This window comes from Venturia canescens, chromosome 3 (genome assembly GCF_019457755.1).
Source record: "Venturia canescens isolate UGA chromosome 3, ASM1945775v1, whole genome shotgun sequence".
NCBI classification, from domain to species: Eukaryota; Metazoa; Arthropoda; class Insecta; order Hymenoptera; family Ichneumonidae; genus Venturia; species Venturia canescens.
This window is the reverse complement of record NC_057423.1, coordinates 24,780,631-24,924,809: the sequence shown is the minus strand read 5'-3', so window position 1 is coordinate 24,924,809 and position 144,179 is coordinate 24,780,631. Positions and strand designations below refer to the sequence as shown.

The window sequence follows — 144,179 nt, the reverse complement described above, 5'->3', positions numbered from 1 at the left end:
AAACCACAAGCCCTATGAACTCGTTCAGTTTAATAGTATAGATGAAGATGAAATTGCAATAAAAATTTTTTTTTATTACAGTGGAAGCGGTGTTTCCTGATAAAACTCTTTTGATTCAAATGGACACGGTGTGATTTTTTTCCATGACTTCAGTTTGGTTGGTCAACACGGTTTTACAGTCTCAAGCGTTCCATGAAAATATATGGCTCAAAGTCTTGATTGTCCAGATTTCGTGATCTCAAGTGATTGATATGGAGATATTCCTTGAGCCAAGGGCTTCAAATGAGTGGATACTGGGAATGAGATTCTTGGGTCAGACTCGTTGGGAATATGTTAGAACTTTTCAGTTCTGGAAGGTGCGATACTACAGAGAATGAAATTTCGATTCAGGTATATTTATATGCATTTTTTTGTAGTTTTCTATCAAATTGAATGAGAAACGAAGTCATCATTATGTGATTAATTGTATTCTATTTCAGTTAAAAAAAAAAATATTTCTGGATTTTCGCTGTGAGAATTCCGTCCAAACTGCTTGGTCATTTTTCGTGTTGCTCTTGCCAAGACACAACCATTGATTCAAGTGTTTCTCAAGGTAAGTCAGTATCCAAGTTTAACGCTACGAATTAGTCGATGATGGAAATTATTGCAATCATGGTTTGAAACACTTATATATATATATATATATATTTACGTTTTTTGCAGTTTTCCTCGTTGTTGCTGATAAGAAGTTACGGACTTGTGGCTTGGTTCATCGTGTTTTTCAGAAACGAGTTTGCTTAATGTATTTTGGTAAAAAATATGGTCCATTTTGAAATTTGCTCTGACTCGTTAATTCAGGAGTCAATGGGGTTGGAGAAGAAATTTATGAGGGCGTTGATGGAATTCTTGATAATTTAGAAAATGGCGCTGAATTTGTAACCGCATAACAGACTATTCGAAAGTGTTGATGATTTTTAATCGAACAAAGTAAAATTTAAGTTGGAAATAAAATATGCGCGCGCATGTTTGTTTGGCTGTATAGTACTTAAAACAACTTTAATGTATAATAAAATGATTTTTCAAAAAAACTAATTCTGCGTAAGTTGGATTTTCAATATCGCGTTATCTGGAATTTTTATTAGCCGTAATTTGATATATTTTTCTCTTTCAATGAGGCAGGGAATTTTTTAAAAAATTTCCAAGGTAGGGAAACTAAAAATCTATTTTATTAATTAAAAATTTTTCCGAATACACTGATAGGTAATAATTATAATGCAGGAAATTCTATATTCACTTGTGGACAGACTTATGTCGGTCTTTCTCGTGTTACTACCTTAGACGGACTACATTTAATGAATTTCGATCCCCATTCTGTAAAAGCAGATGAGTTAGCTATAAGGGAATACAATCGTCTCAGACAGAAGTTTCGTACAGATCTTGCCCTCATAAAGTTTGCCAAACAATGGGCTCCCAAAATTCCAGATTTTGTTTGGGCTATATCCAAAAATGTTATGGAGTGTCAATCAGCGCCAAGTGAATGGAAAAATATGAGCTCCTGGTCTATTAACGGATTAACCAATACGGATGGTGTTTCGTGTTATGCTAATTCTATTATACAATGTATTTTCAATTGCAAACCTCTTAGGGAAGAATTTTTCAGGACTTCGGAGGAGAAAGAAAATCCCATACCTCTTTTACTTCGGTCTTATGTGGAAAGAAATAAATCAGTGAGTTCATGCGTTGTAAGAGAATATGTAGGAGAATCGTTTATTCAAAAAAAAACAGCACGACGTTTCTGAATTTTTCATGGGAATCTGCAAAAAATCTGATTTACTTCGAAATGCTGTAGAACATAAATTGATTATTAAAGTTCGATGTAAAGCTTGTCAATATACGACCACAGATGAACAAGCAAATAATATACTAGTTTTGAGCTTTCCGCGTGTTAAAAAACCTTTTACTTTACAGGAATTAATCGAACATAGTTTGTCTCAGTGGAATCCGATTGAAGGACATCAGTGCAATGCTTGTGGCGGAATGGGAACACTCTTAACAAAAACTTCGCTATCAACTGTTCAAGGCGTTTTGATTCTTCAACTTTTAATATTATCTATAGATGAAAAAACTATGAAACTTTCAAAGATTGGTTTAGTATTAAAGGTATTCCATCCGCTGTAGTTACTGTTTGCGGCGAAAAATATAAAGTCAATAGTGCTATTTTCCATCATGATCGAACAGTATTTGAAGGGCATTATACGAACATGTTAAGATCTGGTACGTCATGGGTTTTTGCTGATGATGCTAAGGTCGAAAAAAGAAGTTGGCCGAGAAACGCCAAGAATAGTTATGTGTATTTCTTGGAACGAACAAAAAAATGAATTAACGATAATAGTTGTGTCGTAACATGTCCTGTGAATTTTTTTCAAGTTCACAGTGCACAAAAAGTAGTCAAATCAAACCGTGAAAACAGCATGAGTGCTGTAAAAAAATTGGAGACAAGTACATTTATGTTTTATGTAACCTCGACTGAGTAAAACCCGACGTGTTACTCGTGTAGTCCAAAAAATAAATGCACGATGATTTATAAGAAGTTGTTCAAGAAGTTGTTCGATCTATTCTCTGGAAACTTGCTTCAATAATGAGCAATTCATTACTAAAGGTTATAAAAATCATTACTAAAGGTTATAAAAAAAAACTATTTCAAACGTAATGAATAAAAAAAATGAATCTGTTAAATCTTGGTAATGTATGAAAAACATTTGGTTCAAAGGAACAAAAGGTTGTCAAATAAATGCAAAAGGGACGAGTACATCGGATGACGAATAAACAAAATTTTTAACATAATGGTATGTAAAAAAAATTACGAAACCAACTGTGTTTGAATAAAACAATTAAGAAAAGCTTTCACAAATCATGAAAAAACATTATATTAAAAAAAATAAAAATCTGGAATTATTTTGTAAAGGAAAAAAAAATTCAAATAGAACGTGAAAAATTCATTCTTACGGGAAGTATCCGGAACTTGAGAAAGTTCTAAAACTTGCTTCAAATGAGCAATTCATTACTAAAGGTTATAAAAAAACCATTTCAAACGTAATGAATAAAAAAAATGAATCTGCTAAATCCTGGTAATGTATGAAAAACGTTTGGTGTTCAAATGAACAAAACGTTGTCAAATAAATGCAAGTGACGAGTACATCGGATGACGAATGAAAAAAATTAAAAACATAATGGTATGTAAAAAAAATTATGAAACCAACTGTAAATAATTTCAACAACACAATTAAGAAAAGCTTTCACAAATCGTGAAAAAAACATTATATTTAGAAGAAATACAAATCCGTAATTATATTGTAAAGGAAAAAAAAATTCAAATAGAACGTGAGAAATTCATTCCTACGGGAAGCATCCGGAACTTGAAAAAGTTCTAGTGAATCAAAAAGTTACCAAAAAATCGCATCAAAGGTAAAAGTCATTTGTTACTCTATGGTGACAGATACTTAGAAGAAAATCGATTCTTCTCAGACTTTCAGGATCCCTTGGTATTCACAATATTCGATGTCGATTTCGTGTCGGTACAAATTATGTTTAAATATGTGCTAAAAGTACTTGTCCGGCCCATCACTTTTCATTCAAATTGCTCATTCAAATAAAAATCAAACTAGACCTTAATTAATGTATTATTTTTATGGAACTAGTATTAACGCTGCCGTTACACGCCCACTTGAATTCGAACATCATCTCATATATGCTCGGCGGCAACTATTTCTTCGCAACAATTCACTCATGTTTTTATGTTGATTTTAACAAAGTGCAATTGTGTATGTGATAATAAAAAAAAACGAGATTATACAGACGAATCCTCTCGAAAATTTCAATATAAACTGGAGAGTTAATTTGGAAGCTTGACAATTTTTATCGTCCGAAGGGTATTTTTTCATCAATACACAATAATATCTCTTGTATATTACAGAAAAATTGAATGCAATTAAGTTAAAATCTCTTGGAGATAATTTTCTCAATTCCCTCTGTAGGCATACATATGATCCATCAGATCTAAAAGAGCCCTGATTTTTATTTGAATGAGCAATTTGAATGAAAAGTGATGGGCCGGACAAGTACTTTTAGCACATATTTAAACATAATTTGTACCGACACGAAATCGACATCGAATATTGTGAATACCAAGGGATCCTGAAAGTCTGAGAAGAATCGATTTTCTTCTAAGTATCTGTCACCATAGAGTAACAAATGACTTTTACCTTTGATGCGATTTTTTGGTAACTTTTTGATTCACTAGAACTTTTTCAAGTTCCGGATGCTTCCCGTAGGAATGAATTTCTCACGTTATCTATTTGAATTTTTTTTTCCTTTACAATATAATTACGGATTTGTATTTCTTCTAAATATAATGTTTTTTTCACGATTTGTGAAAGCTTTTCTTAATTGTGTTGTTGAAATTATTTACAGTTGGTTTCATAATTTTTTTTACATACCATTATGTTTTTAATTTTTTTCATTCGTCATCCGATGTACTCGTCACTTGCATTTATTTGACAACGTTTTGTTCATTTGAACACCAAACGTTTTTCATACATTACCAAGATTTAACAGATTCATTTTTTTTATTCATTACGTTTGAAATAGTTTTTTTTTATAACCTTTAGTAATGATTTTTATAACCTTTAGTAATGAATTGCTCATTATTGAAGCAAGTTTCCAGAGAATAGATCGAACAACTTCTTGAACAACTTCTTATAAATCATCGTGCATTTATTTTTTGGACTACACGAGTAACACGTCGGGTTTTACTCACTCGAGGTTACATAAAACATAAATGTACTTGTCTCCAATTTTTTATGATTTTCGTCTTATAACGTTGGTTTTCACGAAAAAAACCTATTTTTCGTCAAAATTGTACTGGACATATTTCGTCACAGGTCTGTCCTCGGACTTCGGCGATTTTTTCCCTTGTACTCTAATATGTTTTGTCAATTAGGAACCCAAGAGCACGGCCGCAAGCGGGTTGGAGGCCGGGATATGATTTTCGGCTTATAGCGTAGGTTTCCACGAAAAAAGACCTATTTTTCGTAAAAATTGAACTGAAAATATTTCGTCACAGGTCTCTCCTTGGACTTTGGCGATTTTTTTCCTTGTACTCTAATATGTTTTGTCAATTAGGAACCAAAGAGCACGGTGAAAAGCAGGTTGTAGGTCGTGATATGATTTTCGGCTCATAACGTTGGTTTCCACGAAAAAAGACCTAAATTTCGTCAAATTTGAACTGGAAATATTTCGATAGAGGTTTGTTCTTGGACTTTGGTGATTTTTCTCCTTGTCTTCTAATATGTTTTGTCCATTGGAAACTCAAGAGCATGTAGCAATGCGTGTTGCGGGCTGAGATATGATTTCCGGCTTATAACGTTAGTGAAAAGAAAGGAAAAGAGAAAAGATAGATCAAATTCAAGACACAACGAATACAACAGAATTGGCCATTTTTAAATGTCGTTTTTGCATTCTGAATCTAGACATTTTCGTGTCATCCAAAACATGCCCCCGATGAAATATATTTCCAATGTTTGCAAGTGGCCGCGGAGATCCAATTATCTACAGTTTGATAGTTGCAGAAAAAAGGCACCCGGAAACATTTATTATGTCAGAATTCAAAGAAGTAAAAAAAACTGAGCGTACTTGATTCAACAGAGCAACGGAATTCAAAGACGTTTAAGGTACCTGCATTGCTTGTGGAGAAAAACAATTTCATTTCAGGATAATTTAGAAATAAATTAGGAAATTCAGAAATTTAGCATAGAATTTAGAAAAAGGAAAATTAAGATAATTAGTAAAGCTGAAAACTTTTGTGATGAATTTTTGAAATTACATGTTACGGTTGGAGTAAAAAATTCAAATGATTGGCACACATGCTGCGACACAAAAATATCAAAGTTTGAAGGTATTCGCTCCATACTGCAGTAATACAAACTTCAATACTATTTGAAAAGAAACACTTTAAAACTTGCTGAACAAAGTTCCATTACATATTACCATAATCAAAGATAGGGGGTGATACTTAGCACATATACTTATCCACAGAAATTTCCAAATTCGCAGGTATCTGCTGCAATTCAATGTATCTGCGCAATGAGTTTGGAAGACAGTAATTTCAAATCCATCCATAAATGAGCAACTGAAGACTTTTGTAATGAATTTTTCACCTCATATTTATGTTACGGTGCGAGTCAAAAAATAAAATAAATGGCACAGTATATAAATTTTATAGTTTGCAGATTTTTGCTGTATTTCAATGATCCAAATCTATAGTATTAGAGTGGAAAGTTGTTAGAAGTCATGATGTTACATTGAAATGACATAGCGCACATAACATTCAGAAATTCTGTAGGTTTCCATGATGTTGGCAGGTATTATACTTAATCGCATCGAAAACTGAGCAACTGTACACTTATCGTAATGAATGTTTATCACCAATAATTCCACATTTGCAGTTTGCAGAATAGGAATACTCAACATACACGTCATTTCATAAGTATTGTTGTCAATATTTGTGTTTGCCTACCGCATTCCGAAGATTCAACTTTTCATATTATCAGCAAAAAAAGCATCCAAAGACTTTTTGGAACAAGTTTCAAAATTTATTACTCGACAGACCAGGTGGAAAAAGAATAACTACACTTATATCAAGACCAGAAACTGTTTTGAGAATCTGTTGTACAAAATGTGCGATTGATGATCATAATTGGAAACCTCTTGAATCACGTTACCACAATCAGCATGAAGAAATAGTAGAAAATCCTAGGACACACATATTAGGCAACCAATTAATAATATGCATCGATCCGCTGCAAACCGATGGAGTCAAAACAAGGATCGGAAAGAGCAGAGCCATAGTTAAAAAGAAAAAAGACAGCGCAATTGAAAGAGAACAGAAATCAAAATTGTTTCATGTATCTGTGCATTAGTTTCTGAAGACAGTAATTTCAGATCTATTCAGAAATAAGTAGGTGAAGACTTTAGTAATGAATATCTTCGTTAATATATTCCAGTCGGAACCAAAAAGTTAAAAGATTGGCATACCTGCTATTTCACAGAAATATCAAAGTTCATAGGTACTTGCTACGTACCAGTTATACAGACTTTGGTGCTATAGGGAAAAACACTTCAAAATTACATGAACCACATTTTTGAAACTTATTATGACACATTCAAAAAAAAAGTGACAGATACGATGCATGTTGAAGCAAGCAAAATGCTGTAATTTTGTATGTCTCCATGGTTATCCGCAGACAAAATATTTGATCACATCCAAAAATGATCAGGTGTAGACCTACAGACATGAATTTTTCAACCCACAATGCCAATCGCAAACATGGTCTGGAAATATTCAATATACATGTCGCTTCATCACTTTGTCGAACTTTAGAGGTGTTCATTGCATTTCGAAGATACAAATTTTGATATCATGAAAATTAAGCACCCAATGACTTATTCAAATAAATTTCCAAATTTATCATGTAACAACTCAAGTGAATATATCTATGCATTTACATGGCTCAAAGATTTTTCAAACGGAGTGGCTACTCGTCCGGAGTACGGACGAATACGCGACGGTTATTCGTCCGGAAAGCGTATAGGTTAGCATATTCTGTATCTGGTTATACCTACGTTACAGATACTTTCTTATATCCCTTATATATCCGGATTAATTAACCGTGCGTATTCATCCGGATACATGACGATGCCAGTGTGCAGTACATATCCGGACGAATAATTGTACGGTATTTGTCCGGATATGTACAAACAATTTCATTGGAAGCAGTATGTTTTGGCGCGATGATTCATTGTCGTGGGAACGATTGAGCTCGAAGATGTTTTATTGAAATCTGCCTGGAGCCATGCCCACCTCCATACTACGATTGATGCTAAATATCCGTAAGCGATTTGAACGTGGGCGACGGGGGTCGCAGGGGGCGTAGCCCCCCTTAGAACGACTATTAAAATTTTAAATGAATCATCACGTCATCAAATTTTAGATTATTTCGCTATAATTTTTTAACACAATTAATTCGCTCCACGATTAAAAGACACAAAGTTTACTTCAAAGAAAACACGTTTCGAACTCGCCCAACGATTCCGCACAGAAAGACACAATACCATTATGTATCATTCAATATCCGGACGATTTACATATGATTATTCGTCCGGATATGTACGAAAACGAGCATAATCGAGATATCCGGATGAATACCGTACGATTATTCGTCCGGATATAATGTAGCATTATGTATTCCATATCCGGACGAATCACTTGTAATTATTCGTCCGGATATGTACGAAAACGAGCATAATCGAGATATCCGGATGAATACCGTACGATTATTCGTCCGGATATATTGTACCATTATGTATTCCATATCCGGACGAATCACTTGTAATTATTCGTCCGGATATGTACGAAAACGAGCATAATCGAGATATCCGGATGAATACCGTACGATTATTCGTCCGGATATATTGTACCATTATGTATTTCATATCCGGACGAATCATTTGTAATTATTCGTCCGGATATATACGAAAACGACCATAATCGAGATATCCGGAAGAATACCGTACGATTATTCGTCCGGATATATTGTACCATTATGTATTCCATATCCGGACGAATCACTTGTAATTATTCGTCCGGATATGTACGAAAACGAGCATAATCGAGATATCCGGATGAATACCGTACGATTATCCGTCCGGATATATTGTACCATTATGTATTCCATATCCGGACGAACCACTTGTAATTATTCGTCCGGATATGTATATTTTATACCGATATATTCAAAGAAAGTATAAACAGAAAATATATGGCCTCATTTTCGATAAATATCCGGACGAATAGCGGTCGCTTATTCGTCCGGCCTCCGGACGAGTAGACACAGCCTTTTTCAAAACTTGGGTGTATGAACAAGCAATTATGAAGGCTTTTTGTTATAAATATTTCAAATTATCTTGTTGAAATTAATATAAAAAAAATAGAAATATGAATATCTCTTGTATAGTCTGGAGAACAAATAGAAATTGCTATGACAATACACTGTAAGCTAGGGAGGTGGAAAAAGGGACCGGTGAACACAGCCAAACTAAATGAAAGAAATTATGACAACAATACATTGAATTACTTGACCAAAGTTTTTTTAAATTTATTTGAATTCGTTTACACACAACCATCCACTTCTTTCTTTAATGTAATTACACAACATAGAATTTCTGTTTGGAAAGAACGTTTTAGAGGTTATAATGAACGAACGTTTTTTTTCTCATTGTTATTATTATTATTATTCAACACTAATTAGTCACGTCATTAATAATATCGATTCCTTCCACTTTTCAATAACCACTTTTATTTTTCTACACTCTGCACGCAACAGCACTCCGGCGGTCATAACCTCAAACGTCAACATGACGCGAAATCTCGCAAATTTGCTATCTATGTTGTGACGTGACATTTTGCCCCGCCACTCGTACGAATTGTGTCGACCAGTGGACCGGGTTTACGGCCCATTTTCCACGACTTTTCGACTCGTCGGGTGTTGGTCGGAGCCGGACTCATTATTGCGTAATTATTGTATTAAGTTCGAAAAACCGCCTACATTACCGATTTGAGAGATTTTAGTTAGTTTTAGCTACCTGTTACCTACGTGGCAGGAAGAGAGAGAATTTCGTTCTCTATTTTTGGATTTAATCTGACGTTTATTTAAAGTAAAATTTCATTGTCGTTTTGGGATATTTGGTGTCGCCTCCGCGACTGGGTTTGCGAACCGTCTTTTATTGCGGCGATGCTTTACTGTTGTTCGACCCGACCTCGTTCGCGAGAAACACCCTCCCACACCGTCTTCGAGTTACGAGCGTCATTCTCGACCAGTGGACGGCTGAGAGGACACGCTGGCATAGGCCATTCGTTGAACGCCGCCCGTGCCTCTCCCGCTGCAGTAACCGAGAGTTACACCGTCCGCTACACCGTAAATTCGGGTGCCACGGTCCGTGCGATACGGCGCCTCGTCAGGTGGGATTCGGGGGAGTTTTCTGGAGCCAAGGTGCTGTTTTGCCTGGTGGTTTTTGTCGTGGGCCCACCATGACTTCTAGACGTCCGAAGTCATGAGGGAGGCCTCCCCTCGGTCCTTCAGAGCTGCCCGCCGGATCCCCAAGAGGAAAGGCACTCGAATCACGGCAATTAAGTCGGGAGGAATGTTTCAAACGGACGGGAGAGGTGAGAGCAACAGGGAGGCAAATTACCGACGTGGCGCATCTTAATTTGAATTCCCGCGAAAGCGTGAACTACGAGCCTATGCTCTGGCTCACGCCTAGCGTGTGAGCGCTGCGGTTCGTGGGCCTAGTGGTGGGGATGGCGCCGAATATTGAGGACCACTCGTTCGCACAATTAGTCTTGTCCCGATCACCTCACCGGCGAGTCAGAAGCCCGAGTCTGCAGTCATCTAGGTCTCTTTTGTCTTTTCTTCGGGTGCGACGAGTGATCTCCTCGGTAAGCCCACTACTCTTTCTCCCCGGGTTCTTTGATGGAATTGAGCGTATTGTTTCGGAATTTAGTTCCGGTTTTCTTTGAGTTTTGTTGCCTGGTGGCCTTTTCTTTGAGGGAGATCCGTGTGGCGAAGTAGCGAGCGAGATTGCGGCCGCTACTTCCCAATCTCCATTATTTTTCGTGTAGTTTATTGAGACGCTCAACTCTATCAGAGGATTCACTCTTAATCTGGTTCAATGCATTGTTATCTGATTTCGAAGATAGTCTGAACGACTATTCGCTCGAGTTTTGATAAAGCGCTGAATATTGCGCGCAGTAAAGTTTGAGTTCGCTTTTGTCTCTCTCTCCCTGCACATGTCGAGAGCCCTAGCGAGCGCGCTAGCCGCGCGATGTTTTCGTTGTGTCTCTCTCTCTCTCTCATTGTCGCGTTCGGGATGTACGGTGGTTAGTCAAGGCATTATTTTTCAGTATTTTTCTCTCGTTTCTTTTATATTGCGCATTCTTTCGTACCTGCTATTGTATTATTTCTTGTCTCACGATCGACGTATTTTCTGTTACCTCTTTTGAAGTATTCTATTGTAAAATTGCGTTATTTTCCGTCGTCGATCATAATTTCGCCTATCTTTTGTCTTTCGCGTTGCGTTCGTGCATTGTCCAAAATCGCAGACTTCTATCTTTTGTGATTTCTGTCGCCGTATGGTAGGTTAGCTCGCGGATGAATTATTGGGTAGTAAATTACCAGGTGTCGATTACCTTTTGCCTTTGCGCTGCCTACGACACCCGCGTAATCTACCTGGAATTGTCTCACCGTGGTCACTTTGTTGCCTACCCTGTCTTAGTGACCAATGCGTTACAATTTCCGTCATAGCAGTTACCTATTACCTATTACCTATTGCCTGTAGTTACCTTGCGAACTCGGGTAGGTCGTTGGCGACGTTTAGTTACCTACTTGTAAACAGGGCCAACGCGATGGCGAATTAAAATTACCGTTTCTCCGAATTATCATCTTGTTCCGTTTAACTGGCGAATCTAAACTATCGTTTCCTAAAATATTATTTTGTTGAACATTAATGGGCGATCTCGTATTTTTCTCCTGTATAATTTGTTTTCCGCTAAAAATTGTGAATAAATGACGCATACTGTTTCGAATCTTATATTTTGTTGTGGGCTATTTCTTTTGTGTTTCGTGACCGCTACTTTGCCCCAAGGATCCCCCCCCTCTACCTTTTGTATCTCAGATGAGCTGAGTAGTCGGACCGTCCTCGGTCACTCGTTCCCCTCGTGCACTCTAGACTTTAATTTTGCGTTGCGTTACCATCACGAGAATTGACGAAAATTAAGTCGATTAATTCGACGGTACTTGGCACCTGGCGCCCAGTTCATTCTCGTAGCCGGAGAGTAGCGCGAGGCGCGGTGAGTGAGCCGAGAAGGGACAGATCGTACCTTCCCGGGAAAATCTTGTTACAATGTATATATTACGATATCGAAGTAGAACAGATAATTCTTAATTTTCACGACACACCTTATTCACGTTTTTACTTCTCAATATTTTACTCACTCTCAGTACACTGTATGAGATCAATTAATCCACTTTTGAGGTTTTTTTTTATTATAGATATTATTGTTGTGAATTGGGCTCGAAACTTATTGAAACTTCTTTTATGAAAAAAATAAAATTGATTATATCCACTGCTATTTCCAATAATGTTTTATTTATTTAAACGAAATTTGCAAATCTTGCACCGTTGATACACGGGGCTACGATCGCAATCACTTTATAATAACATAACAGACGATAACAGACGGTATACAAGAAAACATTGAGGACTATCAGAAACTTTCTCATCGGCGATTGGTCGAGACGGATAGATTCTCACCGGTGATTGGTTATGATGGGCATCAAGAAGCCCTTGTATGTGTCGGTCTGAACCCATATACGGATGCGTCAGCTGCGTAAATGGGTTGGTACTTTTTGCATAATCTTGAGCCCGTGCAAAGTTTTTTCTCAGCAATTACGCCACCGATCATGCTGATTTTGGGCGCAATCGAAAGAGAATTTCTTAATTAGCTGAAAGTTCAATTTTCAAATTGCGACATAACTCCTGAGCTTCGCAATTCAAGAAAATGACATGTCGATTTTACCCCCATCACCACGAATCGTTTTATTCAGAGATAATATAGTCTCGGCGAGAGCCTCGGGCCAGCAGACGACAGGGCTGTCAATGTACTTGTCCCGAGACTCTACCGAGTCTCTTGATAGAGAAATACACGTGGACATGAAAAACTATGGAGAAATACACTCGCACATCAGAAGCCATGGAGGAATATACCTAGACATCGAAATCCATGGAGAAACATACCTGGACATCGAAAACTACGGAGCCGTCGACCCAGACCTCGAAAACCATGAAAAAACATACCTAGACGACGAAAGCCATGGAGGAATATATCTGGACATAAAAAACTATGGGGTCGTCCACCTAGAAATCGAAAATCGCGATAGAATGTATCTAAACCTAGTCCTCCAAAACCCATGAGCTATCGCCCTAGACATCCTCGAAAAATCCAGCGGCGTCGACAAGAATTTTATATTTTTTTTCATTTTTATTATTTATTATTTAATGTTATTCGTATTATTTAATTTTTTTATTTTATTATATTATTATCATTTTATATTATATATTGTATAATATAATATATATATTATATTATATATTAATTATAATAAAATATTTATTATAATAATATTTTATTATTAATTAATATTAATAAATAAAATAAAATAATATTTATTATTAATTAATATTAATAAATAAAATATATATTATATAATTATATACATATTTTATGCGCAAACCAGGAGCTGGTATTGCCCCCGCTGTGCGCCCATTCTCTGTCTCTCTCTCTCGGCGACGCAGAAGGAGAGGGGGTAGCCGCGTTCAGCGTAGTGCGTGACGTAGAGTGTGACAAAACGTTAGAAATCGTGCAAAGGACGTAAGTCCAAACGTAAACATGCTTAACTTACGCCCGTCTGTCTCTAAGAATTCAAAGTTCCCGAAATGATGGATTTTAAATCAGTAACGTTACATATCTCAGGATCGACTGGACGGATTTACTTGCAACAAAGACCAATGGAAAGGGAAAAATCGAAAAAAAATCAACACTAATTTTCATGTTCTTTCATAAAATGGTTTGTTTATGAGAGCCGTTTGAAAATTCTGTGACGTCATAAAACCGGCATATTCGCGTATATAAGAAGAGTAGCGGCAGGGCTCGCGCTGGCTTTTCTTTTGCGCTGCAGTTTTTCCTTTTAATACTTGGCGTCGAGCCGCTGCCGCGTCTCTTGATACTTTAAATTGTAAACATGCTGAACTTACGCCCGTCTGTCTCTAAGATATTAAAGTTCCCGAAACGATGAATTTTAAATCACTAACGTTACATATCTCAGGATCGACTGGACGGATTTACTTGCAACAAAGACCAACCTAGGAAAAAAAAGGTTGGGACAAGTACATTGATGGTCCCTCGTTGGCTGATAATTCCATCCATAAAAAAAACTTGAAAAAAAATTTTTTTTAAATTGTAAAAAAAATTATTTTATAAAAAAAAATACAGAACAATCCGAAAAAAATTTCATAAATCTTGAAAAAACATTATATTAAAACAAAAACTAATCTGTATCTATTTTTTAAAGTGTCAAAAGAATCAAATAACAAGTAAAAAATAAAAGACCGAAAAATCGGTCTTGAAATCATTTTGGAAACCGATGCCTCATTCTTCTTATTAGATTCGAACAGCTAAATCAACTGAAAAAAATTCCATCTAATTTACGTGCGGCTTTAAAATTTATTATATTATTTCGAGGCCAAGTATTTTCTAATGAATTGAAAAAAGTTACCACTTGAATTACGTGCAGCATTAAAATTTATGATATCAATCGGTGTACAAGTATTTTATTAGTAACTCTAAATTTTGACATTATTAAATTCTTCTAAGAAGCTTTTAAATCCAAAAAAATCACATGAAAGCTAGTCATATGTTACTCTATGGTGGCAGAGACTTATAAGAAAATCAATTCTTCTCAGACTTTCAGGATCCTCTGGTATTATTCACAAAATTCGACGTCGATTGGATCGATACAAATTATGTTTAAATATGTGTTAAAAGTACTTGTCCGGCCCATCACTATTCATTTAAATAAAAATCAATCATGAAAAAATGGAATTGTATGGCAGAATCCGGTTAAACATTTATTGAAATGCGATTCATTATTAGTTTACTGTTCTTAATACTAGTATAGGTTAGTTCTTATTCCGAATGGAATTCGTTTGCTGGAAGAATAAGTGAGATGCAAAAATTGCCGTCATTGAATACAAACTGGAGAGTTATTTTTTAAACTTGAACATATATATTATGTACAATTATTTTCATTTATCAATGGACAATAATATCCCTTGTATATTGCGGAACAATTTCTTTGCTTTTTTTTATTAAATTAGTGCAATTACGTAAAAATTACTTGAAGATAATTCTCTCAATTCCCTCTGCATGGATACTTGTGATCCATCAGTTCTAGACAAGCACTGATTATTATTGGGATGAACAATTTAAACGGAAAGTGATGGGCCGGACAAGTACTTTTAACACATATGTAAACATAATTTGTATCGATCCAATCGACGTCGAATTTTATGAATAATACCAGAGGATCCTGAAAGTCTGAGAAGAATTGATTTTCTTATAAGTCTCTGCCACCATAGAGTAACATATGACTAGCTTTCATGTGATTTTTTTGGATTTAAAAGCTTCTTAGAAGAATTTAATAATGTCAAAATTTGGAGTTACTAATAAAATACTTGTCCACCGATTGATATCATAAATTTTAATGCTGCACGTAATTCAAGTGGTAACTTTTTTCAATTCATTAGAAAATACTTGGCCTCGAATTAATATAATAAATTTTAATGCCGCACGTAAATTAGATGGAATTTTTTTCAGTTGATTTAGCTGTTCGAATCTAATAAGAAGAATGAGGCATCGGTTTCCAAAATGATTTCAAGACCGATTTTTCGGTTTTTTATTTTTTACTTGTTATTTGATTCTTTTGACACTTTAAAAAATAGATACAGATTAGTTTTTGTTTTAATATAATGTTTTTTCAAGATTTATGAAATTTTTTTCGGATTGTTCTGTATTTTTTTTTATAAAATAATTTTTTTTACAATTTTAAAAAAAATTTTTTTTAAGTTTTTTTTATGGATGGAATTATCAGCAAACGAGGGACCATCCATGTACTTGTCCCAATCTTTTTTTTCCTAGGGGAAGTTTATGGTTTGATATCACGTCTTTTTTCTCAAAAGTTCCTTATTTATTTTCAGTTGTTCTATAGGATTTTAGTTTGAATTTCTATGGATTATTTATGATTTTCGTCTTATAACGTTGGTTTTCACGAAAAAAGACCTATTTTTCGTCCAAATTGTACTGAAAATATTTCGTCACAGGTCTGTCCTTGGACTTTGGCAATTTTTTTCTTTGTACTTTGATATGTTTTGTTAATTAGAAACCCAAGCACACGGTCGCAAGCGGGTTGGAGGCCGGGATATGATTTTCTGCTTTGAAACGTTCTACGTTTTTCTCGCGTTTTATGAGTGAAGGTGAGGTACGGGATTTCGTGTGCTGGACTCTATCGTTATGACTGGGGGTATTTCGTTAGATTTTGACTCATTTATTACTTGAATTCATTTGATAATAAAAAAAAAATTTTTGTTTTTTTTTTTGATGCCTCAGATTCCCTTTCCACGAATACACGCTTCTTTGGGTAGTTTCATCATCGGCTTTTTTTTTTTAAATCCGAAAAGGATGCGAATTGATTACTAAGTGCAAGGGCTGCGGAAAGCGCGCCTCGTAGAAAATTTGATTGGTAGCTCGATCGCTTCTGAAAATGGGGACTTCGCCGGTCCACTGCGGCCAAAGACAAAAAGTCAAAAGAAAGAGGTGGGAATATTTTTCTTTGGGGATTTAGTATCCAAATTCGTCTAAGCGGGACTTCGCCGGTCCGTAGCGGCCAAAGACGGAGATACTCTCGTCAGAAAATGATATCTTTTTAGTTAGTCGCACAAGGGCCGAGGTCGAGTTTTTACCGTGTATCTCTACCGGATAATCGCTGTCCTCTAGGCCTCGTTAATTCTAAGATATATCGTAAGAACCTTCCTCCTGCGCTGGGCGCTATGCCAGTAAACGGACGTGAGTTCTTTCGATTTGATGAGCCGGGCGTGCTCAGGAGATAACACAGGTGAGCCCTCGGATCCTTTATCACCTTACAAGATGATAAAATCCGTATCCTGGGAAAAAGCGTCGGTGTTCGTAATCGTTTACACGTTTACGTGCACCCTATCACTTTCGGGACACCCGGCATGTGCTCGAAGCACTGCTTGCACCTGCGGGTGATGCTAAAGGGATAGGACAGAGCGCGGCAATCGTGCCATACGATCACGTTGCTCCTTTTTCTTAGGATCACTGAATGTGCGCTAGACGCGATGCTAGTACAATACTCGGTGATGCTACAGGACGGGACGGTGCGAGGCAATCGTGCGATACGATCACTCGGCACTCGGAACTCGAGGAATCTCTCACTAGGCGTCAGGCGCAATGCTGATACGTAATGATCGTTAAGAGACTATGTAGTTTGGAATTATGGAATTTTGACTGCTGTATGTCCAGTTTGCTCGCCTTTTATATCCGTGACGAACAACATCGAGTGTCTTCTTGGCGAGGATATCTAGATCGATCTGGATTTTCGGATCGTTCGTCTCTCTCGTTGCTGGGCAACGATGAGCTGACGCGCTGAGCATAGCGCGTACGGGAGGGTGTGTGCGTGCTCGGCGGTGGGGATCGCGGCGCTCGTGCGTGTGTCTGGTTGTTCTGTTACAGCTTATAACGCTGGTTTCCACGAAAAAGGACCTATTTTGCGTCAAAATTTTACTGGAAATATTTCGTCACAGGTCTGTTCTTGGACTTTGGCGCTTTTTTTCCTTGTACCCTAATATGTTTTGTCCATTGGGAACTCAAGAGCATGTAGCAATGCGTGTTGCGGGCTGAGATGTGATTTCCGGCTTATAACGTTAGAAAAAAGAAAGGAGAAGAGGAAAGACAGATCAAATTCAAGACACAACAAATCCAGCAGAATTGGCCATTTTTAAATGTCGCTTTTGCATTCTGAATCTAGACGTTTTCGTGTCATCCAAAACATGCCCCCGCGGAAATATATTTCCAAAGTTTGCAAGTGGCCGCTGAGATCCAATTATCTACAGTTCGATAGTTGCAGAAAAAAGGCACCCGAAAACATTTATTGTGTCAGAACTCAAAGAAGCAAAAAAACTGAGCGTACTTAATTCTACAGAGCAACGGAAATCAAAGACGTTTAAGGTACCTGCATTGGTTGTGGAGGAAAACAATTTCATTTCAGGATAATTTAGAAATAAATTTAGAAATTAAGAAATTTAGCATGGAATTTAGAAACAGGAAAATTAAGTTAAATATTAAAGCTGAAAACTATTGTGATGAATTTTTTAAATTACATGTTACGGTTGGAGTAAAAAATTAAAATGATTGGCACATATGCTGCGACACAAAAATATCAAAGTTTGAAGGTATTCGCTCCATACCGCAGTAATACAAACTTCAATACTATTTGAAAAGAAACACTTTAAAACTTGCTGAACAAAGTTCCATTCCATATTACTATAATCAAAGATAGGGGATGATACTAGCACATATACGTATCCACAGAAATTTCAAAGTTCGCAGGTATCTGCTGCGATTCAATGTATCTGCGCAATTAGTTTGGAAGACAGCAATTTCAAATCCATCCATAAATGAGCAACTGAAGACTTTTCTAATGAATTTTTCACTTTATATTTATGTTACGGTGAGAGTCAAAAAGTAAAATGAATGACACAGTATATAAATTTTATAGTTTGCAGATTTTTGCTGTATTTCAGTGATCCAAATATATAGTATTATAGTGAAAGGGTGTTAGAAGTCATGATGTTACATTAAAATGACATAGCGCACGTAACATTCAGAAATTCTGTAGGTTTCCATGATGTTGGCAGGCATTATACTCAATCGCATTCAAAACTGAGCAACTGTAGACTTATCGTAATGAATGTTTTCACCAATAATTCCACATTTGCAGTTTGCAGAATAGGAATACTCAACATACACGTAATTTCATAAGTATTGTTGTCAAAATTTGTGTTTGCCTACCGCATTCAGAAGGTTTAACTTTTCATATTATCAGCAAAAAAAGCATCCAAAGACTTTTTGGAACAAGTTTCAAAATTTATTACTCGACAGGCCAGGTGGAAAAAGTATAACTACACTTATATCAAGACCAGAAACTGTTTTGAGAATCTGATATACAAAATGTGCGAATAATGATCATAGTCGGAAATCACTTGAATCAGGCTACCACAATCAGCATGAAGAAATGGTAGAAAATTAAAGGACACATATTAGGCAACCAATTAATAATATGTATCGATCCGCTGCAAACCGATGGAGTCAAAACAAGGATCGGAAAGAGCAGAGCCAGACTTAATAGGAACAAAATATGGGAATATTCAAAAATAATGATGACACGAAAAATAAATTAGCAAACATTTATTCGATTGGAGTTTCTCGCATTATATATACTAACAGTTCCGTGTGTTCTTGTTTTATTAATTATCAACCATAATATTTCAGATCGCAAAAAGAAAATTTGACGTTATAAGTTGACGATCATTTTTTCTTACAACTTCCAGACCTATTTTTGATAAACTGATTTGCCTCATTTATATTATTCACTAACTATGTGAACATTTGTTCCATATGTCCTGCACTTCGTAATGTCAAACCCCGGCCGGTTCGTTACCACACAGCTATCAAAGGGAACTCGTATATATAACCTACATAATTACACATGATATATAATCACGCAACTGACGATATATTTACACTGAACAATATTCCGCGCACTCTGGTTTAATTGAAAGATTATCTCAGTTGACACTTATTTCCAATCGAATGAAATAATGAAATCTTGAAAAGTTTCGTTGACATATGCATCGCGCATTTTTTATATTTTTTATTTGCACACGCAGATCACAGTCTACATGTACGCGGCCGCTTTTATACCGGTTTAGTATACCACAAGTTTTAACAAAATAAATATTAACCACTTTTCACTAACCATTTTCATTTATTAATTAGAGTCCGCACACAACAGCACTTTGGGGATCATAACCTCACCTGTCAAAATGACGTTCAGTATGAAAACAAGTCTCGGGTGGTTTCGGATGTGCGTATCGATGTATTGATATCATATAACCTATTTACAAATGATATAAATGATAAACTTATTTTCAGTCAAACGAATTAATGAAATCTTAAAAAGTTTCGTCGACATGCACCGCGTATTTTTTTATTTTATTCTTTTTTACACATGTCGGATCACAGACTACATTTACGCGACTGCTTTTATACCGGTTTATTTTAGCATTCCACAGGTTCTAGTACTATGCACTTCGTTAGATGACGAAATTTTTCTTTATTTATCCCACACGCATTCCATAATGTCAAAACTCCGTTTGTTTATACGATGATCGAAAACTGACACATGGTCTATATATATATATAATATTCACGGAGTCTGAGCGCGGTCGGGGTAAGACTCGAAAGTTAGAAGGCCTAAAATGGCGAACAGGCATTCTGTATAACGCATATATAGATATACAGAATGCCTGTTCGCTATTTTAGGCCTTCTAACTCTTGAGCTCCACCCGCGGTCGGCCTAGCAGCTGGAGGAGCCGACATCGTTGAGCCAATCAGAATGCGTAGAGGCACAACTCTACTACCACTAACTACGTCAAAACGCGTATACGTATACGTCGAACTCGTGATGTGTCAGTAACTTTTGCATAATCTTGAGCCCGTGCAAAGTTTTTTCTCAGCAAATACGCCACCGAGAATGCTGATTTTGGGCTCATTCGACAGAGAACTTCTTAATTAGTTTAAAGTTCAATTTTCAAAGCCGTACATAACTCATGAGCTTCGCTATTAAAGAAAATCACATGCCAATTTTACTCCCACCACCGCGAATCGTTTTATTCAGAGAAAGTATAGTCTCGGCGAGAGCCTCGGGCCAGCAGACGTCAGGGCTGTCAATGTACTTGTCCCGAGACTCTACCGAGTCTCTTGATGTCGATTTTTCGATTTTTATGCCTCGTAGAGGCTGTGTCCGTTTTGCCCCGGAATTTTTTTTTTACAAAATTCGGAAAACAAGGACTCGGCATCAATTTTGGGACTCAAAAATAGTTGAAAGACCATATGCTCATCAATGAAACTTGCTTAAATCCTTAAGTGTCCATTTTGCCCCACATTACCCTATATATTGAACCCTACCCGTTCTGTATTCGCGATTTTTCGTAGTTCTGCTGGGTCATGGCACGCGGTGATGCGAAGTTTAAGATGAGACCGATTTGTTGTGTTATAAACCTTCGGAACCCGTGGAGTCGTTCTGTATGCGCGTTTTTATGTATTCGCAGTTTTTCGCATTTTTTCGCGGGGTGACAATGTAGTGGACGGATTATTTGGGATAGTCAAATTACAATTTTATTCGCCTTTATTCGGGGGGCTCCGCCCCCTCCGCCCCCGCCGGGGGCTCCGCCCCCTGATCCCCCGTCAGGGGGCTCTGCCCCCTGGACCCCCGTTGCCCGCGTTGGCATTCTATATGCCTATCATATAAATGACTTTGTTGGTCTAACCTCCAAGATTATAGCTCAGAAGGATTCGAGTTCCAATTCCGAGAATTTTTTGCTACCCGATTCGAGCTCCAATTCCGAGAATTTTTTGCTAACCGATTCGAGCTCGAACTCTGAGAATTTTTTGCTACCCGATTCGAGCTCCAATTCCAAGAATTTATCCCGATAAGTAAATTTTCACCCATGGAAAGGGAACGGAAAGTAGACATATATATATTGTTGAAGAAAATTTTCGATCCTGAAATTGCACCCCCTAATTTTCATAACTGCATTTTAACCCTTTTCCCAATGTCACACCAATCTAATTTTTTCATCATACCAAGCGCATACATCACATTATCATGTCCCACTGTTATTTTTTTCATCCGACTAATTTCCAACAAATGATGGCTACTTTAAATTCACGAGTCAGGGGAAATCGACCAATCTCAAGTAAAGATACATGGCCGTCTTGATTCGCTCTGCCTATAAAACTTCTTTTTAATTTTTGGCGTCAAGACGCTGCCGCGTCTCTAGATATTTCCAGACCATGTTTGCGATTGGCATTGTGGGTTGAAAAATTCATGTCTGTAAGTCTACACCTGATCATTTTTGGATGTGATCAAATATTTTGTCTGCGGATAACCATGGAGACATACAAAATTACAGCATTTTGCTTGCTTCAACATGCATCGTATCTGTCACTTTTTTCTTGAATGTGTCATAATAAGTTTCAAAAATGTAGTTCAGATAATTTTGAAGTGTTTTTCCTTATAGCACCAAAGTCTGTATAACTGGTACGTAGCAAGTACCTATGAACTTTGATATTTCTGTGAAGTAGCAGATATGCCAATCTTTTAACTTTTTGGTTCCGACTGGAATATATTAACGAAGATATTCATTACTAAAGTCTTCACCTACTTATTTCTGAATAGGTCTGAAATTACTGTCTTCAGAAACTAATGCACAGATACATGAAACAATTTTGATTTCTGTTCTCTTTCAATTGCGCTGTCTTTTTTCTTTTTAACTATGGCATAATTAATTTCATGAATCTGTGGTACTTTTGTCTGTCTGTATCATAACGTAGATGAAGAAATTGCAGCAGATGCTGGCAAACTTTGAAAATTTTGTGTTTACACTTGTGCGCCAAGTATTAGCACTTCCTATTTTTGATTTTTTTTTTTTTTTTTTTTTTTTTTTACCAAGGGGTTGCGGAAATCCTTTTTACGGATTCCATGTAGTCTTACGGACTACATGGGTATGTGGGACTCCCAAAAAAACAGGCCTACCCACTAAAACCGCCACCTCCTTGTTGTCCTTCCCCCCAGCCAGGGACTATGTTGATATTACTTCTGACTGGGGGTTCTGTCTGTGTTCGTTCGTCCGTTCTGTCCCACCGTTATCGTAACGTCGCGTCACTCCGTCTACTCAGTCATCCGTCAAGCAGCCGTCCGCGTTCTTACGTCGCAGTATCGTTTCCGTGTAGGTGGCGACTAAGCGCCACCATTCGGGTTCGTGCAGCATTACCCCTACGATATTCTCCGGGGTAATACTGCCAACTGTTATTTCCAGTTCTTGTCTCTGTCTCGTCCAGCGGTCACACACGAAAAACGTGTGTTCCGCGTCGTCTCGTTCATGTCCACAGTACTTACAGTCAGGTGTCCGTACTCTGTTCATTCTGTGGAGGTACCGTCGGAAGTAACCGTGCCCCGTCAAGAGCTGGGTAATGTAAAAATTCACGTCCCCGAACTTCCTTCCGAGCCACGGCCTCAGGTCCCGTATAAGTCGTCTCGTCCAGTTGCCATCGTTCCCGTTTGTCCACCGTCCTTGCCAAGTGTCTATCGTCCTTTCGCGCTCGGCAATTGCCGCGTTCTTCCGTCCTATGTCCGCGCTGCTCCCGTAGACCCTCTTACGCTCAAACGCAAGGAGATCCACGGGAATTACGCCCGCCACCACCAGAACAGCTTGTGCGGAGACTGTCCGGTAGGAGCAAGCGATTCGCAGCGCTCCTTGTCGCTGTACCATCGTCATCGTCTTGCAGTACTTCTTTGTCTTCAGGGAGTCTGCCCAGATCTCCGCACCGTACAGGAGGATCGAGTGAGCTGTCGCCATTAACAGTCGCCGTTTCCCCGGTCTCGGTCCCGTCGTATTTGCCATCAGGCGGCTCAAGGACGCTATCCTCTCTGCCGCCCTCTGGGCCGTCTTCTGTATGTGAGGCCAGAAGGTCATCTTCGTATCAAGGGTTACCCCAAGGTACTTGACTTCCCCCTTGGTCTCTGTCTCGTGTGCCCCCACCGTCATGGGCAGTATCGTCTGTATGCGTCTTCTCGTAAGGAGCGTCAGTTCCGTCTTTTCCGTTGCGAGTTGCAGTCCGTGGTCTGTCATCCAACGTCCAACTCGTCTCATGGTCTGGTTCAACTTCAGCTGTGCTAGTTCCGGAGAGCGCTCTGTAATCACCGCCGCTACGTCATCAGCGTAGGCGACGAGGATCACTCCGAGCGGCATCTCCAGCCGAAGCAAGCTGTCGTATAAGCCATTCCAGAAGTCAGGTCCCAGTATCGACCCCTGGGCAACCCCAGCGGTGACCTGTCTCGTTACCTGTCCTTCTATCGTCTCGTACGTTATACGTCTGTTTTTCAGGTAATCCTCCACAACCCGAGCCAAGTAAGGTGGGATCCCGAAGTTGCTTTTCAGCGCCTCCAAGATATCCACCCACCTGGCCGAGTTGAAAGCATTCCTGATGTCCAGTGTCGCCAGCAGCACGATAGGTCGGGCTGCGTGGCAGTGTCTGTCCAGTTCCAGGAAAGAGTCGACCACCTTTTGGATTGCTCCAATCGTCGATCGACCCCTCCTGAAACCGAACTGCAGGTCGGAGAGACCCCCTCCGGCCTGCATCGCGTCCGTCAGTCTCGGTCTCAGTAATTGTTCGTAGAGTTTACCTGTCGTGTCAAGTAAACTCAACGGTCGGTAGGCCGAGGGCGTGTTAGGGTCGCCCTTACCTTTCGGGATAAGGACGAGCCTCGCCTCTTTCCACCGACCGCTGAACGTTCCTGTCGTCAAGCACGTGTTGTACAGGTCGAGAAGAATCTCCGGCCGTAGGCGAGCCACGAGCCGGAGGATCTCAGCCGGTACTCCGTCTGGTCCCGGCGCCTTACCACTCTTCATCGCCTTCGTTGCTCTGGTGAGCTCCTCAGCGACAAAGACGGGGGGCGCCGGCACGTCAGCGTCGTCCGTCGCGTTCGTCCGTATCGGGTGCGTCGGAAACAATCCGTCAACAATCCGTCCTGCTGTTTCGGCGTCTTTGAGTTCTGGTGGAACTCGGGCCCCTAGTTTGCCGGTCACAATCTTGTAACCGGTTCCCCAGGGATCCTCGTTCACCTCCTCGCAAAGCTTCCTCCAGCATCGCGTCTTGCTGTCCCGTATTGCCTTCGTCAGCGTCTTCCGTGCTGTTTTGTATATGACCTGGAGGTTTTCCCTTTCGGGTCCGCCCCCAGCCCTCGTCACTCGTCGCCGATTTGCCAGGCAAATCCTGCGCAATTCGGCGATCTCGTCCGTCCACCAGTATTGTGGTCGTCTTTTCTGTGTCTGTCGTCGTTTCGGCATTGTGCTGTTGCACAAGCCGCCTATTAGTTTGGCCGTCTCGTCTGTCAGTCTCTCCGCCCTTTGCCGGCCAGTTAGCTCGGGGGGAATTTTCGTCATCGGAGCTGGTGCTGCCATCAACTCCTCAGAAAATTTTCGTCCGTCCAGTCTGTCAAGGTTCCACCGCGGGGGTTGGTGGGCTCTCGTTCGTCTCGTTTCTGTCCGTCCTGCCACTTCGAAGGTGATGTACTGGTGATCGCTGGCTGTATAGTCCTCGATCACCCGCCACCCCCTCAGCCGTGACAGGATACCGTCCGACGTCAGCGTCACGTCCGGGATGGAGTCTCCAAATCCCGGTCGTCTGTACGTCGGCGTATGTCCCGTATTGACCACCGCTAGGTCCAGCCTTGCGGCCATCTCCAGCAGCAGTCGTCCGCGTCTGTTCGTTTCCGTCATTCCCCACTCGATCGCCCTCGCGTTGAGGTCCCCCGCAACGACGACGTCCCCGGGCAGGTCCCTGATACCGTCTTCTAGTAGTGCCACCTTCCTCTCGAACTCGGCCGCGGTGCAGTTGGGTGTCAAGTAGACGCTGACGTAAGTGACAGCGCCGACTTTAGCCCAGACGTAATCGTCCCCGACACCGCGGTTAGAGACTCGGGATTGGGTGGCACCCCTTACCCAGATAGCTGTGGTCTCTGTCTCGTTCGTAATGTACGTCTGAGTCGTCCTTCTCCTGTATGGTTCACACAGGATCAGGACGTCCGCGTCGTGTTCGTCTGCTATCTGTGGTAGGAGCATGTCTGCGGTCCTACTTCGGTTCAGGTTTCCCTGAATCACTCTGTCCGTCTTCCGGCCTGCTTCCTGCACTCCTCCAGCGCGGCCCGAAACACGGCACACCTGCCGGTTCCGGCGAGGTGCGCCACGTCCTTGTGCCCGGCCTCGGAGCACAGTGGACAGACCGGTTTGTTCTTGCAGTCCGTCGCGAGGTGTCCGGATGCACCGCACTTGCGGCAGCATTTCGTCCTGTCTTTGCCTTTGCATTCGGCCTTAACGTGGCCGAAGCCCAGGCACCTGTAACATTTCGTCACCGTCAGTCGTTTCCGAACGCGGCAATGTACCCAGCCAATTCCGATCCGGCCGCGCCGAAGCAGCGCATCGGCTTCCCGCGAATCGAGTTCGCAGACCGCCATGTACTGCTCAGCGCGGTTCGGACCGAAAATGTGGACCCGAAAGTCCGCGTCTCGTCCGGTCTCTCGCCTGAGCGCGTCCGTCACGTCGTCCGGGGTCGCCACACAGTCCAGGTCCATGATCTCCAGTTGAACCTTGGAGGTCATAGCCCTGACATTGCCCGCTTCCCCGATCGCGTCTTGAATTTGTCGTCCAAATTCGTCGCGTCCGTCAGGTTTGTCTGCGTCAACTTGAAGTTTCAGCAGGCACAGTCCATTCTTCGTCTTCCTCAGGGTCGTCACCTGCACGTGACTCTCCTTCGGGTCGATCGTCGTCCGTATCTTGCGTACTATGTCGGAGTACGTCGTGTTCGTGCCCGGTTTGACCAGAACAGCCAGTCCCCTTTTCCGGGGGGCCGGTCCGCTCCGGTCAGCTCGGGTCTTTGCGTCCGTTTTCTTTTTTGTTTTGTCCTTGTTTTTGTTCGTAACGGTCTGCCAGTCTGTGGGCGGTCCCATCGTCGGAGGCCTCTTTTGGGAGGACTCCGGCGTGGATCCGTTCGACGAACGTTTCCGTTTCGTGCGTGGCGTCTCTTCGCTGTTGTTTGTACCCGTCACTGTCTTGTTAGTGTCTACAAGACGTCCCTTGGAGGCCGTTTCGGACTGCATGTGCAGTGCAATGTCCGCGGTCTCGAGGATCGTCTTGATTCCCGTCTTGACAGTCATGTTCATGTTTTTCTGAACGTTTGCTGCTTCGGCCATTTTCGTCGCCGTCTCGTGGATGAGCCGAAGCAGTTCTGTCAAGTCTCGTTTGTTGCTTGTCGTTGTGGCTGTTTGTTTCGTCGTCAGTAGCGCGTTCTCTACGGCGGAAGCATAGCTTGCCGCGCTGCTCCCGCTAGATACGCTGTCCGTCCTGTTTCGTCTCGGTAAGTTAAGTAACGTCTTGTTCGTGTCGTTTTTTCGTCTCGTCCTCCTCGTCTCCGTGCACAAGTTGCGGCCCTCAGAATCCATGCCGCTGCCCGTGGCCACCGGGGCTTTCACCCGATCGGAACCCGGGGTGGATTCCCCCTGAGAAGGGGTTACCACCTGAGGTAAGTCATTGTTTTTATTGTGCATGTCCATTAATTGTCTGTCCCATCGTGCTACAGGTCCCTCGTGGTCGCGACTCCACGAACCGCGCTGGGACAACGCGCGGCCCCTGAGGTCCCCCCCCCTCTCCCTGTGGGTTCTGTGTTCCCCCCTGTAGAGTGTGCGTGAGTGTGGGTTCCCGTAGTGACAAACCGGGCTTCATTCATGGGGAGAGCCCGTTTATAGGGATCCCCTTCACTCGCTTACGGGCGACTCCGTTTATAGGAGTCCCCGGACATTCGCTTTTCGGTAGGACCCGTTTATAGGGTCCCCGAGCATTCACGTCCCCGGTTTGTCGAAAGGCGTGTACGTGTGAATGTTTGTGTAGTGTGTGAGTGTGGGTGTGTGTGTGTGACCAGAGCCCTGTTAGCCGTGTGCAAAAGCACACGTTGCCCGCCCTGCACGTGAGAAATCTCGGACGTAGGGTTGGATTTTGCAGAGCTCCTATTTTTGATTATGGAATATGGGTATATAAAAATTATGAAAATTATTAAAAAATTATAGAATATGGTAATACATAAATAATAAACAATTCAAAATGGTACAAAAAGTCAGGGGTGGCCCATTTATGATTGGCATAAGAATTTATGTTTTCAAAATAGATATATATTAAAAAATAAGCAAATCTGTTGGTCCTGACACACTCAATACTTTGCATTTCTCTGATTGGAACTCAGTCGCTACATGCAGAGTTTAAAAATTTTATACATCGACATGTGTACATCAATTTGATATCTCTGGGTATGATACTGTGAATAGAAAAGAATGCTTCAAAAAGTCATTGGAAGTTTCCTGGTGGACTTGGTGAGCATTATATATATTTTTTCTCTCTCTCTTTCTGTCAAATTTTACGGAAAATCAATCAAAAAATTCGTTTCATTGAAAAATTTTCATATCTTTTTTATTCACAGCGATTTGATTCAAAAAATTGAAAATAAAATTCATAAATGAGGGGGGGAAATTCCTCAATAATACAAAATATTCATAAACGTTACGGAAAATAGTTTTAATCCCACAAAATTGTGGACACATTCAGAATCGATGAAACATGAGGGGATCATCGTGTTTCATCATCATCATCACCATCATCATGAGGGAAACATGAGGAAACATCAAACATTCGAAGAATATCAAACTGTTATAAGTTGCAGAAAACTTAACGAAAATCATTGGATAAATTATTTTCGATTATCATAATAGAAACAGTGGAAAACTTTCGAAAACCTTGTTTAAAAATTTAGAACTACCACAGAAAAAAGCTTGGATATCAAGCCGCAAAAATCCTCCCTCGGAGAAAAAAAATTTGGACAAGCCCTAGCGGATTGTACTTTTTTTGACCAATCGTTACATCCGTTAGGGAGTACATTGATGATCGCCCGTTTTCGCATTATACCACGAAAAATGTAAACAAAAATTATCAAATTTCGCAATGAAAATTATTTTAAACCGTGAAAAATATTCAAATACATTAAAACCCGGCAGTATTAGTGAATGATTTATCCACTAATATACTGATTATCGCGGTATTTTCAACGTTAATAAGAGTTTTCAATTGAATTTCAAGCATTGGACACACGAAACAAATATCTAGGGTTTAAATTGTTGACTATAATTATTTGTCAAAATACGGCTTTCGATTTATTATTTGAAAACAATAAGAACGAGATTATTTGCAAAAATTCAATTTATTCTAGCATACATGACATAGTATTCCTCGATAAATCGACCAATGTTTCAATTTCGCATTCCACACTCTGTTGATATTTGTTCTTGAGTTCATAAACAGCAAGTTACATGAGATAAAAGAGAATTTTTTACTATTACAACTTTTTCTTGCCTACTAATAGTCAATTGTTTTTCTTAATTTTGCAAAACAAATAAGTAAGGACATACAAGAATATATGGATGCGACGAGTACTTTTGTATCGTATGTGAATATTTAAAAGCAAAGTGAATAATTAAAAGATTGGTTCTATAAAATTTTCAATTTTCTAAACGTAGAGTATATAGTTTTTATTTATTTTTTAACCCAGCGTGATTGTGCATGGTTAGCTCAGCTTAATGTAATCCGAAAAACAAGATTACCGAACTTTTGAGAAAAAAGATCTGATACAGAATATCAAAAATTCCCCTAGGGAAAAAAGGTTGGGACAAGTACATTGATGGTCCCTTGTTTCCTGATCATATCACGAAAAATGTGGAAAAACAATTTCATAAAAAAATTATTAAACCAACTGTAAACAATTTCAACAAAACGTCTAAAAAAAAATTCACAAATCCTGAAAAAACATTACATCAAAAAAATACAAATCTGTAATTATTTTTTAAAGTGTCAAAAAAATCAAATAAAACATAAGCCATAAAAAAACGACAAATAAAAAAAAGTTTTTTTCAAATCAATTGAAAGAAATTTCCATCTAAGTTATATCGAGCATTTAAACTTATGATATCAATTCGAGGCCAGGTATTTAAAGATAATTCAGCATATTCATTCCTACGATATAATACCTTAAAATTGCCAATTCTGTTCGATTTGTTTTGAATTTTATTTATTTTCTGTCAAAAATCGCTTAAGTCTAGGGATAGATCTGTGCCGATAATTTTTTACATCAAATTTTACGAAAAATAAGTCTTTTTTCGTCGAAACCACAGTGATAAACCGAAAATCATATCTCGGCCTCCAACGCGCATTCCTCCGTGCTCTCGGATCCCCAACGAGCATAACATATTAGAGTACAAGGGAAAAAATCGCTCAAGTCCAAGTACAGACTTGTGACGAAATATTTTCAGTACAATTTTGACGAAAAATAGGGTATTTTCTCGGAATCCGACGTTAAGGAAGTTGAGGCTGTACAGTCATTCTTTTTACCCAAAAGTTATGATCTGTACCTTTCAAAAGTTAGGCCAGTTTACAGTTCGGCAATATTACTTTAAAGAAAAGTTGGGGGAAAAAAGACGAAAAACTGGTGAAAGCTCAGTCGAAAACACGAACGGTGACGATCCTAGCCTCCAAAAACTGCACGGGAAACAGATTATTATTAATATAATCTCAGAAAATCTCCTAATAAATCTGAAAAAATTGACATTATTCAGCAAGTCTTGCTTATGTTGCCCAAAATATTTTATATTTTTAGTATCATTTTTAACGGAGATATTACTGAATGTTTCTTAACTTCCATAAGATTACATTTTATTTGGCCCAAATTGTTATTGATTTTTCTCAGCAACGACGCTTCTAACATGTCTGAAAATTTAATTAATTTTTTTTTACACTTCCCTTTATAAGATTCAATCGGGTTGAAAGCAACGACATCATTTTCATTCTAATGCCTCAACTTCCTTAAGAGCCGAAAATCATATTCCTACCACCAACATGAATTTCCCCATGTACTTGGGTTTCTAATGGACATAAAGTGACGTAAAAAGAACGCGCCTGGAACTCTACCCCTGCGGTGGTGCGGGAAATAGTTCACAGTATCATATCATTATCGTGAGTGTTTAAAATCTTTGAAAATGCTCAAACAAAATAATAATCTTAAAAAACATACTAACAAAATAACACATGAAAATTGGAACTTAAATTCTATAGCCGTCACAGGGACATTGATGGTCCCTTGTTTCTGGATGACATAGAAAAAATATTCAAATCCAGGAAAACAATTCTATGGAAACAAAAAACGAAAAATTGAAAAGTTCAAAAAATTCAACAAAAATTAAAAACAATCGAAAAAAATTCTATAAAGAAAAACTAAAAAATTTTCAAACAAAATCATAAATATTAAATAAATTGAAAAATGTACTATCCAAGTTACATGCAATATAAAAATGTATAATATCAATTGAAGGCCAAGTTTTTATTGATCATTTGGAATATTTACCCAACAAATCGGAAACTTTGATTGAAAAAATGACGTTTTATGCATAGGAGTCACTAATAATTCATAATAATTATTTTCGAGGAAGAACAAGCTGATGAAGCAAAAGTTATAAAGAAAGTTACGTGCAGTACTAAAATTGATTATATCCATTCGAGGCCAAGTATTTATCAGTAATTCGAAATATAATCTCCAGCAACAAATAAGTGTTGAGAATCCTCATCGGGCTCAGAACGTTTCATTGAAATTACTAAAAAATTAATAGAAATAAAAAATTGCAGAATCTTCCTTTTGAATAATAAGAACGATGGCAACCTTTTTTTTTAACCAGAACATATGAAAATCGATAAAAACTCACATGAAAGACATTCGTTACTTCAAGAAGGTACAGACTTTGAAAAATCGATTCCCTTCCGATTTTGAGGATCCCCTGGTATTATTCACAACATTCAACTTCGATTGGATCGGTACAATTTATGTTCAAATACGTCGTAAACGTACTTGTCCAGCCCATAATTTTTGACTCGAATTGCTCATTCCAAAAAAAAATCAAAAACGAAGTTAATCCATATGTTAATATTAAGGAGCAGTAATTGCCGAAAAAATAATTTTCCTTCGAATTACAGGAATCGCTCTTGTTGAAATGAAACTAAAATCAAAGACGAAATTGATCAATCTATTTATATTATATGGACTTATCATTCACAACAGAATCATTTTTCTCCAGGAATTCCAGGAATCGCGCGTGTCATACTTGACTCGTGATATTTATCAAAATGTGTGCGTGACTATCGAAAAAAGAAACATTACAATGCTGAGTAGATTCAAAAATTTCTTGTAATGAGACTTATTATTTATCATTTTCATTGGTTCCTACCGAATGGTATGTGTTCACTGAAGGGAATGTGAAGTGGAAATTGCTATTATTGCAATACGAACTTGAGAACAGTCAAGTTCAAATTACTTGGAGATGTTCTTTTTATTTCTATAAATTTTATTATATTTGTGATCATAGAAGAGCCCTGATTTTTTTTTGGAATGAGCAATTCGAATAAAAAGTGATGGGCTGGACAAGTACGTTTAAGACGTATTTGAACATAATTTGTACCGATCCAATCGAAGTTGAATGTTGTGAATAACACCAGGCGATCCTGAAAGTTGGAGGGGAATCGATTTTTCAAAGTCTGTACCTTCTTGAAGTAACGAATGACTTTCATGTGAGTTTTTACCGATTTTCATATGTTCTGGTTAAAAAAAAGGTTGCCATCGTTGTTATTATTCAAAAGGAAGATTCTGCAATTTTTTATTTCTATTAATTTTTTAGTAATTTCAATGAAACGTTCTGAGCCCGATGAGGATTCTCAACACTTATTTGTTGCTGGAGATTATATTTAGAATTACTGATAAATACTTGGCCTCGAATGGATATAATTAATTTTAGTACTGCACGTAACTTTCTTTATAACTTTTGCTTCATCAGCTTGTTTTTCCTCGAAAATAATTATTATGAATGTTTAGTGACTCCTATGCATAAAACGTCATTTTTTCAATCAAAGTTTCCCATTTGTTGGGTAAATATTCCAAGTGATCAATAAAAACTTGGCCTTCAATTGATATCATACATTTTTATATTGCATGTAACTTGGATAGTACATTTTTCAATTTGTTTAATATTTATGATTTTGTTTGAAAATTTTTTAGTTTCTCTTTATAGAATTTTTTTCGATTGTTTTTCATTGTTGTTGAATTTTTTGAACTTTTCAATTTTTCGTTTTTTGTTTCCATAGAATTGTTTTCTTGGATTTGAATATTTTTTCTATGTCATCCAGAACAAGGGACCATCAATGTACTTGTCCCAACCTTTTTTTCCCTACGGTGTATGCATACAGAGGGTATTGAGAAAGTTATTCTAAAGTAATTTTTCTTAAATGCGTTGATTTGATAAAAAATGAAACGAAATCTGTTGCAATATACAAGGGATATAATTGTGCATCAAAATGAAAAACATTTTGCACATTAAATATGTTCAAGCTTCTAACATAACCCTTTAATTTATATTGCAATGACAGCGATTTTTACTTCTCATTTCTTCCAGCGAACGAATTCTATTCGGTATAAGAACTAGCCTATAGTATTATTCGGAACATTGAACTTATAATAAATCGCATTTCAATAAATTTTCAACCGGAACTGCGGTCTAATTTCGTTTTTTTTATGATTGATTTTTATTTGAATGAAAAATTTAAATAAAAAGTGATGGTCCGGAGAAGTACCTTTAGCACATATTTAAACATTATTCGTACCGATCCAAAATCGACATCGAATATTGTGAATAATACCCGGGGATCTTGAAAGTCAGAGAAGCATCGATTTTCTACGTCTCTATCAGCAGATACAGTAACGAATGAGTTTACCATGATGTAATTTTTTTCGATTTAAACGCTTCTTAGAACAATTTCATAATGTTAAAACTGAGATTTACTAATAAAACACTTGTCCTCGATGGATATGATAAATTTTAGTGCTGCACGTAACTGAAAATGGTAACTTTTTGATTCATAGAACTCTCTCAAGTTCCTGATGGTTCCCGAGTGAATAAAAATTCTGATTCTGATTCTGATTCTGATACTTGGTCTCGAATTGATATAATAAATTTTAATGCTGCACTTAACTTAGATGGAATTTTTCGTCAATTGATTTAGCTGTTAGAATAAGGTTAGAAGAATGGGGCATCGGTTTCCAAAATGTTTTCAAGCGCGATTTTTCGGTTTTTTTTTTTTACTTGTTATTTGATTTTTTTGACACTTTAAAAAATAATTACAGATTTGTAATTCTTTAAATAAATATGATGTTTTTTTTCATGATTTGTGAATTTTTTCGAATTTTTGTGTCGGTTATTTACAAATGGTTTCATAATTTTTTTTTATGAAATTTTTTTTTACATATTTAAATCTTCGTGTAAATAGTAATAGAATATACGTAGATGAAAGATTTGAGCCGTCTTAAACCCGTTTACTTGAAAAATTATCGTGGCGGCAGCGTTGTAAAAATACGAAAAATTTTGTAAAAATAAGAAAAGAGTACTAATTCAACCGGATTTTCGTTTGCAATGAAAAATTATTTTTTTTCTCAAAAGTGGACGATTGAAGGAAAAAAATGCCGCTTCATATTAGTTTTTATGCTTCATATAGTTCGCATTAAAAAATCGTGAAAATAGCTAAAAAATTCAATTTATTGGAATTAACAATATTTCTACAGCCATAAAAATTTTTTGAATTGACTTCAAATTTGGGAGATCGTCTTTTTTTATAACCTAGTACTTGCTGGGAAAAAGTCGACCTGAAAATCGCTGACGCGAACGCGCAGGCTGCGGTCATAAAGCCCCTATATATTTTTTTTACTCCAGATTCAAAAAAACATCGACCACGCTAATTTATTTTATTTTAAAAATTACGGATAATAAACCCTAGATAGGATCACTTATTCATATGTGCCACCTATGTTCTTTAATTGGATGATAGACGAGTTAAAAGTTCAATTTTATTATATTGTGAAACTCGTTGATATTTTAATGGGCTCAATCTTGATCCTGTCAAATGAATTCAGTACGGAGAAAGGTATAGAAAAATGCATTGTATAGCATACGATCTCACTAGTAAAGAAAAGATTCGCATAAGAGTCATCGTTCCATCGTTTGGTGAATGGAGAATCCACGAGAACTTTCTAGACGAAACTATTGAATTTCTCTTATCCCCATAGCACGCGATAGTAACGGGGCAAACGAAAGGAAAGATTGTGGACGTTCACAACGGAGAGAGAAATGTATAGAGAGGGGCAAACGTTATTTTTTCTTTTCCATTCAAAGTGCCACTAAAGTACAAAGTACTGAAAGTTTTAGCTATCTTATTTCCTCGGGGAATTAAGTTTCTCCGTAGTGCTGAAAAGTTTTCTGTAGTGACTTTTCTGTAGTGTGGTATTTGTCGTTGACGGTTACGAAGAGCGATTTAACTTCGAATCATCGTCGCGAACGCCAAGTAACGGAGTCAACGTTGAACCATCGTAGCATCCAGTCCGATTATTCTAAACGAATCTTAATTTGAATTTATATTATCATAGGGTTTTTCGTTGACGCTATTCGTACCGTTCCGCCATTGTCATCAATGTCATTAAGTCCTGACGTAAAGTAATTACATGCAATTTTACGTTTTCATCATTTTCGATTGCGAGTGTCTTTAATTATTTGCAGGTATTTATATTTTACTTCAATTTCATTCTTATTGAGTAATTCGCTAATTTATGGTATTTTTTATAGCTGTGCGTTAAACTTTCATTTCATTAATGTTTTAAATATTCTTGAACCAATTGCAGAATTGTCGTTCTCCGTAAACCTCAAAGACTAAGCAAGAAATATCATCATAATTATCACCGATTTTCTGATTCTAATAAAGAAATAAGATCTGAAATAACAAAAACAGTTAGCTAGTCATTTTCGTTCCGATCTTTCAGAGCTAACTACTAAAATTCGTGAATTTAAACAAGTAACTTATTCTATTATGCTCAAAAGTATCAAAAGTAAGTTTTTATTTTGTTTCCATATCTCATGAGAATAAATGGGATTATATCACTTGTGCAGATTAAACCACTCAATTTCAAGGTTTTTCACACGAAACAGCGAAATCGTACTATTATTCATAATTTCAAAGGAATCAAAAAAACTGATGATTTAACATTAATTTTTTGTCATTTTTGTTTATGGGAATATTGCAGGCCCAAAATGGACTGGAGAGAAGGAATAAATGTATTGTACGACGTGTTGACTTTTCTATGGCTGTCGGTGATATACATGACGGAATCAATAGTTTTAAGTCTAATACCGCTAAATTTACGGGGAAAAAATATAAAAGGTGAAGTCATTTTGGTAACTGGAGGCGCTGCCGGTATAGGAAGATTAATCGCCATCAAAATGTCTATGCTCGATGCTCACGTCATTGTTTGGGATATCAATGAATCTGGTATGTGTTTCTCCTATTCTATCTGTAAAAAAATTGTGAAAAAAACTATGAACCTTACTGAAGATGATGTAACTATGCAGAAGTGGGCCCCACCTATACGTTTTTTTATCAATTTTATCATGACAGCAATCAATATTATGGTAATGGGTGACCTTATTAATCAGAAAAAACATTACAATAACTTTTTTATTTGATATATGTATTTAAAATGTAGTAGGAAGGCACAGCTAAACCGAATGAAGAAAAAAATGTGTACTTATATGGCAATAATGATGAAAACTATGAAAGTCTCTTCTGAGGGGAAAGATGTTAGGTCAAGTACATTGATGATCTGTTATTGTCGCATTACACTATAAAACACGTAAAAAACAATCTGCTTTTCTTAAAAAATACATTTTGATACATGGAAATGTGAAGTCTTTATTCGTTCCATGGTTTTGTTTATTCGTTGTCATGTATCGTTGCCAAGCATCATCAGTTGCCGCAGAGCAAATGTTAGAAGTTAGAATTCAATTGGACGCGTAGGGCCAGCGTTGTTGCTGAATTTGTGAAAAAAATTATGAACCTTACTGAAAATGATTAAAATACAACAATTTTAAAAAATGTGCACTTCAAGCCCGAACAATATATTGAAAAAAATGAGTACTTAAGGGAAAAAATGTTGGGACAAATACATTGATGGTCCCTTGTTTACTGACCATATCACGAAAAATGTAAAAAAAAATTCCATAAAAAAAATTATGAAACCAACTGTAAATAATTTCAACAGAACAATTCGAAAAAAATATCACAAATCCTGAAAAAACATCACATTAAAAAAAATACAAATCTGTGATTCTTTTGTAAAGTGAAAAAAAATTTAATAAAATATGAGAAATAAAAAAACCGAAATATCGCGCTTGAAAACATTTTGAAAAACGATGCTCCATTCTTCTTATCTTATTCTAACAACTAAATCAATTCAAAAAAAAATCCCATCTAAGTTACTTACACCATTAAAATTTATGATATCAATTGGAGAACAAGTAGCTTATGAGTAATTCCGAATTTCAACATTATGAAATTGCTCGAAGAAGCTTTTAAATCCAAAAAAAATCACATGAAAGCTAAAGTCATTTGTTACTCTATGATGACAGAGACTTATAAGAAAATCGATTCTTCTCAGACTTTCAGGATCTTCTGGTATTATTCACAAAATTCGAAGTCAATTGGATCGATACAAATTATATTTAAATATGTGTTAAAAGTACTTGTCCGGTCCATCACTATTTGTTTTGCAAAATCAAGAAAATTAATTGATTATTAGTATGAAAGAACTTCAATATTTTCAAAATAGTCATAATAGTCAAAAATTATAGTCAACAATTTAAATCATGGACGTGTGTATTATTCACTACTGCTGTAGGATTGTGATGGTTGAATATTTTGTCACGGTTTGAAATCATTTTCATTGTGAGGTTTGAAAATTTTTATTTACATTTTTTGTGGTATAATGCGAAAAAGGACGATCATCGATGTATTAGTGCAAATTTTTTTCTCCGAGAAAGGATTTTTATGGTTTGATATTGAATCTTTTTTCTGTCATAGTTCTAAATGATACAAAAAGTCTTTCAATAAGAAGTTCATCGTGAAATTTTTTTGCCTTATTTATAAATATTGCTTTTAATTTTTTTGATGAAATCATTTTGAATAAAAAAGATATGAAGGATTTTTTATGAAACAAATGTATTCGTTGATTTTCCCCAAAATTTGACAGAAAGAGAGAAAAAAACATATAATGCTCATCAAGTCCACCAGAATTGGCCATTTTTAGAAAAATATGTTGCATTCCGAAGCTAGGAATTTTTATTTCATTAAAAAATGTGCTTCCGATAATTTTTTGAAGCATTCTTTTCTATTTATCAAGAGACTCGGCAGAGTCTCGGGACAAGTACATTGACAGCCCTGTCGTCTGCTGGCCTGAGGCTCTCGCCGAGACCATACTTTCTCTGAATAAAACGATTCGCGGTGGTGGGGGTAAAATTCGCTTGTGATTTTCTTAAATGACGAAACTCATGAGTTATGTACGGCTTTGAAAATTGAACTTTTAGCTAATTAAGAAGTTCTCTGTCGAATGAGCCCAAAATCAGCATGATCAGTGTCGTAATTTCTGAGAAAATCTTTGCACGGGCTTAAGATTACCAACCATAAAAAAACTTTAAAAAAAATTTTCTTTAAAAATTCTCAAAAAAATTATTTTATAAAAAAAATACAGTATAATTCGAAAAAATTTTCACAAATCTTGAAAAAACATTATGTTTAAAAAAAACTATTCTGTATCTATTTTTTAAAGTATCAAAAAAATCAAATAACAAGTAAAAAATAAAAAACCGAAAAATCGCGCTTGAAATCATTTTGGAAACCGATGCCTCATTCTTCTTATTTGATTTGAACAGCTAAATCAATTTTTAAAAATTCCATCTAATTTACGTGCAGCATTAAAATTTATTATATCAATTCGAGGCCAAGTATTTTCTAATAAATTGAAAAAAGTTACCATTTGAGTTACGTGCAGCACTAAAATTTATGATATCAATCGAAGGGCAAGTAATTTATGAGTAACTCCAAATTTTGACATTATTAAATTGGTCTAAGAAGCTTTTAAATCCAAAAAAATCACATGCAAGCTAGTCATTTCTTACTCTATGGTGGTAGAGGCTTAAAAGAAAATCGATTCTTTTCGGACTTTCAGGAGCTGCTGATATTATTCACAATATTCGACGTCGATTGGATCGATACAAATTATGTTTAAATATGAGTTAAAAGTACTTGTCCGGCCCATCACTATTCATTCAAATAAAAATCAATCATAAACAAACGAAATTGTACGGCAGCATCCGATTAAAAATGCATTGAAATGCGATTCATTATTAGTTTAATGTTCTTAATAATAGTATAGTTTCGTTATGCCGAATGAAATTCGTTCGCTGGAAGAAGTGAGGAGTAAAAATTTAATGTGCAAAATGTTTTTTTATTTATCGATGCACAATAACATTCCTTGTATATTACAGGACAATTCGTTTCCATTCTTATTAAATTGGTGCAATCAAGGGAAAATTACTTGCAGATAACTCTCTAAATTCCCTCTGCATGAATATTTGTGCTCCATCAGTTCTAGAAAAGTCCTGATTTTTATTTGAATAAACAATTTTAATGGTAAGTAATGGGCCGGACAAGTACTTTTAACTCATATTTAAACATAATTTGTATCGATCCAATCGACGTCGAATATTGTGAATAATATCAGCAGCTCCTGAAAGTCTGAGAAGAATCGATTTTCTTATAAGTCTCTGCCACCATAGAGTAAGAAATGACTAGCTTGCATGTGATTCTTTTGGATTTGAAAGTTTCTTAGAACAATTCAATAATGTCAAAATTTGGAGTTACTAATACAATACTTGTCCACCGATTGATATCATAAATTTTAGTGCTGCACGTAATTCAAATGGTAACTTTTTTTAATTCATTAGAAAATACTTGGCCTCGAATTGATATAATAAATTTTAATGTTGCACGTAAATTAGATGGAATTTTTTTCAATTGATTTAGCTGTTCGAATCAAATAAGAAGAATGAGGCATCGGTTTCCAAAATGATTTCAAGGGCGATTTTTCGGTTTATTATTTTTTTCTTGTTATTTAATTCTTTTGACACTTTAAAAAATAGATGCAGATTAGTTTTTTTTTAATATAACATTTTTTCAAGATTTGTAAAATTTTTTTCGAATTGTTCTGTATTTTTTTTTATGAAATAATTTTTTTTACAATTAAAAAAAAATTTTGTTTAAAGTTTTTTTTATGGGTGGAATTATCAGCAAACGAGGGACCATCAATGTACTTGTCCCAACCTTTTTTTTCCCTAGGGTTATACTTAATCGCATCCAAAACTGAGCAACTGTAGACTTATCGTAATGAATGTTTTCACCAATAATTCCACATTTGCAGTTTGCAGAATAGGAATACTCAACATACACGTCATTTCATAAGTATTGTTGTCAATATTTGTGTTTGCCTACCGCATTCCGAAGATTCAACTTTTCATATTATCAGCAAAAAAAGCATCCAAAGACATTTTGGAACAAGTTTCAAAATTTATTACTCGACAGACCAGGTGGAAAAAGAATAACTCCACTTATATCACGACCAGAAACTGTTTTCAGAATCTGATGTACAAAATGTGCAATTGATGATCATATAGTTGGAAACCTCTTGAATCACGTTACCACAATCAGTATGAAGAAATAGTAGAAAATCATAGGACACATATTAGGCAACCAATTAATAATATGTATCGATCCGCTGCAAACCGATGGAGTCAAAATAAGGATCGGAAAGAGCAGAGCGAAACTCAATAGGAAGCGTGATATGGGAATATTCAAAAATAATGATGACACAAGAAATAAATTAGAAAACATTTATTCGATTGGAGTTTCTCACATTATATTCTAACAGTTCCGAGTGTTGTTGTTTTATTAATTCGCTGTGGCTATTCACACCCCTTTTTCGTACGTTTAATAAGCGTGCATCGTACGTATAAGCGTGCGCCGTACGTTTAAGAGTGTGTCGTACATATAAAGGCAGACGTCGACTATAGGCTCGCCGAGTTTGAGACGAATTGCGAAGCGCAAAAATTCGCTTCCCATATAACAACATTGAATCTATATATATATATATATATATATATTAGGGTGTGTCATTTCAGGGCAACATTTTTTTTTCAGGTGCTCACTCAGAAATCTTCAGTTTATACATAAAAAAAAAATTGTCGCGAAAGGAGAACGCTGTTAAAAAATATTTAGAGGTTCATCATCGGCCTTATAGTTTTCCCATTTAAATAACATTGAAAATGTGCTTCCTTTCACTGATATTGGTATTTCTTAGTCCGATTCCATATCGTGGGGTTGTGTGGGTGAGTTTTTGTAGGAAATTGAATTGGCTACAAAAAAAGTCCTTTGAAAAAAAACGTTCCAGTCAACTGTTTCCGAACTATTCCTATTCAAAGCGAATTTTAGATGAAAACATGTGTTTAAATCTACTGCTCGACTGATTTTTCAAAGATATCGTAAATGAAAAATTTATATGAAACCTTTCACGACTGACGTGAGCTCAAGATATATTTTACGGATAAATGTTCTAGGAAATTTTCCATAGCCATAGAATTTTCTTTTAATACCTTTTGTGATGTTAAGAATATTGAATATATAGTCTTGTAATTTTGTTTTAATCCAAATTTTTAATTTCAAATTCAGATAATTTGTTATCAGAACATTCTGAATATTCGGTAATTTGTTTTCATTTAACTTTTTGATTCAATTCCGATTAGATAGTGAATGTTTTTTCTCGTATTTTTTGCGGACATTGTTGAGAAAAAAAGCAGTGGTTGCTGCCATATCTGTCATGATTATCAAAACATGTAATCCCTATGGTGTGAATGACCATATGTTATTTAAAAGTAACTAACAATCATGGTAAAAATCCTCACAATGATCAGATAATGCAAGTAACTTTATAAGTAAGTTGTTTTGGATTTGAAAAATATGGTACACTGGATCATATTCATGTTTGGGTAAACCTTACTGAATTTTACCATCCATATTGAAATTAATATCTATAATTGAATAGGCATTATTATAATATTTCATGATAGGAACAATTTTTATAATTTTGAGGAGACTTGTGTTTCCAGGTATTGATGATTATTTGTTATCGATAAGATAACCATACCGCAAGGGATGTTTATACCGTTTTCCTGAGTAAAAGTGCGACAAAAAAAGTCGATCAACGGAAGGCTCGACCCCGGGACTTCCAGAGTTTGAGTTTGGAACGCAATCCAGTACGCTACCACATACTTTATAGCTGAAAAAAACAAAACTGCTATATAAACCGTGATGACGTCTTATATATGCGTTTGCTTGTATCCTAGTTATAGAACGTATGTTGGCGCAGTGCATAGCGCTCCAGGCTCGAACTCAAATAGTCCCGGGATCGAGTGTTACTTAGGTCAATCAATGTTCTTCGGTTTGTTGAAATTGAATCTTTTTGTTAAAATCCTTCCTCTCCGTGGTCTACCTTAAATCTTTGCCGAGCGTACCATGAGCATATAGTCGAGAGTACAATACCTGATCGTCAATGATTCTATATATTTTAGAAGGAAAAGTATTACTATTATTTGGTGACATTGTTTTTTTTACTTTGCATCCAGCCGAAAAAGGTGATTCAAGGTGAAAAAAACAATCCCGGAAGGAGAGCTCACTAAAAAATTTTTTCGAATGGCGCTTCGCGTTTGAAGATTTTCCATAAGAATAACCCAGGAAATTATTGAGACCTCCGATCATTGCATCATAACTCTTCAGGAAAAAATCGCACAAAAACGACAATGATATGTTTTTATAGAAAATCGATTCCCCTACAAAAAAAAGTCCTTATGAACATTCAGCTTAAAGCAAACATTCTTGTGCTATCACCCTTCGAAGTTGGATCGATAGGAAAAAAATTTTCATAAAACTGTCGAAATCAAATTTTTCGTTTCACAAACAAACTTCTAGGAACTTTTTCGTAGAAAATTATTTGCTCTTTTAGAAAATCGTTGATATTATTCAAATTTTATAATTTGAATAAATTTACTTATTTTTTATGATTTTCATCAAATTATTGTAAACATGTTTCGTGCTTGGTTTCCATAGGATAACAATGACTTTTTTTTTTTTTTTTTTTTTTTTTTACAAGGAGTTGCGGAAATCCTTTTTACGGATTCTTCGTAGTTGTCCAGACTACTTAGATATGTGGGACTCTCAAAAAAAAAGGCCTACCCACTAAAGCCGCCAACTCCTTTCTGTCCTCCCCCAGCCAGGAACTATGTTAGTATTACTTCTGACTGGGGGTTTTGTCTGTGTACGTTCGTTCGTTCTGTCCCACCGTTATCGTTACGTCGCGTCACTCCGTCTGCTCAGTTGTCCGTCAAGCAGCCGTCCGCGTTCTTGCGTCTCAGTACGTTTTCTGTGTAGGTGGCGACTAAGCGCCACCATTTCGGTCTCTGCAGCATCACCCCGACGATGTTCTCCGGGGTAATACTGCCAACTGTCATTTCCAGTTCCTGTCTCTGTCTCGTCCAGCGGTCGCACACGAAAAACGTGTGTTCTGCGTCGTCTCGTTCGTGTCCACAGTACTTACAGTCGGGTGTCCGTACTCTGTTCATCCTGTGCAGGTACCGTCGGAAGTAACCGTGTCCCGTCAAGAGCTGGGTTACGTAAAAATTTACGTCCCCGAACTTCCTCCCGAGCCACGGCCTCAGGTCCCGTATAAGTCGTTTCGTCCAGTTACCGGCGTCTTCGTTTATCCACCGTCCTTGCCAGTCGTCAATCGTCCTTTCGCGCTCGGCGATTGCCGCGTTCTTCCGTCCTATGTCCGCGCTGCTCCCGTAGATCCTCTTGCGCTCAAAGGCAAGTAGATCCACGGGTATCACGCCCGCCACCACCAGAACTGCTTGTGCAGAGACTGTCCGGTAGGAGCAGGCGATTCTCAGCGCGCCCTGTCTCTGTACCATCGTCATTGTCTTACAATACTTTTTTGTCTTCAGGGAGTCTGCCCAGATCTCCGCACCGTACAGGAGGATCGAGTGAGCTGTCGCCATTAACAGTCGTCGTTTCCCCGGTCTCGGTCCCGTCGTGTTTGCCATCAGGCGGCTCAAGGATGCTATCCTCTCTGCCGCCCTCCGGGCTGTCTTCTGTATGTGAGGCCAGAAGGTCATCTTCGTATCGAGGGTCACCCCTAGGTACTTGACTTCCCCCTTGGTCTCAGTCACGTGTGTCCCCACTGTCATGGGCTGTATCGTCTATATGCGTCTTCTCGTAAGAAACGTCAGTTCCGTCTTTTCCGTTGCCAGTTGGAGTCCGTGTTCCGTCATCCACCGTCCTACTCGTCTCATGGTCTGGTTCAACTTCAACTGTGCCAGTTCCGGAGATCGCTCTGTAATCACCGCCGCTACGTCATCAGCGTAAGCGACGAGGATCACTCCGAGCGGCATCTCCAGCCTAAGCAAGCTGTCGTATAAACCGTTCCAGAAGTCAGGTCCCAGTATCGACCCCTGGGCAACCCCAGCGGTGATCTGTCTCGTTACCTGTCCTTCGATCGTCTCGTACGTTATCCGTCTGTTGTTCAGGTAATCCTCCACAACCCGGACCAGATATGGTGGAATCCCGAAATTGCCGTTAAGCGCCTCCAAGATATCCACCCACCTAGCCGAGTTGAAAGCATTCCTGATGTCCAGTGTCGCCAGCAGCACGATAGGTCGAGCTGCATGGCAGTGTCTGCCCAGCTCCAGGAAAGAGTCGACCACCTTTTGGATTGCTCCAATAGTCGATCGACCCCTCCTGAAACCGAACTGCAGGTCGGAGAGACCCCCTCCGGCCTGCATCGCGTCCGTCAGTCTCGGTCTCAGTAGTTGTTCATAGAGTTTACCTGTCGTGTCCAGTAAACTCAGCGGTCGGTAGGCCGAAGGCGTATTAGGGCCGCCCTTACCTTTTGGGATAAGGACTAACCTCGCCTCCTTCCACCGGTCGCTGAACGTCCCCGTCGTCAAGCACGTGTTGTACAGGTCGAGAAGTATCTCCGGCCGCAGGCGAGCCACGCGCCGGAGGATCTCGGCCGGTACACCGTCTGGTCCCGGCGCCTTGCCAGCCTTCATCGCGTTGGTCGCTCTGGTGAGCTCCTCCGCGGTAAAGACCGGGGGCGCCGGCACGTCCGTTGCGTTCGTCGCGTTTGTCCTAGTCGGGTGCGTCGGAAACAATTCGTCAACAATCCGTCCTGCTGTTTCAGCATCTTTGAGTTCCGGCGGAATTCGGGCCCCTAGTTTGCCGGTCATAATCTTGTAACCGGAGGATAACAATGATTACCACTAAAAAACTCTTAAATATAAACTTTCCATCTCGTTTTCATTACAATTGGGTATGAAAAGAAATAATAAAAGAAATGACATTTATCAATAATCGGGTTTCAAAAGTTTTTACTTTTTGCCATGAATTTATTTTCACCCGGTATCAAACATAAAATTACAAATGAGGGTAATTAACCCTTTTGCTTACACGAGGTAAGATTAAATAATACCCATTGCTATTTTTAAGTGTGCCTTTATTGCAATTGGGGTATTGACGACACGATGATTTATAAGAAGAAGTTGTTCGATCTGTTCTCTCGAAACTTGCTTTAAATGAGCAATTCATTACTAAAGGATATAAAAAAAAACCATTTCAAACGCAATGAATAAAAAAATGAATCTGTTAAATCATGGTAATGCGTGAAAAACGTTTGGTTCAAAGGAACAAAACGTGGTCAAATAAATGCAAAAGTGACGAGTACATCGGATGACGAGTGAAAAAAATTCAAAACATAATAGTATGTAAAAAAAATTACGAAACCAATTGTAAATAATTTCAACAAAACAATTAAGAAAAGCTTTTACAAATCATGAAAAAATATTATATTAAAAAAAAATACAAATCTGTAATTATATTGTAAAGGGAAAAAAAAATTTAAATAGGACGTGAGAAATTTAATCTTACGGGACGCACCCGGAACTTTAGAAAGTTCAAGTGAATCAAAAAAGTTACCATCTGAGTTATGTGCAGCACTACAATTTATGGCATCAATCGGAGGATAAGTATATTATTAGTATATAATACATAATTTTTCACAATATGAAATTATTCTGAGAAACGTTCAAATCCAAAAAAAAATCGCATCGAAGGTAAAAGTCATTTGTTACTCTATGGTGGCAGAGACTTACTTAGAAGAAAATCGATTCTTCTAAGACTTTCAGGATCCCCTGGTATTCACAATATTCGACGTCGATTTCGTATCGGTACAAATTATGTTTAAATATGTGCTAAAAGTACTTGTCCGGCCCATCACTTTTCATTCATTTCATTCATTCATTCAATTTTGGACACACAATTTCAAGTACGCAGTTTTAACTAAAGAACAAAATCTGATATAGGGGGTTTTTGAGAGTGCTCTTTCAGAATCTTGCATTTATTTTGTAAAATTAAATCAAAATCTTCATTATTTATTCGTTTTTAATTGAAAAGTCAAGATTTTCTAACATTTTTTTTTTCAAAGCGATTTCCCTTACTGTTGCTGCTCTCAAATAACCATATTATCGCCAGCAAAGATGTTCTTAAGGTCTGACGAGTCCAGAACACTGGTTATAAACACTTTTTTCAAACTCAGTTTTTGCATAATGGCGGCTTTTGCAAAACAGCATGATGAAAATCTGTATGATTTTTTTTCTCGAAAGTCTTGACATAACAAAGAAATGTTCCAGAACAAAAAGTATTGAGAATCTTCTAAAGAATACGTGTGATTTTTTTCAAAAATTTTCTAGCTATTTTACCACCCTAATACACACATATACACACACGCGGACATATTTTATTTCGAACTTAAATTTTACTTTGTTGGAATTGAAGTGAAAACTCTCCGTGATTATCAATTTAGTCCTTTTGATGAAAAAATTTCCACCAATGCAAAAAAATACTGATTGCCTCAGTTTCGATTTGCCAATAGAAATTTTGTAATCAAGCACTTTCGAATAGTCTGTTATACGTTTACAGACAATGCGATTATACTGCCTTTCTATATTTTTGTAGTCCCTGGCTCTTTTTCGTCATTCCTGTTTTGGGTTATTTTATTACAAGACGATGCCGCGTCTTTAGATATTCTGCAATAACAAACATCGACAAGTCTGATGATACAATCAGAGAGAGAGCTGATGAGAAAGAGCGAAGGCATGGATTTTTATTTCTAATGTTTCAGAATCCGGACTACATCTCAAGATATATATAGAAAAAATCTAACCTTTCTAAATATTTTTACCATCAATCCGAACGTTGTTGACAATTTTCGGTTTTTTTTTCCGTTACACAACACTCTTGGATTCCTCGGTCTTTATCTCTTTCTTCTTCACTTTTTTCTCACCACTTTCACTAAAACATTGTACTGCTTTTATTTATTTTCTACAGAACCGGAAAAAATTGGAACAGTTTCGGTGAATTGTAACATTCGCGATCTTTATAACCTCATTTAGTTAGCATTGAAATAACACACCATACGTCATATCATAACGGAAATATATAGGTATATACTTGTACTACCGACCGGGATATCGGTGAACTGTCAAATCGCGATCTTTATAACCTCATCATCTATCAGCATAAACAACACACCATACGTCATACGACACGAAAATATATAGGTATATATTGGTATTATGGCACCAGATTTGTCACTAGATATAAAACAAATAAACATCAAAAATGTGTGCGAAAATCCGACCCATTTTTTGATGCAATTAAAAAATAAATAATTAATATCTCTTCAACGCGTCAACCTACAGAGTTCGATGAGGTCGCAATCGGAAGAAAAAAAATAATAAAAAATATGTCAACGTATAATATTCTCCGAAATGATATAGTTAATTAATTATTGAAGAAACAAATTTTGAAAATTTTCGAAAACAATTGGAAACGCTATCGCTCCGGTAAAGAGTCTCTGGCAGCAACTCGTCATATCTTATAAATGTACTTGTCTCAGAGTCGCTGCGGCGACTCTAGATGAATTTGCATTATTTTCAATAAATATTGTAACTGCTCTTCGTTTTTGGTCAATGAGCCGTTGTAGGCTTCTATCAAAGCGATGCCATTAGCTATGTCATTGACAAATTTGAAATTAAAAAAAAAATCTGAGCATCTTAAATAACTGGCATTTTCAGGCTATAAGTCCATATTTACCCTCAGAAAGTCATGGGGTAAATTAATTTGGTTGAAAAGGAATAAAGATTCTTGTATGACAAGATAGCTTATATCCTTTGAAAGCAACGTTTTGTAATCACTCTTTTCAATGATTACTCGCTCTGAAGAAATTTTAGATTTTGCTCGAGATTGCAACATTTTAGCCTTCACGCTCACCGGCACAGCGTTGTCGAAAAGAGCATTGTTCGAATAATAATAACGATTTTCTCAAAGAGCAAGTAATTTTCTACGAAAAAGTTCGTAGAAGTTTGTTTGTGAAACGAAAAATTTTATTTCGACAGTTTTATGAAAATTTTTTTTCTATCAATACAACTTCGAAGGGTGATAGCACGAGAATGGTTGTTCCAAGCTGAATGTTCATAACGACTTTTTTTATGGGGAAATCGATTTTCTATAAAAATATATCATTATTATTATGGTTATTCTTATGGAAAATCTTCAAACGCGAAGCGCCATTCGAAAAAATTTTTTAGTGAGCTCTCCTTCTGGGATTCTTTTTTTTCACCTTGAATCACCTTTTTCGGCTGGATGCAAAGTAAAAAAAAATATCGTTTTTATTCCGCACACCCTAATGTACATAATATATGTTTGGCAAGGTCATTGTTGCTGTTAACCCTCTCGGACCGTATGTTGCTTCTACGCAACACGCGCTTCCAGGCCCAATGAAACTGCATCGGTCAGTAAGGTCGGGGTTCTAACTGCCTATTTCAATCAAGCAAGGTTAGATTGCACCTTAGATACTCCTAAACCAAGAGATAAACTGCTTTAACTCATCGAAATATCAATATGAAGTCGGCGTTTCATGTTGAGTTGGCGTTGTGTGAAAAGGTGCTTTTGTTATCGCAAAAGAAAAGTGGATATACATTTTTTTTTCGTACCCCAAACGTTATTTCCTTTCAAAGGGAAGCTAATATGATGTATTTAAGGTATTCGGTGCTAGATTCATTCGTAAATTTTCCTGATTTTGCTCCCCAAGGACCTGGTGCTGCGCGCAGCGAACATTCAAAAATTCATATTTCCCAACAAAAAAACGGAAATGTCACAATGGATTCGGAAACTAGAAAGTATTTTGAGATAAAATTATGAAGGGAATCATTTTCGGTCAACGCGAAATAGGTCTCGGTCTGAGAGGGTTAATATATGCGCATGATGTAAACGACTTATAAAATTTAGTAAATACAATGATATTTTTTTGAATGAGCATAAAAGTATTTCTATCACCTCAGAGAAACATGCAAATATGGTACTATGAACCAAAAATGTTTCTCAGTGTGTGTTCGCGACCAATTTTTTGCTATTTACAAGTATTTTCGAATCACCTTCCAATTGTACAGCTGATGAAGAACAAAAACGAATTTCCATCAAGCATAAATAAAATTATAGATTGTGTTAAATTTGCTGGCCCCGCAGCGCGTTATACGCTCGCGTCGCTTCGTGCGCTCGCTGTGCGTGGTACGCTGCTTTACGAGTAAATTAAATTTCGTGCGGCGTACTGCAGGATAGCGCTGTTGTGCGGCATTGCAAGATACAGAAAATTTCTTGAAGATTTTTATAAAATTTAGTACTCGAAGGCTTTGGTTTTGCTCATTAGAAACCGAACCAGCCAAATCGACCAAATGGAATTTCGATGTCGTTGCGTTATTTGGATCGTCGTTTTTTGGCTGCAAAACAACAATCGTAAAAATGGCATGACTCCAATGACAAGTACTTTTAGCACATATTTAAACATTATTTCGGACCAACACGAAATCGACGTCGAATATTGTAAATACCAGGGGATCCTGAAAGTCTGAGAAGAATCGATTTTATTCTATGTCTCCGTCACCATAGAGTTACAAATGACTTTTACCTTTGATGCGATATTTTTTTGGATTTGAACGCTTCTCAGAACAGTTTTTCAATACTGTAATAAGTTGTGTATTATATATTAATAAAATACTTATTCTCCGATTGATGTCATAAATTTTAGTGCTGCACATAATTCAGGTGGTAACTTTTTCCATTCACTAGAAATTGCTCAAGTTTCGGATGCTTCCCGTAGGAATGAATTTCTCACGTTCTATTTGAATTTTTTTCCCCTTTACAATATAATTACGGATTTGTATTTTTTTTCAATATAATGTTTTTTCATGATTTATGAAAGCTTTTTATAATTGTTTTGTTGAAATTATTTACAGTTGGTTTCGTAATTTTTTTTACATACCATTATGTTTTGAATTTTTTTCATTCGTCATCCGATGTACTCGTCACTTTTGCATTTATTTGACAACGTTTTGTTCCTTTGAACCAAACATTTTTCATACATTACCAAGATTTAACAGATTCATTTTTTTTATTCACTACGTTTGAAATGGTTTTTTTGAAAGCTTTAGTATAGATATAGAGAATAAATCAAACCACTTCTTACGAAGTATCGTGCATTTGTTTTTTGGACTACATGAGTGTCACATAGGGTTTCACTGAGAGTACTGTCCAGGTGACATAAAACATAAATGTACTTGTTTCCAATTTTTTATCGTATCCATGATCACAATCTTTATTATGAGATTTCTTATGTGTGTGCGTATAGACTAGCTGCAATCACGATGGAATCATGAAAAAGTTGACGTGCTGACGTGCTCTATCCATGGCGTTCCGAAAAAATAAAATTGCGGCAAGATTGCATCAACATGGCATTAAGCGAACGCCACGTGAGAGCGCCAATCTAGCGCAATGATGCTTCAATTGCGATGGGGCGAGCACGGACGTCGAGCTTCGTTTATCGGCCGCAGCGCCGCGCAGAGTAGAAGCATTTCTCGGTCGCGCATCATACCCCTGGAGGCTATATAGTGGCGACGCTGCTTCGCTCACGGGATTAATAATTTTTCATTTTCCGAATATTCAGAGCGTTGGAGGATTTTTTATTACTTGTGTTATCATCCAATTTACATATAAATTACACATTGTTATAATTAAATTTGTTCGGTTGCCAATACGTTAAAATTTTTTCAATCAAGCCACCGGCTGATCAGTATTTTATAAAAATACTGTTCGTATTTTGTTGGACGCAAACTTTCTCTTGTAAATTTTAATTCATTTTCGCTTTAGGCATTTATGGCACCATAACTTCATGTGCTCATCTCTTATCATGCACAGGAAATACTATTTTTTTTAGTAGGAAAAAATGTTCTGTGGCCGTTCCTTATTTGTTTTTGCAGAAATAGTTTTTAACACCATTGTATTTATAATTCACGTTCACGATCAATTGGGCAAAATAGCTCCATTTTAAAAGAAAATTTGTCAAGTAATACAACTTACCAATTGACGAGTGATTTTTTTCCATTTTTTCTTATTTATTGTTCTTAAGGAGTTTCGGTACAAAAGTCGAAATATTAAGAAATTGATCAAATTTGGTGATAATGTTCTTCAACATCAAGTGCGAAAACACAAATTATTAGAAAATTTTCTTCTACTTAGTTATCGAGTAACTAAATTATGCATTAAAGCAGATTTCTTATGCTCGGAATGTATACCTATATATATATATGGAAACGCTATGCTTATACATGTGAAATTTAGTAATCAATGACTCGATAACTGTACAAAAGAAAAATCTTAAAAATTTGTATTGTGAAATTAGGCACTAAAGAATATGTTCACCAAATTTTATAAAACTTTGAACTTTTTGAAATTTCTTATGTTTTTAGCATGGTTTAGCATGGCAACATTGTATCACCTGTACCAAATATCCTTAAGGGTTATCATATTTTGTTTGGTGAATAAAACAAAGAAATATAGTTCCCGCATTTATTCGGATATAACTAATCAGTCTAGAAGATTCTTCTTCCAGTTCCTTCAGTCTTCTTTCAGGCTGTTGGCGTTGTTCGTACTGACGATTTTTTTCCTGCAATTTACAAAAATTTAAGAACATTGTAATCGATTAATTTTCTTCAAGTAACTCGAATATATTATTTTTACCATCAATTCGACGTATTAGGTTTCTAATTCCTGCTTTTTTCCTTCATTTTTTCTTTGTTCGACAGCAATCGTTTCAAATAATGATTCAATTACACTTTTTGCATCTCCCATCGACTGAATACGATCGAGACGAGTTGTGCTACGATTGTGTGAAATAATTCAAAATAAAGATTTCTATAATTCAAGATTCAAATTAATCAGTTCTTATTCAATTACGTGAGCAGCATAACAACAAATCAATATAATTTAAGATTCAGTAAATAACGAAATATGAAAAAACAAACTATTCAATTCTTACAATCTTTTTTTTTACCTTGGTCCGGTTCCATAATTCCTCATTGGAAATCACCGATTTGATGGTTATGCAAATTCAGAAACTCATGAAGTTGCGTTATTTGATTGAATGAGGTCGTAGGACTTTCAGACGACGTGCGTTTAAACGTTTCCAATTCTTTCGATAGGACAGCTTGATCTTGAATCATCTTTTCAAGAGAGGCTTCCGCATCGATAGTGCTTGTGAGGATCGCGCACTCGGGCTGAACCCAGTCACGCATACCTTATCTATTCGACGTCATCTCGCTTTTGCTCTGGATTTTGCGTTGCAGCTCCAGAACATCCTAAATTTTATTATTGACGGATGATGACGATGTATGTGTATGCAAAATAAAATTAGCAAGTTACATTTTAGTAACGTATGATTTCTCACCTTGAGTCTTTTGTTGGTAGCGATAGCTTCTTCCATCTTCCGTTTAAATTTGCTGGAGACTTCGAATTTTTTGCGCATTTCTCGGATGAGTTTAAGTTTTGGTTGTTTGAGTGATTCCAGTTCGATGGAAAGATTTTTTAATCTTTCATCATATTCTTTTTTCTTTTTAAAGTGACTGATTTGTTCATTACATTTAAGTGATAACTCGCCGATTAATTTATCAACCTCTAATATTCGCCTCTGTCCCAAAGTAATTTGTTTAGCACTGCCGTTGTTACATTCCATTTAGAGCTCTTCTCATTTTTTAAACATTCCAGCTCATTTTCCAACTGCTGAAATGTTTTCGGATGTTTGGTCGTGATTGATGATTCTCTTATCATTGTCGAAATGAGTTGCTCCTTTACGGCGACTGAGCGAGTGATGTCGTTGACTTCCTGACTTCTTTGAGCTTAACGTAAAGTGTGCTCGTGCGTCTTTCGTCGAATTCAACACGAATTCCCTCAGTTTGAGGATCCGAGTCGTTGATCGATACATTGTCACCACGATTTATTCGAGGAATACATCGTTGACATTTCGTGTTGGTGAATTTTCTCAGCCGTTTTTTCTTGGTCTTTCCTAAAATCCAGCAGTTTTTCGTAGAGCGGATTGAGCAGCGCACATTCGGGAGCGGCACTATCTATTTTTTTGAACACGTTCTCGAATTCATCGATTATTTTAGACATCGTTGCTATTTCGTTCGTTGCGGAGATTGCTATGTCTCTCGCTTGTTCAGCCAGTTTTGTTCGTTCGGTCATTTCTTCAAGTGTTTTGTGCAAATTCGTAACTTTTTCTTGCAGAGGACCAGCTCCTAGGAATAACCACCAATGGCCGTTCCATGGTCGAGGTGAGCTAACCGTAATTCTTGAATCAATTTGCTTGCTTTAGGATCTTTATTAATTTTTGGTTTGTTTTTTTATTTTTCTTGCCCGATCGGCATATCTCAGGGTGTTCAGAGTCTCGCTCAGATCGGAATTCGATGGGCTGACACAGGCAATCATCAACGTTAACGAGTGTCCTCCAAGAGAATTTTGGAGATGTCGCGTCAACTTACTATGTCGATAACTAATATAAGTTGATGGTCCACCTTCTCCCAACTGCGAGATCACATTTCCCAGTGCTAGAAAACCCTTATTGATGTTGTTTGTATTACAGATAAACGTGCTTGATAATTTTTTTTTTTGACAAAATGAAGAATGAAAATACCAATGGAAATATCTTTTTATAAATCATAACACTTATTTTTATTGTAAGTAACAAAACAATCCGATTTTTTAAAATATTCAATTAAAATCTAATGATCTCATCTAATGAAACGCAAAGTCGGAGAAATATCAATCTGATAGTTGAGAGCATAGAAAGTACCTTTAAAAATTTTGTGGACAGTTTCGTTTACAGCCGTGTTATAGAATTGCTCATGACTAGTATCGGGTCCAAAGACGTGATTGAATGTGAACGACTTATCGCCGTCATTAACTTGATCTTGTTGTTTAGCAGAAACAACGCACACCCAAATTTGACGGCCACGTTTGACTTCCGTTGGTCCCAGTGGTCTTATCCTCAGGGTAACTCGAACAGTTTTGTCATCACTCATTAGATTTTAATTGAATATTTAAAAAAATCGGATTGTTTTGTTACTTACAATAAAAATAAGTGTTATGATTTATAAAAAGATATTTCCATTGGTATTTTCATTCTTCATTTGGTCAAAAAAAAAAATTATCAAGCACGTTTATCTGTAATACAAACAACATCAATAAGGGCTTTCTAGCACTGGGAAATGTGATCTCGCAGTTGGGAGAAGGTGGACCATCAACTTATATTAGTTATCGACATAGTAAGTTGACGCGACATCTCCAAAATTCTCTTGGAGGACACTCGTTAATGTTGATGATTGCCTGCGTCAGCCCATCGAATTCCGATCTGAGCGAGACTCTGAACACCCTGAGATATGCCGATCGGGCAAGAAAAATAAAAAAACAAACCAAAAATTAATAAAGATCCTAAAGCAAGCAAATTGATTCAAGAATTTCGGTTAGCTCACCTCGACCATGGAACGGCCATTGGTGGTTATTCCTAGGAGCTGGTCCTCTGCAAGAAAAAGTTACGAATTTGCACAAAACACTTGAAGAAATGACCGAACGAACAAAACTGGCTGAACAAGCGAGAGACATAGCAATCTCCGCAACGAACGAAATAGCAACGATGTCTAAAATAATCGATGAATTCGAGAACGTGTTCAAAAAAATAGATAGTGCCGCTCCCAAACGTGCGCTGCTCAATCCGCTCTACGAAAAACTGCTGGATTTTAGGAAAGACCAAGAAAAAACGGCTGAGAAAATTCACCAACGCGAAATGTCAACGATGTGTTCCTCGAATAAATCGGTCGGTGACAATGTATCGATCAACGACTCGGATCCTCAAACTGAGGGAATTCGCGTTGATTTCGACGAAAGACGCGCCGAGCACACTTTTCGTTAAGCTCAAAGTAGTCAGGAAGTCAACGACATCACTCGCTCAGTCGCCATGAAGGAGCAACTCATTTCGACAATGATATGAGAATCATCAATTACGACCAAACATCCGAAAACATTTCAGCAGTTGGAAAATGAGCTGGAATGTTTAAAAAATGAGAAGAGCTCTAAATGGAATGTAACAACGGCAGTGCTCAACAAATTACTTTGGGACAGAGGCGAATATTAGAGGTTGATAAATTAATCGGCGAGTTATCACTTAAATGTAATGAACAAATCAGTCACTTTAAAAAGAAAAAAGAATATGATGAAAGATTAAAAAATCTTTCCATCGAACTGGAATCACTCAAACAACCAAAACTTAAACTCATCCGAGAAATGCGCAAAAAATTCGAAGTCTCCAGCAAATTTAAACGGAAGATGGAAGAAGCTATCGCTACCAACAAAAGACTCAAGGTGAGAAATCATACGTTACTAAGATGTAACTTGCTAATTTTATTTTGCATACACATACATCGTCATCATCCGTCAATAATAAAATTTAGGATGTTCTGGAGCTGCAACGCAAAATCCAGAGCAAAAGCGAGATGACGTCGAATAGATAAGGTATGCGTGACTGGGTTCAGCCCGAGTGCGCGATCCTCACAAGCACTATCGATGCGGAAGCCTCTCTTGAAAAGATGATTCAAGATCAAGCTGTCCTATCGAAAGAATTGGAAACGTTTAAACGCACGTCGTCTGAAAGTCCTACGACCTCATTCAATCAAATAACGCAACTTCATGAGTTTCTGAATTTGCATAACAATCAAATCGGTGATTTCCAATGAGGAATTATGGAACCGGACCAAGGTAAAAAAAATTTCCAAAGTATAACGTCTTCTGCGGTGAAATACATGACTTTGAAAAAGAGAATTTGAATTCGGCAAAACATAGCTTTATTTGGTATGTTGTCATTTTTCTACGATGCCCTAGCAAGAAAAAAGTTTTCCTCAATAAAAATATATATCTGTATGAAAAAAAAGGCACGCCAAGTATTAAAAGGTCGTGACCGTCGTTTTAAATGATTTTCTATATTCGCATTGTCGATAAATAAATTTTAAAAAATTATTAACTATGAAAAAATATGAGATCTATTGTAACATATACAGTGAATGAATTACGTTTCCTGTAAGAATTCAGAATTTTGAAAATAAAAAAAATAATGAGATCATTTTCTAACGTAGCCAAGTAAAGTGAATGAATTAAGGTTCCTGTGGAATTCATTCGTGTACACTTTTAGCCCTAATCACTCACATCTACAGGAAAATTTTTCAGCAAGCGTCACAGAGCAATAAAGGTTTCTAGAATGATTCTGCAATTATTAAGAAATTATCATCTGCTTTTATGCTAGCTCAGATTATAAACTTCTAACATTTTACACAATATGATACAAGAACCTTTTATAAAGAAAAGCGCAAATACGTGTACAAGTGCATGCGTTGTATCTATGCGATGTACTGCACAAATTCATTGTCAATATTACACACAAGCTTGGCGTGCATGGTTTTCAATCGGAAGCTCGGCGAAGGAATGCCTCATCCGACCATATATTTGGAAAAACCTTGAATATCCACTAATGTAATTGTTTTTTAATTTGCCATCCCTTTTCCATCCAACTATTTTATTAAGTAGTTCGACGTGAGATCCCGCGCTGTGTACATAAAGAAAAATATCCATTCTCGACTAGTTCGAATGATAAATTCATTACTCCAAATGCGTCCTATTCAACGGGTTTACTTTTCTCAAATCAATTTTTACACAGCTTACTCCTTTGTTCATCCATTTCAGTACTTGTGTAATTCATCCAATCATCTGCCAATTCGGTAAAAAAAATGAGTGTACGGACAAACGAGTGAAAGTGACGCGTGGATAAATTAGAATGCGTAGGCGCATGAAAGAATGGCCGTATCTATCCGTACAAGATTAAGGCATATAAAGGGATTAATTCGTTTCATTTCTTTATCGGTTCGTTTGATTGTTCAATTTTATCCATAAATTTCACCCATCTATATTCTTTTCCAAATCATTTTATAACAGGGCCTCTCTTATTTTATTGGGGGATCGGTTTTTTCACAATCGTTCATACAATACTAATTAATTATTGTTTTCATAGTAAATTTGAACAATTGTCTCTTCCCGAGCTTCCGATTGAAAACCATGCACGCCAAGTTTATGTGTAATATTGACAATGAATTTGTGCAGTACATCGCATAGATACAACGCATGCACTTGTACACGTATTTGCGCTTTTCTTTATAAAAGGTTCTTGTATCGTATTGTGTAAAATGTTAGAAGTTTATAATCTGAGCTAGCATAAAAGCAGATGATAATTTCTTAATAATTGCAGAATCATTCTAGAAACCTTTATTGCTCTGTGACGCTTGCTGAAAAATTTTCCTGTAGAAGTGAGTGATTAGAGCTAAAAGTGTACACGAATGAATTCCACAGGAACCTTAATTCATTCACTTTACTTGGCTACGTTAGAAAATGATCTCATTATTTTTTTTATTTCCAAAATTCTGAATTCTTACAGGAAACGTAATTCATTCACTGTATATGTTACAATAGATCTCATATTTTTTCACAGTTAATCATTTTTTTAAATTTATTTATTGACAATGCGATGTGACGTGACATTTGAGCCACGCCACTCGTACGGTTCCGTGTCGACCAGTGGACCGGATTTACGGTCCTACTTGACCGACGCACGCCGACTCACGGGGCTGGACCGATCGGAGACTCAACTGGCGTAGAGGCGAAGTATTTTCGTTTGTTTTATTTCACCGTTTGTGATTTAGTTTTTGCGGCGAAAAGTATCTAATATCATCGCGGAATCCGTGAAAACGTGTGAACGTGGTCGAGAAGCCGTCGAGAGAGGAGACTGAGAGAGTTAGAGCCTAATAATTGAATTATACCATTGCCGTTTTATTGCAGTTTGGCTCATTTCACCCCACGTAGTTGCCCTCGCGCGGGAAAACGCGCAAGCGTCTCAGCACGGTTCATAAAAATAGCTTTTTTGGTTAAATCGCGTGCTCGAGTGCGGATCCGTATTCCGGGTTTAGTCATCGAAATCTGAGAGTGGGTGTCAAGGACTAGCGCCGGAAAAAGGCCCAATGTCGGTGGCCGCCCGCTAGTCCTCCTACTGTAGCAATCAAGAGTTGCAACCCCACCATCGTATCCTTGGGAACCGCGGTCCGAGTCAAATCGGCGCCTCGTCTAATGGGGTTCGGGTTCGTTTCCGAGTTGGAGGTGCTGAATTTCCTGGTGGTTTAAGAGTGGGCCCACCGTGGATTCAGGGACGCTTGGATCCATGAGGGAGGCCTCCCCTCTTTCCGGAGACGAACGCCGGATGGCCCTAGAGGAAGGCGACTAAGGAACGATCATTTGGAGGGACCTGTACTCGAGCGCGGGATTTGAGAACCGTATCAGCCGCATCGATCCTCGTTCGCTGGATCGGAGTGGGGATAACATTCCAACGTAATACGCGGAAAACTCCGAAATACCACGTGAGGCGTGAGGATAGGAGAGACAGAGAACAATCCAGTGCTGGGACACGGGCGCGTGGCCCTTCGTGGGGGGTAATGAGTGGTGGGGATAGAGCGAATTCGGGAGCTCTTGCCTACGAACGAGGCGAGGGATCGTCAGTCTACGATCGATATCCTGTGCTGTGAGTCGTGTGAGCCTTTTGGATTACCTGGTTGTTCTTGGCTGATTCGGAGGAACTCTCGGTGAGCTCGTTCCTCTTTCTCTCCATTAATACGTTCGATCCCGTGATTCTTGAATCATTTATTTGGCGTTCCCTTTGTAGTACTAGTCATTTTGTTTGGCGAACCACGATGCCGTGTTCTTTTGCGACAGTCTCGCGTTCACGCCACGTGGGTATTAATTTTTAGAGTTTGAGGAATCACGGGAGGAGAACAATTGCGATCCAAATCGGCCTTGTTTTTCTTATTGTGCGCTATTTTTCGAGTCATTAATTCCTATTAGTTGTTTTATTATGAGAATTTTAGTGGAATATTACGGCCAATATTACGTCGTAATATTTCAAAGTTTCGTAACTGCGTAGCTGCGAACTATCGGGTTCGCCTCAGTCTCTCTCTCAGCGCGCGCTCAAGGCCAGCGTCGTCCTCGCGTGTTTACCTTTTTTCCTTGCGCTTCGCGCTCGCCGCGCGGGCTCTCCAAGCCGATGTCGTTATCTTATGCTCCGGCGTGTTATTTTCTAGATTTTTCGTAGTCGAGAATCCCGGGCGGAACATTATTCCCTCGTCGGGATTTATTATTTTGCGTGCGATTATTGCGTTATTATATTTTGCTTTGTAAATGGAATCCGTCAAGCTGCCTACACGCCACGACGCACCGCTGCTTACCTATCCATTCTGGACTACCTCGCAGCGGTGATTCCATATTTTTCGTTATCGGGTTTGATTATTTCGGGTGCGATTATTGCGTTATTATATTTTGCCTTGTAAATGGAATTCGTCAAGCTGCCTACACGCCACGACGCACCGCTGCTTACCTATCCGTTTCGGACTACCTCGCAGCGGTGATTCCATACTTTCGCTATCGTGTTTTATTTCTTTCGCGTGCGATTCCTACAGCATTACATTATAATTTTTGTTTGTAAATGGAGACGTCGAGTTGCCTACAAGCCACGACGCACCGCTGCTTACCTATCCGTTTCGGACTACCTCGCAGCGGTGATTCCATACTTCCTTTATCGCGATTTATTTCTCTCGCGTGCGATTCCTGCGTCATTCTGTCATAGTAATTTTGTGTAAATGGGGGCGTCAAGTTGCCTGCAAGCCACGACGCGCCGCTGCTTACCTATCCTATTTGGACTACCTCGCAGCGGCGACTCCGAATTTTCTTTAGTGGAGCTCTTTCCTCGCGCACAACTGATTCGGTGGTCGATTTCGTTACTTTATTATTTTGTTTATCAGTTCGATCGGGCCCAATTTTGTTATTACTTCCTGTACTATTGTGGGCGAGCCACGACTACCTTCGACTAATAAACCGCATTTTAAGTCGAAATAACTACGCGTTGAGTATCTCTTTTGACCTTTTATGTTACCTCGTGTTGTTACTCTCACCTTGGGCCAGCCCCTCTACCACTTCGTACCTCAGTTGGAGCTGAGTAGCCGGACCGTCCTCGGTCACCGGTGCCGGGTGGCTCGGAAGGTCGTATTTGGCGAGGTAGGGCGAAAAATAAGTCGGTATTCCGACGGTACCTCGGTACCTGGCGCCCAGCCCGACCTCGCCGGTACGCCTCCACCCGTTAGCGGGTCAGGTGAGTCGAGAAGGGACAGGTTGGACCCTTTGCGGGGAAAAATCGCGTTACAGCGAATATAGAAAATCATTTAAAACGACGGTCACGACCTTTTAATATTTGGCGTGCCTTTTTTACTTTTTGAAGTTTTAATATTTACTGATTTCACTTCTTTTTGCGAGACGTGACAACTATATAGGAATCGTATTTCATTCACTATATTTGTCAACTTCAGAAAACGATCTCATTTTTTTTTATATTTTGAAGTTTTTTATTGATAATGCAAATATAGAAAATTATTGGAAACTACGGTCGCGACCTTTTAATAATTGGCGTTCTTTTTTTACTTTGTCAATTATTTTTTTTTCTAATTTAGCTTATTTTTTAGAGGCGTGACAATATTTACTTAAGAAAAAAATTCATTCCTCGTCTTCGACGAAAATTTTTAAAACGATTGGTTTCAAGTTGAGTGCTTTTCTCTATGTGCCAAAAGCAATCGACACAGCCAATTTTTCTATGTAGACGGACGAAAAGTGTGCGGTTATGTTCATGTGAGTTGAAACCTTTTACCAGCAATAATGGTGACGATTTTGATTATCCATTCAGCAAATCGAATTTTCCAATGAAAGATTGGGAAATTCCTATGCAATGGGATGATATTTTCATTTTCTATTCCTTTTTTTGAAAAGCTCCACTTGTTTACTTGGAAAAATGATTTTTGAAACTATCTTCTTCTCATTCGTGGATTCCATGTTGACATGGATTCTGTCAATGGTTTGCAATGTCCAAGGAGATGTTTCCATGGTATTCAATGTCTAAGACCACAGCTTTATGGTTATTGGTGTCCAGTGATATTTTTTAATGGTCTTCTGTAACGACTTAACCTGCCTCGTCAATGTAAACTATTAAATCGCAGATCTAGATATCGATAACTATGAGGAAATATATCGTAAACCATTGCACCGTTTACCTAAATATCGGGAAATATAAAATTGTCGAATATATATTGAAAAATACGAAGGCATCCACCTAGACATCGAAAACCCTATAGTCGCCAAACTAGACATCGAAAACTATAGAGCCGACGAACTAGATATCGAAAACCTTAGAAAAACTCACCACACTATCGGAAACTATGGAGCCATTAACTTTCATATCGGGAACCATAGACAAATTCACCTTAACATCGGAAACTATGGAGCTATCGACCGGGATAGTGAAAACTATGAAGTCGTCAACCTAGTCCACGAAAACAATACGAAAAATTTCAATGTCCAGGGAAAATATACCTGGACATTGAAAACTACGGAGCCGTTGATCTAGACCTCGAAAAGCATGAAAAAACATACCAGGACGACGAAAGCCATGGAGAAATATACCTAGCCATCGAAAACCATGGAGCTGTCGACGTAGACATCGAAAACAATGGAACCGTCGACCTAGACCATGAAAACCATGGAGAACCATAACCAAACATCGAAAACTATGGAATTGTTGACCTAGCATCAAAAGCCATGACGGAATATACCTGGACCACGAAAACCATGAAGGAACATACGTAGACATTCAAAACTATGAAGAAATATACCTGGACATCCAAAACCATAAAGCAATATATCTAGACATTGAAAAATATGTAGACACATACCTAGACATCGAAAAGTATGGAGTCATCGACCTAGAACACGGAAATGATGAAGAAATATACCTAGAGAACAAAAACTATGGAAACTCAAACCTAGCCATCGAAAACTGTGGAACCATCAACTTAGACCACGAAAACCATGGAGAAACATACCCAGACATCGAAAACCATGGAGGAATATACCTGAACCACGAAAACCATGATGAAACATGCCTAGACATTGAAAGCCATGGAGGAATATACCTGGACGACGAAAAACATGGAGGAATATACCTGGACCACGAAAACCATGAAGGAACATGGTTTTCGTTGACCTTCATACTGGGGCATTGAAAACTGTGGAGCCGTCGACCTCGACTGCGAAAACCATGAAGAAACATACATAGACCACGAAAACCATGGAAGAATCTACGTAGACCACGAAAACCATAGAGAAACATATCTATACATCGAAAACCATGGAGAAATATACCTGGACCACGAAAACCATGTAGGAACATATCCAGACATCGAAAACCATGAAGGAATATACCTAGACATCAAAACCCATGGAGGAATTATCCTAGACCACGAAAACCATGAAGAAACATGCCTAGACATTCAAAACCATGGAGGAATATACCTAGACATCGAAACCCATGGAGGAATTATCCTAGACCACGAAAACCCGAGAGAAACATACCTGGACATTGAAAACTGTGGAGCCGTCGACCTCGACTGCGAAAGCCATGAAGAAACATACCTAGACCACGAAAACCATGGAGGAATCTACCTAAACCACGAAAACCATGGAGGAATCTACCTAGTCCACGAAAACCATGGAGAAACATATCCAGACATCGAAAACTCTGGAGGAATATACCTGAACCACGAAAACCATGGAGGAATCTACCTAGACCACGAAAACCATGGAGCAATGTACCTAGACCACGAAAACCATGGAGAAACATATCCATACATCGAAAACCATGGAGGAATATACCTGGACGACGAAAAACATGGAGGAATATATCTGGACCACAAAAACCATGAAGGAACATGGTTTTCGTGGTCCTTCATACTTGGTCATTGGAAACTGTGGAGCCGTCGACCTCGACTGCGAAAACCATAAAGAAACATACCTAGACCACGAAAACCATGGAGAAACATATCCATACATTGAAAACCATGGAGGAATATACCTGGACCCCGAAAACCATGAAGGAACATGTCCAGACATTCAAAACCATGAAGGAATATACCTAGACATCAAAACCCATGGAGGAATTATCCTAGACCACGAAAACCATGAAGGAATATACCTAGACATCAAAACCCATGGAGGAATTATCCTAGACCACGAAAACCATGGAGAAGCATACTTAAACATCGAAAACTGTGGAGCCGTCGACCTCGACCGCGAAAACCATGATAAAACATGCCTAGACATTGAAAACCATGGAGGAATATACCTAGATATCGAAACCCATGGAGGAATTATCCTCGACCACGAAAACCCGAGAGAAATATACCTGGACATCGAAAACTGTGGAGCCGTCGACCTCGACTGCGACAACCATGAAGAAACATACCCAGACCACGAAAACCATGGAGAAACATATCCAGCCATCGAAAACCATGGAGGAATATACCTGAACCACGAAAACCATGATGAAACATGCCTAGACATTGAAAACCATGGAGGAATATACCTGGACGACGAAAAACATGGAGGAATATACCTGGACCACGAAAACTATGAAGGAACATGGTTTTCGTGGTCCTTCATACTTGGTCATTGAAAACTGTGGAGCCGTCGACCTTGACTGCGAAAACCATAAAGAAACATACCTAGACCACGAAAACCATGGAGAAACATGTCCATACATCGAAAACCATGGAGGAATATACCTGGACCACGAAAACCATGAAGGAGCATGTCCAGACATTCAAAACCATGAAGGAATATACCTAGACATCAAAACCCATGGAGGAATTATCCAAGACCACGAAAACCATGGAGAAGCATACTTGGACATCGAAAAATGTGGCGCCGTCGACCTCGACCGCGAAAACCATGATTAAACATGCCTAGACATTGAAAACCATGGAGGAATATACCTAGACATCGAAACCCATGGAGGAATCATCCTCGACCACGAAAACCCGAGAGAAACATACCTGGACATCGAAAACTGTGGAGCCGTCGACCTCGACTACGAACACCATGAAGAAACATACCTAGACCACGAAAACCGTGGAGGAATCTACCTACACCGAGACAACCATGGAGGAATATACCTGGATGACGAAAACCATGAAGGAACATGCCTAGACATTGAAAACCATGAAGAAACGTATCTAGACCACGAAAACCATGGAGGATTGTACCTAGACCACGAAAACCATGGAGAAACATATCCATACATCGAAAACCATGGAGGAATATACCTGGACCACGAAAACCATGAAGGAACACGTCTAGACATTGAGAACCATGAAGGAATATACCTAGACATCAAAACCCATGGAGAAATTATCCTAGACCACGAAAATCATGGAGAAACATACCTAGACATCGAAAACTGTGGAACCGTCGACCTCGACCGCGAAAACCATGAAGAGACATACTTAGCCTACGAAAACCATGGAGAAATATACCTTAGACATCAAGAACTATAGAGAAATACACGTGGACATGAAAAACTATGGAGAAATACACTCGCACATCAGAAACCATGGAGAAACATACCTGGACATCGAAAACTAAGGAGCCGTCGACCCAGACCTCGAAAACCATGAAAAAACATACCTAGACGACGATAGCTATGCAGGAATATATCTGGACATAAAAAACTATGGGGTCGTCCACCTAGTAATCGAAAATCGCGATAGAATGTACCTAAACCTAGTCCTCCAAAACCCATGAGCTATCGCCCTAGACAACCTCGAAAAATCCAGCGGCGTCGACCAGAATTTTATATTTTTTTATTTTTATTATTTATTATTTAATGTTATTCGTATTATTCAATTTTTTTATTTTATTATATTATTATCATTTTATATTATATATTGTATAATATAATATATATATTATATTATATATTAATTATATTAAAATATTTATTATAATAATATTTTATTATTAATTAATATTAATAAATAAAATATACCCCTAGGAAAAAAAAGGTTGGGACAAGTACATTGATGGTCCCTTGTTTGATAATTCCATCCATGAAAAAAACTTTAAAAATATTTTCTTTTTAAATTGTCAAAAAAATGATTTTATAAAAAAAAATACAGAACAATTCGAAAAAAATTTCACAAATCTTGAAAAAGCATTATCGTTAAAAAAAACTAAACTGTATCTATTTTTTAAAGTGTTAAAAGAATCAAATAACAAGTAAAAAATAAAAACCGAAAAATCGCGCTTGAAATCATTTTGGAAACCGATGCCTCATTCTTCTTATTTGATTCGAAGGGCTAAATCAATTAAAAAAAAATCCATCTAATTTACGTGCAGCATTAAAATTTATTATATCAATTCGAGGCCAAGTATTTTTTAATAAATTGAAAAAAGTTACCATTTGAGTTACGTGCAGCACTAAAATTTATGATATCGATCGAAGGACAAGTAATTTATGAGTAACTCCAAATTTCAACATTATGGAACTGTTTTAAGAAGCTTTTAAATCCAAAAAAATCACATGCAAGCTAGTCATTTCTTACTCTATGGTGGCAGAGACAATCGATTTTTTTCAGACTTTCAGGAGCTACTGATATTATTCACAATATTCGACGTCGATTGGATCGATAGAAATTATGTTTAAATATGAGTTAAAAGTACTTGTCCTGCCCATCACTTTTCATTTAAATCAAATAAAAATCAATCATAAAAAAACGAAACTGTACGGGAGAATGCGGTTAAAAATTTATTGAAATGCGATTTAGGTTAGTTATGCCGAATAAAATTCGTTCGCTGGAAGAAGTGAGAAGTAAAAACTGCCGTCATAGCAATACAAACTGGGGAGTTATTTTGGAAGCTTCAACATATTTAATGTGCAAAATGTTTTTTATTTATCGATGCACAATAACATCTTTTGTATATTACAGGACAATTTGTTTCCATTCTTATTAAATTAGTGCAATTAAGAGAAAATTACTTGAAGATAATTCTCTAAATTCCCTCTGCATGGATATTTGTGCTCCAACAGTTCTAAAAAAGCCCTGATTTTTATTTAAATATAATAAGTTTAATGGAAAGTGATGGGCCGGACAAGTACTTTTAACTCATATTTAAACATAATTTCTATCGATCCAATCGACGTCGAATATTGTGAATAATATCAGTAGCTCCTGAAAGTCTGAAAAAAATCGATTGTCTCTGCCACCATAGAGTAAGAAATGACTAGCTTGCATGTGATTTTTTTGGATTTAAAAGCTTCTTAAAACAGTTCCATAATGTTGAAATTTGGAGTTACTCATAAATTACTTGTCCTTCGATTGATATCATAAATTTTAGTGCTGCACGTAACTCAAATGGTAACTTTTTTCAATTTATTAGAAAATACTTGGCCTCGAATTGATATAATAAATTTTAATGCTGCACGTAAATTAGATGGATTTTTTTTTAATTGATTTAGCCCTTCGAATCAAATAAGAAGAATGAGGCATCGGTTTCCAAAATGATTTCAAGCGCGATTTTTCGGTTTTTATTTTTTACTTGTTATTTGATTCTTTTAACACTTTAAAAAATAGATACAGTTCAGTTTTTTTTAAAGATAATGCTTTTTCAAGATTTGTGAAATTTTTTTCGAATTGTTCTGTTTTTTTTTTATAAAATAATTTTTTTGCCCATTTTTTATAAAAATTTTGTTTTAAAGTTTTTTTCATGGATGGAATTATCAGCAAACGAGGGATCATCAATGTACTTGTCCCAACCTTTTTTTTCCTAGGGTATTGAATATCTCCAGACCATGTTTGCGATTGGCATTGTGGGTTGAAAAATTCATGTCTGCAAGTCTACACCTGATCATTTTTGGATGTGATCAAATATTTTGTCTGCGGATAACGATGGAGACATACAAAATTACAGCATTTTGCTTGCTTCAACATGCACCGTATCTGTCACTTTTTTCTTGAATGTGTCATAATAAGTTTCAAAAATGTGGTTCATGTAATTTTGAAGTGTTTTTCCCTATAGCACCAAAGTCTGTATAACTGGTACGTAGCAAGTACCTATGAACTTTGATATTTCTGTAAAGTAGCAGGTATGCCAATCTTTTAACTTTTTGGTTCCGACTGGAATATATTAACGAAGATATTCATTACTAAAGTCTTCACCTACTTATTTCTGAATAGGTCTGAAATTATTGTCTTCAGAAACTAATGCACACATACATGAAACAATTTTGATTTCTGTTCTCTTTCAATTGCGCTGTCTTTTTTCTTTTTAACTATGGCATAATTAATTTCATGAATCTGTGGTACTTTTGTCTGTCTGTATCATAACGTAGATGAAGAAATTGCAGCAGATACTGGCAAACTTTGAAAATTCTGTGTTTACACTTGTGGGCCAAGTATTAGCACTTCCTATTTTTGATTATGGAATATGAGTATATATAAATTATGAAAATTATTAAAAAATTATAGAATATGGTAATACATAAATAATAAACAATTCAAAATGGTACAAAAAGTCAGGGGTGGCCCATTTATGATTGGCATAAGAATTTATGTTTTCAAAATAGATATATATTAAAAAATAAGCAAATCTGTTGGTCCTGACACACTCAATACTTTTCATTTCTCTGATTGGAACTCAGTCGCTACATGCAGAGTTTAAAAATTTTATACATCGACATGTGTACATCAACTTGATATCTCTGGGTATGATACTGTGAATAGAAAAGAATGCTTCAAAAAGTCATTGGAAGTTTCCTGGTGGACTTGGTGAGCATTATATATATTTTTTCTCTCTCTCTTTCTGTCAAATTTTACGGAAAATCAATCAAAAAATACGTTTCATTGAAAAATTTTCATATCTTTTTTATTCACAACGATTTGATTAAAAAAATTGAAAATAAAATTCATAAATGAGGGGTGGAAATTTCTCAATAATACAAAATATTCATAAACGTTACGGAAAATAGTTTTAATCCCACAAAATTGTGGACACATTCAGAATCGATGAAACATGAGGGGATCATCGTGTTTCATCATCATCATCACCATCATCATGAGGGAAACATGAGGAAACATCAAACATTCGAAGAATATCAAACTGTTATAAGTTGCAGAAAACTTAACGAAAACCATTGGATAAATTGTTTTCGATTATCATAATAGAAACAGTGGAAAACTTTCGAAAACCTTATTTGAAAATTTAGAACCACCACAGTAAAAAGATTGGATATCAAGCCGCAAAAATCCTCCCTCGGAGAAAAAAAATTTGGATAAGCCCTAGCGGATTGTACTTTTTTTGACCAATCGTTACATCCGTTAGGGAGTACATTGATGATCGCCCGTTTTCGCATTATACCACGAAAAATGTAAACAAAAATTATCAAATTTCGCAAAGAAAATTATTTTAAACCGTGAAAAATATTCAAATACATTAAAACCCAGCAGTATTAGTGAATGATTTATCCACTAATATACTGATTATCGCGGTATTTTCAACGTTAATAAGAGTTTTCAATTGAATTTTAAGCATTGGACACACGAAACAAATATCTAGGGTTTAAATTGTTCACTATAATTATTTGTCAGAATACGGCTTTTTATTTATTATTTGAAAACAATAAGAAAGAGATTAAGATAAGATATTAATAAGATTCGATTTATTATTAGAAAACAATAAGAAAGAATTGAAAAAAGTTACCACTTGAGTTACGTGCAGCACTAAAATTTATGATATCAATCGAAGGACCAGTAATTTATGAGTAACTCCAAATTTCAACATTATGGAATTGTTCTAAGAAGCTTTTAAATCCAAAAAAATCACATGCAAGCTAGTCATTTCTTACTCTATGGTGGCAAAGACTTATAAGAAAATCCATTGTTTTCAGACTTTCAGGAGCTTTTGATATTATTCACAATATTCGACGTCGATTGGATCGATACAAATTATCTTTAAATATGAGTTAAAAGTACTTGTCTGGCCCATCACTATTCATTCAATAAAGAATCAATCATAAAAAAACGAAATGGCACGGCAGAATCTCGTTAAAAGTTTGTTGAAATGCGATTCATTATTAATTTAATGTTCTTAATAATAGTATAGGTTAGTTCTTATTCCGAATGGAACTCGTTCGCTGGAAGAATAAGTGGGAAGTAAAAATTGCCGTCATCGAATGTAAACTGCAGAGTTATTTTGGAAGCTTCAACATATACATTATGTACAATTTTTTTCATTTATCGATACACAATAATATCCCTTCTATATTGCGGAATAATTTGTTTCCGTTTTTTATTAAATTAGTGCAATTACGTAAAAATTACGTGACGATAATTCTCTCAATTCCCTCTGCATGAATACTTGTGATCCATCAGTTCTAGACAAGCCCTGACTTTTATTTGGAGAAACAATTTAAACGGAAAGTGATGGGCCGGACAAGTACTTTTAACACATATGTAAACATAATTTGTATCGATCCAATCGACGTCGAATTTTATGAATAATACCAGAGGATCCTGAAAGTCTGAGAAGAATTGATTTTCTTATAAGTCTCTGCCACCATAGAGTAACATATGACTAGCTTTCATGTGATTTTTTTGGATTTAAAAGCTTCTTAGAACAATTCAATAATGTAAAAATTTGGAGTTACTAATAAAATACTTGTCCACCGATTGATATCATAAATTTTAGTGCTGCATGCTGCAAGTGGTAACTTTCTTCAATTCATTAGAAAATACTTGGCCTCGAATTGATATAATAAATTTGAATGCTGCACGTAAATTAGATGGAATTGTTTTTAATTGATTTAGCCCTTCGAATCAAATAAGAAGAATGAGGCATCGGTTTCCAAAAATATTTCGAGCACGATTTTTCAGTTTTTTATTTTCGACTTGTTGTTTGAATCTTTTGACACTTTAAAAAAAAATAGATACAGATTAGTTTTTTTTTAAAGATAATGTTTTTTCAAGATTTGTGAAATTTTTTTCGAATTGTTCTGTATTTTTTTTATAAAATAATTTTTTTGGCAATTTTTTATAAAAATTTTTTTTTAAGTTTGTTTTATGGATGGAATTATTAGCAAACGAGGGACCATCAATGTACTTGTCTCAACCTTTTTTTTCCTAGGGGAAGTTTATGGTTTGATATCACGTATTTTTTCTCAATTTTCCTTATTTGTGATCAGATGACTATGGGATTTTAGTTTAAATTTCTATGAATTATTTATGATTTTCGGCTTAAAACGTTGGTTTTCACGAAAAAAGACCTATTTTTCGTTAAAATTGTACTGGGAATATTTCGTCACAGGTCTATCCTTGGACTTTGGCGATTTTTTCCCTCATACTTTAATATGTTATGCTTTTTGGGAACCCAAGAGCACGGTGGAAAGCGGGTAGCGGTCTGAGATATGATTTTCGGCTTATAACGTTGGTTTCCACGAAAAAAGAACGATTTTTCGTCTAAATTGTACTGGAAATATTTCGTCACAGGTCTATCCTTGGACTTTAGCGATTTTTTTCCCTTATACTTTAATATGTTATGCTTATGGGGAACCCAAGAGAATGGAGAAATTCGTGTTGCTGGCCGAGATATAACTTTCGGCTTGTAACTTTGGTTTCCACGAAAAAAGACTTATTTTTCGTCAAAATTGTACTGAAAATATTTCGGCACAGGTTTGTTCTGGGACTTTGGTGATTTTTCCTCTTATCTGCTAATATGTTTTGTCAATTAGGAACCCAATAGCACGGTGGAAAGCAGATTGGAGGCCAAGATATGATTTTCGTCTTGTAACATTTGTTTCGTGGAATGAAGACTGATTTTTCGTGAAATTTGATGTGAAAAATTATCGCCATACATCTATCCTTAGACTTTGTCGATTTTTCCCAAATCTTCATACGAAGAAAGAAGAAAAGTAGAGACTTCTTTAATAGAACAGATATTTTTTATCTCTTTTCTCCAAAATTCAAATGAAAAATAGATAAAATTCAATGCACAACAAATACAACAGAATTGACCATTTTTAATTGTCGCTTTTGCATTCTGCATCTGGAGATTTTCGTGTCATCCAAAATGTGCCCCTGATCAAAAATATTTTCAAGGTTTGCAAGTATCCGCTGAGGTCCAATTGTTTACAGTTTGACAGTTACCAAAAAAAGCACCAGAAAATTTTTAACATTTATTATGCCAGAATTCAACAGAGCAACAGAATTCAAAAAGGTTCACGGTACCTGCATTGATTTTGGAGGAAAACAATTTTATGACAATTTAAAAATAAATTTAGAAATTTAAAAACTCAGAATAGAATTTAGAAAAAGGAAAATTTAGGAATTTAGAAAATCTGCAGACTTTTGTGATGAATTTTCCAAATTTCCTGTTACGGTTGGAGTGAATAATTTGAATGATTGGCACACATGCTGCGACACAGAAATATGAAAGTTTGGAGGTATTCGCTTCATAGCAATAATACAAACTTCAATGCTATTTGAAAAGAAACACTGTAAATCTTGCTGAACCAAGATCCATTACATATTACCATAATCAAAGATAGGGGGTGATACTTAGCATACATATTTATGCACAGAAATTTCAGAGTTCGCAGGGATCTGCTGCGATTCAGTGTATCTACGCAATGAGTTTTGAAGACAGCAATTTCAAATCTATTCATAAATAAGCTACTGAAGACTTTTCTAATGAATTTTTCACTTCATATTTATGTTACAGAGAGAGTCAATCAGTAAAATGAAGGGCACAATATATAAATTTTATAGTTTGCAGATTTTTGCTGTATTTCCATGATCCAAATCTGTAGTATTATAGTGAAAAGTTGTTAGAAGTCATGATGTTACATTAAAATCACATAGCGCACATAGCGAACATTCAGAAATTCTGTAGGATTCCATGATGTTCGCTGGCATTGTACTTAATCGCATTCAAAACTGAGCAACTGTAGACTTATCGTAATGCTCCTTTTCACTAATACTTTCACATTTGCAGTTTGGAAAGTGGGAATACTCAACATACACGTCATTTCATATTTCATAAGTATATTTGTCAAAATTTGTGTTCGTCTACCGCATTCTGAAGATTCAACTTTTCATATTATCAGCAAAAAAAGCATCCAAAGACTTTTTGGAACAAGTTTCAAAATTTATTACTCGACAGACCAGGTGGAAAAAGAGTAACTACACTTATATCAAGACCAGAAACTGTTTTCAGAATCTGATGTACAAAATGTGCGATTGATGATCATAGTTGGAAACCTCTTGAATCACGTTACCACAATCAGCATGAAGAAGTAGTCGAAAATCAGAGGACACATCTCAGGCAACCAATTAATCATATGTAGCGATCCGCTGCAACCCAATGGAGTCAAAACAAGGATCGGAAAGAGCAGAGCCAAACTCAATAGGAAGCATGATATGGGAATATTCAAAAATAATGATGACACAAGAAATAAATGACAGAACATTTATTCGATTGGAGTTTCTCACATTATATACTAACAGTTCCGTGTGTTCTTGTTTTATTAATTATCAACCATAATATTTCAGATCGCAAAAAGAAATCTTGACATTACAGGTTGACGAACATTTTTCCTCACAACTTCCAGACCTATTTTTGATAAACTGATTTGCCTTATTTATATTATTATTCACTAACTGTGCGAACGTTTGTTACATTTGTCCCGCACTTCGTAACGTCTAATCCCGGCCGGTTCGTTACGACACAGCTATCAAGGGGAACTCGCATATATAACCTACATTATTACACATGATATATAATCACGCAACCGACGATATATTTACACTTGACAATATTCCGCGTACTCTGGTTTAATTGAAAGATTATCTCAGTTGATACTTATTTCCAATCGAACGAAATAATGATATCTTGAAAACTTTCGTTGATATATATGCATCGCGCATTTTTTTATATTTTTTATTTTCACACACGGGTCACAGTCTACATTTACGCGGACGTTTTTGTACCGGTTTAGTATACCACAAGTTTTAACAAAATAAATATTAGTATACACTTCGAAAACCCTGATTTGTTTTCGAATGAGCAATTTGAATAAAAAGTGATGGGCCGGACAAGTACGTTTAAGACGTATTTGAACATAATTTGTACCGATCCAATCGAAGTTGAATGTTGTGAATAATACCAGGGGATCCTGGAAGTCGGAGGGGAATCGATTCTTTAAAGTGTGTACCTTGTTGAAGTAACAAATGACTTTCATGTGAATTTTTAATGATTTTATTTCCATTAATTTTTTAGTAATTTTGATATAACGTTGTGAGCCCGACAAGGATTCTCAACGCTCATTTGTCGCCGGAGATTATATTTCGAATAACTGATAAATACTTGACCTCGAATTGATATAATACATTTTAGTACTGCACGTAACTTCTGTTATAACTTATTTTTCATTAACTTTTTTCGTGAAAATAATTATCATGAATTTCATTAACGTTTCCAATTTGTTCGATAAATATTCCACATTATCAATAAAAACTTGGCCTCCAATTGATAGCATACATTTTTATACTGCATGTAACGTGGATAGTACATTTTTCAATTTGTTCAATATTTATGATTTTTTTTGAAAATTTTTTATTTTTCTTTACAGAATTTTTTTCCATTGTTTATATTTTTGTTGAATTTTTTTGAACTTTTCAATTTTTCGTTTATTATTTCTATAGAATTTTTTTCCTGGTGCTGAATCTTTTTTCTATGTCATCCAGAAACAAGAGACCATCAATGTACTTGTCCCAACCTTTTTTTCCCTAGGGGAAGTTTATGGTTTGATATCACGCCTTTTTTCTCAAAAGTTCCTCATATTATATATAACCTATAATCCTATAACCGTCATGTTGTGACGGTTATAGCATTTTAGTATAAATTTCTATGAATTATTTGCTTAGTACATTTTTATAGATTCCATTCTCATACGAACATTTTTTATGGGATAATCATTTTCATGGAATTATCAGCAAATAAGGGACCATCAATGTACTTTTCCCAATCTTATTTTTCCTGGGTATGATGTTCGGCTTATAAAGTTGGTTTCCACCATAAAAGACCAATTTTTCGTAAAAATTGTAGTGAAAATATTTCGTCACAAGTCTGCCTTTGAACTTTGGCGATTTTTTTTCTTATACTCTAATATGTTATGCCTATTAGGAACTCAACAGCATGAAGGAATCCGGGATAAAGCCCGAGAAATGAATTTCGGTTTATAATGTTGGTTTCCACGTAAAAGACCAATTTTTCTTCAAAATTGTACTGAAAATATTTCGGCACTGGTTTGGTCTTGGACTTTGGTGATTTTTCTCCTTGTCTTCTAATATGTTTTGTGTAATAGGAACCCAAGAGAGTGAAGAAATGCGTCTCGTGGGCTGTAATATGATTTTCGGCTTATAACGTTGGTTTCCGCGACAAAAGATCTATTTTTCGTCAAAATTGTACTGGAAATATTTCGTCACCTGTCTGTCCTTGGCCTTTGGCGATTTTTTCCAAATCTTCATACCAAGAAAGAACTGACGTAAAGATTTCCTTAAAAGAACAGATTTTATTTATCCCTTTTATTCAAAATTCAAATGAAAGATAGATCAAAATCAAGACACGAAAAATCGAACAGATTTGCCTACTTTAAATGTCGATTTTGCATTCTGAATCTAGAGATTTCATTTCATCCAAAACGTGCCCCCAATGAAATATATTTCCAAATTTTGCAAGTGGCCGCTGAGGTCCAATTATCCACAGCTTGATAGTTGCTGAAAAAAAGTACCCAAAAAATTCTAACATTTAATAAGCCAGAACTCAAAGCAGCAAAAAAAACTAAGCGAACTTAATTCAACAGAGCAACAGAATTCAAAGACGTTTAAGGTACCTGCATGGGTTTTGGAGGAAAATCATTTTAGGACAATTTAGAAATGAATTTAGAAATTCGAAAACTCACAATGGAGTAGAAAAAGGAAAATTGAAGTATTTAGAAAAGCAGAAGACTTTTGTGATGAATTTTCTAGATTATATGATACGGTTGGAGTAAATGATTTGAATGATTGGCACACACGCTGCAACACAGAAATATCAAAGTTTGGAAGTATTCGCTGTATATCAGTCATACAAACTTTAATACTATTTGAAAAGGAACACTTAAAAACTTGCCGAACCATGTTCCATTTACATATTACCATAATCAAAGATAAGGGGTGATCCGTCGCATATATATTTATCCACAGAAATTTCAGAGTTCGCAGGTATCTGCTGTGGTTCAATGTATCTGCGCAATGAGCTTCGAAGACAGCAATTTTAAATCTACCCATAAATGAGCAACTGAAGACTTTTATAATCAATTTTTTACTTCATAATATAGATGTTACAGTTAGACTCAAAATGTAAAATGAATGGCACAGTATTTAAATTGTATAGTTTGCAGATTTTTGCAGTATTTCAATTATTCGAATCTACAGCATTATAATGAAAAGTTGTCAAAAGTCATGATGTTACATTAAAATGACATAGCGCACATTGCATTCAGCAATTCTGTAAGTTTCTGGGCATGTTGGTAGGCATTATATTTGATCGCATCCAAAACTGAGCAACAGTAGACTTATCGCAATGAATTTTTATTATAATAATTCCATATTTGTAGTTTGCAAAGTGGAAATACTCAACATACATGTCATTCTATAAGTTTTGTTATCAAAATTTATGTTTGCATACCACATTCCTAAGATATGACTTTTCATATCATCAGCAAAAAAAGCATCCAAAGAATTTTTGGAACAAGTTTCAAACTTTATTACTCGACAGACCAGGTGGAAAAAGAATAACTACACTTATATCAAGACCAGAAATTGTTTTGAGAATCTGATGTAAAAAATGTGCGATTGATGATCATAGTTGGAAACCTCCTGAATCACGTTACCACAATCAGCATGAAGAAGTAGTAGAAAATCAGAGGACACATCTCAAGCAACGAATTAATAATATGTATCGGTCCGCTGCAAACAATGGAGTAAAAAACAAGGATCGGAAAGAGCAGAGCCAAACTCAATAGGAAGCAAAATATGGGAATATTCAAAAATAATGATGACACAAGAAATAAATTAGAAAACATTTATTCAATTGGAGTTTCTCACATTATATACTAACAGTTCCGTGTGTTCTTGTTTTATTAATTATCAACCATAATATTTACCATTTGTCCTTACAACTTCCAGACCTATTATTGATAAACTGATTTGCCTTATTTATATTATTATTCACTAACTGCGCGAACGTTTGTTACATTTGTCCCGCACTATATTCGTAACGTCAGACTCCGGCCGGTTCGTTACGACACAGCTATCAAAGGGAACTCGCATATATAACCTACATTATTACACATGATATATAATCACGCAACCGACGATATATTTACACTTGAAAATATTCCGCGCATTCTGGTTTAATTGAAAGATTATCTCAGTTGACACTTATTTCCAATCGAACGAAATAATGAAATATTTAAAAGTTTCGTTGACATAAGCATCGCGCATTTTTTTATATTTTTCATTTTCACACACAGATCACAGTCTACATTTACGCGGCCGCTTTTATACCGGTTTAGTATACCATAAATTTTGACAAAATAAATATTAGTATACACTTTGTTAGATGACGCGAAAATTATTTTTATTTTCCCGCACGCACTTCCTAACATCATAAGCCCAAACGTCAACACGACGTGAAACTTCGGCTGGTGACTTTCGAGTGATTAGTGATTTCGAGCTCTCGAGCTCCTCAGCTTTCCGCCAAACTTCCTTGCTCTTTTTATTGAATGTCATTGGCCCAAAAATTCTCTCACCCTTCATTGGTTGCAGCAAAATTTCTCTCACCAGGGATTGGTGATCATGGGGGCCAAGGGGCCTATGTTTGTAGCGGTTGGAGTACGCGTATACAGATGCGTCAAATCATGAATGTGTTAGTAACTTTTGCATAATCTTAAGCCCGTGCAAAGTTTTTTCTCAGAAATTACGATACTGATCATGCTGATTTTGGGTTCATTCGACAGAGAACTTCTTAATTAGCTAAAAGTTAAATTTTCAAAGCCGTACATAACTCATGAGTTTCGTAATTTAAGAAAATCACAAGCGAATTTTACCCCCACCACCGCGAATCGTTTTATTCAGAGAAAGTATAGTCTCGGAGAGAGCCTCAGGTCAGCAGCAGACGACAGGGCTGTCAATGTACTTGTCCCGAGACTCTACCGAGTCTCTTGAACAGCCAAAATCTGCAAACTATAAAATTTATATACTGTGCCATTCATTTTACTTTTTGACTCTCACTGTAACATAAATATGAAGTGAAAAATTCATTACAAAAGTCCTCAGTTGATCATTTATGGATGGGTTTGAAATTGCTGTCTTCCAAACTAATTGCGCAGATACATTGAATCGCAGCAGATACCTGCGAACTTTGAAATTTCTGGATATATAATTTATGTAATCGAGAATCGTCCAAAACCTCAAGAAACACTCACCCCGGTGACCGACCATCGTTCTCTACATCAAGAATTGTTCAATCTCATCTAAATCTCCCTCTCGGGACGTTACAAAACTACGATTGAGAAACAATACGCGAGACAACAGAGCGAACAAGAAATATAGCAAAACAAAGCCGTTGCTAACCGCCGTATATTTCGTAGCGTAACTACAGGAGCGAGAGAGATAGACAGCGCACTGGCACACGCGAACGAGGCGAATTGGAAATGACCAGGAAACTAAATCAGCATTAAACCAGACCTTCGTTTTGCACCCACCCTCGTTTTCCAGCCCCGAAATAACATAATAGACAATGGAGAAAGAGTTGGGACGATCTCCGGTCGCGAGACTGATAATTCCCTCCCACAATCTCTCGTCAGACGAAATCTACAGGCAAATCACGAGGATTAAATCCCCAAAAGTCAACGATCAACTAACAATAAGAAGGGGCTGGAAACACGAGAGTAAGTATGAAGAGAAAATGTGGAACGAGCTTACCGAGGAATCCCAAAAGGTAGTCGCTAGGAAAAAGGTACCGTCCGCCGCGCGGTTCAGATGAAGACTACCTGGCGCGTCGTTCAGCGTGCAATTTCAGCACTTCCCCTCCTCCACTGGTCCCACGCCACGAGTCGCGCTCTCACGTCTCGGGAGTGAACTAATTATCGTTCGACGCACCGCGCTTCGCTGACTACAAAACGAGGACCCCGCGAGCAAAGTTTCCGTCCGCATTCGGTGGTTCTGTCAAGGCCCGGACCCTTTTCCTCTTGGGGATTCGTCCGACGTTACCGGAAAGCTGGGGGGAGACCTCCCTCGCGACTTGGGGCGTCCGTTCGAGCCACGGTGGGTGTACTTAACGCCACCAGGCCAAAGATTACACCCCATCTCCCGGTGAATAATGCCGAGCCCCACTGGACGAGGCGCCGGTTTTAACGAACTGTGGTGCCCGAGCTGACGACGGTGGATTGTTTCGATTGTTTCGGTGAAGAGGTGATGGGAGGCGTTCAAATTGGCCAAAAACAGCGTGATCCTCTGACCACCCACCGGACTGAGTTCGGTTGTTCGGAGCCCAGTCCCGGATACGTCGACGGAAAAAAATCACTCGCGAACCCCTCAAAAAATAAACGCGTGCGAGCGTCACCCATACAAGCGAGCAGCAAGGAAAAGAAAAGGCGAGGTAATCCCGTAGTTTTGAGAAAGCTCAAATTCGATAAAAGGAAGCGAAACAATGATTCGTCCTCAAGCTCGTCGACGATTGTTAAATGGATAACAGATAAGATAGGTAACCCGGAGGCGCTGTCTCTTCCTTTACAATAAATGGTTAAAGCGTGTGCGCAGGTAAACAATTAGTAAAATAAAGAACGAAATCCAAGAAATCAGAATAAGGCAAAATTAACGTTACGTAAGGCAGTTAAGAAATAAAGAGTTTCCATCCGAACGCGACAGGCGGGCGGCTGGCGATGGCAAAATGTATGGGCCGTATATCGGTCCACTGGTTGACACGGGTTCGTACGGGTGTGGCGGGGCGAAATGTTACGTCACAACCTAGACCTCGAAAACTATGTAGACACATACCTAGGCATCGGATACTATGAAGCCGTCGACCCACACCTCGAAAACCATGAAAAAACATATCTAGACGACGAAAACCATGAAGAAATATACCTAGGCATCGAAAAATATGGAGCTGTCCACGTAGACATCGAAAACCATAAAGGAATATATCTGGACATAAATCTATAGGGTCGTCGACCTAGACATCGAAAACCATGGTGGACCATGAAAATCCCAAAGAATACCTAGACATTTTTTATAAAATAGATTAGAAAATGTTTTCATTTTTTTATATTTAAAAATTTTAGTAATTATGTCGAATCACGGCTCCATCTCAAAACAGCTCAAATTTTTTTTATACCATTCTTCAACACCAAAAAGTTATTGCCCATGTTATATTAAGGAGGCGCATGACCCATTGAAAAAATAAAAGAAATGATAATATGAAATGTCGTTGGATTGTAATGTAGTAAGTGGTGTATAGTGTGTGACTGGTAAACATCACACACTATACACCACTGACACACACACACACACACACACACACACACACACACACACACACACACACACACACACACACACACACACACACACACACACACACACACACACACACACACACACACACACACACACACACACACACACACACACACACACACACACACACACACACACACACACACACACACACACACACACACATGCACGCACACCACACCACACACGCGCGCGCGCGCTGTTGTCCGGAACCGCAGACACATTGAAGGTGCTCTAAACCCACCCACTCTAGACCCTTTTTGAGGTGAAGCCGTGATTCAACATAATTACCCTTTCCATTTCAAGGAGTACTTTAAACGAATCGTAGTTCTTCGTATTTCGTTTTTATTTAAATTGAAAGTCTCAATCATCTTTTTTTCAGGGGTCGTGAATACTGTTAAAGAGATACAGGAAGCCGGAGGAAAGTGCTCTGGCTATGTTTGCGACATTGGCAATCGAGAGGATGTGTATAAAACCGCGAAAACCGTTCAGACTGAAATTGGCATGGTGAGCGCAACACGATGTATTTCATATCTTGAGGTATACCATGGTGAGAAAAATAACAGGGCCAAAATAACCGCTAAATAGTTTATTTTAGATAATATCTTTGATGAAAAACTGAATTAGTTTGCGTAAAAATGAAGAAGAACCAGAGTTAGAAGGCACGACGCTTTGACGGCATGGGTCGCGACAGAGTCCCGTAGGTCCGTGTATCAACAGAATTAATAAACGAGAAGGAGTGACGCGGAAACAAATTTCTCCTTTGTTATTTTGTTTTCTATTTTTTCACTTCCACTTGTTACATCTATTTTTGTACTTCTAACCGCTGGGTGATTAATTATTATTTTTGATATTCTTCCATTTGGATTTTAAAAGGTGACTGGAATAATCAACAATGCTGGATACGTTTGTGGTAAAACTTTGATGGAGTTGCCAGATGATGAGATTGACAAAACATTTAAAATAAATATTTTGGCGCATTACTGGGTAAGAGCGTTCATCAAATTGTAATTAGTAAGACGAAGAGTAGAAAAATATTGCTATCAATATCCCTGTCCTGAATAGAACATTATTGGATTTTTATCAATTTCAGATTATTAAAGCCTTTTTAAAGGATATGATGAAAGAAAATCATGGACACATAGTGACTATTGCAAGCGTAGCTGGTCTTCTCGGTACTTACAATTGTACTGATTATTCTGCAACCAAATTTGCTTGCATAGGATTTCATGAGAGTCTTTTTACGGAGCTCAAAGTAAGAATTACTATAGTTGTTGACATGTCACACAGCACGTGTATTGTTTCTATCCTTCTATCCTTCTATTCTATATTGGAATGATACCACTCTCGCATATTTTTTCAACTCGATCTCAACAATCCGACTCGAAATCTAGACACCCGCGACTGCCGATAGTTTTCACCTGGACAAGACGACTACGCGCGTTTGTTGATAAGTGACGACCGTCATAGTTATCGCTAGAAATATTAGGTGTATGACTTAATTTTTACAGATTCATAAGTAGTTTTTTTAATTATAAAAAAAGTAGCAAACAACAAACTTAATCTAAATTTAAAGTCTCAAATATATTGTTCACCGTGCTGTAAGACTATCAGGTAGCATACGGATGCCATCGCGAAAGAAACTTGCAGGCTTCGAGGCGATAAAATCAACGACGAATTTACGCACATCATCCAGCGTTTGGAACTGTTTATCCTCTTAGCCTTGCTGCATTGACCGGAAAAAATGAAAATCAGATGGTGTTAAGTCTGGTGAATATGCCGTGTGCGGGAGAACTTCCCCTCCCAAATCCAAAAGGGTTTTTTGAGTCGCGCGAGCAACGTGAGGTCGAGCATTGTCAAGCAACAGTATGACTTGCCGGCTTCCTTGCCCAGTAAATGACCTTTTCTGATCCAGTACTTCGCTCAATTTGTTCAACTGTCGACTGTAGCATTCCGCTGTTACTGTCTGACCAGTTTTCAGAAATTCATAATAAAGCACGCCCTTCATGTGCCACCAGATACACAGAAGAACTTTCTTTCAGTGGCTGTTCGGTTTCGGCGTCGATGTAGCGGGTTGCCCGGGATCTACGCACGACTTTTTACGTTTGGGATTCTCGTAAAAGATGAGCTTCTCATCACCCATCACAATTTTCCACAAGAAGTCCTTTTTTGTTGCCGGACAAGTAGTGAAAGACACGTGTTCATTAGGGTGATGCAAAAAAAATCGATATTTTTTTTCACGGAGCTCCAACGAAAATCGTTAGTACATCAAAAAAAAGTAATTTTCCCAAAAATTCAGATTTTTAAAAAATTTTTTGGATAGTGCTCAAGCTACTTTTCGATACCTGTTTTTTTCTCAAAAATTGCGCAGCAAAATTTTTTTTTGCATTCATTGCAGAAAGTATTAGTGCTCCATTGAATTATAAATCTAATACAATTTTTTCACTCTCAAAAAAAATTTGAAGGCTACCTCGAATAATTTATTTTTTCTTGTCTGTTTATTTAGCTATAAATCATGAGATTAAAAAACGTGACGCTACAAATAACTATTCTTGTCATTCTTCCAAAAGAAAGGGTGAATGTACTTTGCAAAAACATAGTTATTCACCATTTTCCTCTATTTTTCATAGACATAAACATTCTTATGCACGAAAACTTGCTAGGGCATCGTACAAAAATGATAACGTGCCAAACGAATCTGTGTTTTGCCAAATTCAATTTTTTTTATTTCGGTTTCAAGAGACTCGGTAGAGTTTCGGGACAAGTACATTGACAGCCCTGTCGTCTGCTGGCCTGAGGCTCTCGCTGAGACTATTGTCACGTCCGGAGGGGCGTGAAGGAAAGGTTCGGGTGTTTGAGCGTCGAGCGGCAAACGCTATGTCCCATAAACTTTTCCATTCAGCATGTATACGCAGAGCGTTATTATATAGATATACTCGTTTGAGTATCGTGGGCGCACGCTGAGAGACCTCGAGAAGTCTTGCTTTTGTCTAGTTGCGATAGAGGAAAAGTATTAAAAATCGTGGACAAAGAGATCTAGGATTCTTTATACACTCTTTAATGAAAATAGATTTTTAGTAAAATACAGTAGTAGAACATGATAGAGGGATCTAGGATTCTCTATATGTTCGTGATACAACGTAAGGTGTTAGTAAGGTACAATTGTAGAATATGATAGAGGGATCTAGGATTCTCTATATATTCTGGATATTGCGTAAGTTACAATAAGTGATACTATTTGGTATGATACGTGGTACGTTACCGGAGAGGTGTCTTCAACTCGTCGATGCGCGGTCGTTATTGGATTTCGTGATCGATCGTAAATATTCGAAGTCAAAGTCAAGATGATTGGAAAATATGTAAAGTCTCGTATCGGAGTAAAATACCTTAACACCTTCGTTACTAGAGTTCTCTCTTCTACAGAAGACCTGGAGTTCGTCCAGAGGTTAAGTATAAGACGGCTAACCGAATGACAACCGAACTACTGCGAACAGTATAAACGCGACTCTAGGTATGGAACCGAATGCAAGTTGTACCGCAAATCTTGGCCTTTTTATAGGACTAGATTTGGGTCAAATAGGTGGGGTGTGTTATCGTTACCTTGGGCACAAGTGTTCAGAGTTCTATTTTTTGGTCCTTATAAGGAGATAACATCTGTGTAATCAGTTGGTGAATCCCCGAAATTTAGAGCAGTAGTGCTCGGATGGGAGTTTCGTAAAACCCAGAACACTTGCGTCGGGCACGTGTCGTTGGTAATGATATGTCTATGCGTTATATTCGGTGTCTTGATTAGGTGATATGCGCACTTTGTTCGAGTTCGTTTTAGTTAAGTTGCAAAAGAAAAATAAAATAATAAAAATTTAACGTCGGTTGTGACACTATACTTTCTCTGAATAAAACGATTCGCGGTGGCGAGGGTAAAATTGGCCTGTGATTTTCTTTAATTGCGAAGCTAATCAGTTATGTACGGCTTTGAAAATTGAACTTTTAGCTAATTAAGAAGTTCTCTGTGGAATGAGCCCAAAATCAGCATGTTAGGTGTCGCAATTTCTGAGAAGAAATTTTGCCCGGGCTTAAGATTATGCAAAAGTTACTAACACATTCAGGATTTGACGCATCTGTATACGCGCACTGCACCCGCTAAAAACATAGGCCCTCACCCCATTCTCTCACCCCATGAAAGGTAAGAGAATTTTTGGGCCCATGACATTCAAGAAAAAGAGCAAGGAAGTTTGGCGGAAAGCTAAGGAGTTCGAGAGCTCGAAAGTACTCGAAAATCACTGGCCGAAGTTTCACGTCATGTTGACGTTTGGGGTTATGATGTTATGAAGTGCGTGCGGGAAAATAAAAATAATTTTCGCGTCATCTAACGAAGTGAATATTGATATTTATTTTATTAAAACTTGTGGTATAGTTAACCGGCATAAAAGCGGCCGCGTAAATGTAGACTGTGATCTGTGTGTGAAAATAAAAAATATAAAAAAATGCGCGATGCATATGTCAACGAAACTTTTCAAGATTTCATTATTTCGTTCGATTGGAAATATGTGTCAACTGAGATAATCTTTCAATTAAACCAGAGTGCGCGGAATATTGTCCAGTGTAAATATATAGTCAGTTGAGTGATTATATATCATGTGTAATAATGTAGGTTATATATAATACGAGTTCCCTTTGATAGCTGTGTGGTAATAACGAAACGGCCGGGGTTTGATGTTACGAAGTGCGAGACAAATGTAACGAACGTTCGCATAGTTAGTGAATAATATAAACAAGCCAAATTAGTATATCAAAAATAGGTCCGGAAGTTGTAAGGAAAAATGTTCGTCAACCTATGACGTCAAAGTTAGTGTATAATGTGAGAAACTCCAATCGAATAAATGTTTTCTAATTTATTTCTTGTGTCATCATTATTTTTGAATATTCCCATATTTTACTTCCTATTGAGTTTGGCTCTGCTCTTTCCGATCCTTGTTTTGACTCCATCGGTTTGCAGCGGATCGATACATATCATTAATTGGTCGCCTAATATGTGTCCTATGATTTTCTACTATTTCCTCATGTAGATTGTGGTAACCCCTAGGGAAAAAAAGGTTGGGACAAGTACATTGATGGTCTCTTGTTTCTGGATGACATAGAAAAAAGATTTAGAACCAGGAAAAAAATTCTATAAAAATAATAAACGAAAAATTGAAAAGTTCAAAAAAATTCAACAAAAATAAAAAACAATCGAAAAAATTCTGTAAAGAAAAATAAAAAAAATTCATAAATATTGAAGACATTGAAAAATGTACTATCCAAGTTACATGTAGTATAAAAATGTATGATATCGATTGGAGGCCAAGTTTTTATTGATAATTTGGAATATTTATCGAAAAAATTGGAAACTGTAATGAAATTCATGATAATTATTTTCACGAAAAAACTTAATGAAAAAAAAGACATAACGGAAGTTACGTGCAGTACTAAAATGTATTATGTCAATTCGAGGTCAAGTATTTATCAGTTATTCGAAATATAATCTCCGGCGACAAATGAGCGTTGAGAATCCTTGTCGGGCTCACAACGTTTTATCAAAATTACTAAAAAATTAATCGAAATAAAATCATTAAAAATTCACATGAAAGTCATTCGTTACTTCATCAAGGTATACACTTTAAAGAATCGATTCCCCTCCGACTTTCAGGATCCCCTGGTAATATTCACAACATTCAACTTCGATTGGATCGGTACAAATTATGTTCAAATACGTCTTAAACGTACTTGTCCGGCCCATCACTTTTTATTCAAATTGCTCATTCGAAAACAAATCAAAAACGAAGTTAATGCATGTGTTAATATTAAGGAACAGTAATTCCCGAGAAAATAATTTTCCTTCGAATCGCTCTTGTCAAAATGAAACGAAAATGAAAGATGAAGTTGATTAATCTATTTATATTATATGGAGTCATAATTCACAACAAAATCATTTTTCTACAAATTCCAGGAATCCACGTGTCGTACTCGACTAGTTATATTTATCAAAATGTGTACGTGACTATAGAAAAAAAAACATTGCATGGCTGAGTAGGTTCGAAAATTTCTAGTAATGCGCCTGATTATTTCTCATTTTCATTGGTTCTTACCGAATGGTATGTGTTCACTGAAGAAATTGAGAAGTGGATATTGCTATACGAACTTGCGAACAATCAAGTTCAAATTACTTGGAGATATTATTTTTATTTTTATCCATTTTATTATATTTGTCATTATAGAAGAGCCCTGATTTGTTGTCGAATGAGCAACCCTAGGAAAAAAAAGGTTGGGACAAGTACATTGATGGTCCCTCGTTTGCTGATAATTCCATCCATAAAAAAAACTTAAAACAAATTTTTTTTTAAATTGTAAAAAAAATTATTTTATAAAAAAAATACAGAACAATTCGAAAAAAATTTCATAAATCTTGAAAAAACATTATATTAAAACAAAAACTAATCTGTATCTATTTTTTAAAGTGTCAAAAGAATCAAATAACAAGTAAAAAATAAAAAACCAAAAAATTGGTCTTGAAATCATTTTGGAAACCGATGCCTCATTCTTCTTATTAGATTCGAACAGCTAAATCAACTGAAAAAAATTCCATCTAATTTATGTGCGGCATTAAAATTTATTATATTAATTCGAGGCCAAGTATTTTCTAATGAATTGAAAAAAGTTACCACTTGAATTACGTGCAGCATTAAAATTTATGATATCAATCGGTGGACAAGTATTTTATTAGTAACTCCAAATTTTGACATTATTAAATTCTTCTAAGATGCTTTTAAATCCAAAAAAATCACATGAAAACTAGTCATATGTTACTCTATGGTGGCAGAGACTTATAAGAAAATCAATTCTTCTCAGACTTTCAGGATCCTCTGGTATTATTCACAAAATTCGACGTCGATTGGATCGATACAAATTATGTTTAAATATGTGTTAAAAGTACTTGTCCGGCCCATCACTATTCATTTAAATAAAAATCAATCATGAAAAAATGGAATTGTATGGCAGAATCCGGTTAAACATTTATTGAAATGCGATTCATTATTAGTTTAATGTTCTTAATAATAGTATAGGTTAGTTCTTATTCCGAATGGAATTCGTTTGCTGGAAGAATAAGTGAGAAGCAAAAATTGCCGTCATTGAATACAAACTGGAGAATTATTTTTTAAACTTGAACATATATATTATGTACAATTATTTTCATTTATCAATGGACAATAATAGGCCTTTTATATTGCGGAACAATTTCTTTGCTTTTTTTATTAAATTAGTGCAATTACGTAAAAATTACGTGACGATAATTCTCTCAATTCCCTCTGCATGGATACTTGTGATCCATCAGTTCTAGATAAGCACTGATTATTATTGGGATGAACAATTTAAACGGAAAGTGATGGGCCGGACAAGTACTTTTAACACATATTTAAACATAATTTGTATCGATCCAATCGACGTCGAATTTTGTGAATAATACCAGAGGATCCTGAAAGTCTGAGAAGAATTGATTTTCTTATAAGTCTCTGCCACCATAGAGTAACATATGACTAGCTTTCATGTGATTTTTTTGGATTTAAAAGCATCTTAGAAGAATTTAATAATGTCAAAATTTGGAGTTACTAATAAAATACTTGTCCACCGATTGATATCATAAATTTTAATGCTGCACGTAATTCAAGTGGTAACTTTTTTCAATTCATTAGAAAATACTTGGCCTCGAATTAATATAATAAATTTTAATGCCGCACATAAATTAGATGGAATTTTTTTCAGTTGATTTAGCTGTTCGAATCTAATAAGAAGAATGAGGCATCGGTTTCCAAAATGATTTCAAGACCAATTTTTTGGTTTTTTATTTTTTACTTGTTATTTGATTCTTTTGACACTTTAAAAAATAGATACAGATTAGTTTTTGTTTTAATATAATGTTTTTTCAAGATTTATGAAATTTTTTTCGAATCGTTCTGTATTTTTTTTATAAAATAATTTTTTTTACAATTTAAAAAAAAATTTGTTTTAAGTTTTTTTTATGGATGGAATTATCAGCAAACGAGGGACCATCAATGTACTTGTCCCAACCTTTTTTTTCCTAGGGGAAGTTTATGGTTTGATATCACGTCTTTTTTCTCAAAAGTTCCTTATTTATTTTCAGTTGACTATAGGATTTTAGTTTGAATTTCAATGGATTATTTATGATTTTCGTCTTATAACTTTGGTTTTCACGAAAAAAGACCGATTTTTCGTCAAAATAGTACTGAAAATATTTCGTCACAGGTCTGTCCTTGGACTTTGGCAATTTTTTTCTTTGTACTTTGATATGTTTTGTCAATTAGAAACCCAAGCGCACGGTCGCAAGCGGGTTGGAGGCCGGGATATGATTTTCGGCTTATTACGCTAGTTTCCACGAAAGAGGACCTATTTTGCGTTAAAATTTTACTGGAAATATTTCGTCACAGGTCTGTTCTTGGACTTTAGCGCTTTTTTTCCTTTTACCCTAATATGTTTTGTCCATTGGGAACTCAAGAGCATGTAGCAATGCGTGTTGCGGGCTGAGATGTGATTTCCGGCTTATAACGTTAGAAAAAAGAAAGGAGAAGAGCAAAGACAGATCAAATTCAAGACACAACAAATCCAACAGAATTGGCTATTTTTAAATGTCGCTTTTGCATTCTGAATCTAGACGTTTTCGTGTCATCCAAAACATGCCCCCGATGAAATATATTTCCAAAGTTTGCAAGTGGCCGCTGAGATCCAATTATCTACAGTTTGATAGTTGCAGAAAAAAGGCACCCGAATACATTTATTGTATCAAAACTCAAAGAAGCAAAAAAAACTGAGCGTACTTAATTCTACAGAGCAACGGAAATCAAAGACGATTAAGGTACCTGCATTGCTTGTGGAGGAAAACATTTCATTTCAGGATAATTTAGAAATAAATTTAGAAATTAAGAAATTTAGCATGGAATTTAGAAAACGGAAAATTAAGTTAAATAGTAAAGCTGAAAACTATTGTGATGAATTTTTGAAATTACATGTTACGGTTGGACTAAAAAATTAAAATGATTGGCACACATGCTGCGACACAAAAATATCAAAGTTTGAAGTTATTCGCTCCATACCGCAATAATACAAACTTCAATACTATTTGAAAAGAAACACTTTAAAACTTGCTGAACAAAGTTCCATTACATATTACCATAAAGATAGGGGGTGAAACTTAGCACATGTACTTATCCACAGAAATTTCCAAGTTCGCAGGTATCTGCTGCAATTCTATGTATCTGCGCAATGAGTTTGGAAGACAGCAATTTCAAATCCATCCATAAATGAGCAACTGAAGACTTTTCTAATGAATTTTCCACTTCATATTTATGTTACGGTGGGAGTCAAAAAGTAAAATGAACAGCACAGTATATAAATTTTATAGTTTGCAGATTTTTGCTGTATTTCAGTGATCCAAATATATAGTATTATAGTGAAAGGGTGTTAGAAGTCATGATGTTACATTAAAATGACATAGCGCACATAACATTCAGAAATTCTGTAGGTTTCCATGATGTTGGCAGGCATTATACTCAATCGAATCCAAAACTGAGCAACTGTACACTTATCGTAATGAATGTTTTCACCAATAATTCCACATTTGCAGTTTCCAGAATAGGAATACTCAACATACACGTTATTTCATAAGTATTGTTGTCAAAATTTGTGTTTGCCTACCGCATTCCGAAGATTTAACTTTCCATATTATCAGCAAAAAAAGCATCCAAAGACTTTTTGGAACAAGTTTCAAAATTTATTACTCGACAGGCCAGGTGGAAAATGTATAACTACACTTATATCAACACCAGAAACTGTTTTGAGAATCTGATATACAAAATGTGCGAATAATGATCATAGTCGGAAACCACTTGAATCAGGTTAGCACAACCAGCATGAAGAAATGGTAGAAAATTAAAGGACACATATTGGGCAACCAATTAATAATATGTATCGATCCGCTGCAAACCGATAGAGTCAAAACAAGGATCGGAAAGGGCAGAGCCAGACTCAATAGGAAGCAAAATATGGGAATATTCAAAAATAATGATGACACAAAAAATAAATTAGAAAACATTTATTCGATTGGAGTTTCTCACATTATATATACTAACAGTTCCGTGTGTTCTTGTTTTATTAATTATCAACCATAATATTTCAGATCGCAAAAAGAAAATTTGACGTTATAAGTTGACGAACATTTTTTCTTACAACTTCCAGATCTATTTTTGATAAACTGATTTGCCTTATTTATATTATTCACTAACTATGCAAACGTATGTTACATATGTCCCGCACTTCGTAATGTCAAACCCCGGCCGGTTCGTTACCACACAGCATCAAAGGGAACTCGTTTATATAACCTACATAATTACACATGATATATAATCACGCAACTGACGATATATTTACACTGAACAATATTCCGCGCACTCTGGTTTAATTGAAAGATTATCTCAGTTGACACTTATTTCCAATCGAATGAAATAATGAAATCTTGAAAAGTTTCGTTGACATATGCATCGCGCATTTTTTATATTTTTTATTTGCACACACAGATCACAGTCTACATTTACGCGGCCGCTTTTATACCGGTTTAGTATACCACAAGTTTTAACAAAATAAATATTAACCACTTTTCACTAACCATTTTCGTTTATTAATTAGAGTCCGCACACAACAGCACTTTGGGATCATAACCTCACCTGTCAAAATGACGTTCAGTATGAAAACAAGTCTCGGGTGGTTTCGGATGTGCGTATTGATGTATTGATATCATATAACCTATTTACGAATGATATAAATGATAAACTTATTTTCAGTCAAACGAATTAATGAAATCTTAAAAAGTTTCGTCGACATGCACCGCGTATTTTTTTATTTTATTCTTTTTTACACACGTCGGATCACAGACTACATTTACGCGACTGCTTTTATACCGGTTTAGTTTAGCATTCCACAGGTTTTCGACAGGCAACCTATGGAATGCTAAACTATCTCATCTAACGAAGTGGTACTATGCACTTCGTTAGATGACCAAAGTTTTCTTTATTTATCCCACACGCATTCCATAATGTCAAAACTCCGTTTGTTTGTACGATGATCGAAAACTGATACATGGTTTATATATATATATATATAATATTCACGGCGTCTGAGCGCGGTCGGGGTAAGACTCAAAAGTTAGAAGGCCTAAAATGGCGAACAGGCATTCTGTATAACGCATATATAGATATACAGAATGCCTGTTCGCTATTGTAGGCCTTCTAACTCTTGAGCCCCACTCGCAGTCGGCCTAGCAGCTGGAGGAGCCGACATCGTTGAGCCAATCAGAATGCGTAGAGGCACAACTCTACTACCACTAACTACGTCAAAACGCGTATACGTATACGTCGAACTCGTGATGTGTCGGTAACTTTTGCATAATCTTGAGCCCGTGCAAAGTTTTTTCTCAGCAAATACCCCACCGAGAATGCTGATTTTGGGCTCATTCGACAGAGAACTTCTTAATTAGCTTAAAGTTCAATTTTCAAAGGCGTACATAACTCATGAGCTTCGCTATTAAAGAAAATCACATGCCAATTTTACCCCCACCACCGCGAATCGTTTTATTCAGAGAAAGTATAGTCTCGGCGAGAGCCTCGGGCCAGCAGACGACAGGGCTGTCAATGTACTTGTCCCGAGACTCTACCGAGTCTCTTGATTTGAATAAAAAATGATGGGCCGGACAAGTACGTTTAAGACGTATTTGAACATAATTTGTACCGATCCAATCGAAGTTGAATGTTGTGAATATTACCAGGGGATCCTGAAAGTCGGAGGGGAATCGATTCTTTAAAGTGTATACCTTGATGAAGTAACGAATGACTTTCATGTGAACTTTTAATGATTTTATTTCCATTAATTTTTTAGTAATTTTGATAAAACGTTGTGAGCCCGACAAGGATTCTCAACGCTCATTTGTCGCCGGAGATTATACCTTGGGAAAAAAAGGTTGGGACAAGTACATTGATGGTCCCTTGTTTCTGGATGACATAGAAAAAAAAATCAGAACCACGAAAAAAATTTTATAGAAATAATAAACGAAAAATTGTTAAGTTCAAAAAAATTCAACAATAAAAAACAATCGAAAAAAATTCTGTAAAGAAAAATAAAATTTTTCAAAAAAATTCATAAATATTGAACAAATTGAAAAATGTACTATCCAAGTTACATGCAGTATAAAAATGTCTGATATCAATTAGAGGCCAAGTTTTTATTGATAATTTGGAATATTTATTGAACAAATCGGAAACTTTAATTGAAACTCATGATAATTATTTTCAAGAAAAAAGTTAATGAAAAAAAAGTCATAACGGAAGTTACGTGCAGTACTAAAATGTATTATATCAATTCGAGGTCAAGTATTTATCAGTTATTCGAAATATAATCTCCGGCGACAAATGAGCGTTGAGAATCCTTGTCGGGCTCACAACGTTTTATCAAAATTACTAAAAAATTAATGGAAATAAAATCATTAAAAATTCACATGAAAGTCATTCGTTACTTCAACAAGGTACACACTTTAAAGAATCGATTCCCCTCCGACTTTCAGGATCCCCTGGTATTATTCTCAACATTCAACTTCGATTGGATCGGTACAAATTATGTTCAAATACGTCTTAAACGTACTTGTCCGGCCCATCACTTTTTATTCAAATTGCTCATTCGAAAACAAATCAGGGCTGTTCTATAATGACAAATATAATAAAATGGATAAAAATAAAAATAAGATCTCCAATTAATTTGAACTTGATTGTTCGCAAGTTCGTATAGCAATATCCACTTCTCATTTTCTTCAGTGAACCAATGAAAATGAGAAATAATCAGGCGCATTACTAGAAATTTTCGAACCTACTCAGCCATGCAATGTTTTTTTTCTATAGTCACGTACACATTTTGATAAATATCACTAGTCGAGTACGACACGTGGATTCCTGAAATTTGGAGAAAAATGATTTTGTTGTGAATTATGACTCCATATAATATAAATAGATTAATCAACTTCATCTTTCATTTTCGTTTCATTTTGATAAGAGCGATTCGAAGGAAAATTATTTTCTCGGGAATTACTGTTTCTTAATATTAACACATGCATTAACTTCGTTTTTGATTTGTTTTCGAATGAGCAATTTGAATAAAAAGTGATGGGCCGGACAAGTACGTTTAAGACGTATTTGAACATAATTTGTACCGATCCAATCGAAGTTGAATGTTGTGAATAATACCAGGGGATCCTGAAAGTCGGAGGGGAATCGATTCTTTAAAGTGTGTACCTTGTTGAAGTAACGAATGACTTTCATGTGAATTTTTAATGATTTTATTTCCATTAATTTTTTAGTAATTTTGATAAAACGTTGTGAGCCCGACAAGGATTCTCAACGCTCATTTGTCGCCGGAGATTATATTTCGAATAACTGATAAATACTTGACCTCGAATTGATATAATACATTTTAGTACTGCACGTAACTTCCGTTATGACTTTTTTTTCATTAACTTTTTTCTTGAAAATAATTATCATGAGTTTCAATTAAAGTTTCCGATTTGTTCAATAAATATTCCAAATTATCAATAAAAACTTGGCCTCTAATTGATATCAGACATTTTTATACTGCATGTAACTTGGATAGTACATTTTTCAATTTGTTCAATATTTATGAATTTTTTTGAAAAATTTTATTTTTCTTTACAGAATTTTTTTCGATTGTTTTTTATTGTTGAATTTTTTTGAACTTAACAATTTTTCGTTTATTATTTCTATAAAATTTTTTTCGTGGTTCTGATTTTTTTTTCTATGTCATCCAGAAACAAGGGACCATCAATGTACTTGTCCCAACCTTTTTTTCCCAAGGGGAAGTTTATGGTTTGATATCACGCCTTTTTTCTCAAAAGTTCCTCATTTATGTTATGACGGTTATAGTATTTTAGTTTAAATTTCTATGAATTATTTGCTTAGTACATTTTTATAGATTCCATTCTCATACGAACATTTTTTTATGGGATTATCTTTTTCATGAAATTATCAGCAAATAAGGGACCATCAATGTACTTTTCACAACCTTATTTTCCCTGGGTATGATGTCCGGCTTATAAAGTTGGTTTCCACCATAGAAAACCAATTTTTCGTAAAAATTGTAGTGAAAATATTTCGTCACAAGTCTGCCCTTGAACTTTGGCGATTTTTTCTCTTATACTCTAATATGTTATGCCTATTAGGAACTCAACAGCATGGAGGAATCCGGGATGAGGCCCGAGAAATGAATTTCGGTTTATAATGTTGGTTTCCACGTAAAAGACCAATTTTTCTTCAAAATTGTACTGAAAATATTTAGGCACTGGTTTGGTCTTGGACTTTGGTGATTTTTCTCCTTGTCTTCAAATATGTTTTGTCTATTGGGAACCCAAGAGCATGAAGAAATTGTGAGATGTGAAAATTTTGTATTCGCGCCAGACGACGTTTCGACCCATTGAACTTGATCGATGTTTGTGACATCGATCGTATTGATCTTGTTCTCGTCATTGAGATGAGAGTGGGGAAGCTAGCGCTCCTCTCCCATCGAGAAAATGAGAATAAGCGAGCGTTCGTCCTCTTTCGCTCCGGGACCGTCATCGGACTAACGTGTACAATACAGGATTCTCTGACGAAGGACGAAATATCCAAGACGTAAGACATCGGGTGTGGCCAGCCTATAAAATCAACTGAGATCGATCCTTCCGAGATCCTGCCTATTTTTACTGTCATCGAGGTTTTTCCGAGTCCCGGAGTGGAAGGAGCCAACGATTCACCGAGAGCGATACATTAAGATAAGTTTCTCTCCGAATTATAAACTTGTATCCCGAACACGAGTATTGTGAGGCGTGTCTATATGTGTGTGTGAGGAGTGAGAGTGTGAATCCGACGGTTAATTTATGTGAGATCGCTTGGAATATTTAATCGAGGACAATAAGAAAATATAATTGAATCAAAACTGTTATTCGCCATCCTTCGTTTCTTTTCAAATGTTATGCTGAAGAAATACCGAAAAATAAATAAAAATGTTACAAAATGCGTGTTGTGGGCCGTAATATGATTTTCGGCCTATAACGTTGGTTTCCACGAAAAACAACAAATTTCTCGTCAACATTGTACAAACAATATTCCGTCATAGGTCTGTCCATGGACTTGGGCTATTTTTTTTCTTCTACTCTAATATGCTATGCTTATTGGGAACCCAAGAGAATGGTAGAAAGCGGGTTGGGGGCCGAGATATGATTTTCGGCTTATAACGTTGGTTTCCACAAAAAAGGACCTATGTTTCGTCAAAATTGTACTGGAAATATTTCGGCACTGGTTTTTTCTTCCACGTTGGTGATTTTCCCCCTTATCTTCTCATATGTTTTGTATAATAGGAACCCAAAAGAGTAAAGAAATGCGTCTCGTGGGCTGTAATATGATTTTCGGCTCATAACGTTGGTTTCCGCGACAAAAGATCTATTTTTCGTCAAAATTATACTGGAAATATTTCGTCACCGGTCTGTCCTTGGCCTTTGGCAATTTTTTCCAAGTCTTTGAACGAAGAAAGAACTGACGTAAAGATTTCCTTAATAGAACAGATTTTATTTATCCCTTTTCTTCAAAATTCAAATGAAAGAACGCGAAAAATCCAACAGATTTGCCCACTTTTAATGTCGCTTTTGCATTCTGAATCTAGAGATTTCATCTCATCCAAAATGTGCTCCCAATGAAATATATTTCCAAAGTTTGCAAGTGGCCGCTGAAGTCCAATTATCCACAGTTTGATAGTTGCTGAAAAAAAGTACCCGAAAACTTCTAACATTTATTATGCCAGAACTCAAAGCAGCAAAAAAACTAAGCGAACTTAATTCAGCGGAGCAACAGAATTCAAAGACGTTTAAGGTACCTGCATTGGTTTTGGAGGAAAACCATTTCAGGACAATTCAGAAATGAATTTAGAAATTCGAAAACTCAGAAAGGAATAGAAAAAGGAACATTGAAGTATTTAGAAAAGCTGAGGACTTTTGTGATGAATTTTCTAGATTACATGATACGGTTGGAGTAAATGATTTGAATGATTGGCACACATGCTGGTACACAGAAATATCAAAGTTTGGAAGTATTCGCTGTATATCAGTCATATAAACTTCAATACTATTTGAAAAGGAACACTTAAAAGCTTGCCGAACCAAGTTCCATTATATATTACCATAATCAAAGATAAGGGGTGATCCGTTGCATATATATTTATCCACAGAAATTTCAGAGTTCGCAGGTATCTGCTGCGGTTCAATGTATCTGCGCAATAAGCTTCGAAGACAGCAATTTCAAATCTATCCATAAATGAGCAACTGAAGACTTTTATAATCAATTTTTTAATTAGAATAACTACACACTATACTAAGACCAGATTTTTTTTTGAAAATCTGATTTATAAAATTTGCAATTGAAGATCATGGTTAGAAACCTCTCGAATCATGTTACCACAATCATCATGAAGGAGTAGAAAATCATAGGACACATATTAGGGAACGAATTAATAATATGAATCGATCCGCTGCAATCTGATGGGGTGAAAACAAGGATCGGAGAGGGCAGAGCCAAACTGAATATCAAGCAAAATATGGGGATGTTTAAAAATAATGATATGACAAGATGTAAATTAGAAAACATTTATTGAATTAAAGTTACTAATATCATTCTAACAGTTGCGTGTATTTTAGTTCTATTTATTCGTATATATAACCTTGACATATAACCACGCCGCTGACGATATATTCGCACTGGACAATATTTCTCATACTCTGGTTTAATTGAAGGATTATATCGGTTAACACTTATTTCCAATCGAACGAAATAATGAAATCTTGAAAAGTTTCGTTGACATATGCATCGCGCATATTTTATATTCTTTTTCACACACACATCACAGACTACATTTACGCGGCCACTTTGATACCGGTTTAATATATCACAAATAACAACATAAATAGTAATCTGCACTTCTTTAGATGATGAAAATTATTTTTTTATTTATCCCGCACGCACTTCGTAATGTCGAAACTCTATTATTACGATCAAAAACTGACACATGGTTTGTACTCATATATATATATATATATGTATATCGATTCATTTATGACTGCTGTTACCAGCTGTGCTGCGCCGTGTGCTACGTTCTGAAGTTGACATCATATATTTTGTACATTCATAGTCAGTACTGAAATGCACATGCTATATGCTTGCGCATGCCATTTCAAACTTTGATGTAATTGGCCTAGGATTTTTTTCATTTCTCATTGGTTGGAACAAGAATATTCTCACCGGGGATTGGTGATCATGGGGGCCAAGGAGCCTATGCTTGTAGCGGTCAGAGTACGCGTATACAGATACGTCGAATCCCCAATGTGTTAGTAACTTTTGCATAATCTTAAGCCCGTGCAAAGTTTTTTCTCAGCAATTACGACACCGATCATGCTGATTTTGGGCTCATTCGACAGAGAACTTCTTAATTAGCTGAAAGTTCAATTTTCAAAGCCGTACAAAACTCATGAGTTTCGTAATTAAAGAAAATCGCATGCCAATTTTACCCCCACCACGGCGAATCGTTTTATTCAGAGAAAATATAGTCTCGGCGAGAGCCTCAGGCTAGCAGACGACAGAGCTGTCAATGGACTTGTCCCGAGACTCTACCGAGTCTCTTGATTTCGAATAACTGATAAATACTTGACCTCGAATTGACATAATACATTTTAGTACTGCACGTAACTTCCGTTATGTCTTTTTTTTCATTAAGTTTCTTCGTGAAAATAATTATCATGAATTTCATTACAGTTTCCAATTTTTTCGATAAATATTCCAAATTATCAATAAAAACTTGGCCTCCTATTGATATCATACATTTTTATACTGCATGTAACTTGGATAGTACATTTTTCAATTTGTTCAATATTTATGATTTTTTTTTGAAAATTTTTTATTTTTCTTTACAGAATTTTTTCGATTGTTTTTTATTTTTGTTGAATTTTTTTGAACTTTTCAATTTTTCGTTTATTATTTTTATAGAATTTTTTTCCTGGTTCTAAATCTTTTTTCTATGTCATCCAGAAACAAGAGACCATCAATGTACTTGTCCCAACCTTTTTTTCCCTAGGGGAAGTTTATGGTTTGATATCACGCCTTTTTTCTCAAATGTTCCTCATTTATGTTATGACGGTTATAGGATTTTAGTATAAATTTCTATGAATTATTTGCTTAGTACATTTTTATAGATTCCATTCCCATACGAACATTTTTTATGGGATAATCTTTTGCATGAAATTATCAGCAAATACGGGACCATCAATGTACTTTTCCCAATCTTATTTTCCCTAGGTATGATGTTCGGATTATAAAGTTGGTTTCCACCATAAAAGACCAATTTTTCGTAAAAATTGTAGTGAAAATATTTCGTCACAAGTATGCTCTTGAACTTTGGCGATTTTTTTCCTTATACTCTAATATGTTATGCCTATTAGGAACTAAACAGCATGGAGGAATCCGGGATGAGGCCCGCGAAATGAATTTCGGTTTATAATGTTTGTTTCCACGTAAAAGACCAATTTTTCTTCAAAATTGTACTGAAAATATTTCGGCACTGGTTTGGTCTTGGACTTTGGTGATTTTTCTCCTTGTCTTCTAATATGTTTTGTCTATTGGGAATCCAAGAGCATGGAGAAATGCGTGTTGTGGGCCATAATATGATTTTCGGCTTATAACGTTGGTTTCCATGAAATAAGATCTATTTTTCGTTAAAATTGTACTGGAAATATTTCGTCACAGGTCTGTCTTTGGACTTTGGCGATTTTTTTCCTTGTACTCTAATATGTTTCGTCTATTTGGAACCAGAGAACATGGGGAAAAGTGTGTTGCGGGCCGAGATATGATTTTCGACCTATAACGTTGGTTTCCACGAAAAACAACAAATTTCTCGTCAACATTGTACAGAAAACATTCCGTCACAGGTCTGTCCATGGAGTTGGGCTATTTTTTTTCTTCTACTCTAATTTGCTATGCTTATTGGGAACCCAAGAGAATGGTAGAAAGCGGGTTGGTATGGCCGAGATATGATTTTCGGCTTATAACGTTGGTTTCCACGAAAAAGGACCTATTTTTCGTCAAAATTGTACTGGAAATATTTCGGCACTGATTTCTTCTTCCACGTTGGTGATTTTCCCCCTTATCTTCTAATATGTTTTGTGTAATAGGAACCCAAGAGAGTGAAGAAATGCGTCTCGTGGGCTGTAATATGATTTTCGGCTTATAACGTTGGTTTCCGCGACAAAAGATCTATTTTTCGTCAAAATTGTACTGAAAATATTTCGTCACCTGTCTGTCCTTGGCCTTTGGCGATTTTTTCCAAGTCTTCATACCAAGAAAGAACTGATGTAAAGATTTCCTTAATAGAACAGATTTTATTTATCCCTTTTCTTCAAAATTCAAATGAAAGATAGATCAAATTCAAGACACGAAAAATCCAACAGATTTGCCCACTTTAAATGTCGCTTTTGCATTCTGAATCTAGAGATTTCATTTCATCCAAAACGTGCCCTCAATCAAATATATTTCCAAAGTTTGCAAGCGGCCGCTGAGGTTCAATTATCCACAGTTTGATAGTTGCTGAAAAAAAGTACCCGTAAACTTCTACCATTTATTATGCCAGAACTCAAAGCAGCAAAAAAAACTAAGCGAACTTAATTCAACAAAGCAACAGAATTCAAAGACGTTTAAGGTGCCTGCATTGGTTTTGGAGAAAAACCATTTCAGGACAATTCAGAAATTAATTTAGAAATTCGAAAACTCACAATGGAGTAGAAAAAGGAAAATTGAAGTATCTAGAAATGCGGAAGACTTTTGTGATGAATTTTCTAGATTACATGATACGGTTGGAGGAAATGATTTGAATGATTGGCACACATGCTGCAACACAGAAATATCAAAGTTTGGAAGTATTTGCTGTATATCAGTCATACAAACTTCAATACTATTTGAAAAGGAACACTTAAAAACTTGCCGAACCAAGTTCCATTACATATTACCATAATCAAAGATAAGGGGTGATCCGTCGCATATATATTTATCCACAGAAATTTCAGAGTTCGCCGGTATCTGCTGCGGTTCAATGTATCTGCGCAATGAGCTTCGAAGACAGCAATTTCAAATCTATCCATAAATGAGCAACTGAAGACTTTTATAATCAATTTTTTTCTTCATATAGATGTTACAGTTAGAGTCAAAATGTAAAATGAATGGCACAGTATTTAAATTGTATAGTTTACAGATTTTTGCAGTATTTTAATGATCCGAATCTACAGCATTATTATGAAAAGTTGTCAAAAGTCATGATGTTACATTAAAATGACATAGCGCACATTGCATTCAGCAATTCTGTAAGTTTCTGGGGATGTTGGTAGGCATCATATTTGATCGCATCCAAAACTGAGCAACAGTAGACTTATCGGAATGAATTTTTTTTATAATAATTCCATATTTGTAGTTTGCAAAGTGGAAATACTCAACATACATGTCATTCTATAAGTTTTGTTATCAAAATTTGTGTTTGCACACCGCATTCCGAAGATACGACTTTTCATATCATCAGCAAAAAAAGCATCCAAAGGCTTTCTGGAACAAGTTTCCAAATTTATCACTCGACAGACCTAATGGGAAAAGAATAACTATCCAGTATACCAAGACCAGAAATTTTTTTGAAAATCTGATTTACAAAATGTGCAATTCAAGATTATGGTTAAAAACCTCTCGAATCATGTTACCACAATCATCATGAAGAAGGAGTAGAAAATCATAGGTCACATATTAGGGAACGAATTAATAATATGTATCGATCCGCTGCAAACTGAGCGGGTGAAAACAAGGATCGGAGAGGGCAGAGCCAAACTGAATATCAAGCAAAATATGGGGATGTTAAAAAATAATGACGACACAAGAAATAAATTAGAAAATATTTATTCAATTAAAGTTTCTAATATCATTCTAACAGTTGCGTGTATTTTTGTTCTATTTATTCGTATATATAACCTATGTACACATGATATATAACCACGCCACTGACAATTTATTCGCACTGGACAATATTTCCCGTACTCTGGTTTAATTGAAGGATTATTTCAGTTAACACTTATTTCCAATCGAACGAAATAATGAAATCTTGAAAAGTTTCGTTGACATATATGCATCGCGCATTTTTTATATTCTTTTTCACACACACATCACAGACTACATTTACGCGGCCGCTTTGATACCGGTTTAATATATCACAAATAACAAAATAAATAGTAATATGCACTTCTTTAGATGACGAAAATTATTTTTTTATTGATCCCGCACGCACTTCGCAATGTCGAAACTCTGTTCATACGATCAAAAACTGACACATGGTTTGTACATATATATATGTATATCGGTCGAATTTATGACTGCTGTTACCAGCTGTGCTGCGCCGTGTGCTACGTTCTGAAGTTGACGTCAGATTTCCAATCATCAACAACTAATTTCAACAACCAATCACAACGTCTAAAAATGGATGTCGTCAGATCCAACGAATCAGAAACTCGAGAGCATCAAAGTGCCTTTGATGGTGTTTATAAATACAGACGCATAAATTCTTGAATGTGTTGGTAAATTTTGCATAATCTTGAGCCCGTGCAAAGTTTTTTCTCAGCAATTACAACACCGATCATGCTGATTTAGGGCGGAATCGAAAGAGAATTACTCAATTGGCTTAAACTTCAATTTTCAAGTTGCTAAATAGCTCCTGAGCTTCGTAATTCAATAAAATCACATGCCAATTTTACCCCCACCACGGCGAATCGTTTTATTCAGAGAAAGTATAGTCTCGGCGAGAGTCTCGGGCCAGCAGACGACAGGGCTGTCAATGTACTTGTCCCGAGACTCTACCGAGTCTTTTGATATTTGGATCACTGAAATACAGCAAAAATCTGCAAACTATAAAATTTATATACCGTGCCATTCATTTTACTGTTTGACTCTCTCAGTAACATAAATATGAAGTGAAAAATTCATTAGAAAAGTCTTCAGTTGCTCATTTATGAATAGATTTGAAATTGCTGTCTTCAAAACTCATTACGTAGTGTAACGGTACTCTTTTGCGTTAGACCACCCCGTTACGCGTAGATTCGAGCTTCTTATAGAGTAAACGAGCAGGCATGAAAGAAAAACAAAAGTGAGAGGCAAGATCTGTGAAGAAACAAAAAGTTTATTCAAAAATGTTGTTTTATGAGTAGTGTACAAAAGAGAATTTTGGTTCACGCAAAGGGACTTTTCCTTATTGCTTTTGGTATTTTAAAAAATATGATCGCACGCTAATGACTTGATTTCGCCTTTAAAGATTGATTTTGCCTTTCAAAACAATTTTCACAATTACGGATAAATTTCACAAATACTGAATTTGGTTTTGGAATTAAAGAATTAACTTTCGCAAATTAAAGAATTAACTTTCGCAAATTAAAGAATTAACTTTCGCAAATTAAAGAATTAATTTCGCAAATTAAAGAATAAATTTCGCCAATTAAAGAAGTGATTTCGCAAATTAAAGAATTGATTTCGCAAATTAAGGAATTGATTTCGTAAATTAAGGAATTGTTTTCGCAAACTAAAGAATTGATTTCGCAAATTAAAGAATTGATTTCGCAAATTAAAGAATTGATTTCGTAAATTAAAGAATTGATTTCGAGTTTTGCAATTCAATTATTCAATTCTCGCAATTAAATTTTAATTTCGCACGCAGTTTAGAATTTTATGATTTCATACAAAAGTCAAATAGATCTTAATTGTTTGCCTTAAATGTTGGCACCTATCAACCGGAATTCAGTCCACCCAGGAATCTTAAGGCAGAACGAACCCGAACTGCCCCCGCCCTCCTGACATGAAAGGAAGGATTCCCCCAAGAATCTTGTGACCGAACGGAGCCGAACGGTCACCGCCCTCTTGGCAGGAAAAGGATGGGTAATCTGGCAGAAATCTTGGTCCAGAACGAAATCGAACTGTCCCCGCCCTTCTAGTCAGATCGGTGCCCCAGAGTGGAAATCTTGAACCCAAACGGAGCCGAATGGGGCCTGCCCTTCCAAACTGGGTCGGTGGTAGTCTACGTTTTGCAAGGCGGATTCTGAGTTACGAAGTCAGAATCGGCTGGAGATATTGCGTATGCGGATCTGAGTTGCTCAGTCTCAGATCGGCGTGCGTAAGCGAGTCAAGCGTGACGAGGGCAAGACTGGCTGCCGAGACTCGCTCTCGATGCCTTTTTATACTCGGCTGATACAACAACGCGAAATAATCATAATAAATTGGCGGGCTCGTGAGATTTCTGATTCGCTCGCTTATTAAGATCTCGAACCTTCGTTTCGTGTTCAAATTCCTAATTGGCTAATTTTATCCTCGGTGTGCTTTGCTATTGGGGTTTTAATTGCGACCAATCGTAAATTTTTGTTTTAATGAGCTGCGCTTGTGCGACAATTCACAATCGCCGATGGAAACTTCACGATTTTCCCATTGGTTATTTGAGAAATTTGCCTATTGGCTGAATTCTTTGATTGGCTTTTACGAGCCTGTTCGCAGTGACGCGCGAAACCTATTTAAATTTGAAATAATTGCTTTGAAATGATTTGATAATTTTTGTTATGTTTTCAAATGAATTTGCTCTGAAATTGCCATAGGTTATTTCGCATGGAAATTCTTTATACATTTCAGTCTTTTGTCATTAAAGAGAACTGAATTATTTAATGAAAATTATTGAAAATTGGTTCTTCTGGTGATCTACGTGGCGCGGGTCGATAAGCGAGCCCGTACGCTGGCGCCTCACGTTGAGTGATACGCGTATCGCTAATTGCCGTCGGTAAGGCCGCATGCTCTATGATCTAGTTCGTCTCAGTAGATACACTGAATCGCAGCAGATACCTGGGAACTTTGAAATTTCTGTGGATAAGTATATGTGCTAAGCATCACCCCATATCTTTGATTATCATAATATGTAATGGAACTTTGTTCAGCATGTTTTGAAGTGTTTCTTTTCAAATAGTATTGAAGTTTGTATTACTGCGGTATGGAGCGAATACCTTCAAACTTTCATATTTTTGTGTCGCAGCATGTGTTCCAATCATTCAAATTATTCACTCCAACCGTAACATGTAATCTCAAAAATTCATCACAAACGTCCTCAGCTTTACTAAATTCCAAAGTTTTCCTTTTTCTATTCTACTCTGAATTTTTTAATTTCTAAATTCATTTCTAAATTCTCCTGGAATTGTTCTTCTCCAAAACCAATGCATGTACCTTAAACGTCTTTGAATTCCGTTGCTCTGTTGAATTAAGTACGCTCAGTTTTTTTTTTGCTTCTTTTAGTTCTGACATAATAAACGTTTCCGGGCTTCTTTTTTCTGCAACTATTAAACTGTAGATAATAGGATCTCAGCGGCCATTTGCAAACTTTAGAAATATATTTCATCAGGGGCACGTTTTGGATGACACGAATATGTCTAGATTTAGAATGCAAAAACGACATTTAGAAATGGCCAATTCTGTTGGATTTGTTGTGTCTTGAATTTGATCTATCTTTCCTCTTTTCCTTTCCTTTTTCTAACGATACAAGCCAAAAATCATATCTCACCCCGCAACACGCATTGCTCCATGCTCTTGAGTTCCCAATGGACATAATATATTAAAAGACAAAGAGAAAAATCACCAAAGTCCAAGAACAAACCTCTATCGAAATGTTTCCAGTACATTTTTGACGAAAAATAGGTCTTTTTTCGTGGAAACCAACGTTATAAGCCGAAAATCATATCCCAGCCTCCAACCCGCTTTCGACCGTGCTCTTTCGTTCCTAATTAATAAAACATATTAGAGTACAAGGAATGAAATCGCCAAAGTCCAAGGACAGACCTGTGACGAAATATTTCCAGTACATTTTTGAGGAAAAATAGGTCTTTTTTCGTGGAAACCAACGTTATCAGCCGAAAATCATAAATAATTCATAGAAATTTAAACTAAAATCCTATAGTCAACTGAACGTAAATGAGGAACTTTTGAGAAAAAAGACGTGATATCAAACCATAAACTTCCTCTAGGAAAAAAAAGGTTGGGACAAGTACATTGATGGTCCCTCGTTTGCTGATAACTCCATCCATAAAAATACTTTTAAAAAGATATTTTTTAAAAATTGTGAAAAAAATTTTTTTATAAAAAAAAATACAGAACAATTCACAAAAAATTTCACAAATCTTGAAAAAACATTATCTTGAAAAAAAAACTAATCTGTATCTATTTTTTAAAGTGTCAAAAGAATCAAATAACAAGTAAAAAAATAAAAAACCGAACAATCGCACTTGAAATCATTTTGGACACCGATGCTTCTTCTTATTTGATTCGAACAGCTAAATCAATTTAAAAAAATTCCATCTAATTTACGTTCAGCATTCAAATTTATTATATCGAATCAAATAAGAAGAATGAGGCATCGGTTTCCAAAATGATTTCAAGCGCGATTGTTCGGTTTTTTATTTTTTACTTATTATTTGATTCTTTTGACACTTTAAAAAATGGACACAGATTAGTTTTTTTTTAACATAATGTTCTTTCAAGATTTGTGAAATTTTTTTCGAATTGTTCTGTATTTTTTTTTATAATGTTGTGCCCGTACATCGCACTCATTAAAACAAATTAAGCACTCTCAGCGCAAACTCAGCAATGGTGAAATATCGATGCTCCCGAACAAGCGCATCGAACCTCGATGTCAACATCGAAACTTCCAGAACGAAATCTAGGTTATATTCGCACGAGAAGGGGAAAAACCCCAAAATCTATAAAATTATCGACTAACCCAAAATTCGACAGTCTTTGACGAGAATAGTCACGATTGGTCTCGAGACAATAAAACCTCGAATTTGTAACTTCTTAAATAAACTTATCGTTAATTTTTTGTAAAAGTATCGAGTTGGAGTTCAGCTCTTTTGGCCTAAATCCCTTAACTACTCGTCCTTGATAACTCGTCCCTGCGCGACGGTCTTCGCGGACACAACATTGGTGGCAGCGTTGGGATAGCCACAACTCGAGAAACCCGACACGTCTACGATAGTCAAACGGAAGGAATTCAAATTGCTAAGGAGGACCGATAATTCTAGAAAAGTCGATAAATCGAACGGACGTTCGATCACCGATCATCGCATCCAAGGCAGATCGATCTACGTCAAGATTCAACCCAAAATACGACTAGAGCAGGAGCGGAAGAAATTCAACACAACGAATCTGAACATCATGTTAGCGATCATCTTACTGTAAGTGACGGAAAATTTTTGTATTCTTTGATTTTATGCATCCGCAAATATGCGTAATAAATATCACGATTTTTTGTACATCCTATCGATATTAATTTTCCTCCAAAAAAATTTCATCTAAAGTCACCATAATGTTTCTACAAAGACATAACAAAATATAATGCAAAAAATGGAAATTATGCTCTCCTGTTTGTTTTTTTAGTGATTTGATAAAAAAAACGTGTTTCCCGGAACGAGATACCGCGGAATTAAAAAAAACGAGTCCCGATATTCTTATTTGTTGCTGAGATATTCGAAAGAAAAGATTATGAAATACGCGCGGCGCGAAAGTATTACTATATATACGCGTTGCTCCTTGCCCGCTGCTTTCCCCCACTCTTCAACTACTCTCGCGCGCTCGGTCGATTTTCGTCATATTCAGCTCTATTTCTAACATGTTTTTCGGCGCTTTCACGCAAAATCAAAATAAACGTTTTGAAGTATGAGACTTCTACTTTTGAAATCGTTTTGATAAATTAAAATCGCATAATATCCGTCGGTAATATGCCTGCTAGGAAATTGCATAGTAAAAATTTGAAATGGCCACGGATCGGAAACTATGCATCGGACAGTGCCTGCTCTTCGCACAAATAAAGTTTGTATTAATAAGTAATACTGGCCGGAGGGTTTACGCTACAACTCAAAAAACGACCGAGTTATGAATTTTTGAAAAAAACTGTTTTTTTGCTGGTTTTTTTCAATTTTCTCATAAACTAACGGTCCGATTGAGTCGTTTGACCGTTCATTTTCTTCGTATTTTAATTCTCTACAACTTTTGTATTAACACTATCACAATTACCCTGATAGTTTTCATTTTATATGCAAAAAACCAAAAAAACAGCGATTTTTCGCATGAAATTGTTAATAACAAAGTTGTAGGTTGAAGCTCCGAGTGAAAGGCATGTCACTGGATTATATAGAGCTATTCTCCAAAGAATGGCCCAGCCCGATTGCAGCTAACACTAATTTGATTGAAAAATTTATGTAGCTTGGCCTATAGGGGAATATTTACCAATTTGTTATGCGAGCAGAACGCTAAACAAAACGGAAAGAAACTACTCAGCAACGGAAAAGGAAATGCTGGCAATAGTTTGGGCTGTAAATCAGTTTCGCCCGTACATTTATGGAACGAAATTCACTATCGTTACCGATCATCAACCCCTCACCTGGTTATTCAATGCAAAAGACCCAGGTTCCAGATTAATTAAAAGGAGAATAAAATTGTAAGAATATACATACAAAATTGAATATAAAGAAGGCAAAAAGAACACAAATGCTGATGCACTGAGTCGCATATACGCAATCACGCGCAATCAAAATAAAAACATTGATCAACCGCAAAAAAGAGGAAGAGGAAGGCCGCGAAAAATCAAGGCCGACGCGCCTCCATCTTCCGCAACAATATCAGCCTCCTCGGACAATCAGTCCAGCCCTAATTATAATGGCCGACTTGATAATCAGCCGAGTGTGGCTGAAGATAAAAATGAGACGCCCATAGTGGACAGCGACGAAGGAGATAGCGAGAGTGAAACCGAACACCTCGTCTCTGACGCGACGAACCTGTCAGAGAGAGACAGAAAAACAATACTACGAGAGTATCACGACACGCCTCTCGGAGGACACCCCGGAATAAAAAGAATGACGCAACGAATTCAAGAAAAGTATCGTTGGCCGGGAATGAAAAAGGAAATAAAAGAATACGTAGCGAAATGCGATAAATGTCAAAAGAATAAGTCGAGGCAAATCAGCAAAATTAGCGCCAAATTTTTTTTTTTTTCAAAACATACATATTGATTACTTAAGGAGGTTGAAGAGTATCTTATGTTAAAACTATTTTCCAACTTTGCACATTAAAATTTTTTAAACAAAAAGCTTAAGACAGTATTAAACTTCTGGCGGGATATGCCGATGATTCACCGTCGTGAAATTGAGATATTTATTGTTGAAGTTAGCAATTTTTTGAAAGCTCCCATAAGAGCCCATGTTTAACCTTGTCATTTTCAACAATGAATATCTCGATTACCAGGCGGTGAAATCTCTCCAAATTTTTCACACATAATTAAGCGCTGTTCAAGAAGATTCACGTAAATTTTCAATTCATTAATTTGGAATAATAAAATCTAATGTATTTTTCGTATGATGTCCTATATATATTGCTTCAACTTCCTTAAACTAGTCTAATCGGCATCGTAAGCTGAGGCGACGCCCGAAGGGTGGTACCACAAGCTGGATGATCCCAGTCATCCTCTGGGTGTAACTGGCCTCATCGCCCTTCAAACATCCAGCGGATGAAGCCAGTGTCGAACCCCTCGGTCCCCTGAGGCCGACCGAACTCGTCGTTGGTCTCAGTCCGACAATACCAACGATACTCGGCAAAATCCTCAATAAACTCCTGTAACAAAAAGGAAAAGGGAATTAAATAAATAAAATAAGAAATTCCTCACGGAAAACTTGCGTCGCAAACTCCAATGTGGTGCCACGACGCCGTTTCGGCAAGGGGGGCCCATACAATACGAGCTGTAACAAAAGTGCTGTTGAAATAAAAATAAAAATAATTGTACTGCACAGATCTTGATTCAACGGATTCTAGACTAACTCACCGACACTTCCTTACGGCGGGTTTCCGCTACGATAAAAAACATCGCCTGTCTCAAGTTAACGTGGATAATATTAGCCATCTTTACACTCTTATAAAGCGAAACGCACTTAAAGACGTTCGAATAGTAAGTAAGTACGGAAAACATTCGCAGTAAAATCAAAGACAAACGGGTATGTCAAAAACGCAAATTCAGCAGATTGACAGGTAGTCGGGAAAGAAATAGAAAATAGGGGTTAAAATCCTTTCAAATAAACAGGGAAAGAAATATCCTACAATACCCATCCGACCCACTTATCGACATCGCGATAAGTTGATTTCTAGCGTACCGACCTACTAGCGACTAACTCAAACAACCCATTACAGGTATGCGAGCGCAATAGCAGTCGTAGAAGGGATCGAATCAATGAATACCGAATCGCCAATTTTCAAACATCGCCAGGAATATACTTCGAGGAAATAGGATCATTATATTTGGTAAAAGGTACTTTGAAATGAGTAATCCACATGGAACTACACTATATGGAAAGAAAAGCAGACGTGTTATTCAAAACATTAGAAACATTGGAAAAAATATGCAAAAAAACGACTGACGATTCACTATGTTCCACCGTAGACAGCACACTAAAACCATTGTTGAAGAAAGTCAGTTCTTCAATAACAGCAATATACAGGGTGTCCCATTTTAATCTTATACCTGACTTGTCTCGGAAAATATTGCTCGGATCAAATATTGTGTGGAACAAAACTTTTAGGGGTTGAAGGGGGACGTTTGATAAAAATTGGTTTGTGGATCCAAAATTCAAAATAGCAGCGTTAGAATGGCCAACATGTTTTTTTCGAATGGAAACATAACTTTTTTTCATCACCAAAAAATTTTTCAGCGCAAAACCAACAACTTTTGTTGGAAAAATTTTTTGATTCAGTTGATATTTTTTAAGTGAGAACATTATTTTCAACTATTTTAGAGGTATCCAGGATGCACCGCGAAGAGATCTTTAACGTACCAAGTGCAAGTGCATTTGCGTGTGCGTCTGCATATGCGTGCATACGTGGAGGTGCATGTGTGTGTGTTTTTTATTTTCATTTTATTTTTCAACTTTTTTTAAAAAGAGGGGCATGCAATGCCTTTATGCCCATAGGTACGAGCTCACAAGGATTAGGTCTCTGCGGTTCGTCACTACCGCAGTATTTTCGGACTCCAAACCCTCTTTGTGAGTGTACTCTGATCTCTCCCTAGAGATTTTCAAAGATCCCTCCATTCATGTTTAAACATGCCTGAACTCTTCTCTCAAAACCATCAACTGTGCGTAGGAGAACATCTCTCGGGATCGCACGGCAGGCAGCTCTTATCCGCTCCTTCATGGTCTCTCGTGTTGTTGGAGCTAGACGGTAGACAACGTCTTTTAAGTACCCCCACAAAAAGAAATCAGGAGACGTAAGATCTGGTGACCTTGGAGGCCAATTTACAGGACCGTCTCGACCAATCCACCGTTGACCAAATGTTGTATCCAAATGATTTCGAACAACATGAGCCCAGTGAGCGGGTGCACCGTCTTGCTGAAACCACATCTGTTGACGTGTTTCCAAATCCAGATCTTCTCGCAAAAGAGGCAGTTCATTTTGTAGAAAATCAAGGTAACGGACAGAGTTCACATTTCCCTCGAAAAAATGGGGACCTATTAATTGCCCGTTCACAATACCACACCATACGTTCAAACTCCATCGATGCTGGTGATCGATCTGTCTCAACCAATGTGGATTCTGATCAGACCAATACCGAAAGTTCCATCGGTTCACTTGACCACGGTTGTTGAAAGTGGATTCATCACTGAACATAACGTATCAAAAAAAGTCCCTGGATCGCTCGATTTGTCTCAACGCCCACCGACAAAACGCCACCCTTCGCAACGGATCTGGATTAGGAGTGTCTTGGTGGAATTGTAGTCGGTACGGGTGAAGTTTTGCACCTCTCAGTACACGGTGCACCGTCGATTTGGGAAACCCCAGTCGTTCCGAGATCACTTTGGCACTCAAATGAGGATCAATTGCTATCATGGCTAAAATAGCCATGTTTCGGGCTTCATGCAATCCACCAAAATTATTGACGTTTGGGAAATGTCGACGTTGGCGGATCATCCGACCTGCCCTCGCTCGCTGCTCAAGGGTTCGGATTGTCTGCCGTGATGGGTGACGACGATCAGGATATTCACGTCGATACAAATTTTCAGCTCGGAAGTAATTGTCCCGACACCTCCCTAAAATAAGGAGCATATCAACGATTTCGTTGGGACTGAAATCAGCCATTGTTGCTAATTTTCAGAATTTTCCTCTAATTTAAGAACTTTTAAAAATTTCGAGAATCAAGAATTTTTCTCTGATTTCAGAACCTTTACAAATTTTCGATTTCGTCTCTTGCTAATGGCTGCGGAGTCAGAAGATAAACGTTTCAATTAATTTTTCATCCGTGGGCGATCACAATGACTTCTAAAATAAAAAATTCTTCTCTGATTTACAACTCAAAAGTAGGCGTAAGTCTCGCTTATGTGAACTTATCTTTAAGCGTAAGCCTCGCTTGCGTGTACTTATCTTTAAGCGTAAGCCTCGCTTACGATTAAAGGTAAGTTCACTTTGTAAGAGATTAAAGAAAACATCATTGGTAGTACTGACGTAGTCTGACTTTGCGTAGTTCTCTTACTTTAGAGTTTTAAATCAGAGAAGAATTTTTTATTTTAGAAGTCATTGTGATCGCCCACGGATGAAAAATTGATTGAAACGTTTATCTTCTGACTCCGCAGACATTAGCAAGAGACGAAATCGAAAATTTATAAAGCTTCTGAAATCAGAGAAAAATTCTTGATTCTCGAAATTTTTAAAAGTTCTTAAATTAGAGGAAAATTCTGAAAATTAGCAACAATGGCTGATTTCAGTCCCAACGAAATCGTTGATATGCTCCTTACACGCAAACGCACTTGTACTTGGTACTGTGACGGTTTTTTATTTTTGACCGTCACTAAAGCATAGAGTATCGGAAGGAGAGCGCTCCCATAGCTCCTGCTCGATACTTCGGCCACACGATTATCTCACAGGGCTTGCTTAGGGCGATAGTTTTGTTAATATTTTATTAATTTGCGTCTTGGAATATATTTTTTCATGTGAGTGATCCCGGGAAAGATAGAGAGAGAGAGAGAAAGGACTTCGCATTCTGTTGTTGATACAAGGACGAGGCAACGGAAATCTCAGGGAAGGCTCGAGAATATTCGAGTTGGAAAATATTCGTTTGGCATCGAGGACTTGGTTGTTTTTCCATCGTTACGCCAGGGCCGTCGTACCCGCCGGATTCTCCCGTCGACAATCATCGAACGGCGATCATCGCATCATTCTCGCGAGGTCCCGTAAATTATGCGAACTCCACTTTCCGTTTTCTTGCGTAAAAATATAATGGTCGAGCCAGGGGTAAAATGCATTGACATCGTGTGTAGCATTTCCCGATTTTCAAACTCATTCTGGGGCCCTGTCTAACGCTCGGACCAATTTTGTAATTGCGCCGGACCTGTCAATAATTTTCGGGAGTATTCGAAATTAGGAGAGGGGCGGGAGACAAAATCCTCGTTACGCGTAACGTTCTGATTCTCGAGGAGATTCTCGTGAAGTATCGAGCAGAGAGGACGTGTCGCGAAAATGGGAAGAAACACCGTGAGTTCCTTCCTTTTCACTTTCTGGTTTGGTTGGTGGGCCCTCGAACATCTTTCCCGGGTCATATTTTTCGTGATCGTGCATAATTAAAAGAATTACCGTCCTTCTCTTGTGTTGAGAGAAATTTGGTCACGATGACGACTCTGTCACGCGTTTCTTTGTCGGCTCTTTTGATTTTTGTTTCCGCGGTCGCCCGTTTAGCGTTTCGTGTTAGTTAAAGTAAAATTTTGTGTCGAAGAGTAATCGTGGCCGTACTCGAGATCTCCAATTTTCGTGTTTCGTGTTTCCAAGTTTCGCGTTTGGTAAATAATTGTTCCCGATTGGCGTAAGTTGTTTCCCGGGCTGAAGGGTCGCGAAATTGTGTAATTGCGTGCGTGTGTGAGTGACTGGGTCGGGATGATTTGACGCGAACAACGTTCGATAGCTCGACCGAGTAACCGAATATCGGGGGCTCGGTATTGCGAATAAAACATCGACAATTTCGTTTTCATCTTAAAATTTATTTTCTCGACCGTGAGTAGATCCACGGAGAGAATAAATTCGAGCTCGGTTTAGATTGTAGAGGATGTAGGATCCCGACCAATTTTGTGTGTGAGCGTGCGAGAATTTTGAGAGTGTGAGTTCGCGATTCTTCCCCCGTGGTTCAGTAGAGACGCGTGATCGTTATATTTTCGTTCTCCCGTGTTAAATCTTTCGATAAATTAAATTTGGATAAACTCTTTTCTTGAGCGAAATAATGTAAATTTGTTTGCGACTGGAACTTATCCCGAGCGTGCGTATTTCTGTTGTCATTTTTCTTATATTTTCCGACTTTAAGATTAAATTTGTTATTATTATTTCCAAACGTAATTTTTGTGTTTTAATTATTCTCGAGGTTACCCCGCCCATCCCGCTGATCGCAAGCTGGTCAACTTTACGTCTCTCTCTCTTTGCCGTCGAGTCGCTTTGCGACTGGCGCCCAACTTTAAAATTTCCATCTTAGATTTTGTTTAAAATCGACGGGAAAGAGAGCCAGACTTTTGTGGCATTTTTCGGGGCTTGGAAAAATCCGTCACAGTACGTTAAAGATCTCTTCGCGGTACATCCTGGATACCGCTAAAATAGTTGAAAATGATGTTCTTACTTGAAAAATATGAACTTAATTCAAAAAAATTTTTCAACAATAGTTTTTGGTTTTGCGCAGAAAAATTTTTTGGGGATGGAAAAAAGTTAAGTTTCCATTCGAAAAAAACATGTCGGCCATTCTAACGCCGCCATTTTGAATTTTGGATCCACAAACCAATTTTTATCATACGTCCCCCTTCAACCCCTAAAAGTTTTGTTCCACACAATATTTGATCCGAGCAATATTTTCCGAGAAAAGTCAGGTGTAAGATTAAAATGGGACACCCAACGTCGTGGGCACGGGAGAAAGTAAAAACAAAAGAGGATTAATTAACGGTCTAGGTACAGTAATCAAAGTAATAACTGGGAATCTCGACCAAGATGACGCAGAAAAAATCGATAAAAACATTGACGACATAATAACAAGACAAAAAACCGACGAAGATATGCTAAAAGAAAATGTACAAATTCTGCAATCTACACTAAAACTCTACAACGAATCTACTTCCGAAATAATAGACAAAATGGACAATTTAATGCATATGATAGAAAGAATTGAAAACACGGTAGAAGGTCAATTTTCAACAATAAAAAGGAAACAAATGATAGACGAAAATATAAACGTATTTACAGCGACAGTCGAAGCTTTTACAAGCGACGTAAATCAACTGGCAAACTTTTTAACAGAAATTTACAAGGGAACAATAAACTCTACGGTGATTTAACCTTCACAATTAGCTGACTATTTCATAGAAGCAACTCCTTACATTCCTAAAGGATTAAACTTTCCAACAAATATTAAGAGTAGTGAAATGACTAACCTACTGAAAACAGCAGAAATCACTAGCTATACAGCAAAACTACGTGTTGTTCTAATCATAAAATTTCCTTTAATTAAAAGTTCAATCTTGAAAATCAACAAAGTCTATCCAATACCAACGAGAATAAATGAAAATCAGTTCCAATTCATAGAGACTGCATCGAAAATAATAATCGTAGATAATTACAAAAGAATGTATATAACAATGTCAAAAGAACATTTAAACAAAGCGAGAAAAGTCGACAATATCAAGAGACTCGGTAGAGTCTCAGGACAAGTACATTGACAGCCCTGTCGTCTGCTGGCCCGAGGTTCTCGCCGAGACTACTTTCTCTGAATAAAACGATTCGGGGTGGTGGGGGTAAAATTGGCATGTCATTTTCTTTAATTGCGAAGCTCATGAGTTATGTATGGCTTTGAAAATTGAACTTTTAGCTAATTAAGAAGTTCTCTGTCGAATGAGCCCAAAGTCAGCATGATCGGTGTCGTAATTTCTGAAAAAACACTTTGCACGGGCTTAAGATTATGCAAAAGTTACTAACGCATTCAGGATTTTCCGTATCTGGATACGCGTACTCCAACTGCTACAAACATAAGCCTCTTGGTCCCCATGATCACCAATCCCTGGTGAGAGAAATTTTGTTGCAACCAATGAAGGGTGAGACAATTTTTGGACCAATGACATCCAATAAAAAGAGCAAGTTTGGCGGAAAGCTAAGGAGCTCGAGAGCTCGACAGCAGAAAGCACTCGAAAGTCACCAGCCGCAGTTTCACATCGTGTTGACGTTTGGGGTTACGATGTTATGAAGTGCGTGTGGAAAATAAAAATAATTTTCACGTAATCTAACGAAATGCATGTTCATTCATATTTATTTTGTTAAAACTTGTGGTATACTAAACCGGTATAACAGCGGCCGCGTAAGTGTAGATTGTGACCCGTGTGTGAAAATAAAAAATATTAAAAAATTCGCGATGCATATATATCAACGAAAGTTTTCAAGATATCATTATTTCGTTCGATTGGAAATAAGTATCAACTGAGATAATCTTTCAATTAAACCAGAGTGCGCGGAATATTGTCAAGTGTAAATATATCGTCGGTTGCGTGATTATATATCATGTGTAATAATGTAGGTTATATATGCGAGTTCCCCTTGATAGCTGTGTCGTAACGAACCGGCCGGGATTAGACGTTACGAAGTGCGGGACAAATGTAACAAACGTTCGCACAGTTAGTGAATAATAATATAAATAAGGCAAATCAGTTTATCAAAAATAGGTCTGGAAGTTGTGAGGAAAAATGTTCGTCAACCTGTAATGTCAAGATTTCTTTTTGCGATCTGAAATATTATGGTTGATAATTAATAAAACAAGAACACACGGAACTGTTAGTATATAATGTGAGAAACTCCAATCGCATAAATGTTTTCTAATTTATTTCTTGTGTCATCATTATTTTTGAATATTCCCATATCACGCTTCCTATTGAGTTTCGCTCTGCTCTTTCCGATCCTTATTTTGACTCCATCGGTTTGCAGCGGATCGATACATATTATTAATTGGTTGCCTAATATGTGTCCTATGATTTTCTACTATTTCTTCATGCTGATTGTGGTAACGTGATTCAAGAGGTTTCCAACTATATGATTATCAATTGCACATTTTGTACATCAGATTCTGAAAACAGTTTCTGGTCTTGATATAAGTGTAGTTATTCTTTTTCCACCTGGTCTGTCGAGTAATAAATTTTAAAACTTGTTCCAAAAAGTCTTTGAATGCTTTTTTTGCTGATAATATGAAAAGTTGAATCTTCGGAATGCGGTAGGCAAACACAAATATTGACAACAATACTTATGAAATAATGTGTATGATGAGTATTCCTATTCTGCAAACTGCAAATGTGGAATTATTGGTGAAAACATTCATTACGATAAGTCTACAGTTGCTCAGTTTTGGATGCGATTAAGTGTAATGCCTGCCAACATCAGGGAAACCAACAGAATTTCTGAATGTTATGTGCGCTATGTCATTTTAATGTAACATCATGACTTTTAACAACTTTTCACTATAATACTACAGATTTGAATCATTGAAATACAGCAAAAATCTGCAAACTATAAAATTTATATATTATACCATTCATTTTACTTTTTGACTCTCACTATAACATAAATATAAAGTGAAAAATTAATTAGAAAAATCTTCAGTTGCTCATTTATGAATGGATTTGAAATCGCTGTGCTCCAAGCTCATTGCGCAGATACATTGAATCGCAGCAGATACCTGCGAACTTTGAAATTTCTGTGAATAAGTATATGTGCTAAGTATCACCCTCTATCTTTGATTATGGTAATATGTAATGGAACTTTGTTCAGCAAGTTTTGAAGTGTTTCTTTTCAAATAGTATTGAAGTTTGTATTACCGCGGTATGGAGCGAACACCTTCAAACTTTCATATTTTTGTGTAGCAGCAGGTCAGTCAGTCATTTAAATTTTTTACACAACCGTAACATGTAATCTCAAAAATTCGTCACAAACGTCGTCAGCTTTTCTAAATTCCTAAATTTTCCTTTTTCTATTCTACTCTGAATTTTTTAATTTCTAAATTCATTTCTAAATTCTCCTGAAATTGTTTTCCTCCAAAACCAATGCCGGTACCTTAAACTTCTTTGAATTCCGTTGCTCTGTTGAAATAAGTACGCTCAGTTTTTTTTTGCTTCTTTGAGTTCTGACATGATAAATGTTTCCAGGTGCCTTTTTGCTGCTACTATCAAACTGTAGATAATTGGATCTCAGCGGCCACTTGCAAACTTTGGAAATATATTTCATCGGGGCACGTTTGAGATGAGACGAAAATGTATAGCTTCAGAATGCAAAAACGACATTTAGAAATGGCCTATTCTATTGGATTTGTTGAATCTTGAATTTGATCTATCTTTCCTCTTTTTCTTTCTTTTTTCTAACGTTATAAGCCGAAAATCATATCACGGCCCGCAAAACGCATTGCTCCATGCTCTTAAGTTCCCAATGGACAAAACATAATAGAAGACAAGGGGAAAAATCACCAAAGACCAAGAACAAACCTCTATCGAAATATTTACAGTACAATTTTTACGAAAAATAGGTCTTTTTTCGTAGAAACCAACGTTATAAACCGAAAATCATATCCCGGCCTCCAACCCGTTTTCGACCGTGCTCTTGGGTTCCTAATTGACAAAACATATTAGAGTACAAGGAAAAAAATCGCCAAAGTCCAAGAACAGACCTGTGACGAAATATTTCCACTACAATTTTGACGTAAAATAGGTTTTTTTTTCGTGGAAACCAAAGTTACAAGCCGAAAAACATATCTCGGCCTCTAACCCGCTTTCGACCGTGCTCTGTAGTTCCTATATAATTGACAAAACATATTAGAGTACGAAGAAAAAAATTGCCAAAGTCCACGGACAGACCTGTGACGAAATATTTTCAATACTATTTTGACGAAAATACGTCTTTTTTCGTGAAAACCAACGTTATAAGCCGAAAATCATAAATAATTCATAGAAAATTAAACTAAAATCCTATAGTCGACTGAACATAAATAAGGAACTTGTGAGAAAAAATACGTGTTGTCAAACCATAAACTTCCCCTAGGAAAAAAAAGGTTGGGACAAGTACATTGTTGGTCCCTCGTTTGCTGATAATTCCATCCATACAAAAAACTTTGAAAAAAATTATTTTTAAAAGTTGTAAAAAAATTATTTTATAAAAAAAACTACAGAACAATTCGAAAAACATTTCACAAATCTTGAAAAAACATTATGTTTAAAAAAAAATCAATCTGTATCTATTTTAAAAAGTGTCAAAAGAATCAAATAACAAGTAAAAAATAAAAAACCGAAAAATCGCGCTTGAAATTATTTTGGAAACCGATGCCTCATTCTTCTTATTTGATTCGAACAGCTAAATCAATTTAAAAAAATTCCATCTCATTTACGTTCAGCATTAAAATTTATTATATCAATTCGAGGCCAAGTATTTTCTAATCAATTGAAAAAAGTTACCATTTGAGTTACGTGCAGCACTAAAATTTATGATATCAATTGACGGATAAGTAATTTATGAGTAACTCTAAATTTTGACATTATTAAATTCGTCTAAGAAGCTTTTAAATCCAAAAAAATCACATGCAAGCTAGTCATTGCTTACTCTACGGTGGCAGAGATTTATAAGAAAATCGTTTCTTTTCAAACTTTCAGGAGCTGCTGATATTATTCACAATATTCAACGTCGATTGGATCGATACAAATTATGTTTAAATATGAGTTAAAAAAAGTACTTGTCCGGCCCATCACTATTCATTCAAATAAAAATCAATCATAAAAAAACGAAATTGTCCGGCAGCATCCGGACAATTTCCGGATGAAAATTTTGTGCATCAACATGTGTGCTGCAACAACTTTGCATCTCTGGGTATGATGATATGAATAGAAAAGAATGCTTCAAGAAGTCATTGGAAGCACATTTTTCACAAAACAATGTTGCATTCTTTTTATCTAATTCTAACAATTCCCCAAGTAACCCCAAGTAACCCGAGTAACCCCAACTAACCCCAAATAACCTCAAATAACCCCAAGTCACCGTAAGTAACGCCAACTAACCCCAACTACAACAACGACAAACAAGAAAATGGAAGGAAATCGTGTCGACAACACTATACCCCAAGCCAGCAGCCCCAATAGGGAGAATCTCGCAGGCGGCTCCTATCTGGTGCAAGCCCCGGTGGCCGCCTCCGGTCCTACGGATTTTGGGGAGGACCAAACACGAAAAAATCAATCGGCAAACCCGAAAAACAAAAAAAATGCAAACGCAGAGAAATCTACGGACGAACGCGAAGTTCTCAGCGAGCCATTAGCCTGGCACACGAACTCTCGGGACACGGCCATTGGTAGGGAAGATGGAATCCTAGAGGAACTTCAGGTTCTCCTGGCTGAAACCGTCAGAGTGATCAAGGTGAAACGAACAGTCCCTATGGAGGTAACGAAAAACGTGAAGGAGGCCGTAGCCCTGATTGCGGAAGCCATGGCGCACCGCAATGAAAGATGAGCAGCGGAAGCTTACTATCGTCGAGCTCAGGGAGCGCGAGGCTCTGCTACAGACCGTTACGCCTTGCACGCCGAGGAACAAGCGTCCGGCGGCCAGCCCGCCGTTTAACCCGGAAAGAGTGAGAAGAAGAAACCAACAGCCCCGGGCTCCCGTGGCAATGCTGTGCTGATAAAACCCGCTCAATGTCGATCCTATGCGGATCTACTTAAAGACATCAAGGCGAAGGTAAACCCTGAGCAGCACCAGACAGTCATCCGCTCCATACGCGAGACAAGGGATGGGGCCATCTTACTGAGGATGGACCGGGGGACGGAAAACTGTTCAACCTTCACGGACGCGATAAAGGCCGCGGTTGGGGAGCAAGGTGCGGTCAAGAGCCTCTCCCCGACACACACCATTGAGATCCGGGACATCGACTCCTCTACGAGCGAGGCCGATATCTTTGACGCCCTAGCGAGGGATCTCGGCGAGTCGGCGGACATAAAAAGAGTCGGCCTCTCAAAGACCGTTTTCCGAGGGCAACGCACAGCCTTCATTGATCTGGCTGGGAAGAGCGCGCAGAAAATGACCGCATGCGGGCGCATTAAGATTGGGTGGATTATCTGCCGAATCAGACAGCACGAAACCGTCCTAAGGTGCTACAGATGCCTCGGATACGGACACCAATCCAGCAGATGCACTGGCCCCGACCGTAGCAAACTATGCTACAAGTGCGGCGAGGCCGACCACAAAGCAGCGACGTGTAGTCGACCATCACATTGCTTCCTGTGCTCAGACGCCGGAGAACAAGGCCTCGACAGTGACCACCGTCCCGGAGGGGGGCGCTGCACGAGCTACCGGAAAGCGCTAAAAGGAGCATTTTCCAGCCAGAAATGACGACCTTCCTACAGTGCAACCTAGGGAGGGGGTGGACTGCGCAGGAACTACTACACCAGTTCATCTCTGAACGAGCCATAGACATATGCATCGTATCAGAGCAGTACACGAATTGGCCGAAAGCCTCCTGGCTTTCTGATGAGACGGGCACTGCAGCGATCTGGGCGGTTAATCTAGCGCTGTAACCACTAAGCAGCGGACGCGGCGACGGCTTCGTCTGGGTGAAGCTTCGGGATTTCACCTTGATGAGCTGCTACTTTTCCCCGAACCAAGGCATGACAATTTTCAAACGCCAATTTGCCGACCTGGAGGACTGCGTGAGGCACGTCGGCGGCGAGGTCATCGTTGCTGGCGACTTCAACGCTAAATCTGCAGAATGGGGTATGAGCTGGAGTGACACCAGAGGAAACGATCTCGCGGACATGGCTGCGCGGCTCGACCTGGTGACACTCAACACCGGAAGCACCACGACTTTCAGACGACCGGGCTGTTGGGAGTCAATACTCGACGTAACCTTCGCCTCACCAAATACTGCGGCAGGCATTCGGAACTGGAAGGTCCTGGAAGGGTACAACAATGCCAGTGACCACCAGTATATCGAATTCTCGACCGGCCACGCGACGTCCGGCGACGCAAACAGGGAGACCGCGCAAATCCGCTGGAACGACGGTAAGCTTAACGTACCCCAGCTCATCGCATTCTTTAAAAACCAGCCGAGACTGTATAACAACGAATCAGCCAGCACAAGAGCAGACGCTGAAAATCTTGTTAGCCAAACAATGACAACCATCGCTGCCGCCTACTATGCGTCTATGCCGCGTAGAAGCTCCCGCACGAAAAGACGTCCGAACTATTGGTGGAACGAGGAGATCAGCAACATGAGGAAAAGGAGCCTGGCGCTGCGGCGCAAGGTCGTCAGGGCTAACCGCAGACGGCAGATGGGCCAACCGGACATCCTCCTCGATGAATTCGATAAAGCCAAAAAGGGCCTCAAACGTTCAATTAAGGAAAGTAAAAGGCAGTGCTGGAAGAACCTGTGCGCTGATCTCGATAACGACCCATGGGGCAAAGCCTATCAGATCGCGATGAAAGGGTTAGGCAAGCAAGGCCGCGTGCCCGTCATGGAGCCGGCGACGATAGAAGGGATCATAGGCGATCTCTTCCCCCAGCACCCGCGGAGAGTTCCTAGAGAAGACCCGAGGGCCACCTGCACGCTGCCCTTTCCAATAAGAGAGCTTCAGGACGCCGCAAGATCTCTGAAACCGAAGAAGGCCCCTGGCCCGGACGGCATCCCCGTCAGTGTCATCAAGGCCATAGCCAAGGAACATCCTGAGCCGCTCCTCGCCATGTACAATGCCTGCCTCGCCACAGGCACCTTCAGCCGCCAATGGAAGCGACAACGACTAGTTCTCCTAGATAAAGGGAAGGGCCCACCAGTCACGGCATCCTCCTACAGGCCTCTCTGCTTGCTGGATGTTGCAGGTAAACTCCTAGAGAAGTTAATCAAGGGTCGTCTGAACGACGAGATTGATAAAGTCGGCGGACTCTCGGAGAACCAGCACGGCTTCCGGAAAAGGAGGTCGACTATCACTGCGATCGACCAGATCATAACCCACGTTCGAAGGGCCTGGGCCGGAACCTACCAATCCCGCAAAGTGTGTATTCTGCTGACCTTTGACGTCCGAAACGCGTTCAACTCCGTAGGATGGGAGGACATGCTGGACGCGTTAAAGACGGATTTCAACGTCGATCAATATGTCCTCAATATCGTAGACGATTATTTTCGGGATCGTACACTGTTGTACGAAACAACGGAGGGCACCAGAGCACTGGAGGTCACCGCTGGCGTGCCACAGGGGGCGGTTCTGGGCCCCGATCTCTGGAACGCACACTACAACGAACTGTTAGCCACGGACTTCATGCGTGATACCCACTTGGTCGGGTTCGCGGACGACATCGCCGGCGTGATCGTCGAAGAGAGCGCCGAGGACGCGCAGTGCAAGATAGGGCACCTTACAAGGAGGATAGGAACTTGGTTGGCCTACCACGGGCTCAAATTGGCGGCAAGCAAGACTGAGATGGTCTTGCTTACGAGGCAGCGACATTTTGAGAGACCCTTTGCGATTAGCGTCGGCGAGGCACGCTTCGCGGCGAAAAGGTCGGTCAGGTATCTCGGCCTTCAACTAGACGAGAAACTCACTTTCGGTGAACATATCCGAAGGATTGCAGACAAAGCAAGCGGCGCCGCGGTAAAGCTCTCAAGGGTTATGCTAAACGGCGTCGGCCCTCGGTACACTAAACGTAGGCTCCTACTAAGCACGATTCACTCCATTATGCTCTATAGCGCGGAAATCTGGGCAGAGCAACTGACCCGGGAGAAACATCGGCAAATACTGGCAGCAGTGCAGAGGCGCGCCGCCCTCTGAGTAGCCTGTGCATACCGCACGGTTTCGGAGGCGGCGGTCTTGGTCATAACCAAGGCGCCCCCCCATAGACCTCCTAGCGGTCAAGCGGAGGAGGCTCCACCAACTGTGCGAATCGGGGGCCCTGGACGGTGACTCCAGAGGGCTCGAGCGCACAAAAACCATCCAGGACTGGGAGCACAGGTGGTCAAACAGCAGCACCGGCAGATGGACTGCTAGACTCACCCCGGGGATAAGAGCGTGGATCAGCTGCGATCACGTTGAGACAAATTTCTACCTGACGCAGCTGCTTACTGGACATGGCGCTTTCAATGCGTACCTGCACCACATGGGTCTCTCAGACAGCCCGAACTGCAGCTACTGCCCGGACGAGGTAGACGACGCGGAACATACTTTCTTTCACTGCAACAGATGGGCGGAGGACCACAGCGCTGCAGCAGAATCCGCCGAAGAAGACATTAACCCTGAAAACTTGATACCCCTCATGGCCAGTTGTAAGGCAAAGCTGGACGGCATCATGAATTTCGCGGAGAAGGTGATCAAGGCAAAGAGGCTAGAACAGCAACAAAACGGAGCAGGCGCCTAGAGGCGCATCAAGGGGTTGTACCGAAGTAATGCGAGAGCGGTTTCCGGTGCAACCACCCTCACCGGCGTGAGGGGAGACAGTGCAATCCTTTTTAGTCAGTAAAAATCTGACACTACCAACAAACAACAACTTACGTTGGCGTCTTTTCGAAGATTTTTTAAACCTCTGAAGAAAAAAAAAACCCCAAGTAACCTTAAGTAACGCCAACTAACCTCAAGTAACCCCAACTAACCCCAAGTGACCCCGAGTAACTTCAGAGTAAACCCAAGTAACCCCAAGCAACCCCAAGTAACTTCAGAGTAAACCCAAGTAACCCCAAGTAACCCTAAGTAACCCCAACTAACCCCAACTAACCCCAACTAACCCCAAATAACCTCAAATATCCCCAAGTAACCCTAAGTAACCCCAACTAACCCCAACTAACCCCAAGTAACCCCAACTAATCCCAAATAACCCCAACTAACCCCAAGTAACCCCAAGTAACCCCAGAGTAACCCCAAGTTACCCCAAGTAACCCCAAACCTGCGAGTAAAACGAGCATGGCAATACGGACAAGTGGAAAAACGAATCACAACATAATTTTAACTTGAAGTTTTACGAGCAGGTTTTCAAATTGACTAGTACATTAACATTGTTCACCAAAAAACCAAATCATAATTTGCAGTAAACCTGCGAAAGATGTGACAATGGGCCGAACAAGTACTTTTAACTCATATTTAAACATAATTTGTATCGATCCAATCGACGTCGAATATTGTGAATAATATCAGCAGGTCCTGAAAGTCTGAAAAGAATCGATTTTCTTATAAATCTCTGCCACCGTAGAGTAAGCAATGACTAGCTTGCATGTGATTTTTTTGGATTTAAAAGCTTCTTAGACGAATTTAATAATGTCAAAATTTAGAGTTACTCATAAATTACTTGTCCGTCGATTGACATCATAAATTTTAGTGCTGCACGTAACTCAAATGGTAACTTGTTTCAATTGATTAGAAAATACTTGGCCTCGAATTGATATAATAAATTTTAATGCTGAACGTAAATGAGATGGAATTTTTTTAAATTGATTTAGCTGTTCGAATCAAATAAGAAGAATGAGGCATCGGTTTCCAAAATGATTTCAAGTGCGATTTTTCGGTTTTTTATTCTCTACTTGTTATTTGATTCTTTTGACACTTTTTAAAATAGATACAGATTAGTTTTTTTTTAAACATAATGTTTTTTCAAGATTTGTGAAATTTTTTTCGAATTGTTCTGTATTTTTTTTTATAAAATAATTTATTTACAATTTTTAAAAATAATTTTTTTCAAAGTTTTTTGTATGGATGGAATTATCAGCAAACGAGGGACCAACAATGTACTTGTCCCAACCTTTTTTTTCCTACGGGATTTATTATTACAAACCTAAACAATCACTACAAGCAATAAACGGCAATACGCCATGCGAAATAGCAATTTATTTAGGAAATAATCCCGAAAAATTGTCATGTAATCAACGAATTGTAAAACTCGAAAAAATATTAATAATCGCACTAGAAAAAGAAGGTAGATGGCTATTCGTAACCCCAAAACCCCAAAGCGTAAATTGTAAAAATAAATCTACAACACACGAAATAATCCACAATACAGGATTACTGGCTTTGGATGGAGAATGTTCCGCCACATCAATAAATTTTCAATTGTTATCTTTAAATGAACTACGACAACACGAATTTATAACATTTATACCACTATATAATCTAACAAATGCTATTGGAATGGTATACGCTAATCACTCAATTTTTAATTAGAGCGTACCATCAAAAATAATTACTGATCCACTGAAAACGAACAAATTAGGCGAACGAATTGAAATTCTTAAGCAAAAACTAGAAGAAGAACCGAATATTTGGGCACATCCTTATCACATAATTGGAAACTACTCTCTAAGTGCGATTAGCATGACTCTGATCATTATAATAATTATCATTTTAACAATTTTTAAGGCAAAGCATTGCCAAAGAATTCGATTAATACAATAAACTAATGATATCGAACTAACTAGCCCCGACTTTCGTGGCAAGACCAAAAATCCTAGAAGAACTCGCATCTAAATCTACTGATGACAAAATTTACATAACTAAGGCACGCCCAAAAAACAAAAATAATGCCACACAAAACGCTTCATTATAACCTAAACATAATCCTACTAAAAGTGGAAAAGGAATTAAAAAAGTAAAAACATTTTTAAGTTTCACACAAATTTGTTTATTTTAATTCCGTGCGAAAAGTAGCCGAAATAAATTTCGTCTCCCAAAGGGGGGAGGGATGTTGTGCCCGTACACTCATTAAAACAAATTAAGCACTCTCAGCGCAAACGCAGCAATGGTGAAATATCGATGCTCCCGAACGAGCGCATCGACCCTTGATGTCAACATCGAAACTTCCAGAAGTAAATCTAGGTTATATTCGCACGAGAAGGGGGAAACCCCCAAAATCTATAAAATTATCGACTAACCCAAAATTCGACAGTCTTTGACGAGAATTGTAACGATTGATCTCGAGGCAATAAAACCTCGAATTTGTAACTTCTTAAATAAACTTATTGTTAACTTGTTGTAAAAGTATCGAGTTGGAGTTCAGCTCTTTTGGCCTAAATCCCTTAAATACTCGTCCTTGATAACTCCTCCCTTCGCGACGGTCTTCGCGGACACAACAATAAAATAATTTGTTTCACAATTTAAAAAAAATTTTTTTTTCAAGTTTTTTTATGGATGGATTTATCAGCAAACGAGGGACCATCAATGTACTTGTCCCAACCTTTTTTTTCCTAGGGTAACCTGAACTAGCATGAAAGCAAATGATAATCTTTTAAGAATCATTCTAGAAACCTTTGCTGCTCTGTGACGCTTGCTAGAAAATTTTCCTGAAGAAGAGAGTGATTAGGGCTAAAAATGTACACGAATGAATTTCACAGGAACCTCAATTCATTCACTGTACTTGACTACGTTAGAAAATGATCTCATTTTTTTTTATTTCCAAAATTCTGAATTCCTACGATAAACGTAATTCATTCACTGTATATGTTACAATAGATCTCATATTTTTCGGCGTCTCAATATCTCAATACTTGGCGTGCCTTTTTTACTTTGAGAAGTTTAGTATATTACACACCTAGGGAGGGAAAGTAGACTACTTCAAACAGCGGGCAGAATTGTCACACATGCGCCGAAAGTTCAACTTTTCGAAATCGGAAGGTTGAATTTTCGGTGCATGTGTGGTGAAATAGTATATTAAACTACAAGGGCAGGAATTTCAAACTTCTGCCCGTGTGGTGTATACTATTTTTTTTTTACACCCGGTCGAAAGTAGGAAATGTTTTGATGCCTGCCCCGACATTTGCGGCACGAGCGAAGCGAGTGCTGCTGGTCGGAGAGGCAGGCATCAAAAAAACAAGATTAGCAAAGATTGTACTTCGCGCCTCTTCCGATAGATCACGTTCTAGTTCCCCCCTTCATGCCTCAAAATCACCACACGCTTCACAGCCATCTAGGACCTTTTTCTGTCCCTTGGCTGGTGATCCTGATACCTCATTCTTTTTTCGTGTGCCGAAAGAGCCACAGTCATTGCGGAGTCATCTGGAAAAGAGGATCAAGAAATGGGAAAAGTGGATCGCTGGAAAACGACGCCGGAAGAAACGAAAAAGTAAGTATACTTGATACGTGTTTTAGGTTAGGTGAACGCGTGGCAGAGAAAGGACGACGGGGTTTTGTACATTACGTAGACTCTAATCTACATAAGAAGGAGATATTTCTCCTGAATGTTGGCGTTCAAAAAAACTCCCCTCGTTTTTGTAGGCTCTAACCTAAAAAGCGAGCTCCTTTAATGAGCACGGTTCAGGAATTTCCTCTGACAGGAGTCACCAAGATGTCTGTTCGTTTCTTGAGCTCTAACCTAAAGAAACGAGTACGCTGTGCGTACATAAACCGAGAGTTTTTTCTCGAATAAAGATCGCCGAGATTGTCATTTCTTTTTTAGGCCCTAACCTAAAGAAGAAATTGAACGGACATGTACGGTGTGCGTACAGAAAGCCCGACACTTTTCTCGGACACTGTTGGTGGCATTCGCTTTGGGTCCTAACCTAAAACCGCGCTTGGCGCTTGTATACTATGAATGCCTCTGTTTAAAAAAAAAGAAAATTTATTAATGATGAATTTTCATTGAATAGAACACCATTATGATTCCGATTCTTCGGAAGAGGAGGCTAGTCGTATCAGGAGAAGAATGGAATGAGAGAGAGAGAGTCTGGGGGTCGTGCAGATAGTAGCAGCGTCGACGAAATACCAGGTGACAAAGCCAAAATTGCTGAGCTAAGAAATACTTCGAATGCTGCTCCTGAAGAGAATCAAAATTCAGAAAAGAATATCGAACCCCAAGTTTTAGAGATATTGGGGAAAAGAATTATCGAAGAGAGATGCCCGGATGAGGAGATAGAGAAGGAGATCGTCATTCGTCGGGAAGAGATAATACAGAAGGGTATCCCCGCGGAGGAACGGGATAGATTGATCAAAAAATACCCTCCTCCGCAGAATGCTCTATGCATCGACCCTCCGTTAATAAACCCTGAGGTTAAGGTTGTTTTGTCTGACGCTCTCATTAAGAGAGATGAAAGAATTTTTGCTAAACAAGTGAAAATTGCAACTTGCTTGGCGATCATGAGAAAGTTTTTCCAGGAAGTGATGAATGGTAAACAAGAGAGACTCGTATCTCTGGAACGTCTGAGCGATGCCGGGAGACTTCTCGCGGATCTCCAACACGACGAATCGTCGATAAGGAGAAATTTAATTTTGGCGAACCTGAGTACCTCTGTAAAAGATATTCTGGTTTCGTCGTCCTCAGATAGCTTCCTGTTCGAGAAAGATTTCGAGGAAAAAGTTAAAACCGCCAAGAGTTTGGAGAACACGTCTCGTGATCTCAAAATTGTCAAGGTCCCGCCAGCTTCGAAGACGTCAGAAAACCTCAAGTTCCCGCCTCATCGACCACCGGGGAAATTTGCTCAGCGATCGACGGTAACAGGCGGGAGAGAAAATTCACTCAAGTGTCAAAGGGCCACAACATCGAGACGGAGAGACATTCGTCGTCGGGACGAAGGGAGCCAAAGGGAGGGATATCGAGCACATCGCAGGCGTTGACGACAGAGGTGAGAAAGATAGCAGGCAACTTGCGATTTTTTCAGGAGGAATGGAAATCCATTACGTTAGATGAGCGAATATTGGGATAGATAGAGGGGCATAAAATACCCTTTCGGGAGGAACCTCAGCAGTCGTTCACGCCTCGTGAGAGGGTATTTTCCCTTGGAGAGGTTAATCACGTAAGAGCTTATTTTGACGTTAATTGAAAAAGGGGCGGTGGAAAAATGTAAACTCGTCTCGGGTCAATTTTTGTCACTTACTTTCACGGTCCCAAAAACGGATGGAGGTCATAGAATTATTCTTAATCTGAAGGGTTTGAATGAATTCGTGCGCATTGAACATTTTAAGCTCGAAGATCGACGTACAGCTGTTAATTTAGTACGAGAAGGGTGCTTTTTTTTAGCGACGATTGATCTAAGGGACGCATACTACGCAATCGTGTTAGCAGAATCCGATAGGATATATCTGAGATTTATGTTTGAGAATGAGCTGTATGAATTTACTTGCTTGCCCTTTGGTTTAGCTTCCGCGCCTTACGTTTTGACGAAATTGATGAAACCTGTTGTCGCCAATCTGCGAGGTAGAGGTTTTCTTTCTGTCGTCCATCTAGACGTCATTTTGATTATCGCTCAGTCTTTTTCGGAGTGTCAGGAGAATATTCGAATAACAAGCGCCTTGATCGAAGAGTTGGGATTTACAATCAATCTGGAAAAGTCTCAACTAATACCATCAAGAAGATGTAAATATCATAGGTTTTACTTCAATTTGGAACACATGTTTCTTGAATTGCCAAAGGCCAAGAAAGACCGAGTAAGACAATTAGCGCGGAGGTTTCAGTAAGTTGGAAAATGTAGAGTGCGAGAATTTGTCCAGTTCATCGGTACTGTGATATCTTGTTGTCCGGCACTCCCCTATGGGCTCTCCCACACCAAAGCCTTTGAAAGAGAACGGTTCTTAGCCGTGTTGAAAAATGGCAATAGATTGGACCAGTTTATGAGAATCCCTAAAAAACTTCAACCCGAATTTGAATGGTGGAAAAGAATTCTGGACTACCCTCATATGTCGTTAAGATCTTTAAGGTTTAATCTCGAAATTAAATGCGACACGTCTTTGTCAGGTTGGAGAGCTGTATGTGGGAATGAGAAATCCCACGGATTTTTGAATGCCGATGAAAAGAGATTACACATCAACATTTTGGAATTGACGCCAGCATTTGTTGCCTTAAGATGCTTTGCCAGTAACGAGAGAAATTGTGATATTCTCCTACGTATCGACAATACCACAGTAGTCCAGTCACCTTAGGCCATATTTTACGAAGTTCTATTCAAGAGATCTAGAGGTTAGCCAATTTTTTTATAGGTTGTTTGGACCTACAGGAATATAGCCCTGAATTTTCGAACAAATCCGACTTGCACTTTTGCAATAAAAAATTATTGAAAAAAAAAATCGAATTTTGTGACTTGGTGCTCAGGGAACGCATCTGATCGAAAAACTTAACACATGAAAGTTGTTCGGCATAACGTCCTCTATAAAAAAGGTCTTATACAAAAATGCGCTATCATTGTTAATTAAGCTAACTGCTTAATTAACAATGATAGCGCATTTTTGCTATTAACTATTGCAAATAAAGACAAAAAATCACAACTTTGTTTTTGCTGCTACAATCGTTTGTTTGTAGAGTAATCGGTTTGAAATTCATACAAGATGCAGAGAATTCAATGCCCAAGAGAATGGTGCCAGATTTATTAACCTGTGAGATATAGTTTAGCAACAATTTGCGATCTTCGAAAAAACTTTGACATCTCATAGAATTTGGAGATGAAGGCCTACAGCGTAGAAAAAAATCGAGGAGCTTCGTGTCACCGTGCACAAACTGTTTGGAAAAAATAAATGGTTTTTGTTGATAATAAATAGTGTTTTTTGACGTTTTAAAAATTTTGCTTATAAACAAATAGCAATTTTGGACAAAGTTACAAAGATATTCGGAAAAATCTTGGACTGTTCGATGCGTTTTTGGAAAACGAACAATTTAAAAAAAAAAAGTCGCAATATCTCTATTACAGACCGAGATATGAATATTTTTATATTTTTGCAAATATCTGTTGTTGATATTGAGATTTTTGCAAAAATCAAATTCGATAGCCTTCCGTAGGGTTCCGGCTATGAGATTCGATAAAATACTGACCTCCAACAGGGATTTTGTCATCACGGTTATCCGTGTAATCTACTCGATGGCGCGCGGTCGAGAGCGCGGCGACGGCCGCTCGCCCGGGCGTGGCAGTGGGGGTACCCCCTCGCGGCGGAAAAACGTTTCTAGGGGGTGAAATCATCCCTTGAAGTTGAGTCCTCCGAGGGGTACTTTTCAGGTTTCACCTATTTCCACTTGAGATAATCGAATGCACCCAAATGGATAATTACCTTAATGATAAACGATGAAAAATGCAACTGGTTTCACATCGGGGGGTTGCATAAGAAAAAAGTTATAGGGGTTGAAATTCACAAAATCGTTATAACAAAAAAACTATTGCACCTATCTCGATGAATTCAATTGCATTTTGAAGAGGGTAAAAAAATAGTAGATACGGGTTTTTGCGTTTTCCTCGCAAATCAAGTTAAGGGGGTGAACTACCCCTATGTATGTTTACGCTTAATCTCAATCAAACGGCAGTAATTCTTTTTTTTCTTGTTTCCTCTCCTCGTAATACGTTTTTTCTTCAAATTTACAACATCCACATATCAACAGATGGATGGATTTTTCCTGCAATTACATTTTCCTAACTGGTGAAAGTGATAGAACCCAAAGTATGCGTCCAATCTTAATGGTTTGTTTTTTATTTGAAGGCATGTTGAGACTCTTCTAGTTATACTTAAAAGATTCTATTCAAAATTTATTTAAACAATGGATTTTATCTACTTGAGCAAGGAAAATTGGAAAAAATCGAATTTTTCCGTTGAAAATTCTACCATTTTATGAATTCTTTATTTTTTGTAACTTTTTACGGTATTCATACGAATTACATCCATAGTTTAAAAGAATTCACTTATTTATTTTTTCCGCGAAAAATTATAGATTGGATAACTTTTACGAATAACAATTTTTTTTATTAGTTAATAATGAATAAACCACAAGATAAATTTAAAAATATGTATTTCTTATACTTTTCACAAAAATTTCGTAAATACTGACGTATTTTCATAGTTATCATATCTCCCCCCTCTACTTGACGGTGTTATTTCGGAGTCACCTCTGTCCGGTCTGTGACTCGCTCCCAAAATTAGATTTGAAATACGACGCAGAAGCAGTGATAAATCTGCGATCGCGGAATGTATTCACCACAGTCGGTTATTTTTATTTTACACAAAAGAAGTGCCTTACAATTCGAGACTATTTAAAACAAAGTTGCAAGTATTAATCAAAATGAAGATAAATCCTTTGAACGTTATTAGAATGCTTCTCGCAACTTTTGAAGTTATGCGTTTACCGGATTCGCCAGTGAATAACGATGCAATACAGTTGAAAGAAAACATTGAAAATATTTTGTTGACTGCAATGAACGAATACAGTGGTTTCGACATGGTAGAAGAAAATTCTTTGCATTTTGAAGAACCATTTAAGAATGGGCAGACGCCCTGCATGAACCAGAACTTCCGCCTGATACATGCACTCGTGATGACGAAGACTTATCTTACGAGTACAAATTAAGGGCCGTTGAATATTGGCGCAGCGGGAAGACAGGAAATTTAGGTTTGGGAAGTGTTAAACAAAAGTTCAAGAAAGTGCAATCTATACGACAGTTGCGGCGGTGGGCCCACAATTTGAACAAGGGGGGGACATACAAAGAAAAATTAGCACGAATTTGTGGATACACTTTGGAAAATTTCAAAGCTGCTGTGGATGCTGGTTTAATAGTGCACGATTCCGATTTTAAAAAATGGGCCTTGCATGCTCAAAAAGAAGTAGGGCATACTGATTTTCGTTTCAAAGCATCTCGTACGTGGATAAACTCATTCAAAGCAGCTCATCGTATCGTATCGAGAAAAATTAATAAATTCATTACATCCAAAACAATTGAAGATGGAAAAGTCTTGGAACAACAAAGTCAAAAATTTGTCTATGACGTAAAGCAAAATATTAGAACGTACGAATTGTCAAATACATTTAACGCAGATCAGAGTGGCTTCCAACTAGAAATGCATTCAGGAAGAACTTTAGCGATCGAAGGAGAAAAGCAAGTACAATGTCTTGTACAATCAGTCTCTTCTACGACTCACAGTTACACTATTCAGCCGACTATATCAGCTGACGGCAAGCTGCTATCTCCTCTATTTTTAGTTTTAAAAGAACCAACTGGCAAGATTGGTCCATTAGTGGAGAAAACGCTTTTCAGACCCGATAATGTGTACATAGAAGTATCCAAGTCTGGGAAGCTTACTTCAGGTATAAATTACATCCACTGTTTTTGTGTAAACATTTTTTCGATTGAAAAAATAATACGTTTTTCTATTTTCAGATCATTTTAAAATTTGGTTGGAGCATGTATTTTTCCCGAAAGTTGGCCCAAAATCATTATTACTGATTGATTCTTGGACTGGACACTGTACCCAAGCTGTACTTGATGTGAAACCTTCAAATAGAGATGTGAAAGTAATGATTATACCTAAAGGAACTACCGGAAAAATCCAACCCCTCGATGTTTTTGGATTCCGAATATGGAAAAATTTTGTTAGACATTTTTCTGATAATTGTCTTTTGATGAATTATGATATTAATTTGCATTTGAGGAACAATATCATAAAGCTGCAATCACTCGTTCATAACCAACTGTCGTCACCACGTTATATCGATCTTTTCAAATATTCTTGGTACAAAAGTGGTTACATAGAAGAAAAACCTGCGAATTTTGAGAATCCTGTAGATTTTGCATTTGGAGATTCCTGCAACTCACATTGTGAAGTTCCAGGATGCGAAAATGTTGCTATTGTTCGCTGTTCCTGGTGCAAAAAGTCGCTATGTTTTAAACACTTTTTCGATGATTATAATTACTGCAGTACTTACAACGGTTAATAGAGCACACCATTATATGTTCGCTTCTTTTTATCGCTATGGTGATTATTTTGTTAGACTGTTGACATATTATTAATAAAAGATATAAGCATATTGTACACTTTTTTTTACTCGACTATGTAGTTTTTCTATACGTCATCCCAAAACTTGGTCTTATCAACCGGAACGAATATGAGTATATGTGTAAACGCTTATCGTATACCTATGTTATTATCTCATTGCCAAATATAAATCGGTCAGAATTATCGATAAGTCAGATATAAATACTTTTCCATCTGAAGATTCACCTATAAATAAGTTGGCATTTAGATAAAATCGTTCATTGAATGTTATATCCGCAACATAGTTGTTGTAAATTTGAAGAAAAAACGTATTACGAGGAGAGGAAACAAGAAAAAAAAGAATTACTGCCGTTTGATTGAGATTAAACGTAAACATACATAGGGGTAGTTCACCCCCTTAACTTGATTTGCAAGGAAAACGCAAAAACCCGTATCTACTATTTTTTTACCCCCTTCAAAATGCAATTGAATTCATCGAGATAGGTGCAATAGTTTTTTTGTTATAACGATTTTGTGAATTTCAACCCCTATAACTTTTTTCTTATGCAACCCCCCGATGTGAAACCAGTTGCATTTTTCATCGTTTATCATTAAGGTAATTATCCATTTGGGTGCATTCGATTATCTCAAGTGGAAATGGGTGAAACCTGAAAAGTACCCCTCGGAGGTCTCAACTTCAAGCGATGATTTCACCCCCTAGAAACATTTTTCCGCCGATAAAAAAAAATACGTGTCTCTTAGATTTTGATGTAGAATAACATATTCAAGTTTCATTAAAATCGGAGGGGGACAGCGGAAAGACTTTCCTTGTTAGTTAACAAATTTGATAATTCCCCTTAGAATGGTCGTAGAACGATGTATTTTTTTTCATTTTGCGTGATTTTTTCTCGCGAACACGATGGTACCATTAAAAATCATGTCCGTCCCATAGGAGAGCCGCCACGATCGATTTTAAAAATTCCACATATAACCATGCTTTAAATTCAATTTACCGTTAACAGGAGCACTATTCAAGCAGCTGGTCAGAGTATAATGATGGCTATGTACGGAGCGCGTAATGGTGATCTTACGAATTATCAGGAATTCCGAAATATGTGTTTTACAAAATCGAGTCTTAAAAGTACATTCAATTTAAGTTCTCTTCCCCCAACTGCTGAGGCTTGTAATGAATATTCGCTTCGCACATTTCTACAAGTTTGCCAATGGCAAGGCGAATGTTCAAAGGACCCGATGCAGTGGGGTGGAAAAAACTACACATATTTTAGAACCAATCACATGTAGAAAAGATCCCATTACGTCGAATTTGTTGGAAATCATTTCTTGCTCGTGCGATAAGAGTGGCTGTATATCTTATTGTACGTGCAGGAAAATAGGATTACAATGTACGGTACTATGTAAAAAATGTAACGGCATGAGTTGTGCGAATACTGCCGAACACGAAATAATATTAAGCGATGATGAGGATGGAGAAGAAAATTTCCATTGTGAAGAAGCGATCGACGATGAAATAGAAATTGACTTGCCCGTTGTAACGGTGCCAATAAATGTAAAAGTATCCAATAGCGACGATGAGTATGAACCTGACGAGAAAAAAATCACAACGATGTGAACAACTATTCTTTCTTAATTTTTTTTCGTTCACATAAATAAACGAATTGTAATGAATGAAACAATGTTGAAGAAAATATTTATTCATGATACCCTATCCCATTAACGGTAAATTGAATTTAAAGCATGGTTATATGTGGAATTTTTAAAATCGATCGTGGCGGCTCTCCTATGGGACGGACATGATTTTTAATGGTACCATCGTGTTCGCGAGAAAAAATCACGCAAAATGAAAAAAAATACATGGTTCTACGACCATTCTAAGGGGAATTATCAAATTTGTTAACTAAGTCGCTCGAGCGGGGTTGCGGAGCGCGAGGGGGTACCCCCACTGCCGCGCCCGGGCGAGCGGCCGTCGCCGCGCTCTCGGCCGCGCGCCGTCGAGTAGATTACACGGATAACCGTGATGACAAAATCCCTGTTGGAGGTCAGTATTTTATCGAATCTCATAGCCGGAACCCTACGGAAGGCTATCCAATTTGATTTTTGCAAAAATCTCAATATCAACAACAGATATTTGCAAAGATATAAAAATATTCATATCTCGGTCTGTAATAGAGATATTGCGACTTTTTTTTTTTAAATTGTTCGTTTTCCAAAAACGCATCGAACAGTCCAAGATTTTTCCGAATATCTTTGTAACTTTGTCCAAAATTGCTATTTGTTTATAAGCAAAGTTTTTAAAACGTCAAAAAACACTATTTATTATCAACAAAAACGATTTATTTTTTTCAAACAGTTTGTGCACGATGACACGAAGCTCCTCGATTTTTTTCTACGCTGTAGGCCTTCATCGCCAAATTCTATGAGATGTCAAAGTTTTTTCGAAGATCGCAAATTGTTGCTAAACTACAGGGTGTCTCATTTTAATCTTACACCTGACTTTTCTCGGAAAATATTGCTCGAATCAAATATTGTGTGGAACAAAACTTTTAGGGGTTGAAGGGGGACGTTTGATAAAAATTGGTTTGTGGATCAAAAATTCAAAATGGCGGCGTTAGAATGGCCGACATGTTTTTTTCGAATGGAAACATAACTTTTTTTCATCACCAAAAAATTTTTCAGCGCAAAACCAACAACTTTTGTTGGAAAAATTTTTTGATTAAGTTCATATTTTTTAAGTGAGAACATCATTTTCAACTATTTTAGAGGTATCCAGGATGTACCGCGAAGAGATCTTTAACGTACCAAGTGCAAGTGCGTTTGCGTGTGCGTCTGCATATGCGTGCATACTTGGAGGTGCATGTGTGTGTGTTTTTTATTTTCATTTTATTTTTCAACTTTTTTTAAAAAGAGGGGCATGCAATGCCTTTATGCCCATAGGTACGAGCTCACAAGGATTAGGTCTCTGCGGTTCGTCACTACCGCAGTGTTTTTGGACTCCAAACCCTCCTTGTGAGTGTACTCTGATCCCTCCCTATAGATGTTCAAAGATCCCTCCATTCATGATTAAACATGCGTCCAAAAACACTGCGGTAGTGACGAACCGCAGAGACCTAATCCTATATTAATTCCTAATATTAAAAATAAAAAATACGTCAACTTATAGTATTCTCTGATGTACTGTAATTATTTGTCACAACCGACGTTAAATTTTTATTATTTTATTTTTCTTTTGCAACTTAACTGAAACAAACTCAAACTAAGTACGCATATCATCTAATCAAAACACCGAATATAACGCATAGACATATCATTACCAAAGACACGTGCCTGACGCAAGTGTTCTGGGTTTTACGAAACTCCCATCCGAGCACTACTGCCCTAAATTTCGGGGATTCATCGATTGATTACACAGATGTTTTTTTCCTTATAAGGATCGAAAAATAGAACTCTGAACACTTGTGCCCAAGGTAACGATAACAAACCCCACCTATTTGACCCAAATCTAGCCCTATAAAAAGGCCAAGATTTGCGGTACAACTTGCATTCCGTTCCGTACCTAGAGTCGCGTTTATACTGTTCGCAGTAGTTCGGTTGTCATTCGGTTAGCCGTCTTATACTTAACCTCTGGACGAACTCCAGGTCTTCCGTAGAAGAGAGCGAGTCGACTCCAGCAACGAAGGTGTTAAGGTATTTTGCTCCGATTCGAGACTTTAAATATTCCTCCAATCGCCTCGACTTGTGACTTAGAATATTTACGACCGATCGCGAAATCTAATAACGACCGCGCATCGACGAGTTGAAGACACTTCTCCGGTAACGTACCACGTATCATACCGAATCGTATCACTTATTGTAACTTACGCAATATCCAGAATACATAGAGAATCCTATATCCCTCTATCATATTCTGCAATTGTACTTTACTAACACCTTACGTTGTATCACGAACATATAGAGAATCCTAGATCTCTCTATCATGTTCTACTACTGTATTTTACTAAAAATCTATTTTCATTAAAGAGTGTATAAGGAATCCTAGATCTCTTTGTCTACGACTTTTAATACCTTTCCTCAATCGCAACTAGACAAAAGCAAGACTTCTCGAGGTCTCTCAGCGTGCGCCCACGATACTCAAACGAGTATATCTATATAATAACGCTCTGCGTATACATGCTGAATGGAAAAGTCTATGGGACATAGCGTTTGCCGCTCGACGCTCAAACACCCGAACCTTTCCTTCACGCCCCTCCGGACGTGACATATTCAATTATTAAAGAAAGAAATTTTGAAAATTTTCGAAAACAATTGGAAACGCTATCGCTCCTGTAAAGCGACTCGTCATAACATAAATGTACTTGTCTTAGAGTCGCTGCCGCGACTCTAGATATGATCAAAAGAGCAGCAGGTTGGACCGAATCATCGAAAACTTTTGCGCGGTTCTACGATCTGCCAATTGTGTCAGAAGACTCGACCTTCGCAAAAGCTGTATTAAATATGAAATAATTCTCTATTTTAATTTTTAGTTTTCTATAATATTGGTCATATCATGAGTAGACAAATAACTCATTTTATTTTCGTTTAAGTAATTTAAAAAAAAAAGAAAAAAAGAAAAAGAAATATTGTATTTCCAAGATATCCAACAACTAGTAAATATCAGAATAAGGCAGAATCAATAAAAGTTTAATTTACCATAATTCCAATTTTGAAATACTTGCCGTGAATAACTGTAAACATCTACAACGTGATCTATCGAAAGAGGCGCGAAATACAATTATACGATCAAACGAACTTACCTGTAAGGAAGTTCCATCGTAATTGTGTAAGTCGCCTCTTCCGATAGATCACTACCCCTCAGATCCGGTTCGGTAGTCCGGACGATCCCATATCATTGAATAATGATTACCCAAGGGCACGGCAACACTTTGAAGTCATAAGGTATCAGGGTCACCAGCCAAGGGTCAGAAAAAGTTCCTAGATGGCTGTGAAGCGTGTGGTGATTTTGGGGCATGAAGGGGGGGAACAACGTGATCTATCGGAAGAAGCGACTCATACAATTACGATCGAACTTCCTTACACCCGAACTTACCACCCGAAAAATCGTGCTTAATTATATCTTTCACATTTAGTGTGTACTCCAAAATCATTCCATCATTTTTTGACTTATTCTTTATAATTCCAGGGAATAAAATAAGTGTTTTTCAGTGTTAGCTTTTAACTACGTTTCAGCTTTATTTGTTTTCATTCAATGATTGTTACTATCTTTAACATCCCGGCATTTCATTTTGTTTACATTTCTCAAAGAATGAGAAATGAAAAAAAATCGTTATATTCGAATATATAAAATCGCGACGGAGATAGGTTTAGCTTTTTTACAATACTTAGTTTTAATATGCTACCGCAGCTTCTAATTTTTTAGTATCGGTTCGACGGTTTTATTATAATGACTTCGGATCAATTTATTTTCAGTACAATTCAGAAACATCACTTGAGGAATGATCCTTTCACTCCTTTAATAATTTTCTCTTTATTCTTCTTGCAGTCAATGAAGATTCAACGCATATTTGGATTTTACTCATCATTGTTACAATTCACTAAATATCATTTGAATTTTTTCCATTTGATAGACTAATGGATATGATGGGATTCACATGACTCTCGTGTGTCCATATTTCATAAACACGGGGATGTTCAATGGTGTTCGGCCTCGGTAAATATTAGCTTAAACATTATATAAAATTAAATCTCAGCTAACAGTTTCTCATTCCGAATTATTTGACATTTCGTAGATTAATGCCAATGTTAGAGCCTGATTACGTTGCGAGACAGATAGTTGATGGAATACTGACCAATCAAGTAAATGTAACTTTACCGATATCCACGAAATTCTTCATGCCCTTGAAATGGTAAGTTCAACCTTGTTGATGAAAGCAGTTTTTAAAACATAATTATTTATCCGGTCTTTTAAGGTTTTTGAATTATTTAAAAATTTAATTTCAGCTTACTACCAGCAAAATTGTGTTGGGCTCTGATGTATAAAATAATCCAAGGACCACAATCTATGATGATGCTGACAGAACGTAAAGAACGTGAGACAAGTAAAGCTTGAATTACAAATGGACCTCACAAATATTCAATACTTGTCTATTCGATGAGGAACATACTCATTCGAAGCCAGTTTAGGAAATAGTATGGTATTCGGCTCATGTTGGTTGGTCACTTCATTCTTTTATCGTACAATGGCGCTCCCTTCAAATTAAAATTACCGTAGTATCTCATTGACAAGTTAGTACTTTTTTTCAAGAGCTAAGAATAAATCTGATTGTTGGAAATTTTATTTACTTTTAAATTAAAACCTGCTGAACCGATTGCAACTAACTTTCATAAGATCAAAGGCATCATTCAAACCAAGTCTGTTGTTTTATGAAATTTTGACATTTCGTTTTTCATGGAAACGGGACTACAGAGCTCAAATGTATTCTTTAATTTCAAAATTAAAGCCTCAGGCCATCCTAGAATTTTCGAAAAATCGACTTTTTTTATTTCAAATGGTCACTTGGGATTTTAAAAATGATGTCCCAAAATATTATGGCCTGGAGAGACCTCTAAATACTCATTTTTTGAATTTTATTTATATATAGTAATTGTACTATATAATTGTTTCAATAATATCTATATCTGTTTCAATAATACTATATAATTGTTTCAATAATATCAGCCGTGTACCTGCCTTAATCCTCTAAATTCCCTGCTCTCTAGTGCTCACAAGAATAACCCACTCTGGATGGCGCGTGCGCGTGTGTGTGTATGTATTAGAGTGATAAAAAAAAAATTTTTCCCCGGTCCTATCATCTCAAAAGTTTCTAGACGGTATTATAAAAATTCTATGAGACGCACAATGTACTTCCGTTTTTCCATATAAATAACACGTAAATATTTTTTTATACGTTTTCTTCAAATAAAGCTATTGAAAATTTTTTCCCACAATTTTGATAAATATGTTTTTGTAAAAAATTAAATTTTCTATAGAAAGGTTCTGATGTGATTTTCTTGTAAATCTAATGGGTGAATCGTTATCAGACTTTGAATACAAGCAACTCAGATCTAATCATGAATCATTCAAGAACGCATTTTCGATTCCACTGGATCTTATTTTATAATTTGTATATTCCCATTGTTTATTATAAAATTTTATCGTTCAAATAAAGTGTTCCACGTTCCAATAAATGTGTTCCAATGAAATTTACCACGTTACAGTTTATTCGATAAAAATGTGGTATTATTCTACGAAATGTGAATATATCGCGGTTGCATTTTCGAATATTTTGAAATATTTAGCTTTTGTAATTTGCCGGTTCGCGACATTTATCGAATGTGGTGAAAAAAATCCGAAAGACGGGGAAAAAGGTGCGGTTTTTAGTATGCAATTCAAATAAATAAGTTTCAAAATTGTACTATTTTTATTTGTAATAAACAAATTTTCATTGTCTTTATTTCACTATGTTCGAATTTTTATTTTGTATTTCTCCACGTTCGTTGTTTCTATCTCGTTGCATCATGATATCAGTATACGAATGTTAAATTATCCAAAATCACGAGTAAATTTGAAAAATAATGATAGATTATGTCTTCCATTTTTATCTCGAATTATTGTTTCGAAATTAACGATATTCTGGACGGATTTGGTTTGTGATCCTGATTTTGTAATAATAACAAAAAATTAAGTGTGATTCAACTATTTCAAATATAACGCTTTTTATTCTATACGAACTTTAATTTATATCGATGCCTCTTGGATTCATACTTAAACAATAGCATTTGTTAGCTATATTTGACCTATATAACACCGGCACACAAAAAAGAAGTGGTCAACACCGTGAACCGGTACCCGTCAATCTCTACGAATTTTAGCCCGCTGAATCCAAGTCCGGGGTCAGATTTGCCAATACAACTCCGAAATTTTGAGTAAATTTGTAAAAACCGCAAAAATGACGTAAATTCACTATTAAAAGCATGATAAACGTAGTCTTCGATCTTATTAGGGAATGTTTTCTATGTAATTTGATGCACTGAATCTGAATCTCAAGTCAGATTGGGTGATATATTCCCAAAACGTTTAGTAAATTCGAAAAAACCGCAAAAATAGCGGGAAATTGAAATTAAAAAAATGATAAAAGTTATCTTCCATCTTAATTGGGTGTGTTTTTTTATGTTATTTGATGTGCTGAATATGGATCTAGGGTGGAATTAGCTGAAACATTCCCAAAATTTTGTATAATGCAAAAAACCGCTAAAAATGTGTAAAAATTGCTACCGTGAGTATGGGAAAAGTTTTATTGATCTAAATCGAGTACGTTCACTTTGTATTTTGATACGCTGAAACCGAATCCGGAATCTATTAATCTCGTACGTCTCCAAAATTTTGCTTCCATGGAAAAAAATGGCTAAAAATGTTCTTTACGAATTTTGAGGGACTCAATCCGAATCCGGTGCCTAGTAGTCATGCATACTTCCATCGAAGATCGTGATAAATAGCAAAAAATGTTAAAAAATAGTTTTAAAGTTTTTAAACATGCATGATTAATTTTAAGGGACAACACCACTGTAACCTCCTGTTTTTTTGCCGTTTTTCAAGAATTTTTTTTGTGGAAAAAAAAGAGATAATCCAAAATTTTTGTTTGTTTTGTTTGTTGTTTCTTGAAGATACTTAAAAATTTTTGTTTTTAATTTTTCACGCTCCATGGTGGCGCTGGAGAAGCTCCCGCGTCAGGTGCTGTTGCCTCTGCAGTGATCCGCGGCACGCAGCGGAACTGTCTTCAAAGTCGATCTGAAAAAAAATACCGAGTGTTTTCGTTAATAATATGATATTTTGAAGAGAAGTACATAGGGATTTGAAAAAATATTGATTTTTAAAAAATAGACACGCTTTTGAAATTTCAGATCGATTTTCGAGCAAAATTTCTCGTCGAAAAAAGGCTATAACTTTTTTTTATTGAGATATCGAAAAAATCCTATATACTTCTTTAGATAATCTAGTTTTATTGATGTAGTCCAAATTTGAAGTCGATCGGATAAAAATTGCTCTAGTTCTGCTGCGTGCCGCACTCAAAAAAGTGGTTTTGAGAAAAACGCGTTTTAAGTTTTAAGTTTGTTAATTTATGTGATGAATTGGAAAAAAAAATTTTTACCTTTAATCAGCGATTCCGGCACCATATAGCTGGCCTTCAAGAAGCAAATCAAGGTCCCCAGAATTTTTTCTTGAACTTGTAGAGGCTCTTCTTGCCTCTTTTGCAGCATCCGTGAGCGAGCGCTCCGCCTGCTCGATCCGCACTGCGTCGGTTTCAACGTAAAAATTGAAACAATTTGGGCCGATGGTTACCCCCCAACGTCTCCATAACTTTCATGAAGCTTCTCAGGCCATCGTTGAATAATAATACCGCGATATCAGCGGCAATATCGACGATTTTTTTGCTCTCGAACTGAAACTTGGGGGCTATTGCCCAAATTGATTTGTTGTAGCTTTCGTTATTGTTTTGCGTAAAGCCGTTCAAACAACGCTGCAGCAAATCGTCTCTGCTCAAATTTTCATACACTGGTGTAATTGCCTCCAATTACGCCTCCAATTAATCCTTAACAAGAGGCGGCTTATGGCGATATTCAGAAATATTACCGCTTGCGACCGCTCGCTGCGACGAACATCACGACTCGGCTCCCTTTGGGCAATCGTCATGTTGTGGCTCACTATCTGTGGATATTTTATGCTTGATAGTTACCCAAATTTTCTTCCTCATTTTTTAACATCATCGCTGTTTCTCCGAATAGCCAAGCCGTAATATGTGCTCAACTCGTCAATTAATTTTCCAGTGAGCTTTCCTCTGCCAGACAATCCTTTTTGTTTTTTCACGATTTCGCGGAGGGGCGTCCCCATACGTTTTTGGGCATGATCGATGCACTCTTTTTTTTTATCTCGAAACCGTCGTATGAATCGCTATTCGATATGCCCAGAAACATTTTAGAATCACCGTCACCAATATAATATTTATATTTTATGCCATAGAGGTCTTCAGACCGTTGAAACATTTCAACAGCTGACAAGGAAAGGTACTTTAGTGTCCGCCTCAGATTTTGATAATTTTTTTCGATGTTATAGTCCATCCAAAAATAAGAGACACATATTTTTTTTTAATGGCCGAAAGTTATTTTCAAGGGGTGAAATCAACTCCTAAAGTTGAGCATGTTTTGCGTCTGGTAGAGTGTGTCATATAGAAGCACTCAACCGATCGAAACGAAACCCATTGCAAAATGTTCTGCATGTCAAATAACCCATATGACATGTCCAACTTCGTATGCACTCTTACGGCAAAGGGGTGAACCACCCCCGAATGTTCAGAATTTCTTCG

The 144,179-nt window shown here is 37.3% G+C and overlaps 1 protein-coding gene across 2 annotated transcripts; it reads left to right on the top strand.

Annotated features, from left to right (window-relative positions):
• The first annotated feature begins 35,029 nt into the window (after positions 1–35,029).
• On the top strand, positions 35,030–140,474 carry LOC122407783 (estradiol 17-beta-dehydrogenase 11-like). Of its 2 annotated transcripts, none has more exons than XM_043414205.1 (8): positions 35,030–35,306; positions 35,828–36,072; positions 80,200–80,324; positions 80,694–80,804; positions 80,911–81,072; positions 139,407–139,489; positions 139,569–139,685; positions 139,780–140,474. In XM_043414205.1, the coding sequence occupies exons 2-8, from the start codon at positions 35,835–35,837 to the stop codon at positions 139,886–139,888; spliced, it is 945 nt and encodes a 314-aa protein (XP_043270140.1). In that variant the 5' UTR covers positions 35,030–35,306; positions 35,828–35,834; the 3' UTR covers positions 139,889–140,474. The 2 variants fall into 2 exon arrangements, with proteins under 2 accessions (XP_043270140.1, XP_043270139.1); XM_043414204.1 differs by having other exon boundaries at positions 80,179–80,324.
• The last annotated feature ends 3,705 nt before the right edge of the window (positions 140,475–144,179 follow it).

Bases quoted from the DNA above. Each gene is read 5' to 3' on its own strand.
- LOC122407783 (XM_043414204.1), top strand. From the start codon at position 35,835: ATGGACTGGAGAGAAGGAATAAATGTATTGTACGACGTGTTGACTTTT. The intron at 81,073-139,406 runs GTAAGAATTACT...TCCATTTGATAG, and splicing joins GTCTTTTTACGGAGCTCAAA to ACTAATGGATATGATGGGAT. The intron at 139,686-139,779 runs GTAAGTTCAACC...ATTTAATTTCAG, and splicing joins TTCTTCATGCCCTTGAAATG to CTTACTACCAGCAAAATTGT.